We start from the raw sequence: 138,946 nt of genomic DNA, 5'->3' as shown, positions 1-138,946 counted from the left end.
TGGTCCTCAAGGACCATGAACAATAAAAGATGATTTATGGCCTTTGGTTTGGGAAGAGATAACCAGATATTTAATCCCAACTGTGGGAAGGATTAGTTAGCAGAAGTGCTTTGTGTCACTTTATCGGTACTGCCTACAACAGTCAAACCAATTATTACACAAAAGCATACACAGTCAAGAACCTATTTTTTAAATCCTTGTGTTGTGGGAATTTAGAAAAGGACCTGCTGCTGAAGCCTCAGAAGGAATGGGTCAACATGGATAAGCTGGAGCCGGAGAAGCTGGAGTGGATGAGAGACTTGCCTGCGCCCAGAAAGAAAGGAACCAACAAGGTAAAGCAATATTTCTTACGCCACCAGCAGATGCCATTTCTTTCTAAATTCTCAATTTCAGGAATACCTTTTTAATGAGTTTTGTAATTGGTAAACAAATGTTGTGGTTGTGTACACTGATAGGCCATGCAGGCTCGGTTTGACTTTGCTGGGGCCTTGATTCCTCCCACTGAGGATTTGCCCACCCATTTAGGCCTGCATCATCATGGGGAGGAGCCTGAGGTCAGTGGACAATTTTCATTTTATTTGTACTATTGTTTTTTTCTGTTTGCAACCCTATCAGATCTATTCATCATGTTTTTCCTGTCATCTGTCACCTGTCGTCTTTTGAATTTCTTGTCTTGCTCATTTCAATGCAAGGTTGTCATTGGATTGGTTTTTCGTGAACATTTTGTCCAGAGAGCATTCTTGTAAAATTAAACATAGAAGCAATTCCACTCTCTGATTTGGAACTTTTTATGACACCTTTAAAAAAGTGAAGCCTCTGAGACTGAAAACCAGATTAATCTCAACATTAGCATTACAGACAATGCGCCAGATATTTTGCGTTGAGATGATTTTGCTCCTAACATTGAGGATTTCTCCGCAGCGGGCCGGTTACTCCCTGCAAGAGCTATTCCTGCTGTCTCGGAGTCAGCTCATCAGGCAGAGGAGTTTGGCCCTAGGCACCCTGGCCAACATCCTCTCAAAGGTACACAAACAAACACACACACACACACACAGTTGCTGTGAAGAAGCACATGTCTTTGTTATGTAGTCACCCAAGTGGTGGATTTGCTTACCCCGTAGGCCCGAGCTGGGGAGTACCGGTCAGTTCTGAAGGGCAGCGTGGTGTCCACGGTGCTGGACGCGGGCCTGCTCTTCCTGCTCCGCTTTGCCCTGGACGACAGTGTGGAGGCAGTGATGTCTGCAGCCGTGCACGCACTCAAAGCCCTTCTTGTGTGTGAAGACGATGAAGTAAGACAATCCATTAAAGCATGCCGTCCTTCTCATGTGATTGTGTAATTGTGTAATGTCTACAAAGACTACTAAAGTTTGATGAGTAACTGCAAAATGCAGTGCACAAATAAGTCACAGCAACATTAACCAGTTATTGAAAAATATTTTAAAACCAGAAGCAAAATCTGAGTCCCAATCCTAGTGTCTTGTCCCGAATGTTCAAATGTGAATTGTTGGCCATCTCAGGAGTGTTTGGACTGCACCTTCTCTTGGTTTCGCGGCCTCGCCTCCTTCCCCCTGCTGCCGTCTGCTCAGGAGGAGGAAGAAGAAGAAGAGCAGGACGAAGGGCTGCCCGAAAGTATGAAGGAGACGGCTGAGGAGAAAGAGGAGAGGAAGACTGATCACGATGTGGCCAGGCAGGATGTTGTCAAGGTACTTTTTACTTTTCTTTGGCTTTCTCAGGTTTAGCTATCCGTGTCATTTGGGTGCAAAGGCGCACAAACACTGATGGGAGAGCGAGCTGGGCTTCAGCAGTGTAACAGACAGCTTTACAAATTGCATACTTTATTTTTAGTACAACTGAGTAACAGAGCGAGCTGAACCGCGTGTGCTTTTTTTTAGCGGTTCAACAGAGAACCCTTTAAATACATTACGGTTTGCTAGTTACTCACTGCTAATAAATATATCCAGTAGTCCTCAGGTGCTTGCACCTCCTTTTGCCCTCAGCAATACAACCGTCAAGTGGGAAGTTAATTTGATAAACGATTTTCGAGAAAGTCAGAGGCCATATGAGTCTTTCTCCATTTTTGTTTTGTAATGGAAATGAACAGGGATTATTTAGTTCTGTAAATACAGACAGAATGCTTGCTTTGTGTGTTTCAGGGTCTGTTAAAGATAAAACTGCTCCCCAGGCTGCGTTACATCCTTGAGGTGTTCCGACCTTCTCCTCCAGTGGTCCAGGACGTCCTGCAGATCCTCACTCGTATCGCTAGGCACTCGTCCATCTCTGCCACCCAGGTAACAACAACAAAAGCAACAAAAAGAGTCTCTTAACTGCGATTTGTCAAACATGCTCGCAGTGCAATGAACTTTTTTCCCCCTTATCAAATGTAGTAAGATTGCATTTCACTCGCAGGTGCTCGAATGTCCTCGCCTGATGGAGACGGTGTTGTCGGAGTTCCTTCCCGCTTCCTGGACGGTGCCCTCTTCGGCCGTTCCTCAGTCTGTGTACGGGCTCCCGCTGGCCGGCGCCTTGAAGCTGTTGAGAGTGTTGGCCACCTCTGGCAGACATGCCTGTGCCAGGCTGGTAAGCGCCGCTGCAGGCAACGGTGTAGTGTAGCTTTGCCGTGCGTTAGAATGACTTTGTGTTTAGGGTCACTGATGCAGCCCTCGCGACCGAATGTAAAACGAGTCGAGCAGAATATGAAATACTACGCTTTTCCTGATTTATACACATATTGATAACCTCATGATATGCACCGTGTAATTGCCATCCACTTTTCCATGTTAATGATCCCGTTATTGTTTGTCTCCCCAGTTCAACTCCCTTGGAGTGAGGGAGCGTCTGCCCTGTCTGCTGAGTGTGGAGCCCGCTGAGCTGCTGGTGGAACCGACCGAGGCCCTGAGGATCACCACCGAGGCCTACAGGCTGTGGGCGGTGGCAGCCGCCTACGGACAGGCCTGCCAGCTATACATGCAAGTGAACGCATCCGATCAGACCAGGGAGAATGGACCTGATTAGATGGGGGAGGGGGGTCTGACCTCACTCCATCCCAGCAGGGCAGCGGGTTCGTCTCACAGTTCTTGTCACTGTGCTTCCACAGAGACCTGTATCCGGGCTTAGCGAAGACGTTGCAGTCGGTTCACGCGGTCCTCTCCCTCGCGGATCCTCTGCTGCCTCTGCAGCTCCAGCGGGTCCTCGCTCTCCTTTCTCTGCTCACGCAGGTCACACACACAGCCGGATGCCACCAGGAGCTACAGACTGGCATGGTCAGGTATACATCATTTAATACGTCTATTAGAATCAAAGAGGTTTGGAAAAATTATCACACACTTGGATCCTGTTTATCAACGTTTATAGCTGCAACAATTTATCAGAAACTATTTAGATAATAATTTAAGTAAAAAGGAATAAAGGTTTATATTTTCCTGTGTCTTTACTCCTCTGTAACAGTAACATTTTATATCTTGTGGACAAAACAAGACATTTGAGGACGTCAAGCTCGACTTTGGTCTTTAACATGTCAGAAGAATTGTGTTTTTTCCAAACAGCTTATTAATCAATCAATAAAGACCAAAACTGACAGATTATCAATGCTGAAAATGCCTTTTGTTGCAGCCCAATACACATGACCCACTCTGTTTTATCACAGCTGCCAGGGAGAGGAATGCCCCCCTCCTCCCCCAGTGTCTTGGGGTCATGTCACAGGGTTGCAGGCTTCCCTGTTGGGACATTTGAGGGGCTTTGTGAAGGACCTCGATAATCCAGTTCAGAGAGACGTCAGCCTGGTCGTCATACCGGCTTACTTAACTTACCTCGAAGCTTACTACCATCAGCTCTCCCGACAGGTGTGTCTTGCGGTCCCCCCACAGGTTCACGTTGTTATATTATATATATTTCATTATATTTTTATCTTATCCCTGCACTATGTTGTCTGCTGTCATGCACCAACCGCCAAGTCAAATTTCATGTATGTCTGACATATTATGGCAATAAACGTTTCCTGATTCCTAATCTGTGAGTGCTTTAACAAGCTATGAATCCGTGAACTTATACGACTTTCTCAGAACTGTTTCAAGCCGGTCGAGACCCTTCAGGAAATAGAGCGGCTGGCGTCCGAGATTCTCGTCCCTCTGATGTCCCACCATGCTTTCCAAGGCCTGATTGACAACCTAAAGTAGGTCTCACTGTGCAACCAGGACAGTCTTGTTATTTCTTGTTTTCAGTTGTCACATTGCCAAGTAGTAATGTCTAGATAAGGAAAACTGCTTTTGTTCTTGACCTGGACCAACATTTCTATCTTTTTCTCCAGGTCTTCCTCCCTGGTGTGTAACGTCCAGTCTGATCGCTTGGGCCCAGAAACCGCTCCCAGCCTCCCTGGTCTGGCCTGCCCAGGATGGAGGGACCGCCCGGGGGTGGTTTCTCCTAACTCCCCCGTCCCTCTGCTCACAGCCCTGGGGCTTCTACTGGAAACAATCACAGGAATCCACAAAGGCCTCAGCAACAAGGTGCAAATTCAGTGAAAGTTGGGGAGAACTTTAGGGGGCTTTTTTTCACAGTGCGAGCACGGGGGACAGACAATAATGAGCCGTGCAATACATATATTTGGTTCATTGGAGTTTATCACTGCTAAGCAAACCTTCAGTAAAAGGATCCACAGTCATCTGTTGTCGTGGCCTCTTGGCATCTTTATTTATTTTAATCTGCCACTCCCCCTCTCTGTCTCTAGTTCACCAGCCTCCTCCTGTCAGAGCCTGTGACCAGTTACCTGAGAAGTTGCAGTCAGGCTATGCCCCCCCTTTGTCACAGCAGAGCCTGGCTCGTCCGTCATGAACACCACCTCCTTTACCTGCTGCTGCGGCTGGCGCACAGACTGGTAGACGCCAGCTTCGATAAAAGTTCACTTAAAGCGTGACGTTAAAGCTTTGTTTCAGTAAAAGTATCTTTGCTATTTATTCTGGTTGTGGTAGCTTTCTATTACAAACCAAGTCCACCTTTCACTAGTAATGCTTACTAACGCATTCTAATTTTCCGCTAATCAACCATTTTTGTTTCTTCTCAGGTGTCCATTGAACCCGAAGTGGCCAAGCATGCTTCTCTTTACCACCAGGTGGCGCTGGTTCTGCTGCCTTGGTTGTTACCAGGCAGTGAATACCTGGGACATGAACTCCTCTCCACCATCATCTTTAACAAGGACTTTATATTGTAAGCCGACTCTACTTCACTCATTTTGAGTTTAAATTGTATTGGCCACACAATCAACACTTGCGGAAAGTGATACCTGTCTTCCTTTGCTTCCTCTGAGTGACGGCATTACTCATATGTTTGCTTCCCAGAGAGGCCCACAGCGGCGGACCCGAGGCCGTCGAGCTGGGAGAGCTGAAACTCCAAGAGGAAACGCACCAACACACCTCTCCCTCTCTGCAGACAGTTGGAGCCCTGCTGAGAGAAGCCTGCATCCAGCTGCCGTCCATACGAGGCTGCTTCCTCACTCATCTGGCCCATCTGGAGCCATCCGTGCTGACGTCGCGAGACGCTCTCCTCGGCCGCAACCCCTGGATCAGCTCCCATCTCCTGCCAGAGCTCACTGGTCCCAGCGTGCCATCCGATTGGCCTTTCCTCCCCCTCGTCAGTCTGTATGAGCGGACAGGTCTGTCCGAGGGGGGAGGGCTGGAGGTGGAAGACCTCCCGCAGGGCGCCCTGCAGGCGGTGACCCACTGTCTGCAGTGGCTGCTGCTGCTGGAGGTCTGGAGGGAAGAGGCATTAAAGGTACACGCCCAATTAGATTTTTTTGATATTGTGAAAATATTTTTTGACTGTTGTCCTTTTTATAACAATCACCAAATGTCCTTTAGACCAACTTTGCAGCTTTCGTGGAGACTGACATTTGTCAATGATTTTCATTGGTTCTTAAGTGAGAACAGAGTGAACGCACTGCTCCGCCCTTTAGGAATTTCTTTTGGAGATTCTTGTCTCTGGCACAATCTACAACAGGGCAACGGCTCTGACATACGGAGAGCACATGTCTGCAGTTCAAGCACGCGTCGTAAACCTGGCCTAGACTTCTTGTGGCAAATTTTCTCCACAACAAATGTCAAATTAATTTGTCCATTTATTGGTTCTTGTTACTAACTTCCAGAACATTTGTTTCATATTGTAGGTGATCCTTCCTGTGGCCAAACTCGCCCGCCTGTCCTGTGTGTTCCTGTGTTCCAGTGACTTGTTCCTGGAGAGACCTGTTCAGAAACTGACCTGGGGTCTGTTCAGACTGCTAACCAGGTCTGGAAATGTTTGATGTCCTTAACTCTCGCAGTACAAAAGCTAAATTGAGCGCAGAGAATTGGGTCAAACTACGTTTCTTCCCATTTTCAGACGCTCAAGGCTGGACTCTCTGGACTTGAACGTCCCTCCTCCCGGCCTAGCTTCCTTCCAGGACCTCTACTCTGCTCTTCTCAGCCAGTTCGAAGCGGTGTCCTTCGGAGACCGGCTGTTTGGCTGCTGGCTGCTCTTACCCTTGCAGAGGAGGTACAGCGCCACCATGAGGCTGGCTGTGTTCGGAGAACATGTGGGAATGCTGAGGTCACTGGGAGTCACTCTGGCTCAGGTACAAAATTATTTCCAGTAAATTAACTGTTTCTTCTGTGATTAATTTATGACCCATTGGGATTAATTCGTTTTCGTCTTTCTGCCACTTTGTTTGAAGCTCTCCATTCCTATCGAGCGGTTCACCTCGCCCCCCGAGGACTCCCTCCCTCTCCTCCATCTCTACTTCCGCTCGTTGGTGACGGGGACCCTGAAGCCCTGCTGGTGTCCTGTCTTATATGTGGTCACCTTATCTCACGTCAACGCTTTCATCTTCTCTCAGGATGCTGCAGCGCAGGTACAGAACAGAATGCCACCAGGCTATTGTTAATGAAGTCTGTTGCACTGCCCCATTTATAAATGTTAGGATTGTGCTTTTTGGCCACAGTAAAACAAATGTCACAAAAGCAGAAGCTGCAACAGCGGCAATACATCAAGGGTTAGATTTGTGAGAGTGGATTTTATGCACTTTTTCTGCACCAAATAAATAAATAAACCTTTTAACATTTTTCCATCGGCAAAACTCACATTTTATCGATAAACCGTCAAAGGAGCATCTTCTGAGTTGGTCTCACAAATTCCACTTGGCTCTTTTGTGATCCTAAATATTGATGTAAGTCATGGAATGTGACTTAACGGTTTAGAAGTAAACGCCCTATAATAAGAAACACATTCAGCAAGTTATTTACTCCATCCACAAAGACATTTGTTTTTTACTGCAGTGTTGCTGAAAAGACTCACACATGTAGGTGGATGGTTTGATAAATATACCCTTTAGACTAAAAGTGCGTCAGTTCACTACATTTACGAGACCTTTGATTTTAAATTCTCTCGCTCCTTTTTCCAGGAGGTTGAAGCAGCTCGGCACAGTATGCTGAGGAAAGTTCACTACCTGACCGACGAGGTACTTCGAAACTTTTTGCAATATGCTGCTTTCTCTCCTCCATCTTTTAATCTCTGATCTTCATACTCTGCCAGTCGTTTATTGATTGTACAAACTCACATGTAACTTTCTGAGGGGATTTTCTCTGAAAGTCATTGTTTTATTACCGTTTTTGGACCTGTTTTAAATCGTTCACAATTTATTTTCCTGCCACATTGTAGATATTGCAGAAAACTGTCAAAATTGTCCAATGATGACGTTGGAATATGCTTTCTGAAAAGAAAACACGGGCTCACTGCTGTGGGAAAGTCTCGTGAAGGCAGAGCTGCAGCTGACAGACGGACAGAGATGCTCACTGATCAATGTCTGTGTGGATCAATGACGGAGCTCCTACACGCTGCTCGTGTCTCGCTTCCAAATCAATTTCTACAAAGATTTCTTAAGACAGTTTGAAAAGTGATGACTCCTGCAAAATCAAATTCAAACCTAAATCTGTTCTTTTCTTTGTTTTTATGTAAAGCACTCGAAAAATGTCAATTGAATCAGTCACATTCCCCAGTCAAGTTTAACAAGAATGAACATATACATTACATGTCATTTAGCTGACTCTTTTATTTAACCATAAATAACCATAAGGATACGAACTCAAACTTAAAACAAGTTTCAAACTTTGATATACCAGCTGCATACAGACGGCCGTGATTATGGATGAGAGACTGAGAACAGAGCAGATTAATGTATCGCTTCCTTATGTGTTTAAATGTTTAAACTGTGCTTGCTGAGCAGGAGTAGTAATACAATATCGACTTGACACTCATGCAGGTGTCATTTCAGGGACGATAACAAGCATGGCCGGCTGGCAACCACACCCCCCGCTGCTCTTCTCACCTTTTCTCTTACTCATTTCCAGGTGTTGAGGAACCACTTGCTGCTCTTCCGTCTGCCACAACAGCAGGCAGAGTTTGGCTTTGATTTGTATGAGCAACTTCCTCCTATTCGAGCCAAACGTCTGGCGAGTGTCCTGAGACAACAACAGGGCCGCAGCGATCACAAAGGAGATTGAAAGCAGCAGGAAGTGGAAAAATACAAAAGTAGTTCTGGAGGCGGGACAATATGAGACTTGAGAGAAAAGAAAGAGGACAGCAAGTGAGACTTTAGTGTGAAATTATAAAAGATCCTCATCGAGGTTCCAAGAACATTATCTGTTGCCTTTTTTTCTTAAAAGACGCCCAACCAAAGGTACGTTTGGCCTGGCCTCTGCTTGGGGATCGATCTTGGCACTCTTGAAATTGTTTCTTGAATGAATAAAACATGTTTTCAATTTGATTTTCAGTGTTTCTTTACTTCATTGCAAATATAGTCCATAAAATATGAATTTGTCTTTAGCAGCAGATGCAAATCAACACAATTTGAATAAAATGTCATTGACTTTAAACTAATTAAAGGGGAAAAGGGTACATTATTTTGTTAATACTGTATAACAAATGGCAACAGTGCAGCCTAAAAGGACTGATGCGGAAATAAAAAAACAGAATCCGAAAAAGTGCAGTATCACATGGCGCTGCTGGGCAAAAGGCCTGTATTTTTTTTCATTTTCCCCCCAAAAGTTATAAAGCTGCTACTAAGATAAAAATGATAGTAAATACTTTTGGGCCTCCATCACCAGTTCAAATGTTTCTTTTCAAATTGCCTAATCTTCTCATTGTGTTTTTTTCTGCTGCTGTAGAATCTCCACCAGTCAAAAGAGATGGTGCTCATGGAGGTGGAGTCTTTCTTCTTCCAAATGAGCAGAGTGTTTTGTGGTTAACTTCCAAACCTCTGCCCCTCTAAGGTATTTACCAACATCACACAGCATGGACACGGCCAGACAGCTTCAAGCCAGGTGTTACTTATGCTCTGATTAACTGGCCAAACCTGATTTAAAGGCAAAAAGTATTTTGATTTATTGGCTAAATTGGGAAATCCCCATGTATGTAATTGGCCTGTGGAAGACAATGGGATATCGGAGGGTAGCGCTCGTCCTACACGTGCTCTCATTCGTGGGAAAATGTGCAGTTTTTCCCGTTAGAAGAAAATAATCTGCCAAAAAGTCCTTTCAAACGTATCTGTAAAATTGCCCAATGTGATTCTAAATTAAATTCTATACAGACTATTCTTCTACTGTCTTTGCATCCGATTCACAGCTTCCACAGTTGGCTCTCTGTTATGGAGCTGATCCCTCCAGGCTTCTGTAACAACAAAGAACCACGCATTTAAGGCTTGAATCGTCAACTACGGTCTCAACTAATTCTATTTACCCAAATAGAGGACTGGCTGTGTTAAGCAATGTGTGAAGCGATGTCAAACAGCTTGACCAATCTGCAGAACGCTGTAATCTTGGAGAGTCTGTGCTGATCAGACATCACAATCCTTGTTAAAACACCTTCCAAACAGAGGACATAATTGTATCACATATTACACTCCTCATGTAATCGATACGATTAAATGCAACATGCTGGAATGATATCACACCTGTGTGCACAGAGCGGGGGTAGCATCATCCATTTAACATCAACACTATTCCATTTAACTCCATTTAGCTTTAACAGTCTTCTAAACTATCCAATCAAACTTTTGTTCTTTTGCTATTCAAATGTTTGTTATGAAGAAGTGTGTGATTATCACCTAATATTCCAATATTCCATTGGTGATATCTGGAAACATTCTTATAAACATATTTAATTATCTGCTGTGATGTCTAGCTCGTTTTTGTTAATTACATCATTTGGCACAGATGCACAGTTTGCTGTCGATTATTGAGAAACTCTGGTTTATTCTGTTCAACCTGCAGGCGATTCATTAAATACCTCAGAGAGTAAAGCTTCAAGTTGATTAACAGGCAAATAAGTGGTTGCTCTAGTATTTATATGTTGAGCTGTGTGAGGCCTCTCTGTCCGTGCACAGCTATTATCGCATTCCACTGCAGCAGACAGCATCATATCTGGGAGGAATGTAATATTCGGAGCCATAATGTAACAGTAAGAAGCGTCCTGTATTCCCCCCTCAGGCTAATCCCATAAGGTCTATTAGCAATATTGCTGCTGGTGGCCCTTTTGGTTCCTGCTGTTATCTTCGTTGGCTAATAGCTGCCAACTCCTTTCTCGGCGTGGAAGCAGCCTCTCAATCATGAATATGCCCTGAATTTGGAATTTGGCACTTATGTACGAATATAGTACAAACATGATGCAGTTGTAATATTTTCAAAACAACTCATAGGGAAGATCAAAAAACTGTTCAATGATTGTTGTTTATCTGCTGCGGTTCTCTCATTAAGTCATTTCATTTCGGTTGTAAAGTATCAGAGAAAAGAAGAAAACGTCCCACTCTCTTTTTGAACACATCAGATCTCAAAGTGATAGTAGACGTGGTTTGAAGTGACTGCAATGCAAAAATATCATCAATGTCTAAAAAGTTCTATATGATAATAAGAAACACGTGCACATATATAGACACATTGAAACCGTTACAAGAGGTTATTTATGTGTGGCTTCCTCAATGTCTCGCCTGTACGATGCAATAATACTGTCTGTGTGTGCATGTGTATGTGTATAAATAATAAGCCACAACTGTATTCTTTTTGCTTTTCCACATCAAAGTGGTCTTTCAAGATGATTAATGACTGACGTGGGGTGCAGCTTGCTCTCATCAGTCAAAGAATCCCATGCAGAGCATCTTCAAAGGTTTGAGGGGCCATGAACGGACTGTTTATCGCGTTATCAGCGAAAGTATGACTAAAGGACGCATCGGACTTCTGCTCGCTTCATCTGCACGAGGCCAATGTCAGACCAAAGCAACAGGCTCTTTTAGGCTCTCTTCTTTTCTTTGGTCTCCTCTTTTTAGGAGGTCTTGATTTGCATTCTGGATAAATAAGTTAAATATTTAAAATGACAAAGTCCTTGAAAGTCGCCTTCGGACAGATTATTATATTTTATGATAGAGCCTTGAGTGAGGATAAGAGATCCCCTCTAAGAATTTGACACTTTTTGCTCAGACATCCTTTCAGAACCAAAGCCCCTCACTGTAATTCTCCCGTCTCACCAGGAAGAGATGCTGTTTCGACAGCTGTCACTCCTGGTTTCCAACTTTCCAAAGTCGCAGACATGCAGGAACATGAGTGGACTAAATGAGTGTCACCAGGTCCTGATTCCATTAGGTGCTTTTGTAATTCACTGAAACTGATTATATTAGAGAGGGGGGGGCGGGGGGGGCATGATGCTCTCACGATGTCCCGCTAACAAAGCCTGCCTTCAGGCCTCGGCTACTCAGATTGAAAAACAAGAAGAGATGAGAAACCTTTTTAAATGTATTGTGTGTGTGATGACTATAAAACTCACTAGGCTTGAATGTGATTGAGCTGGTGTTAGGTTGTGTGTGTGTGTGTGTGTGTACATCACACAAAAGATGTATTTATGAGTATAGGCCCACCACCAAGCGTCACTAATGCTTCAAAAAAAGTAGGAGAACACACTGAATTCATTAATCTTAATTTCAAAGAGATGGTTCATCAGTGTGAGTGTGGTTCGAACTTCAATAAGATGTTCTCCCTGGACCCTTCATTAAAAAGTATAAAGCACACCAAAGGAGAACATAACATGTCCATCAAAGTCTGCATTTACACCAATAATGGTTTGTTTTTCTAATAAAGATGACCAACATCAAACCCCCGGCTGTATGTTGAAGGCACGGCGCTCTGTCTTCTCGTCAGGTTCGCTGCTCGCCGTCTTCCTTTCTTGTCTCATCTTTTTTTCCTTAGTTGGAGGAATGTTAAATATTTAATGGCCAGCTAACGAGGGACCATGCATGAGATGTGCGTCCCGGCATGAAAAGCAGACGGTTTGGGAGCAAAGAAGACACTGAACTATTTGAGCAGCTACTGAATACTTAAAGTTGAAACTTAAACACAACTGAATTTAAAGAACGAGTTCTTGTGATTATGAAATGTGAAATTTATTGATATGTCAATTTTTGAAGAAGGATTTCGAGCCAGAGAATTTATCTTTAATTCAACATCAACAGTAAACAACATTTTAAGTCACCAATTATGTGAGTAAAAGAAATCGGGATCACGAGCTCGAAAACACACACTGATGAAATGGGAAAACGGGCTGAAGCGATGCGGCAGACAGCCTGTACAGAAGGAACGAATCCCTGTTTACGCGAGAGCATTAAAAGCACGTTAACATCCACCTAAATGGAGTTAAACGTTTCCATTACAGCCATTAACCTACAATGAGGACGGCAATGACGCGACAAAATGAGAGTTCAAAGTGTGAAAGTCAGTGCACACTAATTAATTTCAGCACTGAGCGTGTGTGTGTGTGTGTGTGTGTGTGTGCGCGCTTTTAAACCCATTAAAACCGCCAATATGTAAGTGATTCCTTTAAAGGGCAGCTTTGTGTTAATTATTTCTTCTTAAACACCCCCAATGTGATGTGACACACCAACACACACACACACATTTTAAAACACATAGACATATTGATTGTGTGTCTGTCTGAGTGAGCAGGAAGTGCAGCATAATCAGACATTAGGATTAAGTCGAACCAGTTAATGACCCACTTTAGCTGTGTGTGTGAGTGTGTGTGTGTGTGTGTGTGTGTGTGTGTGTGTGTGTGTGTGGTGGTGGAGGCAGACTTTTGGAAACATCCAAAGGACACAGTTGACTGAGTGAGGACTTTTGCATTGGACAGTTTAAAAGAATCTTGAAGAATCATGAATCCCTGATGGAAGCGGTTCAATGCACGATGCCGATTCAAACTCCACACCAGCTTTTCTGATTTTAATATGTGGTTGAGGTAACTCTGATGACATCATTATATTAAATTTGGAATCTTTGTAAAGCCCTAACCCTAACCCTAACCACACCCAAATGCATGAGAGTGTAAAAGCCCGTTTACCTTTGAGGCATGCAGTAAAACAAAGATTAGAGAATGTATGGTAAATGCGATTAATTGATGTACAAATGGTCATTTTGAAGATACGGTATTACTTTAAATAACAATTATTTAACCCTCTAACAGCGTCCGAATCTAAAATTGGAGTCAATTTACCACTGAAGCTCAGATTGATGTTGAATACTCCAGACGTGCGAATCCCCTTCACACGTCTACGTCTACCTGACATGTACCTGGTAGGTCGAGCCTGGTTATTCTAGTATGTGTGTGCGTGCAGTGCGTGCAGTGTGTGTGCGTGACGCTTTGTCGTCATTCCACATGTGCATGAGCTCCAACACATTTTTGGCCGGGTGGCTGTCGTATTGTTTCCATTTTTTTCCCACATAATCTTTCTCAGCTCTTCACTTCAGTCACATGATTCAAGTGGGATTTTTCCCCCACTGCCTGTGTATTTGGAAAAAGACAACTGTTGCTGTTGAATATGAGGGGAACGCTAATCATCATTAGGGATTCATCTGCTGTTGCTCTTTCCTCTCACATTCACACATATTATAATAAAGCTCGAGTGTGAGATGAGTCGGGAAGGCGATTCTTTTTCATACTCAGGCCTGCAGTTTATTTCTCACCCACTTTGCCGTTTTGACTCCTCTCACACAATCTCACTGGTGATCTCCATCCGTCAGTGTTTTTGGGCTGTCGATCGTAGTCTCATCACCGGGGTTTGTTCTGGTGCTGCTCAGGACACGCTCCCCAAGCACAGATCTCCTTGTAGTCTAAACAGTCTGTTTTTCTTCAAGACCATAAGGTTGCAACTAACCAATTCCTCCGGGACAACTTTCTGTCGAATGTCTTCCGTTTGGTCCACAGAGCAGAATCCGGTGCTGTTTTCCATCCAGCTGACCTCAAAGCCTCCCCCCCTCTCCCTCCTTCACCTGACGCCACGCGCCCACCTACACACCTGTTGCCTCTTTCCTCGTCTGTGCTCTGCAGGCGCTCCCTTGCTGGTTTCTTTGGGGGGTTTCCTTGTTGTGTGATTTGGGCTTTTGTGAAGCCACGTGTTGCCTGTGTAGCTCAGACCCGCCGCGACATCGTCAATGACGTCAGCTGCTTCAGCAGCACCAACATTTTGAATCCGACCTTGACCTCTGCGTTTTTTTGTTTGTGAGAGCTGCGATGACATCACCCTCAGACGTGCTTTTTGTTCAGTGCAAATCAGAAAATGACATAAACGCTCAGATAGCAAACATTGTTAACCTCATGTTTTTACTAGAAGCTCGTCGATGGCATCCACGGCCCCCAGAGAAATGTAATTTACTTAATTCAGATTTAATATAGCAGGTCATGGAAGGACAAGGGGAGGTGTCTATAAAGTCCAACTTTTTTTGGCTTGTGTTCTTCTCAGCAGCAATGTCTTTGCTGATGAATTTTGCCAAAAAATGAAGAGATCAGAAATGATGGCAGAGCAAGAAATCTCCAGACGGAGTGGAGCGATGGGCTTATTTATCCCTGAACTCATCCATCACCCTCCAAGACACGTTTGACAATGACATGTCAATAGAAAAGATCTACACTGACTCTCATAAGACCGGCTGTGTATTACTGTCTGGCTCACGTGAATAATGCATTCAAATAAATTATTTGAATAAATCTGCCCGGGTGCCGCACCATGGCAGAGGAGCAGGGTGGATTCTTTGTTCCCTCTGGGAATTAAAATCCTCTATTTCTTTCCCCTACCTCCTGACATGGAGCTGACGTAGTGAGGCATGGCTGGACTTTTGCACGGCTGGACCTGTCAGATTAGCCAGGAGCAGCAGACGCATACATTTCCAGTGATTTTATTTTGTCTATGGTGTGATGCAAATACTGTTAATGTGGAGTCTATGGCAGATCTTTGCTGCTTCATGTTTGGCTATTGTCGCTGTTGTATTAAATGGATGGATGATAAGAGAGCAGCCCTGGCAAAGATCTTGTAAATATCATTAGTTTTAAATAAGATAGCAAAAGCTGATTGTCCATTAGATGGTTTGCTAAGAGGGGGCGGTACATTGTGTCCTCAAGTCATGTAAGTTAGAACTACAGCTTAATACTACTTGTCTTTGCCAATATGGAGACTGCACGCAGCAGCGGAAGTGTTTCTTTTTTCATAAAGCCCCCTCAGCTGCTTTCAGTCTGTCTTCAGGAGTGCGGCCAATCGGACGCTTCGTTGATCATTTCAAGGTATCACACTCCAACTCTCTACTGTGGCTCCCCCATGCAAACGCTCAGGACTGATTCACTGAGTTGGATTGCTCAAAGACAACCGTAGAAATGGAAATATATGGAACAGTTTATTTTACGGATGGCGGTGATTTCACTCACTCGTTGTAGAAATGTGGTCTTTATTGTCCAAAAGGTTTATTTGAAAGCAAGCAGATTTCAATGGAAGGGAAGCCGATTAGCATTTTCCCCTGACAGCACCATCTTCACGCTGATTGTGACCATATCTTTTGCAAAGCATGGACACATTGTTATGGTGCAAAGGATCATGTCTGTAGCTCGTTGCACCACACAGGGAATTGAGCAAAGGTGTGACATAGCACGATGTAATGCTATATGGGCCATGGAAAAATGTATCAGCATACCTTATCGGTTAATCATTTGCCCAAGAACACCATTAAGGCTTAAATGAAGTGAGCTTTGAGGCCAATTTGTCAAGCAGGACTTAACATATTTACCAGTAATTGTAATGACTGCTTCTGGGTTTGAACCCTTACACACCACATACTACACACACACACACACACACACACACACACACACACACACACACACACACACACACACACACACACACACTCACAGTTAAGTTTGTGTCGACTCAGGTGAATCTTCAGTTGCATCTTCGATCATATTTTTAGCTGATTCTGCTCTGTTCAAAAGCCAAATCCTGGAGATTGGTGAGAAGTCGGCGAGGTGAAGGACAAACCCTTTATTTAAAGCTGTCTTAATCATCCCAATTACCTCATTACTTCCTTTAAGGGACAGAACGCAGAGCGTCAGCATTCCTGAAGTAGTTTCTCTGCAGGCTTTTGGCTTTGCTGTTGCTAGATGGGAGACAAAAAACACATTGTGTTTAATCACACCTCCCTTTCAGGTCTGTGCTAAACAAAGCTAATCCGCAGTTGGGGTCCATCGTAAACACTGGCAACTCAATGTATCCTCAAACAATGATTTGTAGGATATTCATGTGAAGTATTTTGTTATTTTTCTGGCGTTTTTTTGGTCCAGCAGCACAAGTGTGCATACAAGGGATTTTCTTTGGGGGTTAGAATAAGACAACCAATCTGCTTGGTTAGTTGAAGGACAACATTGGTTAAACCTGTTATGCCTTCAGTGGGTTTTTACCAGGACTCAGCTGCAGGAGACGACCTGCTTATGCAGGGACATTCTCACATGTTTTTATTTTCAGCAACATTCAGAACTGATTCATTCACAGCTGAACTCTATTGCAGCTCTATTTCAAATGTTATCAGCCGTTAAAACACATAAAGATTAACTTTTAATTAATCATCTGCGTCCATTGTGAGGAAATATTTTGCCCACCACAGTTTTCTTTCTGATGCACTAGTTTGAATATTGATCATGTGGCATGTATTTATTTTCTCTTGAAAGTGTAAATGTATTTTTTGTTTGTTTGCAATAGTGCCGTGAAATGTTTAAAACCATGTTTATCTGTATGTGAATCCACTTTCCTTGAGTTTTTGTGTTGGCCCTCCTATATTCTGTAAAAAATGGTGCCTTTGATTGATGGAAAAAAAACAGTCAGACCCTAAATTACACTTGTATTTCTCCCTTTTGTTATTCAATTAATAATTTATTGCTACTTATATATTTAAAAAGTCTTATAGGTTTGTATCATTACTCCAAGAAACAAAGTTTAGTTTATTTATACATGATCCATTGTCATTTTACTTCATTTATATTCAAAGTCTGTCCATTTGAAGTAAACATGTTTAAGTATTGTGCTTCAATCGTGCAGCCAAAGCCATTCTGGTGCGGTCAGAAAAAGCTTAAATGAAGCAGAGAGGCGCCTAGATGGAGCTCCATCGATGTTTTTAATGGAGCTGTTTGTTCTAATAATAGGTCAGGAAGCGTATTCAACTTGCTTTTAACCCAATACGTGAGTTTCCCATTGAAGTAACCTTTGTCAGTTTGTTATCTGGTAAACAGGACGGAGTAGTTTCAGGTCTGCAGGGAGACCACATCAGGAGATAAGTATCGACCAAAACCCAATGTGGCCCATTAGCTGTTTCTTGTCACAACCGTCCATGTGGATGTGCTTGTATAACAGTCCATGGGCCACACGAGGGCCCTCGTGCCAGAAATGACTGCTCTCCTAAAGACGATCCCAGACGGGCACCTTGGGGAGAATTAGAAAAAACATGCAAGTAACAGACTGATGGCCATCGAGTCAGCGTCCCTCTGTCTCCCGCTCTCATTATTCTCCAGCTCCTTCATTATCGTCCTTGATTTGAAGCTCGCTGTGTTAAGCAGGCCACTTTGAGCTTGTGCCGGGAGCCTGGTTTGAGGTCAATAAAGCTGCCGGTTTGGATTGCCGCTGCGTTCGTTTCGGTGCTCAGACAACTCTATCTGAGCATCCGTTGTTGACTCTGAGTGGTTTTTCATTCCTGCTTTTGGTGAGTGCCAGAAAATTAGAGTTCATTTTCCATCTTTTGCACACACCCGACTGCAGCAAGAATAGAAATCCTGAAGACAAAACGCAGTTTTTGAAGTGAAAACGTTTTTCTATGAATGTTGCAAGTTGAAACTGTGAAGCTTATGCAGAAAAATGATGAAGTCACTTAAATTATGAAGCAGAGAGACCACGTAGTCACTGTAGGACATTTCATCAGAACACACCGCAATTAAAACTATTTTTGCATTGCTTTCAGTTTGGAAGTATGATTTTTAAATGATAAATAAAAATATAATATTTGGCTACTTTTACCAGGAAGCATTTTTCAAGACCCTCAAATCCAACATCGCCGCCTCTATTTATTGCTTCAGTTGACTTCACAACACTTTTCAAAAACATTAACTTATATGAAATTGATTTTGAAGAAGAACAGATGTTTTTCATTGGCCCTAAAATATTTGTTTTCTATAACAAGGCTTAAAAGACGAGGGCCAGTGACTCCTTTTCAAAAGTTCCCACCACTCACACGTTTTTATCTGTGAACGTGTTACTTCTCTGCAGAGGGCACATGTAGCACTGCTCAGGAATGTTTGTCATGTGGTCAAGTTTCTACCAGAACCGAAAACCTGCACAAACCAACATTGTTCCTTCTTCGAGGTCATCACAGTGGCATCGATAACGATCACAAAGAAATTTCAACACAAAAGCCACAGAAACTACTATGACATCACAGGCACCAGCAATAAATAGTATTTTATTACCAACTCCTCATGCAAAAGCCATCTGGACGACACAATAACGCGCTTTAATCTGATGCACATGGCAATAAAACAGAGTGGATGTTGAGTGGGATTTGTTTTTGGAGTCTGAGATTAGCACACCAGCCCGACAGTTTAAACTTCTATGCCGACCTGGTAGCATCAGCGCTCAACATGAGAAGACAGTCCAGCTACCAAGCGGCGTTCTCTTTCTCTCTGTCTTCTCGTTTATCCCCTTTCCCCTCAGGAGAAAACCAGTCTGTCTGTTTTGTTTTTGGGAGATTTCCCTGTCCTTCCAAATTTGTCTACTTTATTTAAGGTCAATAAACAGATTAGTGCAGGCCTATATGTCTTCTTTATGTTATAGCCCAATACTGGCTTTCGATATTTCATTATTAATTTCATGACTACGTTTTTTTTTTGGTTACGTTTTTTTTTTATCCACCTCGTTATTTTTATTTTCTTTATTACCTTTAACATTTTCTTCCCAATTTCTTTATAAATTTATTTCGGACCTCCTTGACTGTTCAAGCATTTTCCATTTGTCATCACATCCGCCCTTAGTTTACGCTTCAACAAGGTCGTAGACAGCGAGTCCAACAGTTTTCAAAAATCTGCTTAAGATAAAATATTCTCAGTCAAAGATTTTGCTTTTGAGCCAAGATAAGTAAACCAAAAAAAAAGGTTTGGCATAATGTCCAATATTTACTGAAAATAAAAAATTTAAAAAACCTCCCTCCTCACACAGGATTGAATCTACGTTCATGTCCCAACTGGCTCTGAGATGACAATCAGAACAATGTGATCCATTGCCTTGGATTTGGTTCCTGGGTAAAACCGGTTCAGAAAAGGAACCCGATGTGCTCCTTTAAACTGATCCCTGATCCCGGAGCAGTTGGACCTATGAGGCAGCAAGAGAAACGGAAAGTGGAGAAGGGAGACGTAAGAAATGATTCTGATCTCAATCGCCATTTACTGGTTTGTGTTTGCTGGAACACCACAAATGGAAGAAACTGAAACTGAAGATGTAGGAAACCTGTGTCCCTTGTCATTTCTGTTAGCCCATGAAGTCACAGAAGAAGCTTTTAGTAAACGTTTAATCATTTTAAATTGGAAACACATGCATCAGTGAGATATCCGCGGCACTAAAGGTCACTCCCTCATTAGTTCGTGACCTTTTATTTTACCCTTCATTACTTTTTATCACATGTTTTGATATGCAGCAGAGCAGAAGGAAATATGCAACGCAATTATTCAGAAATGATGTATAAATATGTTCTAAATATGCCCACGTGTACATTTATTTTCCTACAGTCAGTGTCGTTTTGAGCAGTTAGGCCTTAATGACCGCTACATTGAGCCCATGTGATCAGCTCCTCAAATGTTTAATGGTAAATAACGTGATGGATATTAAAGCAACCTGCATTGTCAGTAACTGGAGTCAAAGGCATTTCTGAATGACTCAATAAAATTGATAAAATTGATCAATAAAAATGAATACCTTAAAGTCACATGCAATTGACGAGATGTACTGTGATACATATTTTAATTGGGCGCAGCCTCGCAATCAAAGTATCCATTCGCAAGGATCCACATGTGGATAATAACTTCATACCATTTAAACAAAAGCAGACCATGCGTTTGACAAATAGTGCCTGTTTCAATCAGTGTTTCCTTTTCTCGAGGAGTGTTTTCTTTTTCTTTCAAATGCACAAATGGTCAGAATCTTTCCAAAATAACAGGTTGTGTTTCCGGACACCCAAACAATCTTAATCAGCTAATCAGTAACCCTTGTATCAATCAAACACACAAAAAACAAGTAACAGCAGCACTTAAGTCAACCCTTCAACACACTATCGACAGAAGTGAAACATAACACAACAACAGATGGAATTTCTAAAAGCGCCTTTATAAATTCTGTATTTCCAGTCATGAGACTGAGCTGTCAGATCATCCTGCTCTAGTGGAACAAAAATGCATGGGCTTGATCTCCCAACAAAACCACACTGTTCACACAAGAAGAAATGTCACGTAATGAGACCTAAGACAAAGCTTTACTTCTGCAGGTGATTCACAGTAATGAGGTTCTTCTAATTGAATCACATGATTCGATTTTGAGACGGTCCTGAGTGATGGTAGCCTGTGCGTAGTAGTCAAACAAAGGTCAGGGGGGACGTGGTGAGAAGGAGACAACGGCTGGTATCATAATTCTTAAGGACTCCAGCTGTGTAGGGAAAGCCATGACGGAATAAAGACACCAGTCTACGAGGACGTCAGAGAGCAGAGGACTTTGAAGAAAGCCGCTCCGTCCCTCACTCGCTCACGTCTGGTTCTCCACACTCAACTTCTCCAGACAGTTTCCCTCCCACCACCACACCTGACCTGCTCCTCCCAGGAGCTCAGATGCTTTCTATTTTGACTACACTCCAGAAGTCAACGCGATATCACGTAGTTTATGGGTTTATATCCTGCAGCCCGGCGACCCGCCTGATGTCTCTTTTTTTTATCTTTTTCACGGTTCAATATTTTGGACTCGCTCTTTTCGCTTGATTGTCCTTCTGTTTTTTATTTTTTTTTGTCTTTTCTGTTCCGTGTCAGTCACCGTGTACAGATCCATTACTCTGATAAAATGTATTGATCATAAAGTTGCTTTAAATGTTTCGAGTCCAAAAGAAAAATCACAAATTGCTTCTCTCTGACACTTGGTGGCGTATCAGTAACCCCGATGAATTTAGTGTCTGCCTCACTTTGCAGGGACGGGTGATGCATTCTGGTCTTAAGCTCAGTGGCTGCTTTGCTTTCTGGTCTATCAAGCATTAAGAAACTAGTGGTGGTTATCATTTTAAATCTGAATTATCTTTTATTTTTCTCCTTGAAAACGTTTTCATCCACATCTGTATAATAGTAACTTTGCAATGTTTTACATGGCATGGAGTCAGTTGGCCTTCCCCCTCTCCAAAATAAGTATCATTATTTGGCAAAAGTGGAGAACGGAACCACAAGAATTAACAGAATGTGCATCAATCACAACTGATTTTGTTTGGATGCCGTTTTCTTATGTTCTACCCAGAAATCCTGTGATTGATTTTATGAAGTGATTCTGACAATAACACACTGATGAACAGAGATGGGTGGACTTTTTAGTTTTGGTAAGCTTTCATGTTCATAATAAGTTGATTTTTTTTCCATTTTAACTGTAATTCAAACTTGGGGAAATTCTCCATCACAATGTTAGATGGAGCAAAGTGGTGATTTGGATTGATTTGTTGGTCAGATTTTGGCTGAGGTTTTGGCACCCGGTTTGTTCTCATCCCGTTATGACCACGCTGCAGTAAACGCTTCTCACAGGATAACGTGGAACGTCACAAAGCTTGATCTGGTTTCCTGAACCTTCACTGTACTCACGTGGCCTCATCACTCACCAGGTCTAAACCCCCTGGAGCTTCTTTTGGATGTTTGTTATGCATTGTGGATGTAGAGCCCACGACTTTGGAGCAACTGAGTAATTATGTCATGTCATTATATCAATATCCCATTTTTATTAATTCTTGAGGCAAAAGGGTTTGAACCTTTGAAGGAAGCTGGGGGTACGCGACAGTCATTTGCTCTGCCTCTAACAGTCTGTGTTTCTTTAATAATGTCATGACTGGCTTTTGAAGGAGCCTGGAGGCCCTTCTGTCATTATTCTCCATTGCTCAAGAGAACAAAACCTCTCTGCACTTGGAGTCTTTAAGAGCGTGACCCTCAATCACTGTGAAAATGTGGCAGTGCTTTTCATAAGCACGTGGACATAGACCTTGAAGGAAGAAATTAACATTCTTCTCGGACACCCTCACATCTGCTGTTCCTCTGCAAATCTGCAGTGAAAAGCCGTCTGGGTGATGAGTGACAAACATGTTACCCTGTTGGCACAGAACACAGAGGTGCTCTTCAGTGTGCCACCAAAAATGATTGAAAGCATTTTATAAAATAAAAAAACACTTACAAAGTTCTGTTGGCATAAAGAGAAATAATGAGAATGTATTGTAGCATGATGTATGGCATGAGATGGAAGAATGAAACCCCTTAAAAAGTCATGAGAAAACGTCTCAAATTCTCCTTGATGTGAATTCCCCAATTTGCTTAATAATCAATAAGACAGCATTGTACAAACACTGCAGAAACGTATTGCTTGAATACAATAAGGAGGACACTGAATTGTTTAATAAAACACATCTGCATCAACATCTGCTTTGTGTAAACCGAGATTAAATATAAATCGCAGAAATCCAGTTCTGTCACTCGTTAATTTTTATTATAAAAGTGTGTATGTATTTCTGATCTAATACTTTTAATTGATTGGGCTAAATGCTCCTGTGTTTTTGTGTGTGTGTGTGTGTGTGTGTGTGGTGAGGGGCGGGAGAGGGGGGGGGTGTAGCAGGGTACTGTCGTCACTGGGAGCTGCAGCAGCATCAGCATCACCACAATGAGTAACTGTGCGCAACTTGGAGAAACCACTTCAGTGTCCGGAGGAGCGCGTGAGGCGCTTACTGTGGGTTTCAGGAGGCTGTTTGTGAACGAATGAATGAGGACCTAAAGGTGCCGTAAACTATTCGGGATTCGGACTCTCTGTCGAGCCTGCCGAGACAACGGGAGCCATGGATTATATTAAAAAAGGCACTTATCTCTCCATCTTTATTTTGATAGGTGAGTAGGATGGATACCGCAGTTCACTTTCACCTCAATAAAGTTGCGTGTTATTCATGAACTGAGACGAAATGTTTAACCGCAGTAAAAATGTTATCGCAAGTCTTTTATTTTTTTTAAACTTTTTTGTTTCTTCATGATTGAATGTACGAGTTTCACAGCATTTTGCAGGTTTCTATTAAAATGCAGCACATGGTTTGATAATTGTATTATAGGAGAGTTTCTTCCACCAGGTTTCCATCTACTACTTTGGTAAATTTAATGGGTGAGATCTTCGAGTTCTACGCGTGAAAATATAGCACCGCAGAAGATAACGAGTTGACCAATAAGAACGGCTGAAAATAATTTAGATTTCTTTTAATTATTTTAATTGAGGAATTTTCCCTTCTTCTTTTTGTTTTTCCTTCAGAATTTGCGAGGTTGCCTCTCACACGTTGCACTAATTGAAAATGCGCATATAATTCGTAGAGGCGTCGTTAGCTGCCCGAGCCTGATGGAGTCACATTTCATCTCTGTGAGTGCCTGTGAGAGCACAGCGTGTCTCTCTCTCTCTCTCTCTCTCTCTCTCTCTCTCTCTCTCTCTCTCTCTCTCTCTCTCTCTCTCGCTCTCTCATTTCCACGCACACATCCAGAGGTGTTTGCACACGCACTCTGAAAAACGGCCTCACTCCAGGTGTCATATTCTCTAGAGACACACTTGAGGGATTTGGATTTGCACTCATTCACAGCGCGGATGCAGGACACGGAACTGATCTCACATCAGTTAGTGGCTTTGCAGGGACAAAGGATTTTATAGTAATTAATATAGGCCACTGCAACCTTTCTCTTTAAAAGTTAAGCTAGCAGTAAAGCAGATTAATGGTCAGATATATATATATTTTTCTCTACCTTTGGAAAAAATGCTTGAATCAAATCCAAATGACGAAAGTAAATATTTATTTGTTGCTCTTACTACGTTCTATGTCGAACCAATGAAGACAGTGTTCACGGCGAGCACAGGAAGGTGACGTCAAGTTATTATGAGCTCCCTTTATACGCCAGAGCCGGCTCCTTCTTGTCACTGTGAGTTCATCTGGCTTTAAACGCCCCCACGGAGACCACAGGTTCACCTCTTACATGCCACGGCCTGTTTTGGATCACCTGCATAGAAATTGCGACTGTGATTTTCCATCAGCCGAATTTCTACACGCCCCGAGGCTTCATCTTCCCCCAAAACCAGTCGCAGTGAATTCCTTTCTTTATTTCAAATATCTTCAGCAACAGCACCTTTCATTTAGCAGAAGCCAGGGGGTGTGTGTGGGGGGGGGTGGAGTGTGTCTCTTGGCTTCTCCTCTCCTTGGCGTCAGCTGCCACAGGCTGCACCAGCTAAGTGGCTCCCACTGCTGTAAATCTCGGGGGGAAAAACAGCAGGTTACTTGCGTAACCCCCGGGTTCTCTGAGTGGCGTGAGCGAGCGCCTCACATCGCCACGCCGACGGGAAGCTCTCGCATTCACGGGCTCATTCAATGGCTCCAAACGTTTTGGATCACTGTCAAGGTCCTTGGTTGAGGTTTGAGGCCCCTCCCCTTATGAAAAGGGCTCGGCGCCAGGATTCCAATCGTTGAAAAACACCTATTAATTGTTGTAGTTTCGAAGCAGGAGCACGTTGGGGGATTGTTGTGCTCACCCTGGCTCTCCTTTTCTTCCAAGTCCAACGAGGAGCTCTCTGCTGCTACTGGATGCTTCTCTCACACGCGTGCTTCAGGGCTGAGACACATCACACACACACACACACCTTGGGGGGGTCCCTTCTCGATATGTTGTCTTTGCGAGGGGGGCAGGTTTGCATTTGGGGGGTTTTCTCGTGTCGACATGAGCGAGAATAACTACGGGGATCGGTAGCTGTGAGGCTAATGTCGCACAGTGGGTGTGGTGTTGCTAACCTGCCTTCTCTCGGGGCTTTCAGGCGTGTGGTACCCCGTGAGGCCTGATGTTAGTTTGAGAAAGTGATGATAATAATTGATTAATATTTAGGAGCCCGATGATAAACCCCGTGGACTCCAGCCGCAACATTCACACATCAGCGCATAACTGTGTTCACTGTTCCCATCTCCCCCTCCTCTAACAGCTCCGCCAAATGCCAGGGGACAATTTAGTAAATCGTACAGAAGTGGCAAAGCTAAATTGCAGCTACGCCCGTAGTTATTATTAAGACAAGTGCTCTTTTCCAACTGAATGCATTTACATGTAAAATATAGACCGGTTTTCACCCTTCAGTAGATGCAATATTCCTTCTCAGCTGCTTTTATGGCTAATGGCAATGAATATTCCACTCATTAAGCTAACCATTGGCAGACCTGTTTTCCTGTGCAAAACAGCCTCTGGCTTTAATTCTCAAAACCACTTTCTTGAAAACGTTGGTCTTGCGAAATTTGCAGTGGATTAGTTTGAGTAGAGGGCTTTTGTTGTGTGCACGGACCACGTCATGGCAAACTGCTGCCGTTGTTTTTTTAATTATACTTGGAGCTTGCCCTAAACGGGCAGGAGGCCTGGTGCTGCGAACCGAATCAAATACCCTGACTTAAATGCATATTCTTAATGCGCTGTATGCTTTCGCAAAGAAATGCTGCTTTGAAAATAATGTGTACTTTGGAAGAATGAAGACTGTTGTCATATGCACTATGGTAGAAATATCTGTGTGTGTACATAAGCATGGTTATTGACTTTTATTTCTTATAATCAACACAGAACACAGACGTTTATGCCGATTTCCCCAAAATGAGTATGGGAAGTATTGCTTTTATTCCGTAATTCTGTCTGGGCATTGTTTACTTTTACTTTTCTACTTTGCAAACGAATTGCATTCTTCAAATTCATGCTTTTTGACAGAATTCAGATTTTAGTGTTATTGAAGATATTTGCTTACTGGAACTAAGCAAGGCTCTCAATTTATGACTGGAAGAAACATTTGCACTTCAGAAATATCACACTGAATTTGATTATTGTTGGAACATCAGTAACGCTCAAACAGCGTTCTGTAGGAATGTGACTGTGTGTGTGTGTGTGTGTGTGGGTGTGTGTGTGTGTGTGTGTGTGTGTGTGTGTGTGTGTGTGTGTGTCCAGTGTTAAAGCAAACTAACCATCTCTGTATTTTTGACCTCTCAGTCCCTTTAGAGGAATGTTAAAAAAGACAAGTCTGAGCTGCATCAGCAGAGTTTGAATCTCACTAGTGGAGGCAGTCACAGTCTGCACATCACTCGAGTGGATCCAGTGTAAGCTTTTAAACTTCACGCTTTGATAGAAAACACAACTAACGTCATGAAGTCAGACTAATCCGGTTTGTTTAATTTACGTAAATGTATCCGCATAAAAGGTTATCTGCACGATAATTACAAAACGTTAAGGGTTGACCCATAAGGAGAGGGGTTAGTATACTTCATATATGTATTATTTAGCTGAAGGCTTATTCACTGGACTACGTCAGTCTCACTGGTCTGAATAAGATCCGTCAGTTCAGCATTGCAAACTTTAGCATTTGTATTTATTTGTTTGCTCTGTGCTTTCTGAGCTTTTCGATGGCAGGCTTTTCAGCTGCACTCAATCTTTTTTTAAGATTTATTTATTTTTGTTCTTCAAACCCTCTCTGTGTTGATTGTTTTCTACTCCTGAGCCAGCAGCAGTCCGTAACTCACTCGGAGAGTGTTTACTTCTTATCCCGAAGCTGCCTGGACGAGAGCCTCATGCCTGTGCTCCAGGGGCCCCGGTCTGCTGCCTGAATATCACAGATGAGCAATTAGCAGTGCGTCTCTCACGTTCAGGGGGCAGTGCTTGGGTTGCAAATCAAGGCGTGCCGCAGCGCGGAGAGACGGCTGATCCGGCAGATCAGAGTGGAGGGAAAAAAAAGAAAAGCTTTAAAACCACCACGCTGGCGTACACACATTAGAGTGCTGATGCGCTGAAACTAGGAAAGGGACAATTAAGATCAACAAACATGGCTGTATGAGGCGCAAATATTGTTGCATTGTTGTAAACCTGAAAAATTAGAGAGAGATCATTCTCATTTCACAGCGACTGGCCATGGGGCCTGCAGTGGTCATATACACTCACCGGCCACTTTATTAGGTACCCCATGCTAGTAACGGGTTGGACCCCCTTTTGCCTTCAGAAGTGCCTCAATTCTTCGTGGCATAGATTCAACAAGGTGCTGGAAGCATTCCTCAGGGAGTTTGGTCCATATTGACATGATGGCATCACACAGTTGCCGCAGATTTGTCGGCTGCACATCCATGATGCGAATCTCCCGTTCCACCACATCCCAAAGATGCTCTATTGGATTGAGATCTGGTGATTGTGGAGGCCATTTGAGTACAGCGAACTCATTGTCATGTTCAAGAAACCAGTCTGAGATGATTCCAGCTTTATGACATGGCGCTTTATCCTGCTGAAAGTAGCCATCAGAAGTTGGGTACATTGTGGTCATAAAGGGATGGATATGGTCAGCAACAATACTCAGGTAGGCTGTGGCGTTGCAACGATGCTCAATTGGTACCAAGGGGCCCAAAGAGTGCCAAGAAAATATTCCCCACACCATGACACCACCACCACCAGCCTGAACCGTTGATACAAGGCAGGATGGATCCATGCTTTCATGTTGTAGACGCCAAATTCTGACCCTACCATCCGAATGTCGCAGCAGAAATCGAGACTCATCAGACCAGGCAACGTTTTTCCAATCTTCTATTGTCCAATTTCGATGAGCTTGTGCAAATTGTAGCCTCAGTTTCCTGTTCTTAGCTGAAAGGAGTGGCACCCGGTGTGGTCTTCTGCTGCTGTAGCCCATCTGCCTCAAAGTTCGACGTACTGTGCGTTCAGAGATGCTCTTATGCCCACCTTGGTTGTAACGGGTGGTTATTTGAGTCACTGTTGCCCTTCTATCAGCTCGAACCAGTCTGGCCATTCTCCTCTGACCTCTGGCATCAACAAGGCATTTCCGCCCACAGAACTGCCGCTCACTGGATGTTATTTCTTTTTCGGACCATTCTCTGTAAACCCTAGAGATGGTTGTGCGTGAAAATCCCAGTAGATTAGCAGTTTCTGAAATACTCAGACCAGCCCTTCTGGCACCAACAATCATGCCACGTTCAAAGTCACTCAAATCACCTTTCTTCCCCATACTGATGCTCGGTTTGAACTGCAGGAGATTGTCTTGACAATGTCTACATGCCTAAATGCACTGAGTTGCCGCCATGTGATTGGCTGCTTGGAAATTAAGTGTTAACGAGCAGTTGGACAGGTGTACCTAATAAAGTGGCCGGTGAGTGTAGGTCAATCATGTAGGCTACGATGGACCTGACCGTTCTGACTCCTGGAACAGAAAATCGATCAAACCAAAAAAGACTCAGAAAGGCCACGGTTTAGGAAAGGCGAGAGATTTGAATGCCACAAATTCCGGGCATTCTCAGGCACCTCTGCACTTGTAAAAACCTCTGTAGTTAAGGCACAAAAAAAGAGAATGTGCCGCAGGTTAAAATGCATCCAAAAAAAAACCTAGTTCTGTCCACATTAATTAATGTATGTGATTAATGTGGCCGAGATGAATGCAACAACATTTTATAATGTAGGCCTGGTTACGGTTAAACCCGGAAGACACCAACGGCTCAGACTTCCTCAAACCTTGTAGTGCTTTTTTGTTTATTTATGAGTTGCCTTTTTTTGGAGACATTGGTTGTAGAAATGTCACTAAAGAATGAAGGTAATCTACACAGCTTGTTATGAGCAGGCTCATGCAGCAACTAAACAGGAAAACAGTGCCCCATGGATCCATGAAGAAGAAGGCGGACATCTCTCCAGTCAATAACTGGTGTGAGATCCAGAAAAAGCTGTTTCCAGTCTCTGTGCTGAACTTAGTTAGCACGCTTTGGGATGTGGCTCGATATGTATCATACCGACATGGGAGTGCTATTTATCTTATTTAGTTCTTGGCAGGGAAGTGTTTGAGCCTTTTTCCCAGAATGTTTAACTTTGTCCCTTGAGGTTTGGTTTGTCCATCGTCTTTACCGGATACTGCGACTTCCATTAATGCCGCAGGCAGACATCATTCAATGCCATTCTTTGTCCATAAGTTCCCAAGAGGAAAACATTTTCAAGCGCTCGTAAAATGAAACGACCAGGTTTTCGGGGGAGCACTGCTCCAAGGAGATGATCTCAGATGTTCTGTTCGGTCTCGCTGTTTTTCGCAGAGAATTGGACCCCAGAACAAACACTAGGTAATGTCAACAAGCAGTGCTGTCGTGAACACTGATCAGCATCGTGGTCCTCCAACAGTCTTTATCATGGTTTGTCATGTTATTTGGACATCCCATGTGAGCAATAGGGTGGACAATCACAAGTTGAAGCCGTAAAGGTTCGACTCTCCACAGCTTGGCGTTTCGAAAGACGCTGTTGTTACTGCAAACGAGACTGTACCCGTGAAAAATGTATTGCAAAAACACGTAACATTAATGGAATGAAATTGGCTCATTGGCTTTTGTGAATGCTGCATTTTATCTTCATATTCCTAACGGTTTCTCTGAGAAAACACACATGGTGTGTCTGGGTATCTTTGCTGATAAAGAACCCTCTGAGAAACAAATGAATACCGGCACCATATATCAACTAATTGAAGCCAGGCTGCAGCCAATTAAATTATAAATTGAGTTATGGCATTTAATTCTTTTGGAAATACCGAAAGCCTGACTCGTTGCACATGAATGGCTCTTCAGAAGTGTGTCTGGATGCTGACCGAGACGGTTCTCGGTAAGAATGTGCCTATTTTGATATAATGGAGCTTCTTCTTGAGAAGGAAATGACGATCGGTTCACCTTGATACGGCGCTGAAGTGCACATGGAGAAGTGTCTTTGGTTTGCTTTGGCACAGTCTGCTCATCGGCTGGGCTTCATAACAGAAATTCTCACTAAAGACCATGCAAAGGTGATTCATATCTGAAGATCTACTTTAAGCAAAAGATGGCAGCTTGAAGAACAGTGTTTGGAAATGTCAACAAGAAGACATATTTTTATATGCCTTTCCACTGTGTTTCTTCAGCTGGTCCATTCATCGCCGTTACTCTGTGACCTTTTTTCCATATTTAGGAGCTGAACTAGATCGAGTGAGCAGTCTGTCCACTTCAAAAAGGGTTAAAGCTGTCGCACGCTTTGAGATATTTTTACACATTTTTTCAAAACTTAAAAGAATATGATTAAATATACTATGTATTTAGGAATATAAGGAGTATTTTTACTTGCTCTAAGCTAATGCTGTTACTGCTACTTCTGCTACCAATGTATTGAATGCAGCACTATAACTTAGTATTGGGTAAATCTATACTATTATATTACAATTCTTCCTTGTGTAACAGACGTGGTAGAACCACCAATGAGTTACCAGATTTCTCCTCTGTACCGTATGGTCATGTGTCACCTTTTGGAAGGCGCAGAGAGACAAATGAAAAGACGTTTTCCATTTGACTGATTCATTAAGGACTTCTGTATGCAGGGCGTGGTAGTTTCTTTAAAGAGCCTTGAGTTAACTTTAAAAAAAAATTATTTGACCATTTAGAGAATCAGATCTAATCCAGGTCTCTTTATTTTCTAATTTTACAACGTTATGGGCTTTGCTAAACTGCATAGTAGAGTAAGCCAGTTAAGACATACAGCCTTTTACACGCTACAGAAACGTTGTAGTAGGACACAGAAGGAGGACAAAGTTTCAATAAATAGCCAGATGATTCAATAACATGACATGAACCTAAAGAGTTGTATTTGCTTCAATTTTCATTAGACGCCTTCCAGCAATTGTTCCAGAGGCTCCACATTCCCAAATAGGAGTGTTTGTTTCTTTTGGACGGGCCTCTAAGTGCAGACAAGAGCTCATCGGTGTGTTTGCAGTTTGAGACAGGCGGTTGAGAGATGTAATACATCCAGCTAAACAAAGATTGAAGCAAAGGCCGGAGGTATTATTTAAGCTTAATGTGGTTACACATTTCCTTTGAAAAAAAGAAACCCTCAACTGGATGGAAGTATGTTTTTATATGCTCCATATTGTTGGTTTCTCACTGGTAATCTATCAATCTCCAGTACAAACAAACTCTTTGCATCAGGAATAAATGTTAATTCTTAAATTTCAATCCTCCACCAGATTGAATAAGTTCATACAGTTAGATTGTATATCGGGTATCCATTTTTTGATGAGTAACAATTTAATATTTTTATATCTATGGTATGTATTAATAATACAGTTAGGAAAGCAATGTTTCACTCAAACCTGCTGTCGCCTTAGACATAAAGTAATGAATACATGTGTATATGTTCTTTTTTTCTGTTTCCGTAGTGGTTATCTTCCAGAACCTCATAATTTTTCATGGGATAGAGTTGTTTTTTTTCTAAATAAATAAAACAGACTTGAATAAATTAAATTATTTTTCGAATGATATGCTTGACTAATTCTTCATCGTTTTGACCTTTGTTAAAACTTGTTTCCAGTTTGTAAGAGAAGCATGACTGCCTTTGAGCTTTTTCAATTTGTGTATTTGGATTCTGTCTTGTTTTCGCTTATTTTTTTGAGAACGGACTTGTTAAAAACAAATAGCTTGCTGTAAATATTCAATTAGATCATATTGAACATAACTGATGCCAGAGAGTAAATTTGATTTAGACTATAAAGAGCGTGTATGGGTTGAAGTCAAAAGGCGCAGGGACATACAATCGAGCTTCCAAGAAGCACGAAATGTTCCCTAAATTCTTTTTATTCCTCATAAATTATTTGTTAATAGGATTAGCAACAATCCTTTTTCCAAAGAAAATTGAATAACTACTGTAAGTGGAGCTAGCTTTGGCTGCAGAAAACCATTTTAACCTTATTTGGTTGTCATATCAGCATTGTAATCCGGATGTAGATGAACTGACTTTTACACCCAATGGTATTTAAGAACAAACATAGCCTTGATCTCTTTGGGTATAAAGCACAAAATCACAGCAGAAGTTATATTACCACAATGGTAGATTAAAAGAGATCAAGTGACAAAAGAAACCTATTGTAACTTCAAGTGTCCTATTTAGAGGCAGGAGACATGGGGAATGTTTGGTTGGAAACTATCCATCAATTAATTAATTAGTCAATAGACAAAAGATGAATCAGCATTCAGCTATTCATTTCAAGTTCTCTCAGCCTCTCCAATCAAGATAATTTGATTTTTTTTTCCATCTCATACAAGTGTGACAGTGAATTGAACATCTTTGGGTCTTGGACTGTTGGTAATGATCCCCGAGCATTTCTTTTCTCCAATATTTTTATGGAGTTCAAATAGAACAAAATCAATGAAATTATTGAGAATTTATTTTACAGATTGATCTATAATAAAGATAAACGTTTGTTTGTTTCAAGACCTTCAAACTAAAAACTGTTTACTGCCTCACGAAAAAAAAATTCTCCTCTTAAAAACAAGAGTCTCTCTCTGACCTCTGTGTGAAGACAGCTGCCCTGAAACATTTCACTTCAGTTAGAAGCTCAGAAACACCCCCCCCCCCCCCCCTCCGTGAGTTTTCATTGACAATGTTTGCAGACTTCTGCTCAGGATTTATCGTAGTGACAGACACAACATAAAGGCCCGTTGCCCCTTATGGTGCGAAGTCCCCCGAGCCCTCAGGGGGCTTTACTGACATCAGCCGCTCAATGGTTCAGTGTGTGAGGCTGCAAAGGGCTTCAAAAAGAATCTACTCTGATGACACCAAACTCCCTAATTTTAAGACCTTGAGAGGCTCTTGCCATACATGGCTATTAAATCTATGTAATTGTTCTAGTCAATGAAATGGGTGATAGATAAACCAGGTCCACAACAAAGATTATGCCTACTTTCCTGTGTTTTCATGTCCCGCCCTAATTCTTGAATGTAAAGTATGTGTACATTTAATATGCCAGGCTGAGCACATGTGTCATCGCCTTGTGTGGCTTTACCTGGTAACCCCTGTTACAGATCGGGGTTCAGATTGTGGGTTTGTTACTAAAAACCTCCCTTCCAAATAAACGAGAAAACATGCCTGACAAAAAAAGGAAAAAAACATATATCCGTGCTGCAAATACGTCAGCCGTATTAACAAAAGACAATATTTTTGGAGCTTGTTATTAAGTTGGTTGTGGCTTCACAATAACATGGTAAAAGCTTTCTTGTTAGGAGCTGGAAGCGATCCGTGGCCACTGGTTAGCCTTTTATTTAGCCACAAACCAAACTAATCAAATAAACTGCACGTAGCCGAAAACTCAGCTCAAGAAAACCTCTTTGACCCAGATACGGCCTTTGTCCTATGAAGGTATTTAGGAGTTATTTGAAGACCACGCGCCCGACATAAAAAATTACACACTATTTAAATGTGAAAAGAATCCAAGATGGTCTTCTGAGTAAGTAGCCGCCCTGCTGCCTGGACACGAGGCGGCTAATTCACTCCGGCTGGCTGCCGTTTAAAAACATTATATCTGTATAATATCTGTACCCGTAAAGGGATACCAATGGAGAACTTGAAACATGAAGTGATTGCAATCACAATTGTATTAAAATCAATACAATTGTCATCAAATCAAACAATTACGGCGATTCGCTGTGAGCAAAAACGATCACATGAAATGATCGATTGCAGGTATTGATTTATATTAGTAGGGCTTTGTACTCGATTTACAGCCCTACTTATATATCATTCCCTCTTTTTGATCAAAGTGAATGACATCATTTTTTTCTATGCGATTTTTTTTTTAGATAAAAAATGAATCTACACTTGATATGGTGAAAAGTGAATGAACAAGAGGCAATAATTATAAGTTTATGTTGTGGGGAATTCCCCAAAAACTGTTTGCTATTTCATGTCAATAATAGAATGTTAATGCTTGTTATTTGGCTGAATCCTCCTCTTTAAAACGTATATAACAATTTTCCGGTTTCTGTATTCAGAAATCTATCCATAGCTGCTTTTATTCCATAACTACAGATGAATAGCGAGTCTGACATTTAAATACACAGTCCCCCTCGCCCTTCATCATTATCATCAATAACTGCTCCTCATAAACTGTCCTCTCAGTGTCTCAATTTGTCCCGCTTGACCCATGTGACCTTCCCTTTCAGCCTCCAGAGAACAGTAACGTCACTGTTCACAGGCCAGTTCAGGGGTTAAATTACAATGACCCACGTGGACATGATCCTCTCCCCCACTGTCTACCGGTCATGCCAGCTAGTATGTTCAATGCCATGTCACGTGTGAAGCGCCCCCCCCTCCCCCATCCTCCACAACAAGACCGTGTCTGTGGGTACTTTTGTTATGAGAGGATCAGTCTGCAGTGGCACTTTTTCTGGATAAACTCAGGGGGGTTCATGCATCCGTTGCTCCACTCTTAGCGGAACTTGTCATTCCCAACATGCACTGGGCTGAGGTTAAAAAAAAAAGATTTAAATCAATAAATAGATTAGCCCATGTTGCATGTGTGTTTTTAAAATATCACATCATCATGAGTTGCCCCTCCAGTGCGGCCTCTGTCCCAAAAGGTGAAACGTGGGCTGAAGGACGTCCATAGAGAGTCGTTTCAGTCGCCTGGTTGTTGTTTGGAGTTTGGAGTTGTCTGCCATGTTCATTATTTAATCAAGTTTAGGGTTTTCCACGGATACTTTGCCATAAACCTCATGGTGTCGCGTCCGGCTTTACTTCCTGCCTTTGTGTGTTTTTTTCCACTTTATTGACCCACACTGAGTTGTTCCACCTGTGTTTAATCACGCTGCTCTGGGGCTGCATTAAGTCTGTGTGTTTCCTCCATTACAATTTGAATTGTTTTTCACTGTAAGTCTTTGTTGGATTTTTTTTTAAAATCTTCTGGAGCCCATTTCAATGCACTCCGGGCAGACCGCCAGTCCATAAGAGCGCTTACAGATCACTCCACTGCAGGCTGCGTTAATATCTTCCTCGTTTTGAACAGTGAGGTATTCCTCAGATGTTTTAACACTTTGGAACAACGTTTCTATGAAGCGCCACCAAGGCAACTATTTGTTTCCTCAGCAGATTTCCAACTGATTGTAATGAGTTAAATGTATTGTTTAGCAGTTTGTAGTACTGTGCATAAGGGCAGCCTTCATAATCAAAACAAGCTCTGCAAAAGCTGTCCGTCTGTCTCTCCAGTTGTCGGTACCTGCCATGCTCTCTTGGACCGATTTCTTGGGGAGAACTACTCAGATCCGATGTTCTCCCAACATCTGGACTCAGAAGATGACATCCAAGGTAAGACTTCTGTCCTGATGTGTGACACACAAAGAGAAAAACATCATTACTTGCATTAAAAAGCTGTGTGGATGTAATGTGAGTAGTGATTCATCTGAAGCACGAGGGACAGAGAAGTGCTCGTTGTGATGTTCAGGTGACGCATGCTCACAAGCAGCATGATGAAAACAGGAAAACATGTTCTTTTGGGATCAAAGAAAGTGTCAATTCAGTTAATTTGTGAAATAAATAAATGTGGATTCCAATTAAATACTAATTTAATAATGTATTATGTGCCTCGTATTTCCTTCCTTTATCCCAAAATAGATCTGAAAACTAATATTAGTCGTAGTGGCAGTTTTCTCTTGAACCGTCACATGATGTCTTGAACGCCCCCATCCGCCCCGACACACACACACACACACACACGCAACACAGACAGATGCACAAAGGGTCTGTCTGTTTGACTTTTGAGCAGATCTTTAAAAGACTTAGGGGACTAATGTCCCATGAGCCCAGGATGGAGGTCATGATCCAGGTGTGACTCCAGGATCTACTGTGATGGAAGAACATCTTTGTTAATGTTTGAGGAGTAAATGTAAATGTTCTTCTTTTTTTACACTTTTGAACCATGCTTTTAGTGTTCATCTTTTAATATTTACCCAAACAAACGTTAAGTTACAGGCTTCTCCCTCATCGCTCTGTTTTCCAGTTACCTCGTGCGATTTTGAGACAGCATGCCACTGGACTCTATCAAATCACAGCGACCAAAGTGACTGGTCAGTGGGGTCGCCACAGCAACCAGAAGGCACTCAGGCGGCGATGATGCCAGTGACTGATCACTCAGTGGGAAGCTCCGACGGTAAGAGTGCACAGGGGGTAGATTAATGAAGAACAATAAATGAATGACTTGTCTTACTGCACGTGACTTTTTCTTCTATGAAACATATTTTCAGATCCACTAAGAATGAACTTTTCAATCGCTACGTCTCCCTTTTTTACTTTGTGCTCGATCGATCAAAATGTCTCCTGTGAGATTGGTTTAATGTATTCATTAACTGATTCATTTGGTGGCTGCTATAAAAACGCTCTTGGCACGAAAAACGTCTTTTCTCTGTTCCATCACTCCAGGGCACTTCCTCCTGCTGAGCCCCCGGGCTTCCGTCGAGGCCCCCGGTCGATGCGAGCACCACTTGACCAGCCCGGTGCTGCCGGGAAGCGACAGGCGCTGCGTCTTGCAGGTGGCCGTGTACGAATCCAGTCCGGCGGTGGGGAACCTCACGCTCCTGATCAGGCCGGTCGACTCGGGCTCGGCGGTTCGCTCTGCGGACCTCGACCGCAGCGGAGCGCGTGACCGCAGGTCAACGAGCCCTCCGTGCCTCTTCAATACCATTTGTGCAGAATGGATGCGTATTTATTATGCAGCACGGCACGCCCGGTTAATTAGTGTCAAAAAGAAAAAAAACCCTGCATCTTCTCTGATTGAAGTGCTTGTCAAGTTGATGAAGTTAAGTTATGAAATGAATACAAGGGAGCTTGGATTTACTGCAATGAAAGGTGACACAGGCCTTCTGACGCAGCAAGGACACAGGAGCCTATTTATTTTACTTAGTGATAAAGTTAAATAATGAAAATGTTCCTGTCACGTGGAACAACTGTAGAATTGTGAGCATGCGGGGACAGCGGCTCTGTGTATTGTTTGCAAAAAAGGGAGCAGGTATTTTTCCTATTGATCTGAAGTGCAGCCCTCTTTAGAGAAGCTAAAAGCATTCATGTGCATGGATGCAGACTCTGGAAATTAATTTATATGTAATTGGTTTGGACAGAAGAGAAATGGATGAGCATGGCTTCGTGTTGGCTTTGTTAGTGTCTGTTCCACGAGGGATTCAGCAATTCCAGTATTAGGAACACAGACAGTGGTTTCATTTATTCAGCCCGCTCTTCATTACACACAACTGTGTTACCGTGTGTACTCAATCTGCAGTGATTGTTTTAATAATAAAGCAACAGTCCTGCTCTTCTTCATGCAAAACAAAGGCATAATTCCCCCCAGTTGGAAATGGACCAAAGTTTATAAGCATTATATTTGTTTCAATTTATGTTCCCAACAATGAAACATCACCCACTCAACTAAATGTACAATTTGGATTACGCTGTGAAACCACGGGTCTATTATTAGAGATGGACACAGAGAGATTTATTTGTACTGTAGTATGTAGAGCTCAGTGAAGTGAAGATACCAAAAGGAAAAAGGAAAGAGAGTAAAGTCTGGGACTGGACTCTGATAGTTGCTGTTGTTACGTTTGTCATGGCGGGGACAAATTTTCTTTCTGACTGTCAGCAAATAGCGTAAATTAAAGAGCGCTAAATGAGAACAATATGCAGAAATAAAGGTAGAATGTTGCAGGTCGCAAACTAATTTACTAACTAATTAAATTTATTGTGAACCTTTATACGGTGCCTTTATACATTTGTATATAGGCATATTTATGGTATATTTATGGGACCTATATTGCTTTTCATTTCTGAACGCAAGGATTTACTTTTAATGCAGAAAAAAGTTGTTAATTCCTTCACTTGACCTCAAAATAAATGCCTGCATGATGGCTTGATCTAGGGCTGACTGGGAGGTTCTGCAGAATGCCATTGGTGAGATGGACGAGCCCTTCCAGGTGCTTCTGGTCTACACCTCCTGTTTGAGGAAAGATGAAGGCACCTTGGCCCTGGACTCTCTGGAGTTCATAGACTGTGAATCGGGTGAGTTCATCGGGTGAATGTTCATCCATCGGCACAGCAGTGCAGGCAGATGTGTTTGGGAAGGCCTGGGCAGTCATATCTAATCTGATTTGAAACTCAACGTGAAATCATTAGCGTGTTTTCTTAAGTGACCCACTAATCCTTTTGACACACATTTGCAACTTCCGGGTTAAGTGATTGAACGGCTAAATGGGCCTACTCCTCCACGAGGTGTGGTGCTGCTGTGATTCCTGTACCTTTCATCGTCTTGTCTCTGTTGCGTGGTTGCTGGGTTGCAGAACACCAGTTCATCGGAGAGGAAGCGGCTTGTGCGGAATCTTTCCACTGTGAGAATTCAGGAGTCTGCATCGACCAGAGCCAAGTGTGCAACTTTCACACCGACTGTCCTTTAGGGGAGGACGAGGGATTCATCTGTGGTGAGATTTTGTTCATTCACAGCGTGCATGAGGATGGCCTTCAATTTGTTTTAGTAACACCTACCAAATAACCTCCATCAGTTGGCTTTAGAGCCTTTGCCATTACTTATATTGAAGTTTAAATCCAGCCGAAATTGTGTAATCTTTTGACCAGATGAACCAGATTATTCTATGCCAAGGGTGTGTGTTTTTTCATTAGCTGGGAATTCTTTGGTTGTATTTCTAGAAACAAGATATGCTTTGCTATTTGTTATCACAATTCATGTCACAAAAATGTCTAAACACGAGACACTCATAATGTTTTAATATCAAACACCTGGATTCATGAAATCCAAGATTTCAAAACTATGCTGTGGAGTTTTTTCAGAAGGTTGATTAATACCTGTAATTTCCCCCCACTTGGCAGTGTTGTGTTTGTCTCTCATCCATAATCCAGCACAAAGAAACTTTTTGCCGTTGTGGTGGAGAGGAGGTTGGTCACAAAGGTCATTTTGTCAATGGCCCGCCAGTGACATTTTATAAATGACTGAATGAAAAGATAAAAAGAATGATGTTTATTTGTATCAACGCCTTCAGGAACGCGCCCATAACTCTTTCTTTGTCTGATGTATCTGATTGACTAAAGCATGCATTTTACTTCTCATCTTGGGGGGTTAGAGGGTTAAATAGTAAATAAACACATTTTGTATAAGAGGCTCTGATTTTGGGAAAAGAAGGCACAAGCGGGATTATTTTAGCAGCTGTTCCATGTGAAAAAATGTAACAACCCCCCCCCAGGTGCTCTTCCATTTGGATCTCACTGCTCATTTGAGGAGGATGAATGTGGTTGGTCCGCTTCCAACCAGCACTCGGCCTGGAGAAGAGTAGCTGGACACGAACTTCTGGAGAGAGAAGACATGCAGGGTGTCACTCTGAAGAGAACACCAGGTTGAGTGTGTGTGTGTGTGTGTGTGTGCGCACGTCTTGTCCCATTCTGATGAATCTCTGTGGTCTAAATAGATGGAGGATAATAACTACAAAATGTTAACTCACCACAGATCTCACGTTGCTCATTGTAGAAACTTTATTCTCAAAAAGGCTTGTCAAAATATAAAATATTTATTTATTTATGTATTTGTTGTTGAGGAATTCCTAACTAGCTTACTACCATAAAAAGCTTTACGAGTTCATATGGATTATTTAAAATCCAGCTGCAGCAAACAGGGCAGAACATGATCATGTTTGATATGTCATTAAACTCACTCTATCTCTAAATCTTTAGATATGCTTATTTCCCGAGCTGGTCAGTGTTCTGCTGTGTCACATTTGTTGTGCGCCCCCAGGGCACTTCCTGTTTCTGCAGGTACGCGAGAGTAATTCCCTGCGACAGGCGTCCATTCAGAGCCTGTCTTTTCATCCCCCGGTCTCCACCACTGCATGTCAGGTCAGTTCTTCACACACACACCTGCCCGTCAGACCGCTCTGGCCAAATGATTGCCGCCCCTTTGCTGAAATTGTGTCTGTTTTTCCGTACAGTTGCGTTTCTCTCTGTACCTCTACGGGAAGTTTAATGGCACTTTGCTGGTGGCTATAGAGGAGAAGGGGACTGGAGCGGCTCCGCTGGTGTGGGAGAGAAATGACCAGTGGTCGGACGACTGGGAAGATGTTGCCCTGCAGCTGACTGGCCTTCAGCACGGGTGTGTAAAGGCAGTGGAGAGTCGCACAGGGTTACGTAACACGTGTTGTATGCTGGGTCACCAATAGACCAATTCAATAGAATCAAAACCAACCGTCATTCATATCAAGCTCTGCTTCTCGAAAAATGGGATTTAAATTAAAAAGAGGAAAATTGCTGCTTTTATCTAAAGAATTTTAAATAATTTTCAAGATTTGACCTATTATTCACTACAAACTGTACACGTATTAGGATGGAGTTTCTTCTTCCTTTTGCATAAAGCGTCTAGACTCTAAACTCACAAATGGTATTGTGCTTTGGTCCAGGTTCCACGTCAAGGTGACAGCTGTGTGGGGAAAAGGCTCCAATGCTGATGTTGCTCTTGATGATATTGCAATTGGTGCTGCCTGCTTCGAGACGGGTGAGTTGTTGCTAAGGTGCCATTTTAAATCCAAACTTGTTACATTTAGTTCAGAACCGTCATAAACTTTTAGTTCCAGGTCGTTTCTCTTAGATTAATTGAGTCTGGAACATTTGAGTGAAGAAACACTCTATTTCTCAAAAGCGTCAATTTTGGCTCTCACCGTTATACTTTAAGTGCCATATTTTACCATTGGTTTCAGTTATTTAAATCTCGGTAAATTGTTCTCTTGACATTCCTGTGCATTTGTCATTACTGTGACGGACTTTCCTTTCGTTGTAGATTTAAATATAAAAAACCTTTGGTGTTTGGTGCTTTTTCGTAAGGGCAGTCAATGCTTTGTTGCAAATTGCAATGCAGGAAGAAAAATGCCACAATACTTTATTGTAGTTTGTTTATTCTCACACTGCCTGTGAAAGGACATTTAAACAACTTGGACTGCTGTATTCAAGTGTTCCACGGGTGTGTTTTATTAATGTACATGGTACTAAAGTTGAAACACAGATGTGAAACTTGACTTTGGTGCATTGAATAAGTCTGTTTAGTGTGTTTTGATTTAAGGGAAGGGTGGTTTAAAACCTGCGGGGCAGGGACAGTCTGCTGTAGAATATTCTGGATGTTGCTCCGGTCCAGCTGGACAGGATTGGAAGCTTTCCTAGCTGTCATCAGCTTAGGATCCCAGAGAAGCTCCAGTAAGCCATAACTTATGGCAATGTTTCTCCCAATGTCATTCTTGACTGCTTCCTGGGATCTCGTGACGCTGGGGAGACTTGTTTGCTTTTATGGCGTTGAAACAAGACCAAGAAGAAGACTCAGAAACGCCACATCACCAAAGGACAGTGCGGTTGGACACATTTCGAATAGTGCTATCCTCTAGACGGAAAAAAATAGGTTTATAGATAGAATTGTCCATCTGGATGCTAGCTAGTGGCAGAGGACATCTAATGGAGAAATGTTTTCATGATGTTTCGTGCTCAGAAATGAATCTCAGAAAATGGGTCCATCCAAAATACCCATCTTTGAATTGTTCTCATTACCCTTTGATCCGCGCGACTTCCTGTCTGAATATGAGTAAAGCTTCAATGACATGCACATGTTTGACTAACTCACTCTGTCTCTTTCTCCCCCACCTTCCTCGTCTTTGTCATCCCGCCTCTTCTCAGATCTGAACTTGCTCCTGCCCCTGGTTCACTCGGGGGATTTCTTGAGCCCTCTTCCAGAGCCTTCAGCCTCAGGTGCTGATGCCTTTTTGGATTTCCAAAGCCTCCCTCGTCTACCACGTGATTTTTGATGCGGCGTCCAGAAACCACCACACTCAAAAACAAACCTCAGATCCGCCTTCCACCTCACATGACCATGTTTCTTCTCTTTGCCTCCATTTCTGCAGAGGTGTCTTTGATGACGTGGTTGTTCAACTCATGTGGTGCGAGTGGTCCCCTCGGCCCGACCCAGGCCCAGTGTGACAGTACCTACAGGAACCAAAATGTCAGCGTGACTGTGGGGAAGGAAGATCCCCTGAAAGGAGTCCAAATGTGGAGGGTGCCTGCTACAAACAGATACCTGTAAGTCACGGAGGGGAGGGTTTATTGCTCTTCTACCTGAACTTTAAGCTTGTGGGTTAGTCACAGTATCTCACGATAATCTTTATTTTTCTTCATTTCAATCCTATTAAAAGCCCAAAGCCAGTAACTCCTTCTTAACCAGGAGCAGTCCTGGTTTCCCTATAACGTTAAAAGGGTCGTTCAAAGTTCATATTTAGGAGCTTAGTTACTGAGGAGACAAGCAAGGCCAGACTGCTTTGTCCATGGTCAGTGTAACTGATTGTTCTTGTGCGGCCACATCAAAACGTCTTGCATTTTGATGTTACTTTGCAGAGAAAGTCATGGGAACTTCATTAGTTTAGTGTCTAGTTCTGTGAGTCGCAGTATTTGAACCCCTTTGTGGTGTGCGGATGTTCCTCAGGATCTCTGCTTACGGGGCTGCGGGGGGGAAAGGAGCCAAAAACCACAACAAGCGCAACCACGGGGTCTTCATATCTGCCACGTTTCCTCTGGAGAAAGGAGATATTCTGTACATCTTGGTGGGCCACCAAGGAGAGGACGCCTGCCCTGGGGTCTGTGTAGGAAACTGAAACAGTGTCACCTTTTGTGAAGTGTTTTTCTTCCAAAACTCAAATCCGGCTTTCCACGTAGAGAAATCCCCACACGCAGAGGATCTGCTTGGGAGAGTCGTCGGTGATAGAAGACAAACTGAGGGGGGAGAGCAGTGTGGAGTGGGCCGGAGGAGGAGGCGGAGGAGGGGGGGCCACCTACATCTTTAAGGTGACACGAGATACTTGGGCTTTATCAGTATTGTGTGTCCTTTCTGTTGCTTTGTTTGATGCCTACCTAAGCCCTTCATTTGAACATGCAGCATCCCTACTTTTATTTAGTTAATTGAGAGAACACTATTTATAGTATTAATTAAATGCAAATGTTGATGCAAGCCTCAACTTACGGACCTTTGCTTCTAGAAATTTTCTCTCAACTGGACCCCAAATACCCCTGATGTGTACAGTTAAAAGGGCCTCCCATGTGTGAGATTCATGGTGATGGTGTCTCGTCAGATGGAGGGAGATGACCTGGTTCCCTTGCTGGTTGCGGCTGGTGGAGGAGGAAACGCCTACATGGAGGACCCAGAGTCCAGTCTGGACAAGATACAACTGGAACAGTATGAAAACAGCACCAAAGCGCCCAGCACCAACGGCCAGACCGGGGCTGCAGGTACTTTATTACAAGTCGTCCTGCTGATTGCTGAGCGGTTTGTAGACACTTGGATCCGCTGTGGTTGTGAGAAATCGGACTTTGAGGACTAAATGTATCAGACTTTTATAATTTCTTTTTATTTTAAGAATAGGAGTTCCTGTTACAGTGGATAGTCCACGGAGCGAGCTGTCAACAGCAAAACTAGCTCCAATGAAGAGTTTTGACAGGGAAGTCTGTGAGTCATTTGAAGTAACATGAACTCTGGAAGCTTTTTTTTTGCCTTTTCCCAGAAGGCCGAGGCATCAAAGTATTTCACATTTCTGAAAAGACTTGTGAATCAAAGGTGATGATTAACTCTTCTTCAGGGAATACTGATAACGCCTCACAAGTTGAGAGAGACCCGAAAGTCCCAAATTAAGACTCATTTCTGACAAAGGTAGTGTTACAAACCAGCTCACAAAGACGTGTTGGTTTGAAGACCAGGGAGGATTTCTTTGCTCCGTACACACACTTGAGGCGGCGCACATTGGACCACATGCTCTCACACTCTCTCACACGGCGGGATGTGTTTGGCCTGCAGAATATGGGATCTACCCGGATCGTATTTAGTTTGTCGACAGGTTGGAGCAGAGACGTACAAGGTCTCTCTTTGCTCTTGGGAATGTCTGCTGGAATGTTCTCAGTAACTCCTCTCTGACCGAAAAAAAAGTCTCAACACACAGCGTCCACCGGCTCATCTTATTGTGTTGACGGGGTGAAACCAGTCGTCCTGGTGTCCCACGTTATCGTGCGTTGCAAAGCGGAATTTGTTAAGGATGAGCTTTTTGATTTTCATCTGCGTAGATAAGAGGCCTGGACCAGCTGGTGGTTGAGGTTATCGACTGTTGGGATGGTCAGTTACGTATTATTCCTCCAGGGCCTATGGGTCTGTTCCTGAAGTCTAATTTCAACTTCATATGGATTATAAATATCAAAAAGTGTTTGACAGACAGGGAAATCACTTTGGATGGGTGCAAAGTTACAAACAAAAGGCAAAGCAACAAAACTGTGTTGTTTCTTGTGGTTTTTTAATTATTATTTTTGCAATTGAGAGCCCTGCCTTTGTCAAACATTGCAACATTGATCATTCTCTCCTTTACTCTAATCACAGTCACCCCTCTTCTCCTAATTGATAAAGCTCATGATAAAAGGCTGTGTTATGTGGTTTTGGGTCCGTGAAGGTGGAGGTGGAGGCTGGAAAGACAGTCAAAGTTCCCACCTGAAAGCGGGAAAGTCTCTGGTGGAGGGCGCCGAGGGGGGGTCCTCGTGTTCCCTCGCCCTGTCCAAGCTCAGCTGGTCGACCTTTGGGGGATTCGGAGGCGGAGGCGGGGCCTGCACAGCTGGAGGCGGTGGAGGAGGTTACAGAGGTAACGTCACCCTTTCCCTTTCGCCGTCAAATGACATCCCATTCTGAGCCCTTCCCCGAAGACCCGTTATGTGTCCGTTCTTCTGCCTCTTGACATTTAATCCCAGCCACGCTGTTAAATGAACGCCTTAAAGAAGTTTGCATCGACACATTTAATGCGTGCTTCAGTCTGGGGCATGATTTACCGTCACCAGTCGAATCCCAACAGAACTGAAACGCGACAAACTGACAGGCTCGAACTTATTCATTATTGGGTGAAAATGAATTTGACATTGGCGGTGATATTGACTGATAGGCGAGTAAAGAATCCTCATTTCCTGGCAGGAGGTGACGCTGCACTGAAAGACGAGATCACATCGGACGGTCAGAACGGAATCTCATTCATTCATCCGATGGGAGAGATATTTCTTCAGCCTCTGGCAGGTGAGACTGACATCATACCATAACTTTATCCACACAGTGTTGCGGATGAATTCCATAACTCAGCAGAGAAATAGAGCAGAGAAAAGAGCGCAAATGTCGTCTGCTGATAAAGCAAATGGCCATTGAGGAGATATTTGAATATTTTATTTTTTTAATCTAGAATAGAGTTCAGTCAAATAGATTTAGAGTTAGAGATCATTTTATTAAGTGCCGTACGGAGATAATGGAGACCATGAAACGAGTAATACAATACAGATCAGACGTCATCAACAGATATAACATAAATAACTTAATCTGCTAAAGAAAACTATGAGAAAGCCTCTAAAAAAGCAAGTAAATTTACCTTTAGATACATTTTTTAATTCGTATAGCAATAAATACAATTAAAAATAGGTTTATTTAATGTAGTACAGTATTAGTAACAATAATGCCGCTATGCGTTTGTAAGTAAAACTGTGGAAGTTCTGAACATTTTCTATCAAAAACTCAAATCAATAGAAATAGATGAATGAATGAATAGAAAGAAGAAATATTAATAAATCAATTTAAAAAAAATGACAATACTATACTTTGACATTTCCTGTTTTACTCACAACGTTACACGCATAGACGGTGAAATACGGTCCAGTTGATTATCACCATGCGTCTTTTTTTTTGGACATATTTAAACTCGTAGACATATTTGGAGTAAAGTCAGCGCCGCACCATTGGTTGGACTCACTGGAGGAACAGACAACATTACACATAAAGATGGACTGATCCCGGAAGGCGTGAATCCTGAGCTCCCAATGGATCTAACAATTTGTATGGGCATGTGTGCGCGTGCATCCGTCTGAACTGTGTTCTGTTTGTGAGACGACCATCTGATTCTCATTATTCAGCGGAAGGCACTTGGTTAATTCACAGCCTCGTGTGGCTTGTTGCTTTTGGCGCCAACAGACGACCCTCTGACCCTCCGATCTTCTGTGAAAGACGCCGTTGTTGTTGTTGTTGTTGTCGCCGCTGCTCGTGCTGCAGCTTTCAAACACAGCGTCTTTCTCAGCAGTGTTCAAACACAGAGTGGCTTCAAAGCGAGATCTAAACAATGTTATGAACTTTTTAATGTCATGAATGAATCTTGTGTTGTGATTCGGCTTTATGTGACAAGCATGCTCGCATTTCTATCACGTCACAGGATTAGAGGTCACAGGTCAGAGTTTAGAGTCATCTAACATCACGTTATGTGTTTAGAGATCAAAGTAGAAGGCGGAGAGCTCTTATAAAAACATAAAATATATATAATATATAATATACTCTCAAAATACACTCTACACTTTCGTCGCAATAAAAGTGCAGATTGATGGGTGGCAGATTGATGTGTTACCAGTCACTTTTGGAAAGAAATTGAGCCACATTGCATCAATAATAAAACAAAAAGTAGCAGACTTTGACTGCACCTACACTTGATTGTTGGGTTTGGTATTTTCATGTTTTCATCACATTGCATTCACAGTGCATTGCAAATACCTGGTGTTTTTCTTTCCTTTTTTGTTGCATTATAACCTGGAATTCAAATGAATTTGTATTTGTTCGTTATGTAATGAAGTTACCCAAAGTAGGCAAAATTGCTTCAATTAAAGGGGCCGTGGTTAATGTGTTTATTTGTATTTACTCCTTTGTGCTTTAAAGGCACACATCTAAGATGTGGTGCAACCAATTACCTTCAAAAGTCACTTGATTATTTAACTAATGTCCACCTGTTTGCAATCTGCATGTCATATGATCTAACCGATCCCCACTACATGCAGTATTACTAAAGGGAAATAATATGCACCACAGAACTGCCATTAGAGGAACGTTACTCATGGAAGGCAAAGGGGGACATTCATCAGAGAGGCAAAAAAAGAGACCAAAAATAAGAGAACAAAGGTTATGTGGGAAGGAATTTTCTTACTTCTTGTATTTAAGCACTGATTCTTTCTGGCCTGAAGATCAGCTGTGTGGAGGACGACTTAAAGTTGCACAATGGACGGATGCTTTCCAGCTCCTTCAGGGTTGTCCTCGGTCTCTCCTCTCTGATTAATGTCGCCCTTTAGCTGTCGTCAGTTGTGTTCCACTGTTGGCAGGTCTGTTGTGGTGACATATTCTTTGCATTTTATGATAATGGATTTAATGGTGACCCATTAGATCACGTGACATTTAGATTGCACACAGACGGACTATTTAAATAATCAAGTGACTAGTTGGGAATTTCAATCTCCCTGGAAGAAATGTAGCTCCGTCATCGAAAATCCAAACAATAATCCATTTTTATTCCAAATGTTTTTTAACCCGTGTGTCCCTCGTTCCCTGTAGCCATGGAGAGTCATGGCGATTGTGAGATCAAGGTGCAGCTGAACTGCAGCCACTGTGAAACACAGAGCTGCAAACGGGAAAAGAATACCCACCTCATCCTCTGTCTCTGCGAAGACGACAACAAAGTCCTGGCCAGCGACAACGTCACGTGTGTCAGCAGCGTGGGTGCGTAGTGGCCTCCAGCAAATACTCCTCTTTGTTCTGGCATGAAAGCCACAATGTGTTAACTGCTCTTTTTAATTTCAAATAATAATTTTCCCTTTTTTTTAATCTGTCATCCCCCTCCTCTGGGAGCAGACCACGAAGGCCCGGCTCCGCAGGGCAAGATGTCGACCTCTTTGATCCTGGCGGTCGTGGTCTCCACCGCCGCGAGCGGCGCCGCGCTGATCGGCACGGCCGTCATTCTGAGTAAGAGACTCTCCCAGTTGTGTGTGCAGTCCGAACCCACCAGCTTCCACCGGCTGTGAGCCGCCGCTGCAAGGATACAGATGCTTGCAGGTGTTGCCCAAACGGGAATGCGCTTTTTGAAGCTCTGCGTTAGATGCACTGCTGCGGCTGTGTGCTGAATGATTAAAGGGGCTGTGGGAAGGATACGGCTCCCAATCACACTTATGGACACTTTTTTTTATTGCAAGCCTTATTCCGGGTGACTCACCTTTTATGCTTTCTGTTGTGTGTGTGTGCACACAGTGTAAAACAAAATTAGATGAGAATTGAGAAGAGATTATGTATTTATTGCTTGCTTCCATGGAAGGCCGATACGGCAGAGATACTAAATGACATCGACTTTGATGTAAAAATACATTATTGGCTCTAAAAAGGACATGCAGAAAGGTTTGACATTTAACAAGGAAGTTTCCCAGCTGGAGATGTCTAATGATGAGTTAGATAAGACGGCAGAAAATGTCAAGTGTTATGACCCCCCTCCCCTCCCCCGAAGAAGCAATCATGATTAATGAAGCATAAAGAATACATAACAAAATCAGGATAAAATACCTAGATGTATATTTCTACTCTATTTTCTTAACCCATGGGCATTGATTCTCTGTGATGCAAGAGTTCTGACAAAGAGAACCACCTTTCAAATCAGCGCTGTGATCAATAGTGGTTGGTTTTCAATGAAGAGATCAATAGATCTGTTTGATTTCTGTAATCTGAGACAATCTGAAAATTGCAGTGAAATGCTTTGCTGGCGATTCTTGCACAAAAAGAAAGGAATAATTAGGGAAAAAGCATTGAACCAGTTTTATCATTTTCTTTTTAACGGCTCAATGGACTTTCCTTGTAGGAAAGAGGAAGAGGCCAATGTCTAATGTTGACTTTTTAAGAATATCCAGCTTTACTAACTGCAGACACTTAAAAGAAAATGCAGTTTCAAGAATAAAATAAGCAGTCAATCTGCAACAAATTGGGACAGTGAGGGGTTTTAAAGCTAGTTAAACTTTTTTTTTTTGCAACTTTATTACCTTTTTTGACAACTATCTGCTGCAGATGATAAATCCTAACGTTTGATCCACCCACTAATCCTCCACTAAAAGCCGTTTAAGGTGTTAAGCCGAAGAGTTGCTCTCTCTCTCTCGTCCTGTCGATGAGTAGTTCAGACAGTGGAGGACTCTCACTCTGAGACTTTCTTTCTCTCTCGGTCTTGTGGAATTTAAACTTTGTGTGTGGGACTCTGGAGAAATCTGCACAGCACTGACTTCCTGTAAGAAATAAACCACATGTTCTGCTCTCTGGGCTTGTGAGCTGTCTGACAAAACAACCAGGCTCCACGGCGAGAGCAATTTGGGCTTCTGACCACATTGATACAATAAACCTCCTTTGAGGGAAGCGATGAATAAATAGTATATCTGAAGGAGCTAAATGTTGATTTCCTTCTCCCCATTCACATTGAGACAAGATCACTAATGTTTTCCAGATCACTCTAATTCAAAGTCTCTCGACAACTTTAGTGCAGTGAAAAACGAGACATGTTATATTATTGAGGAACATATAACGATTCCAGCGAGGTCGTGGGGGGGATTTGCTCCACAGGACCAGGTGTAATATCTTCTAGTTGCACAACCTATGTATTGGTATTAGATGTACATGTAAATGTGTGAAATGCACATTGGAGGAAATCCAGTAAAGTGTATTGAGAATAACAGATGTATTGATTCAGGAGGTTTGAGGAAATGGTCAACAATGTTTGTATTGCTTTTATATTTGATAAAAATGGGAAATACAAGTGGAAGTAGGGTTAAGATTATCCAGGCGAACAAATATGAGTCATCGGATTAATGGGGTTTGCGCACAGGATACAATGAATTAAATCAGGAATCAGGAAACGTTTATTGCCATTATATGTTAGACATACGTGGAAATTGACTTGGCGCTTGGTGCATGACGGAAGACAGTACAATAATGACAACGTAGTGCAGCAATAAAATGCTTGAACATTATGTGAAACAAATATACAAAGAGTTTGAGCTTGGTAAGGTGTATATACACATAGATGCAATCTGTGTAACCAAAGTACCTAGATGGATATTAATTACGGATAACATGGTTGTTTTGCTAATCGAAGTTGGGGTGACTTGTATAACTCCTACCAGACAAAGGGCTAACTAAGCCCACTTCTATGCCCAACGTTTTTGTAATGAAAGACAGAGGAGGTGTGCTCCCTCACTAACTGCAACAAGTGTTACAGTGTGAATTTGCATGAGAATAAATCCAATTCTAAAAGAAAACATATGCGTGTTGCTTTCCGTTGCAAAAAGCACACCTGCACACAGGCTTCAGGTTAACAGTGTCTCTCCACCTGAGCTCTCCCCCATGCAGGGAGGTAGTCTGTTCCCCGGGAGCCCCATCTCCTCCTCCTCCTCCGTACCCTCCCCCTCCTCCTCCTCCTCCTGCTCCTCAACCCAACCCTCACCCCAAAACCCCTGAGTCCCTAGCATCTGCACCGGGCGATGGCTCTTCGGCACCTCTTACCTGCACGCAACGCCCCCCCTCCCTGGCAGACTACCAACCTGCATCGGGGATGTGGGCTGCCTCCATGGCGGGTGAGTCCAAACTCACTGGCACAGACAGTCTAGGAGCAGTAACCAAGGAGAGGACATCCCACATGCATCCTGCAAGAACCACTAGTACGAACAGATTGGTTTGTACAAGGGATTAAGGAGAACTTGCTGCATTCCCCACGTGGTATTAAACCAATTTACGAGTGGTCCACTGTTATCTGCTGTTATCCAAACCTGTTTTAAACCAATGGATTGTACTTGTTGGGGCATTTTTGCATTAGAAAGTCCTTCATAGCCATTATCTTGTTGACATTTGATTATATTATAATTCAAATTGAGGTTATTTATATCAATGTGAATATCTCAAGGTGCAAAACAACTTAAATGATGAACTAATTGGAAGTCAGTTTGTCTCTGTATGTGGTAAGGTTGGTGAAAAAGGCCTTAAAGCGTCAGGCTGTGACGAGAGACTGTCCATAGAGAGGGCCCAAAAAGTGATGGATGGTTCTTAGCAGGTTTACATGATTTTATTGTGACGTTATTTATACCAATTCTTCAGAAAGTCACACTCATTTATACAAGTGTTCCATAATGTTTGCTTTGCTCTTTAAAATAGTTATCTGATGTTTTGAGCCCACCCTACAAATAAAGGGTAAGAAACAAAGTCATATTGTGTGACATAGGATTTGTCTTCTATACGAACACACTCACTTTTCTCCCCATTGGCCATGAGGATGTTGTTGTTATGTAGACAATTATCAGTACCAAGATGTGCCTTGACCCCTCCTTGTGTTACTGCTTCTACCGTTAGCAGATAGTAAGGGAGTTGCTTCTACATCTTAAATGCAAGAATGGGGTCCAGAGATAGTGTGGTGATTTAAAAAAAACAAAAAAAGGTTCTTCAAATGAAAAACAGCTGTCGTTGTTTTGTCTCTGTCTTCAGTGTGGTACCGCAGGAAGAACAACCTAGATGCAGTGAGGGGGCATCTGTGGAGTCCAGAGTACAAGCTGAGCAAGATCCGCTCCTCCACCATCATGACGGACTACAACCCCAACTACTGCTTTGCGGGGAAGGCCGCCTGCCTCAATGAACTGAAGGAAGTGCCACGCAAGAACATAACGCTTCTCAGGTACCGCACGCCTCGACACAAGGTTCAAAATGTCCTTTTACGCGTCTGATGGCTGTCCATCTCAATCCCCTTACACATATGTTTCCCTTCCATTTTTAATCTCCTTTTCTGTTTGTTTTTTCGTCAGGGCTCTTGGCCACGGTGCATTCGGTGAAGTCTACGAAGGACAAGTTCTGGGCATGAGCGGCGATAACAGCCCGCTGCTGGTGGCCATAAAGGTCAGCTTGCACTTTGCGAGGTGTACGATGACAAATTGCACCCGTGCGTCACATGATAGCATCTCAGCAGGAGTTTGTGTTGGTTACGTGTAGCTACTGTAGGGAACTCAACGACATCCCGCTGTGCCTCCTACCTGTTGGTTCTAAATGCATGAAGGGAAGACAAGGTTTTTGTCAGGTGATTCTTTAGAGATGGGTTATTTTCTTTACTCACTACATAAAATGAACAAAAGGGGGAGATTACAGAGAGCAATGTGTGCGGATGAATAATTTTCACATGGGTTCCTTTTCAATTGTCTTACTGATTTGGTCTAATGACGTCTTGCCTCTTTAAACCAGCAGACACACACAACCTGCTTCTCTAATTCTTTCTGCTCCACAGACTCTTCCAGAAATCTGCTCCGAACAGGATGAAATGGATTTCCTGATGGAGGCCCTGATTATGAGGTGCACCCTACCGCAGTGTGCACATCCCTTCACTCAATACATCCTTAGTACAGAACATCTGTGCGTGTGAGGCAGCAGTGTTCAGACATTAACAGCCATCAACTGGTTTTTGGGGACTAGAGATAAATACCTTGAGCCAGATGTGAAACCTCACTCATCAGAAGTCGCATGATGTAGCAGACTGATTGTTACAGCCTATTTGATGTGCTTTGGGGTACACATGAAGTCACATAAATGGTTGTAGAACCACTTGGTAGCTCCACTGATGAACTGACATGTGTTTGACATGTAAAAAATGACATGTAATGTAACTGATGACTCCCAGGTGCTTGTGCTCCAGGGACTGAAAAGTGGGAGAAACAGCTCTCTCTTTCATTTTTGTTTCTCCAGCATTGATTTTTTTGAATAGATTTAACTCAATCACAGGCTTGCTAACCTGAGTGTTACTGTTTGTCCATGCAGCAAGTTCAACCATGACAACATTGTGCGCTGCATCGGCGTCAGCCTTAACATCCTGCCTCGTTTCATCCTGCTGGAGCTCATGACAGGAGGAGACATGAAGAGCTTTCTGAGACAGAACAGGCCACGGGCTGTAAGTCTGGACTCCACCTGTGTGTGTGTGTGTGTGTGTGCATGTACTATATGTGCATGTGGGTTTTGGCTGCGCACTAAATGGAGCTATGCTTTATCCAGGGCCAGACCTCCACTCTCACCATGCGGGAGCTGCTGCAGATGGCCAGGGACATCGCCTTCGGCTGTCGCTACCTGGAGGAGAACCACTTTATACACAGGTTCATATCTGCAACCAGTTATTAGTGCTCCTAAAAATAATGTTTTGGGCTATAAGAATGACCCTTCTATAGCATAAAAACACTATAATGGGTTATTCTAGCATTAGGCTATTTCATTTTTGTTGAAATATATACAGTGTATATATATATATATATATATATATATATATATATATATATATATATATATTAACCTAATTTAAAAAACGCAACAAGTTGAGAATATTGGGTGAGATGGGCGAGAAATAATGTCACACTTGTTTAACTTACTCAAAAATAAAGTACACCAAGTGTTAACCTGCATGGACCATTCCTTAATCAGCCACAGATGAATTAGATAGATCACAAGTGGACCTTGTTCACTGTAAACTACATTACTACAGTTTATACCCATCTTTATCTTCATCCTTATTTGAAATAATTGATACATTTGAAATCATGCAGTATGTTGGGTGAGACAGTCAAGTGCCATCATGGAGACACATTAACTAACGGATCGTGTGATTTTTCAGAGACATTGCTGCTAGAAATTGTCTGCTTACCTGCCCTGGACCAGACAGAGTGGCCAAAATTGGCGATTTTGGTATGGCACGAGACATTTACAGGTTCGTACGCTGTACCGACATCGATAGCGCACTGCATGGCAGCACACAGGACGACCTACGATGAGTCTGCGCATCACTGGGTTGATGTGGTTAATGGGGGACCAGTTGAAGAGCAAATCACAATGCTCCACGGAGCAATATTCAAAATATACTTACCAGAGTTATTTAGCCTCTCTTCTACAAAGGCACATTCCTAAATCCAATTTTTCTTTTGTTTCTCAGAGCCAGTTATTACAGGAAAGGTGGCCGCGCCATGCTGCCGGTCAAATGGATGCCACCGGAGGCCTTCATGGAGGGAGTCTTCACATGCAAGACTGATACATGGTATGAATGTAATGTGCACAGTAGTAAGTATGCGACCACGAGGAGGTTTTCAATCACTCCTTTCTTTTAAGCCCATTTGAGACCTCTTATTGAAGAGTTCCACTGGCAGAGATATTTAAGGCTGTCAAAATCCTGAACATCAGGCGTTAATTAACAACTAGAACCAGATGTTGCAAACAGATTTAAAAAAAAAATCTCATTCCTACTGATGTCAAATCCAAATTGCTCTGGTTAATATCCCAGCGCAGCTGGAGAGACTCAAGTAATCTTGCTCCTAAATAAAACACCCCCCTGTCAAGTTAATTAGACAGCAACATAATCTGAATTTAAGGCGCAGAGCCAACTGGGAAAAGAACACAGTATCCAAACCACTACAATGACAAAAGAAGCACGGGCCAAATAATGACAAAATTGAATTTTTGAAGACTAGAAGAAATGTTTGTTGATCAAGCTCAGAAACATCTGACCATAATAAATGCACTTGCAGATGTCTATAAAAGTGAGAAAAATTTAACTATAGTTTAACTGTGATGAAAAAGAAGAAATACTACCCAAAACTGTGAACAATGTAAACTGTGATAATTGAACTGATAATTAGCTTTTTGTAATAAATATTTTAAACAGAAGCAGTGCTTTCAGATTGATTCTGGCACTCAGTCTGAGGGACGAGAGCGTGGTTCGACCCGGTTGTTGATCTGTCTCTCCCCCTGCAGGTCGTTTGGAGTGCTGCTGTGGGAGATCCTATCTCTGGGATTCATGCCGTATCCCTGTAAAACCAACCAAGAGGTGCTGGAGTTTGTCACCAGTGGAGGCAGAATGGATCCTCCCAAGAGCTGTCCAGGGCCTGTGTGAGTACTCACGGGGAACACGTCGAAACGAATGAGCCGGGATGTACGGTTGAAGGAGAGGATTTCAGGGATAGATTTAGGCTTTGTATGCAACTATTTAATTGAATTTAGAGTTTTCTTTGCAATGGTTCGTAAAACAAACAGCCTGAACAATATATCTGAAATGTGTGACCGTTGCTATGGCTGCAGCTATCGCATCATGACCCAGTGTTGGCAACACTGTCCTGAGCACCGGCCCAACTTCTCTACTATCCTGGAGAGAATTGACTACTGCTCTCAGGTAGGTTCTTCATCACACCTGTCTGTACATACAAAACATTGCAATTTAGTGTTAATAAAAAAAATTAAAAAAAACATTGACCTCTCCATTGCTCTGCTTCAGGACCCGGATGTGATCAACACACCCCTGCCCGTTGAATACGCCCCCGCTGCAGACGACAAAGGTGGCCCAGCCATCCTCCCCTCTGACCTCACCAGCCTCACTCCCCTCTTGGTGTCCCATCCTGTTTCCCAGGCTTTCCCCTCCCAGCTGGGCCTCTCCTCTCTGGGCCTCGGCCCAACACCGCCTCCCCCGCAGCCTACGAAACCCCGGCTGCTCCTGCAGAGGACGCAACCCGTCCACCACGAGGTGACGTCGTGCCGCGAGGCTCTGCAGCCGTGCTGGGCGGAGCCCGTCCCGGCCCCCGGTCTGCCAGCAGGAGGCCTCTGGCTCCACCCCGAGCCTGCCGGTCACCAGCCGTGCTCCAGGAACAGCTCCTCCTCGGGGAGCCAGAGGCCGAAGAACAAGACGAAGAACTTGTGGAACCCCACATACGGCTCCTGGGTTTTGGAAAGCTTCCGGGGGAAGAAAACACTCGCTCACACTCAGTCCATGCCGCTGTCAAGCTCCGCCTCCAACACGCAGGCCCCTCACGCATGCAACCCAAGCTCGGAAAACAACGAGGCTGAGTGCAACGGCACCCACCTCAGCCCCCCCGGCCTGTGCGCTGCCTCTACCTCGCCCCCGTCCGGCCTGACTAAAACGCCCCCGAGCGCGTCCTCCCATAAGACCCCAACAAGTGGCCCCGTCAAAGCCGGCGTGGACCTGGCTAAGCTCCAGAGTTTCCCCTGTGGCAACGTCAACTATGCCTACGACGAGCAGAGCTACGAGGCAGAGGGCCTGCCCCTGGTCCTCCCCAAAACCCCGGAGGCCGTCAAAAACAGCAGCTTCGCCCCCGTGGCCTCCGCAGGGGCCGGCCTGGGACTGGCCTTCGGCCTCCACGCAGCCTCCTCCTGTGTGCCCAAGCTGCTGCTGAAGCGCCACGCCAGCTACGGACACGAGGACGTGAGGCGGCACGCCAAAGTCGAGAAACCCACGCGGGACCGAGACTCCGGCTTTTCCCTGTCCGAAGACCTCAGCGTTAACCCCGTCTGAGAAACGTTTTTTCCGTTCTAGTGTTGGAGCCACAGCATCAAGTTATTGGAGCTGCACTGCGGTACAGAGAGGCAGCTGGCCTCTGTCACACTGGTACACATGCAGCCCTGTGATGGCTCAAGTTCTGCTGTAGTTTGACTCCTCTTTTACCTATTTGTTGTTGTTTATTTTCATGGAGGCGTTAAAAGTAGTATATGTTGCATTATAGCACACGTTTCGTTGGTATTTGTAGTAATCTGTGTACAGTAGGAATTTAAACAGATAAAATATTGAGCCGTTGAGAAGAGAATCCCCTTACTTTAATTTATTTATTTTGATTTCAAATGATGGAGACTCAGTGACGTCAGCTACACAGCAATAAAACGTCTCTGATCTTTTCCTCCTACACAAAGTCTACTCCCTGTTTCCAGCATGTCCCCAGCTGATGGAGTTTTCCCAGTAGCTCATAGGCACTGGCACAAGTGTGTGTGTGTATCTCAGTACTAGTTGTGCACACAAGGACATCTTAAACCTTGATTTTATTTTAGGTTGTCACATGAACTCTGGCTGATGACGCTGGTTTTGGTTTATTGTTCGCCGACAGTCAGAAAGAGTCAGGACATATTTCTCCATTTACACCCACTTTACAGTCGCTTTGTGTGCAGTGTTAAAGTAAAAGACGTGCAATGTGTTGGTCGCTGGATTTTAGAGTTGCAAGGATGCAGATATATTTTCCTCTCGGCCAAGCCAGACTAGCCGTTAGCATTCTTTGTGCTAATCTAATCTGAACTGCCTCCTGGCGATAGATTCAGACTAACAGTGCAAACAGTTATGTGGTGGTATTGATTTGACAAGTAGGGATATTTCTCAACAACAAAGTGTTAAACTACTTTCTTGTAAGCCTTGAATCCCTATAAAAATCACCTCCTGTATCTTCTGGGCTGAGATTTATTTTGCATATATTTGGAGTTGGCATTGCATATTTTTGACTATTCTTTCCCCGTGTGGAAATATTTCCTAATAGTATAAGCGTGTAGTATTAGATGACCTCGCAGCTGTGAAAATATTTGCTCTGTTTGTATTCTCTTCTGTACGCTGCACTAACCTGCTGAAATTGTAGCTGTTTTTTTTATTTATTAATATTAACTAATGTTAATCTGTATTTGTAGTTGATCACTGCCATTGAACACCACAGCACTGCATCAGATGGTGCTGTGCTTGTAGTACCGATGTTTACTCTGCAGGGGGAGGTATTCCGCCTTGGATCTACCAAACATGCTGCTGCAGGTATCTCGATTCCAGGGATTATTCCTTATTATTTCTCATTTTCGTAGTTATATACTATACGTGTCTTTTGAGCCAAAACATGTTGATAGTTTTTGAGCCAAAACATGTTGATAGTTTATTTTTTTGAATGTTGTCTGAATAGTCACACATAAAAGTGTTCTATAGTCTTTCTGTTTGCCTCATATTATTAGTGAGGCTAACATTTTATTAGTAGTAGTTTTGTGCCATTCAGAAATATGGATAACTGTAGGGTTCATTTTACAGAGAAGGAAAAATGTCTTGCTTATACAATCTTTAAGTCTAGTACGTTGTATTTCCCACTAACTTAACTTTTTAATGTGTTATTTAATGTTGTTGATGAATGAGTAAACCAAAAATGCCAAGACATTCTATGCAATATACCGTCTTTTACCTTTTCGTCTAACCTCATTGTGCCCCAAATAAATCAATATATATTGATTTTTTTGTGTGAGTGAATTGAACTCTGTAGCTAACGTACCACAAATGTGTTTTGCTATAGAAAATAAAAATAACAAAGCTTTCCCATTTTAAATCCAAGGGCATTTCCATAGGTTTTATTTCTCTCGAAAAGACCCAAAATAGTGCTATATAACAAGTTTGATTACATCGATAAAATCACTGAAAAGAAATATAAATTGATATACAAGAGAGATTGTCAGAACAGGGACAAAGATAAGACACTCTAATAATTATACAGTATCCAGTGCTATATTCACAATATGTTATGTGTCGTAGTTATATGACTGAGGTCTTTCAGCATCAAGTTGCACTGAATTACTCCCGTTTTATTACACCTACAGATGTATTGTCAGAGCTCAGAGATTGTAATAAAGAGGACGGAGTACTCTCTCCTTTGAGCTGTTGCATGTGAACATTTCTCACATGTAACAGTGCGTCCCTGAAAACACTTTCACTTCTGTTCATTTAATAGGAAGTTGAATTAGTGTCAGTTCATTTGCTCAATCGCTGAAAAAACCCTTCAGTGTTCAGTGGCTTTTCTGTCAGTGGCTTCGTTAAAGCTGCTTTTTGCAGCATTTCTGCATGTGTTCAACATTCATCATCGAGCACCCAGAGCCCATCTCCATTTATTAAAACTCCCCAAAGGTCTTTCTGTGTTGTCCATTGAAATATAGTTTGACTCACCCATCTACAGAAGAAAGGTCGCTGACCTTCTGTTTTCTGTAGTTTAACTATTTGCTCTAGTGACCGAGCAAAAGGTCTCTCCGCCTGTCCCTTGATCGCCTACGGACTCCAGAGTGCGGATGAGGTTTTCCAGCCCCCACAGGTAGCCATCCTCCCGGTTGCCTTCCTTCCAGGGAATGTCATGTTTTAACGTGTGGCCCGGCGGTAACGCCGTTGTTTTCCCAAAGTCAATGATCCAGACCTGAGCATTGCCCGTGTGGTCGTGGATGAAGAGGAGGGAGCTGCCAATGATCTGCCAAGGAGAACGACAATGGCTGCATATCAGCTTTTGCTTTTTCCTTCGTGAATATCCATTGATGCATGCATTGCGATTTGATAACGAAGAGACGGTGTATACTGAGTGTTGAGCGTTCTGTTTAGCTGGAAGTGAAGACGTTTACGTTGGTTTTTCAAAAAAAAAAAAAAGAAGTTATTACTTCGTGTTGCCGGAAGAACTGCGATGTCTTCATGGCCTGTTTGATCTCCGTCAGTCTGCTCACGTACGACTTCTGTGAATCGTCAAAACATCACTTGAAGCCCATGAAAAATGTTAATCTGAATCTTTAAAATAGAAGCTACAGGTGGTAGATAATGGGCTGTAGACACACTTCAAACACCTGGAGGCTGTTTGCATTCATCATCATTCAGTCCCCCCGCCCCCCCCCCCCTCCACCGACCTTTTACCCAAAGCAAATACAGGGGATGAATTACGATTTGTCAATTGTCCTTACATGCATGAGCGCACAGCGTGCGTGTGCGCACGGTCAAACAGACTGTCACGTACTATTATGTTGACGTTCCCTCCGACAAAGTCCTTGAACACCTGGATGACATCTTGCCTCGACCTGGTTCTTTTGAAGTCAGTCCGACACGTGCCGTCACATTTCTGAAAGAGAGGAAATGTCTCACCATGAAATAAACCCTGAATGCATCTGCGTCTGTGCTTTTATTTTCAGTTTGTACTCGTGTGTTCGATGTACCACTTTAGTGCTCAACTGAATACGTGTTCTAGATATATGTGTCCATGTCCCTTCCTCTACCTTGATTCCTTCTATCCTGAAGCCCAGGGTGTTGGTGGAGCTCATGCTCTCCCTCCACTGCATGTAGCGGGGCTTGGTGACCCCCCGTTGGGAATGCTCCTGGGCCGTCGGGCCGTCGCTGTCCACCTCCACCATCTTCTTGTACAGGTCCTCCCTCGGCTTGGGTCGCTCCCTCGCCCGGACAAGCTCCTCCTCCAAGTACGTTCTGAGACCGCGGGGTTGAAGGAAGAAAGCCGTCAGGAGCAGGAACTGCATATTTTCAGATAACTGGGTAAAAGGTTAACTGCATGTGAGTGGATAGAAACGTTTTCTTTCAGGGTTTGTCTTGAATTCACACCCGTATTTATTGAGAGGCCACTAGTTGAATTACACAATATGTTTCACTACGGAGGATTATTTTGCTGGAGGAGAAGCCAGAGAAAGCAGGACCTTTCCAATCGTGTTGCAGAGAAGCTGACGAGTGCACAAACATTAACTGAAATACTCGGTTAAGAGCGACATACTTGGTGAAAAGTACACCATCACATGCACAGTTGTCGTATTCATACTAGAGAATGATGTGCAAACAAATATCAGTTTCAGTTTGTGAGCCACACTTCCTCTGTGCTGAAGAGGGAAGCTGAGAGTAGACGAGCGTGCAGCGCCTCACTCTGTGAGAGTCTGAGTGTGTGTTTGTGCAAGTTAGTGGTTTGCAACTTTGTGGTTGTGAGTGTTTTTCATGAAGGGGAGTCTCCAGGGACACCCTGCATGTGTGTGTGTGTGTGTGTGTGTGTGTGTAGCCTCAGAAATACAGACACACATTCTTTACAAAATAAGAGTTTGTGTTGTAATGGGTGAGTCTGTAAGTTCGGAGACCTGCTTACCTGCATGCATACGTGTTTGTGCGTGTGTGTGTGTGTGTGTGTGTGTGTGTGTGTGTGTGTGTGTGTGTATGCGTGTTTCTGCCTGTGCACATAATTACAGCGAGGCACCCCGTCCGTTGAGGCAGGAAGCCAAGCATACGGCTTGTAGTTACAACAGGTGTTCCCTTGTGAAGCGAGAAAGGCACTCGGAGTCACGTACTGTCAGCAGGCACGTCAACAAAACACAACAATTAAACATTTACTAATGAATTCATGTCTATCGTGTGTGTGTTTGTGTGTCAAAGCAAAATATTAAATGCATGAATATACTGGAAAATTAAAAGAAATCATAATTTTTAATGATTCTAGCCAACTACAAAGCCTGTTTATCACAAACAAGTCGGGAAATGAATAGGTTGTAATTTTAAATTGGGTGAATGAACAGCTCACTTCCTTACCTCACTCCCATCTTGCAGTCCATGACATTGGGAAGGTCAAAGTTCACAAGCAGGTCGGTCATGTGAAGGAAAGACTCTCCATCTTTTTCCACAGTGCCATGGTAACCAGGCACAAATGGGAGCAGCGCATCGTCCCTCAGCTTCTCAAAACACTGCATTTCGTTTTCCGAAAACCTCTTCAGGATGTTGCCCTCGTCCGCCGCCTTGAAGTTACCTGAGATGGGAACAAGACCGATGCTTTGTATTTTGGACTCTCACAGAAAGGAAGGACGAGAACATGACAGAAAATAATACGTGAGGCGATTTTTGTTTCGACTGTCCAGCGATAATCACACTTCTGGATGCGGTGTTTGTGTCTGTTGCAGAGAGACGGTGGTTAGGGAAACCACCAGGTATGACACATCCACAACTTCTCGTCCTTGGGTGGAGCAGATCGTACCTTTATGCCCGGCCAGCTGAACCCAGCTCAGTTTTCTCCTCTGCGTGACGCTGAAGGGCCAGTGGACGATCGCCTTCAGCTTCCACCACGGCTTGCTCTGGAGAAGACGGGAAAACAAACAGAGGTGAGTCGATTAATGGAAACATTTTTTGGGGGGGGGGGTGGTTGGGGGGTTTATCAGTGTGTTGTTGTTCACCGAAGTGATTTGAGGAAAAGGAAGAGGTGCAGAAGAGGTGCAGCCTGCGGGGCACCTTCTATCTGAAAAGGCATCCGAATAAACAAGCATTTTCCAGCCAGCAAATCTGATGCCAGGCGTTTCCGTTTCCACTGTGTGAAACCTCTGGTCTGTGTCCTCTAAATGCCATTTCTGTGGAAACTCACTAATCTGCACTCAAACATCTCTATAGTCAGCATCTCTAGCTAAGTGTGGGGAAAGGCTTTGCTTGACAGAGAAATATCTAACATCAGTTTAAAGACATTTCCTGGGGACACTGCTTATTTATTCAGGCAGGATTCAGAATGTCACACCGAACAAACCAGCCATAATTTGTCAAATTACCATATATTAAGGAGAAATAAGTGTGAAGGCTTGGCATCTGCATGGTGCCTACGTGATGAAGGGTGACACAGAAATCACTGCTAATCAAAGTGGACACTGAATCAATAACAAAAAGAAAAGATGACTGACAGGGGATTATTTGTCTTGCCAGAGGTGTTCAGTTTTCCATAAATTATTTAAGGACTCTTCTCATTACACACCTTTGCATTCTCCATCTTTCTCCCTCAGAATGCACACACACACACACAGAAAAACACGGCAACAGCTTGCATGTTTCACAGAGACGCGGTAGTTATTCACACTTGTAGAGAACTGTCTGTTTTATTCCCTCCCAGAAAAAAATGACCATATCTCAAATAACATTTGCTTTGCTTTAACACTGAGGATTGTATTTCTAGAATCTTCGATCACCTCAAATATAATAATAAGGAATAAGAATAAGACCCAATGAACAAACTCCCAGGCTCTGCAGAGGGAAGGAAGAAGATGTGCTCCCAGCGTTTTTGGAGAGGTCATTTTTTATTTGTGAAACAGGGACTCATGTTGGTGACCAGCCAAGTCTCTGTTAAATGTCAGGTGATATGCTTCGCTTACTCTACTGCCACTTGTTTAATGATAATATCGCGTTGCGAAGGTGTTGAGGCTTCCACACCCAGGCATTTGTTTTACTGCTGCGAGTGTTGGACTCTTGTACAGTGACTTACTTACTCAAATTGTCAAATTTGGATCCTGTTTACTTGTCATACAAGCACACTCGGCGCAACGTGTGGTTGGACGGAAACTTGGTTCGGAACTCTGTTTTCATGTAGCCGTCACGACCCTGCGTCTCAAACGGCAAATATTTATAAGTGTCTGACATTGAACCTTGGTGTTATTCACACTAAGCGTTCCCAGCCAGCCTTGATGGTAGAAACCACAAGAATTTGTACTCATAACACTGTTACTGTTTTCACACTCGAGCTATAACTTGAAATAACAGGGTTTCTTACTCTTTAAAGAAGAGAGGATCAAAGGTGTTTAGGCACATAGTAGATTATTCGAACAATTGAACCCAATGACATTTACAGCTTCTTCTAGCTATGACATACAGAGTCTAAGTGGGCAGGAAAGACCGGTTTTCCTTGAAATGCAGTGCAGCAAAAGAGCAGCAGAAAATGTTCTACTAAAAGTACATGCACCTCAGAACTTGTAATTGAGTACTGACCTCAACTATTTGTCACCATTAATAATTACAAAGGTCCACCGATTTATTTACGCCCACAAATGAAAGGGGACCTTTTGCTCTGCTGTTAGCCTCGTGGTTGAAGGGTTTCCTCAACACACTCTGCTATGTCGGGTGGATGCTCCTTTTCTCTGTAGCACCGGCCTGCTGTGTGTGTGTGTGTGTGTGTGTGTGTGTGTGTGTGTGTGTGTGTGTGTGTGTGTGTGTGTGTGTGTGTGTGTGTGTGTGTGTGTGTGTGCGTGCGTGCGTGCGTGCGTGCGTGCGTGCGTGCGTGTGTGTGAGAACCAGCCGTTCCGCAGCGCAGGCCTTCCATGTTACACTGTATTGTCATCGTTATGATCTAATGATTCCCCTTGCAGGGATGAGCTTTTGTCCACGTCTCCGTCGCTGTGCCGTCTTCTGCTGCACGTCTATTAAAAAGCACTTTTAAAACAAGCAGGAACCTGCAGCAGCGCTGCTACACAAGTGTTTTTGACTTCCTGAAGTGGTTCTTTGTTAAATGTCGAGGCTCAAACTGGCAGCTGACCACGGAAAAATCCTTACTGCACTGTGTGTGTCTGTGTGTGCGCACGGGATGAGGTGTGGGCTGATGTGTGGGCCCGAAAGGGCAGAGCCGTAAGAGTGGCTATTTTGACACATTTGAGTTGTCACATTTTTCTCTTGTTATGGCAACTGAGAGAGAGAATAAAGAGCTTCAGGTGACTTTTATTTTGGAAAGCCTTCACACTGGGCCTCACTTGATCGATCACTCTCTCTCTCTCTCTCTCTCTCTCTCTCTGTTTCTTTCTCACGTTCCCAGACAATGTGTATTTAGCGTGAGTCTGTTTAAAATTAAATGACAGCCACACGCCTTGTATGGACAAGGGAAAGAGAAGCGGCGGCACCATTAAAATGCACACACACCCCCACAAACACACGCACACCCACGCACACACAATGCATTCTGAGCCTGAGCCTAATAGGGCGACGGCTGAGACAAAAGAGAATGTCGTTGAGATGACTATCAAGTGGAAGCTGCACATGCGAGCAGGTTCAGTCAGACTGAGACTTGTCGGCCAAAGGTAAAGGCTTCAAGAATGTTTTCCACCCTCTGCGTGTAACGAAGAAAAGGGCGAAACCCGTCAAAACTCGTCTGTGTGCTGAAGGAGGTCCTGCACATTAGTGCAATACGTGCAAAGAGCGATCAACTCAAAGGCCTGCAAACAATGTTGTTTAATGTTATTGATATGACAAGTGCTTTGTTTCTTATCGTGAATGGAATTGTACCAGATGGCCTTTACTCAGCAAAGGTCATGGAGCTTTGCCTCCGTATCGGTTCACACAGCGCCCGATGAGCCGCTGAGCATTGGGAGGGATAATGGGATCTCAATGGGGTCTTTCAATTAAAAAACAAACAACAAGATTATTCTCTGGCAGAGATCTGGAGGATGTTTACCCGTCATCTTCAGCGACAAGAGGAAAGCAGTGGGTCTCTGAACGATTCACCACACAGCTGACATTTTCCAGATCTCAAGAGAACACACGCAAAAATTGACTTGTGAAATGTAGAAGTGACTCATTTCCCACAGAAAAGGTTTTTGCTTCCCTTATATGATTAAGAGGCTTAAAAGACAACTTTGAAGCAATAATAACTGTAATCTGATCTACACTAGACACTAAGACGTTTGCTGAATGCTGTTTATTTGCTGCTTCACTGTTGTTTCCTTTATTTTCTTTGTATCTTGTTATTGGTGATGCAGACAAAGTATCAAGACAAAGATGGAGATTTTAAATGAATCCATCGTTCTCAAACGTCTAGTCGTGTTCCAGAGGACTGCCTCTCATCATGCATGAACATTTACTGAACAACTTGTTTACATCCGTTTCTTCACATTCTTCACATTCAGTCCATTGTTTTCGCCTCTGTGTCATTCCACATCTCACATCTTTGAAAATGTGTGATTTCTCTTGTTTGTATCTTATGCCTATTGACACGTGCCATAGCTTAGTCGTAACGGTGAGATGCAACAAGAAGACAACAGATGGTTGACGCTTTTACGCACCGTGACTGGGACACGATAAGAGGGACATGATTTACCGGGGGACCTGCCTGTCGGCCGTCTCCTCACCTCTCCGCTGTCCACCAGGTGCTCCAGGGTGATGATGCCTTCGCTCTTGCTCTCGTTGTCGCTGAGTAAGTCGTCCTCGGACTCCACGGCGGAGGACCCCGTGGAGGACATGGAGGAATTGGACAGTTTCCTGCGCAGGTTTCCCTCCGCCGCGTCATCCCAGTCCTCTTGCCGCATCTCCCGCGGGGATCCGCCACCCTCCGGGGTGATGGTGACGTGCGGTACCTGGGGCGCATCCATCACAGTCGGCGCTCCGGTTGCGGACGACGGGACGATTTGAGCGGCTTTGTGAACGAGCTCATCGCCGGTGTGCGAGCATCGGGTTCAGTCCCCGGGAGAGACTAGGTCCATGGAGCGCGTTCTCTTGCGCCCGTTGCGCATTGGAAACTTAAATCTGCAAAAAGGATTCACTTTAAGCCATGGTCATTTCCCCTGTCCGAAGGTTTGCGTGCTCGAGTGATCCTCCGTGGACTGCGTCGTCGTGTTGTTTGACTTCTGACGCAACAGAAAGCTTTGTTAGCTCGAAAGGGGAACCCCTCTCCACGGCGCGCCCACACTAATGTGCAAGCGCATTATCTTCCGCAGTGCCTTACTCGCTTCCTGACTAATCAAACCAGCTGACAGGTTCAGACTTTCTTCTGCGTCGCGATCAACGCTACAAACCTGAAATCAAACTGAATAGGGACTTGTCGGATTCGAATACAAATCAGCTCCACGAGATACATATTTGGTTTTAGTGAATGCATCAGCATGTTGGAACCAGAAAGAAGCGTATGAACAAACGTGCAAAGCCTTCAAACTGCGGTTTATTTAAACAATAATGGTGTTATGGGGAGGTGGCAGGTTTTAGTATTCGTTTGTCTTTTATAACTCACTGCTGATGTGCACAATTTGAATGTACAATATCATATTTGCGTTTTTAAAAAGCATGTCCTTAATACAATCGGATGTAGTCATGTTTTAAAATGATAAATAAGCTTTGAGAGTTTGGCTGGTGATGTGAGTTTTAACAATCTCAGTCCTGCTGCCCCAGATATAACCACTAGAGGGCGGGCTGTGCCCAAAACTCCACATTAAATATTCAAAACTGCTGTTGAAGCCTGACTTTGATTTTTTTTTAGTTTTTTCTTTTATCTCCTTTGTTGCATTTGTTGCAACTTGTATTTCTCTTAAATAAAACCCATGTACGGTTTGGGGAAGCTGTGATGCGGTTCAGCGCAATTGACTTTGACATCTATGATTTCATTTTATTAAAATAAATAATGAGTCAATAAACTGTTCCTGCTGCCTACCCATTGCATTTTATTTTTACAAATGTTTTCTAATAACTATGTTGTTATGCAGTTGGAGACACACTTCCTGTGTATCCCTAACTGCATTAAGTGCCTCTGTAATTTCCACAGCAGTTGCTCCCATGCTTTTTTGTGCTTTAATACATCCTGGCCCCAGGTGTAAAATATAATAGGAATCAAATTAAGATACAAAACCGAAAACAACCCATCATTTTTAATGAAATGAGTACCGACCTATTTTGGGGCCATGGGGTTTTGAGGCCTCCAGCATGGCATTGCCTGTTGCTAAAATTGTTATTGTAGCTGAATGGCACAAATGGAAGGTTATTGCCATTACTTTTTCCCCTCTCATTAATTACAATGCATGCATTTTTTCCCCTCTGCTCTTCTCCCTGTACACCAACACCTGCACCTCCAGTCACCAGTCCGTCAAGCTTTGCAGATGACACCACCCTCATTGGACTGATCTCGGGTGGGGATGAGTCAACCGACAGGTGGGAGTCTGACCACCTGGTCACGTGGTGCAGCCAGAACAACCTGGAGCTCAACACGCTAAAGACAGTGGAAATGGTTGTGGACTTCAGGAAGTACGTAGTCCCACCTCCCCCCCCCCCCCCCCCCCCCCCTCACCCTGTGTGACTCGGCCATCACCACTGTGGACTTCTTTCGTTTCCTGGGCTCCATCATCACACAGGACCTCAAGTGGGAGCTGAATATCAGCTCCATCACCAAGAAGACCCAGCAGAGGTTGTTCTGCAGCTGAAGAAATTCAACCTGCCAAAGACGATGATGGTGCACTTCTACACGGCCACCATTGAGTCCATCTTTTGCTCCTCCACCGTGTGGTACGCTGCAGCCACAGCCAAGGACAAGGGAAGGCTGCAGCGTGTCATCCGCTCTGCAGAGAGGGTGATTGGCTGCAATCTTTCATCTCTCCAGGACTTGTTCCCTTCCAGGACTTTTAAGGAGGCTAGAAAGATTGTAGCTGACCCCTCTCACCCCGGACATAAACTATTTCCGGCAGGAGGCTGAGGTCCATCAGGACTAAGACCTACCGCCACACTAACAGTTTCTTCCCGTCGGCAGTCGGGCTCATTAACCGTGCCCAGGTCCCCTGACTGACTCTCACTCCATTTACATAGACTTTGTCACTTTCACTCGTCACTTTCTGTTAGCTGGTGCACTTATTTTTTATTTGATCTTTATTTCTTAACTTACTAACCCATAGCATATATTTTATTATATGTTTCATCTTATTCCTGCACCACGTTGTCTGTTGTCCATTATTGTACTGTCTGCTGTCCTGCACCAACCGCCAAGTCAAATTCCATGTCTGTCATATTATGGCAATAAACAATTCCTGATTCCAGATTGATTAGGCATACACCTATTACAGGTTGGCAAATACTTCTATCAATGTCCCTATTATTTTACCTTCAATATGGCTGTCATTGTCTTTAACAATATGTTTTAAATATGTTTTCTAATTGTTATTAGCAGCAAAAGTTGAGCAACTAAACTTAATAGCTCAGTTGCGTTCTTTGAGTGATACAATGATTTACACCGCCGTCCACTAGGGGATGTTAATGAGTCAAGAAGCGCGGAAACAAGACAATGTGTGGTACACGTAAAGAGTAGCAGAGTGGGACCTCTCACTTCGCCTGCGCTAAGAGCCACATCGCTTGTGGGTCCGAGTGACAACTTTTTGGTTATTTAGTCTCCTCATAAAACGGTCCATCTAAGAGGAACATTATGTTTGCCGTCAGAAACGCCCTCCGCCTCGGCCGCAGGTTGTCCGTCCAGGCGGCGTCGAGGAGAGGATGCGCCGGTGCCTCCATCCCGGTGGACGATGTCGTGAACGGACTCACCGACGACCAGATACAGGTTAGCTAACGAGCAGCGCGAAGCCACACAGCCCCGGTACAACACACAGTGGCACACCAACAAAGTGACAGCCTCGGTGTGACCGAGGGTTCGTTATGCTTTAACACGTTATGACGGACAAAAGGTTATTGAAACACGGCGTGGACGTGACGTCAAGACGTCTTGTTAGCTAACAGGGCAATGAGACCTTGGCGTTAGCCGACCCGGGGCTAAGCTAACCACGTAGCTAACAGCTAAAAGTTAACAGTTTCCACTACACCGATAGCTAATGTTTGTGTAACATACATTTTCTTTGCTCTGATTTTATTACATAGACAGGTGACACTTAACACCTCTCGTTTTAATGCACCACCAGTTAGATTTAACTTGATTACCCCCCCTAGCTGTGACGCAACCAGCTGACGTGAAGTCATCTTTAATGGAAAGGTAGCCAGAGGTTTAAAGGATATTGAAACATGTTCTCCAGTGGAGATCAAACTCATCAACGTAATGCCACTGCGGATCGGGAATACTTCGCACCCAAGGCAGCCAGGAGGAGGGCAGGGGGGTGGGGTCCGTGTAAAGCATTTGATTGGTTGAACGTGGGTGTCTTCCCATCCATATCTTTGGTATTATATTAAGTTTTATTTACCAGGGGGGGAGAGAATCTTGGCTCCTTCCCCTGTACATTAAACAACAGACTTGCTAAAGCGTAAATCAATCTCCCACTCTGTCCAGGAGGAACTAAAGTCTGCATGTTTCTTTTTTTTTCAGTCCTCATACTAAAACATGACATACATGTGAATGAATTGTTTCAAATCTGTTGTTTTTTTTTCTGCACAGCTCAGGCAGTCGGTTCGTAAATTCTGTGCAGAAAAGCTTGCACCGCGTGCTGACGAAATCGACAAGACCAATGAATTTCCAGGAATGCGGGTGAGTTGACCGCCACGCCAGTAGGTTCCTGATGGTGCTCAATAGTTAAGAGAATTCGTATCGCTATCACGGGTATGAGCTACATGCCTGCCGCACTGCAGCTCACACACTCGTGCATGAATTGAGTGAGATTCCTGCCTCTGTAAATGTTTTTGCGTTTGTTCTCTAACAGGAGTTTTGGAGAGACATGGGTGAGATGGGACTCCTAGGGATCACTGCTCCAGGTAAAACGTCTGGATGAGAAACCCTGTCATGTTTAGAAGTAGTATCCTTTCAATTACATCCAGGAAAGTGCTCTTTTCCCTTTTGTGGTGTTTTAAAATGATACACACATCTCTCTTTTTAGAGGAGTATGGGGGCACAGGACTGGGCTACCTCGATCATGTCATCGTAATGGAGGAAATGTCAAGAGTGTCTGCGGCCATTGCTCTCAGTTACGGCGCCCACTCCAACCTCTGTGTCAACCAGATGGTTCGCCACGGCAACGAGAAGCAGAAAGAGAAGTACATGCCCAAGGTCAGGTTTAACATTAAAAAACAACCGCGAACTAAGACAGTTTAAATTGTTCACTCTCATCACGGGTTCCCCTGCGTTCCAGTTAATGACAGGAGAGCACATAGGAGCCCTGGCCATGAGTGAACCCAATGCCGGCTCTGATGTCGTGTCCATGAAACTCAAAGCCAAGAAGCAAGGTAGGACACCCTACCATCACCCTACCAATGTACTACTATCAAATGTAGCTGGATACGTTTTTGGAGACTCAGTCTTTTATTTATTTTATTCAGTTAATTCATTCAAGTGATTATAGTGACATTTATCCCTTTTTACTTTGAATCGTCCATTAAAGCTATTTATTCCTGGGAGGCACACGCTTGTTTGTTTTTGGAGCCCTATTTTCCTAGGGTTATAAACATCATAAAGTGTAGTGTCTGTATACAGTGAAACTAATCTTAAAAGGTGGATTTAACATCTGTCAAATTTGTACTTTTTAAGCCACCATTTAACAAAAGAGTTGTAAAACCCATTCACTTCTCAGGCCCCAAGCCAAAGTCGTTTCTTTACTTCGACTCAAGGCAAAAACAACAAGCAAGATAATGAGTCTGTTTATGGTCCCCAGCATAAATATCTATCCTCAGGCAGGAAAACTGAAGCACTTTTAAAATGCAGGAGGTGATGGAGCAGAAGAAAGTCCTCCGAAAGGCAGCTAAAACAAAGATCCTCAAAAGAGACAGAACTCACTCCCACACAAATCACACCCATACTAAAAACAAACACATTTTAAGACACTGCCGTAACAGGTGAACAGTTGGGTTCTATCTGTCTATCCATCTATCTATCCTTAATTCTGCATTTTAAAAATCCAGTTACCTTGTTATTTATAATATAAAAATATAATAAAATATATGATATGGGTTAGTACACTAAAGCTAACCCATAGCATATATTTGATTATGTTTTTATTTTTATCTTATTGCTGCGTTGTCCATTTATTGTACTGTCTTCCGTCATGCACCAACCACCAAGTCAAATGCCATTTATGTCTGACATATGATGGCAATAAACGTTTCCTGATTCCTCCTATTGTTACTTTTCTACAGGCGACTACTATGTTCTGAATGGCAACAAGTTCTGGATCACAAATGGGCCGGACGCCGATGTCCTTATTGTTTACGCAAAGACAAATCCCGATGCCCATCAGAAGGGCATCACAGCTTTCATAGTTGAAAAGGTGCATTTATTCTTCTATCTTACTTCTGGCCGTTGTGTTTTGAGGAGAAGCCTCACATTCTATGAAATGAATATTATGAAGGATTATGTACGCGGATATGAATCACAAAAGTGAAACCAAGCTTGTTAACATACATATTTTGTAGGGAATGCCTGGATTCTCTACGGCCCAGAAGCTTGATAAACTTGGTATGAGGGGTTCAAACACCTGCGAGCTGATCTTTGAAGACTGCAAAATCCCAGGTGTGTGTGTGTGTGTTTAGGTGCAGACTCTGCCGTTTGTTCCGTTGTGTAAAACAGGACAATCGTTGGATGCTTTTTGTGTGTTATCCTTCAAAGGTGTGTTTGTTTCATGCATGGCTTTTGATTGATTTTGTTTGGAATGTTCTGTTGTAGAGAAAAACATCCTCGGCCCTTTGAACAAAGGTGTTTATGTGATGATGAGCGGCTTGGATCTGGAGAGGCTGGTGCTTTCAGCCGGACCTTTAGGGTGAGTTCATGTCAGAGATGAGCTTGAATTAAAGATTAAAAACTGAGGAAGTTACTTATGTGTATTTAATGTGCAGGAAAATGCTACATCAAGTAATGGGATGTGAGTCATTTAGGTGTTCTCCGCTGCATTTGCTACATATTTAGCATTTTAGCAACCGTAGTTCACCAAGCGTGAGTATAAACCAAATTGCTTGTGCACAATCAGTTGAAAAATGGCTTGTGGGGCAAATAAAAAAACGTTTCTTTTTGGTGAATTATTTGCGGAATTATCTTTATCCAATTTGTTGTTTGTTTTTTGCACTTTTTGTTTTGTGCCGCAACTGAGAAAACAAGAAATAAAAACAACTAACTTGTCACAGTTGCTTAGCAAGATGGTCAAGAGGGCGAGGGGTCGGGTATCCCTTCTTGGAAACAACGTTAGCTGCTGAAAACTGCTACAAAAAACCCCCATTTAAGGTTAACTTCTGAGAATCTGGAGATGATACGGCATGCCCAACTCCGTGAAAAGAAATCCATCTTCTAAACGTCATGCAACGCCACGTCAAAGAAAGATAACGACAGGGAGTGATTGTGGTCACAAGTGTGAAAACTGTCCAGCTGGACAGCTCCTCAGAGATCGCTCAATAAACGCCACCAAATATAAATCATTTGAATGGACCACCAGCCAATTAAGCCAATATGTTTGACTGTGATGATAAAATAAATATGCTAGCTACTGGTGTACGTGTCTGCCATTCCATAGCAACCACCATGGTATGCGCAGGCAGGAGGGCCTATTTTATTCAGAACGTCATTATTTATTCATGTTTTATTTTTTTCATGCATTAAGACCGTTTTAATAAAACAAATAAATTACTGCACTTAGTATCCGGCAGTGATACAAACATAACTCACCATGCCTGTTGTGAGTGCTTGACTTTTTGTTTCATGAGACTAGTTTAAAATGTTCAGCAATCTTGATGTCATTACTTTTCAGTATCATGCAGTCGGTTTTGGACAATGCTGTTCCCTACCTGCACATCAGAGAAGCTTTCGGACAGAAGATTGGACACTTTCAGGTGTGACCTTACTGTGAATATCCTTCGTTAAATTCAGCTCCTTGAGGTTGAGTGCCAGCTAGAAAGGTAAAAGTTATAATTTTAATTGTGAAAAATGATGCCTATGCTTTACGTAACCCTGTTTGCAGCTGATGCAAGGCAAGATGGCTGACATGTACACCAGGCTGAGCTCCTGTAGGCAGTATGTGTACAACGTCGCCCGTGCTTGTGACAAAGGACACTTCAGTTCAATGGTAAGAGGATTTCATGATCTACTCCCATAGCAGATACTGTTAAAAGATTATTAAAAATATTAACACAAAAACGTTTTATTATAAACAAAATAAGAGTGTTTTTATAGATTATTGTGAATATATCTTATTTTTTATAATTTCTTGGTTATATTTACAGAAAAATGTATATTTTTCAGTTATCAAAATGGGGCTCTGAGATCAGCCTTAATTCTTGATATGCCAACATACACACATATGAATTGCAGGACTGTGCTGGAGTCATCCTCTACTGTGCAGAGAACGCCACGCAGGTTGCTTTGGACGGCATTCAGTGTTTGGGTGAGTTCGGTGACCTCTTTGGTTCCTCTATGGTGGTTTGATGTGAAAGTCATAGAGGAGCTGTAAAGCAGAACTCTACAGGTACAGCTAATTTGGTTAATAAATGATAGAATTTGAGCTCGATTTCTATTGTGTGACCACCGTGGAGGAAGTTCCCTTCAGTTCGAGGCTTACTGGAAGTGATGAATGAGGGAGTAGTTGAGAAAGAATAGCGCCTTCTTCCTGATATGACCGCTTGGCAGCCTCAATACATGCAGTGTTTCTGTAGGAAAGGACGGAGCCTCGTTATGTCCATGTTAAATTGCCCATCTGGATGTAACTTTGACACATTATCGTCTTTTTTCCCACTAAACTACATAAATGTACAGTCTTTTTCAGTATGCAGTGTACAAATGTGATTGTTAATGCAAAAAGAGATTTAGTGTGCATTATGTGGGCTCTGAAGCAACTGCACTTTCATTTTTCTATACGCTGTATCCTTCCCCCCCCAACAGGTGGGAACGGCTACATCAACGACTACCCCATGGGGCGGTTCTTGCGCGACGCCAAGCTGTACGAAATCGGCGCTGGCACAAGCGAAGTACGCCGGCTCATCATCGGACGAGCTTTCAACGCCATGTACAAGTGATCCGAGCGGAGGAATCGCTGAAGGCTGAGTGAGCGCTTTGCCCGTGGTCGAACGCCGTTACTCACACCTGTGGGGCCTTAGACGGAGCCATCCGTTGATGCTGTGAGGACGTCTGTAGATTCTCACGTGTTTCTGCATAACTGTCGCACAGCATTTTAATTCATAAACCCTGATGTATCCTACATGAAATCACTCTTCCAGCAAATGTAAGTTGAGTGTCTTGATTTTTCATATCTGGTTAGTGACATCGACTTGATAACCACCCGAATAAAGCAATACCATCATTATTAAGAATTCAACTGTATAAACATGTTGTTTCTCCTTCAAGAGACGATGGCGGTGTTTGAATTATGAATGAATTGTGAATACTGTATAATCATCCATTAATTACTTTCTCTAGCCTTACAGGTGATTATCACTCGTGAAATTAAACATTTAAAAAGTCTCATGAGCTTTATGACTTCACTTTCATGATTTCCCTGCAAGCTGATCTCTGATTCTGGGCAATGAGTTTTGGGAGAAGTGTATTTGTGAGTATTCTGTTGTAGAGAATTAGAAACTGTTTCTCCATTATTATTTTTTTCAGAGCAACCCTTTTCCGCTCTTGTCTTCTGGCTGTACCGTCCAGCTGGAGAAACTCTCCTAAAGATTTCTTTAGTGGAATAAATGTAGATAATGTGTGATCTTATATAGTTGGGCGTGAATAAACAAACCTTTTATTTCAATACTTGATTTTGTGTCAGTTTCTTGAAGGATTTGAGGAAAACGTAAAGGAAACCTGCACGTTTCTTGTTTCAGGGAAAAGCCAAAGAGAAGAAGTTCAATGATTGAACTGTCCCTCTGCACTTGAATAATAATTTAGTCAGGGAGGATTTCCCCTTCACAGGAAACAAGACCGCATTTCCTCTGACACACTGAACTGGAATGAGATGTTACAGAAAAGATTGAAAGCATATATTTGCTTCAATAACCCTTCATGTTTACATTAATGACTCATTTTTCTTTTAACTTTAATGTGACCACAGAGGCTTCGTCGAATTGGTAGAGAAATGGACGAGTATTATTGGACACTAGTGTCAACGGTATAAAGGGAAAGCGCTGATGCATTGAAATACAATAGTTCTGATGAAGGGGCTGCTCCAGCAAAGCCGTGAACAAAATGAATTAATGAATGATTTTCAATGGTCTAAATTCCTTAAATGTACCCGTTAACACTTCTTTAGACCTGCGTGACCCATTAATACGCTCAGTAATGAGCTGGAGGGTGATGGTTTATGTCAGAGATGAGACTTTCTGTGGCCCTCAGCAGTCAGTTTATAAATCAGAATATCCTACCAACTAGAAAAATAATGAGGGAATAACATCTTTACTACAACCCCGTTATAATGCAAACCCGATGTCTTGTGGTTAATTGAGAATAGATTAAAAACATCTATTATGAATAGAAGGCGTAAAAACGGGACAAAAGGATGTTTCACAAGCTGTAAAACCCCAAAGTTGTTCCTGTGAAAGGATTCATCAATAAATGATGAGTTCAAACTTTAGTTAAATCAGAATCACTAGAGAGTGGCCCTAGGATAATGGATATCTGTTGATAGCTATTCATTGTATGGGAGGCTAAATGTTAATATATGCACACATGTGTTGTAGCCCCCCCCCCCCCCCCTCTGATAAGTGAGGAGGTCTAAAAGCATCTGTCTTCTTGTGTAGCTTTTGTCAACAGTAAGAATGGATTTGCGCTTTTTGTTTGTAATTTTTTTTCTTTTGCTTATTCCAGTTTGGTTGAATAAGCTGCAACGAAAAATCGTCAAACAGGACCAAACCCCCCCCAAAAAAGAGTTTAACGCCGACAACCAAAATGTGTGACCCCCACTCCTTCCCCCCTACTGCCAAGGGTTAACACAAGTGTCAAAAGAAGAGGGCTTAAAGACATTAACTGGGTGGAAGCCATCTGTCAGCCTGCTGGGCACGGTGACATGTGCACGGCGCGTCCGTGGCCCTTTAAGAAACTCCATGTTTTCGCTACATGATGCGTCAACATGAAAAAAAAGGAAAAGAAAGCGGATGATGCTGTTATGTAAAAACACGCTGAAGTGAGCCGTAGTTTTGCGTGCAGCTCTCCGAAATGTTCCGCGCGCCTCACTTCCATCTTCCAGACACCGGGGATTGCAATTGAAAGTGTCAAGTTTTTTTTTCTTTCGTTTTTTTTTCTTCTTTCTTTTACGCGTAAAGCGCACCGAGCGGCGCAGCCCGGACTGAAGGAAGGGACGAGAGAGAGAGAGAGAGAGACCGAGAGAGAGAGAGAGAGAGAGACCGAGAGAGAGAGAGACCGAGAGAGAGAGAGACCGAGAGAGAGAGAGAGACCGAGAGAGAGCAGGCTTCAGGCGACCGACTCTACATGAGTGTTTTCCTCCTTCTTGGCTCGCGGGACGCGCACACCTGACGCGTCTCCCCGTCGAAGCCCGTGGACGCGATCCGCCTCCTGCGAGTCGCAAACAACCTCCAACTCTTATCGCCGGATGATACGCGTGGAGGACAGGACAGGCTCGAGGCTTCTTTTCTTTTTTTTGGTGGTGGGGGGGTAATGTGACGGCTACGGGCGGATTAGCAGATCATTCCCTCCTCTCGCGCCTGCGGTAAAAAAAAAAAAAAAGCACCGAAAGGAAACTTTTTAAAGGCTTTCTGTGGCGTTTCTTCATCGGCTGAGCGGTGAGTAGAGACTCGGTTCAGACACCCTCCTCCTCCTCCTCCTCCTGCCCCCCCCCCAACACACACACACACACACTCCCCGGAGCTCGGGATCGCAGCAAAAAAAAAAAAAATGTCCCCCGAGCAGCTTCTGTTGGAGTCAAGTTTGCTGCTGTTTCTGCGTGTTTACCATCGCGTGGTCTGCTGGAGCTTCCACGTGTTTTTCAGCCCGCGGAGGCCACGGAGAGACGTGTCGGAGGCGTCCGAAGGTCTTTTTGTTGTTTTGGATCTGCAGCTGAGTGATGAGCGGATCGATCCATTAGTTGACTGAATCGGTGTGCCAACAAGTCCTTCTGGTTCTCCAGAGGTGATGTGGGCTGCTCTTCTATCTCAACGAGCTGAATATCTCTGGCTTTTGGTCTGTAAACCCGACGAGGCGACATTTATCAATAACTAGTTCTCTGCTGCAGTCTGTACATTTCATGCTACTTAATACTTGACGGCTTCTCTGAGGGACGTATTGTCCATCAAATGTGTGTCACAGTACACTAACAGAGCATATTAAACACAGCTAGTTAAATGTTATTTTTATATTACAGCGTTTGATAATATAAATGATCTGCTTGTGATTCTTTAGGTAGATTTTGAGGATTATTCTTGTGGTCCTCCTTGGGGCAGAAGGAAGCCTGGAGGCATTGATTGGTTTAGAGGCGTTAAAAGTGCAAACTGAAGTGCAAACACCCAGAGTCCAAATGGGCAAAGACAAAAGGCTCGTGAACCAGGAACAAGTGAAAAGAGTAATCATTTGAATAATTGGATCCAAGCAATGCATAGAACATACTAACAAAAGATGTGTATAAAAAGTTCAATACTGCTTTTATCAAGTGTAATGAAGGAATCAAACATGTTGTGCTGCCGTTTATGAAGGCTTTAATCATGCCTTTTTACCACTATATAGTTTATATAGACAGGTATTTTTGTTTTGAGAAATAAAGTTGCATCTCATTTTATCTTTAAGTTAGTCAGATCCCCAGTGGAACAAAACCACCAGACAGCGTTTAGTCAAAATGGAGCCGCCAGTCCCTCGCATTGAGGGAATGGCAACGTGTTGGTATTATGTGGCGATTGATCGCATTTGGGGAAATTCTAATGCTCAAGGGGAATGTTTGTTCAGAGGAGGAAGTGGTCTGTGGAGCCCTGTGATGGGCTGAGGCGATGGATGATGGAAACACCCTTTTGTTTCAGCTGCTTTTGACTTTCCAAGAAGTGGCCCATTGTGCTGTTATTACTAGAAGTGTGTAGGCAACATTTTCATCTTGACCCTGCTTTTTTTTTTTTTTCTTTGGCAAAGTCTTAAAAAGGTTGCTACAAGTTTGATGTTGTTATAGTGAAATACAGGTATGGCAGAATGTATATAAATCAAACCATTAATCAGTTCTGCTATATTACCGAGGTTGTAGCAGGTCATGCCCCAATGAATACATCACTTTCAAAGAAGATCCATTCGCAGTCTACTTTGACAGGCCCGGCGTAGCAGCTTGTTGAACAGAGAGGTGCACGTGAGCCATAAAGCTGGACATAATCCTATTATTTATGAAGAAGTGTGCTGTTGTTGCCACAGAGAGTGAGAGATAGAGAGATAGAGGGACAGGAGGAGGAGGAGGAGGAGGGGAACATGCCTCCTGTCACCCAAACACACTGTCGTCTCTGCCGTCCTGAGGGAGACAAACACTTCCTGCTCAGATACAGGCCACGTGGGTTTAGAAGAAAAACACAGCGGAGGAGAGAATTTCAGCAGAAATGTTCCCGTTGTCGACATATATTTATTGTTCAGATCATTCTGTGGCGCGGCTTGCAAATCAAATGCATACAAATCTATTCTTGGACGTGAAAACAACATCTCGCTCTTTTTTTGTAGTTCACGAAGTCACTGGAAAAGTACCCCGGCAAGTTCCTTTTTTTCCTGAACGCATGTCATAGTCACGCCGCGGTGCCACAGAGGCGTGTTAAATATTATCGAACAGAAACTGAGCTTGTTTTGGATTCCATTCATGCACGAGCTGCTGCAAGCAACCCTTTAATCTAGTTTATAAAACAGCAGCTATAGCAGCTTCATCTTTTAGTCCCAGGGTGGTACTTCATTTATTTGCTCATGTGCCTTTGAGACGGAGACGTTCTGGGGTTATGATCAAGTCCAACAGGGCGAGAAACGCCGAGGGTCAAACAGTGATACGCCCCGCGGTGTCTGGACCTGGAGTCTGAAATAAAAGTTTGATTGATAGAAAACATGCGTCAGTGTACAGACTGACTTCCAGGCCCAACATCAACACACTGTATTTACTAAGTTGTGCGTGCCGGAAGTTTCCTGCCATTTGGGATTATTACCGTAATTTAGGGCACGCTCTCTTTGTTGTTTTTTTTACCTCTAAATAACACAGTTAACTCACCCAACTAAACTGTTGACCTCAATACCACCTGTCTGATTGTCATTAAAGCGTTCCCAGATTTCAGCAGTTACTTTACATCAATACAGTCAATGTTATCCTAACAAATAGATGTGATGGGGAAAACAGTGAAAAACGAGACCTGAATTGTAAACCTTTGTGGCAACCACATAATTGACCAAATCATTGCACTACATTTGTTTTATTGCTGCTGAGTTTCACAGCGATTTGACTATTTCCCCCGGTTTGAATCTCGAGTGTCTCAGAATGGCAAAGCTCTGCTGCAGCTCGTGCTCCTCTGAAAGCCATTAGCCGGCCCCTCCCTCTCTCCCAGTCTCGCCAGAGACACAGCTGTGAAAATTACAGGTCTGCTTCACGGAAACACAGAAGAAGAGGAGGCCCGGTTGGTGGAGGAGGAGGAGGGAGGGAGGGAGGGAGGCAGAAAGCGAGCGAGCGGGGACCCACAGCCCGGCGTCAGCTGTCGGCCGGCACACAGCTGCAGTGGATGCACTCGCCTCACACACACACACACACACACACACGCTGGGATTGTTTACAAGGGGAGGCAGGGTGTGTGTGTGTGCGGGGGGGGGGGGGGGGGGATTAAACCCTGTTTGGCCTCGGCCCGAACAGAACAGAAGCCCTCACTGTGGCCGACAAACGTCAGGCTCCTTCACTAAAAAGCACATGGCACAAAATGTCCTTCGGTTTGGCAGATGCTGGAAGACCGAGTGAGGCGCCCGGCAGGTGGGCAGGCGGGGGGGGGGGGGGGGGGGGCCTCCTCTCCGTCTTTTTCTCGCTCCTTTCTCCGCTGGGTTGAAAAATCCCACGTCAGGCCCGCGCTCCATCAGAGAGTCATTGTTCATGATGATGATGACAAGCGCTCTCTGTCTCCATTGGGAGTACTATCTCGATTCATCACTTTCTTGTCCTGGGCCTCCCTTCCCCGTCCCCTCGGCGTCTCACACACATTCTCCTAATTTTTCTTTGCTGCCTGACTGCTCAGAGGAGCTGTCAGGCAAAGAAAAGCAGGGTGAATGTGAACAACTCTGTTTTTGACTCAGTTTTACTTTTTCTCCTTCTCGATTGTGATGCAAGGTGTGATGCTCCCTCTCCACTTTCCTCACTCCACTCCTGGCTTTAACATTTAGTGAATTCAGTTCTCAACACTATCTCTCTCTCTCTCTGCCCCTCTTTTTTGCCTCTTTGCCAGTCAGACTGTCTGGCATCTTCCCCTGTGTCTTTAAAGAGGAGCGGCGGCAGCAGATAATTACACTTCCTGTCCTGTATCTGCTCCGTGGTGCTGCACTGTCATCTCTACATCTGTAGGCTCACATGCCGGGGCTGAGAAACAACAGCTCACTACCTGTTCTGCCTCACAGCAAACACTTTCTTTGCTTTCACACAAGCTACGTTAAAACTCAGCGTTCATCTTAAGAGCTGTTTCAGAGTATCGTATTTATGTTCTATCACTTCCACGTGCGGATTAACAGTTGTTAACCACGCAAACACACAGCCGAGCGGCCGCTGTTGTTGTTGTTGTTGCTTTCAGCCGAGGAACAAACGCCTCGTGTTCACCCAACGCATTCGTTCCAGGACCTTGGTCAACATACAGAGATTTCAGCGCCTGGTTCGACGATGACGGGTTGCTGTAGTGGCTTCTGCATGACTATACTCTTTCGTTTACGCGTATTCTATATCATTACATTGAAAAGGTGTTTTTCTTTGGTTAAAGGTGAAATGAAAAATACCATTTTATGCCTTTTTAGATTATGTTATATGTTGTTATGTTGTATACTTATTTTACAACACATGCTAGAAACAAATAATCAATCAAATATGACATGTGCTTACGTGAGTAGTGGTACATGTACCAATAATAATACAACATTCACTGATTCATCAATCAGCCATTTATGATTCATTTTTAAAAGCGGGGCCAGTCCTCTGAAGCTCCGTATCGCGCTCCATTCTATCCATCGGTCCAATGAAAATGCAACGGATTTGACTTAATATCTGTAACGAAACGCTGCGTAAAATATTTTGTTTTCACCGGGGAGATGGAGGGGAAGTCCCGCCCCTTTCAGTGAACCACCATGTGAGCGTGGAGTATTAAATGGTGAGAGGAGAAGCACTTCTTGACACTGTCTGAATCCAGCCAACGCACTCATTGGGTAATTAGAAAGATAAGTTCCCAAGCTAAGAAACACACTTCTTGTGGTAAAGTTGGTGAGGCATAACACTGTGAAAATACGTAATTTGAAAGACGACACACCAGAAAGTTTTGCATCAATGCATCAATCGAATGAGGTTTAATTTGTGGCTGGAACAAACAGTCTGTGGTGTTAGTGAGGAACATTAAACAAGAAGAGAGACGTCGTTTTCTGAGCGGCTTCACACAACAAAAAGAGCACGACTGGAAAACCCGCGACCGATTTCTTTAATTGACCATCATTAATTGTGTAACTTGAGGCACAATTCAAACAAAATCCCCAAACTATTTTTGTCTCTTAGTTGGCTACCGTACATCATCTTTCAGAATAAGTTCCCACTTGAGGTCACAGAAAGGCTCGGCCTCCCTTCCTCCACTGCTGAATTGTAAAGTTGACACGAGACGCCAGGATATTTTCAACAGGTGTGGTTGCATATTTGTGCCGCTTTTCTGTCTGTACCTAAATTCACCACACATTAAGTGGCTTTGGGATGTGGATGCTTATTACATCTTGGGTTATCAATAAATATTTTTCAAGAGATCTAGACACCGATTGATACTAATTGATTGGTGCTTTTAGCCATGTGCGCTGCCCACTGAAAGCTTATTATTTGAGATGGAGGAAGACAGGCTGTTTTTGAGCTGATATAAAGTGAGGTCTTTCAATGCAATGCAGGATGTTTACGGGCAAAATAGTAAACACAACATTGGCATCAACATTTCCTTTAAATGAATGAGTGAACTTGTTATAAAACAGTTGCTTGTCACAAATGCAACAATTACAGAGCAACTGTACAAATGATAACTCTCTTTTCACACTGTGTTCGCTAGCTAGTTGCTAACTTCGTCTGGCTGCCCTTTGGTGCTGGCCACGTGGCGCACGCTAAGCCTTTCGAGACGTTTCAAAAGAAAACAGAAAAGTTACAAACCCGAAAAGCTGAACTGAAATCTGGCTCGCTAACATTAGCTAACATTAGCTAACATTTGCTAACATTAGCTAACTTTAGCCACCAAATGCTACTTGACCGAACCGGGCCAGGAGTATAGCGGGGTCTTTCCTTGCATGGCCGGACTCGCTCAGGTACTTAAAAGGCTTGAATAGAAGACTTCGCAGGTGAAAGGAACATTAGGTCCAAGAAGTAATCAAATATGTATTTGATAAACTTTTTGTTGACGGTGCACTGACTCTGGCAGCTGGAGGGAAGCGGCTCTTTGGCAGAATCTGAGCTCTGACTTTTCATGCAGGGCGAGCGGAGAAAGCGATCGATAAAGTACTAAAGTGTTATTTCAATCTCTCCGCTATGGTATCTCTCCCCCTTTATAATGAAAAATGCATCATCCTCTCTAAATATCGACTGAGATGAGTTTCTGGGGCAAGATTGAACTCTCGTCTCGGAGAGATTTGAACACTCTTCAATAACCTCTGTCTCTGCCAACGCGTCCCTTGACCTTATTTCAGGGGCCCGTCTTTGCTTTTATTCAAAGATGTACCTGGGATCTGTCTATGGGAGTTGCGGCAACTGTTTTGACAACACCTTTTAATTTCAAGTGACTTCTACCCGCATTTAAGTTAGTTTTTCATGGTTTCTTTTAATGTTGTACACCTGTCTTTACTTGAGTGGATAGATTGAAATCCCCTTTGTACATGACCCTAAAAACAGACAAATATACAGTTTGCTGTGCTTCATATTTGTTGGCATGTTGAAATTTGAAATGCCAAGTGTCTGGATTTGTCACGATAGACCTACTCTGATATCATAACATGTGAGCAGCTTACAGCTACTTTTTAAGTGGGTTTCTTGGACCCCGATTGGAAATAATAGTACATATTTTGTTATTTATTTATAATAATATGTTTAACATGTGCTTTTAAGCACTGACGTAGATGTCTGCTCTACATCTGTATCCTCATCACCGGCAGTGAGTGAGTGAGTGACTGAGTGAGTGCTTCCTGCACACAGGAAGCATCTAATGGTCCCGGTCGGTGTCGTGCATCTTTCTGCAGTGTTTTGCGGTTTATTGCAGAGCAGGTCAGCTCTCAGCAGTCTCCTTCCCTTGCCCAGCTTCCCCCTGGTGCTCGCGCCTCATTAACTCAACACACCCAGCTTGTTTACGCCTCTTAATTACACACTGGAAAGCTGATATTGATGAGGACGATCGGCATTCATCTCAATTCGGGCTTGATTCTGACTAGATGCTGATTCGATAGCAGAGTGTGGCTTTCCAATCAGTTTGTTTGGAAAGAGAACGACCCCGCTGTTTGGTGCAGTCTTCCTGTAATTGAACATCCACTGAGTGAGAGCAGCATCAGAGCTATCATCATCTACAGTGTGTGTGTGTGTGTGTGTGTGTGTGTTGTGTAATACGCCAACGTTATCTGTGTCTCCTCAAGAAGGAGGTAATAAATAATTAGCCTCGAGCCATCACTCTTCATTATTGGATCCCATGTATCATTAAGAGCAGAGGATACAGTGAATGAGACTAATTGAGAGAGATACACGCTTCTGTTTTTCAGCTCTCAGTAATCCGACAATAGAAATCACTTGAATACTCCTTTTTAAGGGGTTATAATGAGAGTGCAATTTACTCAGAGTTGATCTGACTTGTGTTTGTGTTGATTAACAAAGACATAATGTGTTCTATCAACAATAACTTCAGAATGAAATATTTTTGGGTGTTTATCCAACTACGGATTTTTTGCATTATTGATTAATGCGCTAGTTGTCATCTGGACATCTTAGACTTATTTGGGTGCCTTATGTTATCAGACTGTCACAACAAACAGTTTGGGTGACGGGTGAAATGCTACAGCCAATAAAAATAGCGTTTTACTTAAAATATGATATTGATTATTCACATTGCTGCTGATACAAACGCATTCTGCTGGAATGGTTTATTTTTATCGTTTCCTGTACATTAGGTGTGATTTATACTGAGTTAATAATGGTTTCTACAGTATTTAAATATACACTTTAATATAATGAGTTTAAAGTAGAAGTGAACACTCTTTTATATTCCTAACATGCATCAGTCAGTTGTCAGTTTCTGCTACTAGCAGGGACACAGTGTGTTTTTCACAATGTGTGGTTACAGTTGTCTTGAAGTGTATTATATGATTTCTGTATTTTTTTCAATATACAGTTTAAAAGTATGTTTTCGTTGTACCTTAATCTCTGCACTTCCAAGTCACGTGTCTTGCACGTGGAAGAAGTATATGAGTGGTATTGTAGTTTACTGATTACTTTATTCTTATCTTCTTCTTTATTTAAAAATATGAGACTTGTGAAGACAATCTGATCTTCGTGATGTTTGACTTTTTTTAAACATTTATTGGCGAGTAAACATGTTTGGCTCCATTTAACAGCCCATTAGGACCCATTTTATTCTAGTTTTTAGTCTGCTTTGTATTATTACTATACTTATTGTTATATATTTCTAATATATAACAATATTTCTAATATATAACCCCGAAATAGAGCTGCAGAACGACACACCGCAGGAGGGGGAAACCGCTGATATTTCCCGTACAGACGTAAAAGAATGTATACCCCCGAAGAAGTAAATCCAATTTCCCAGTGCTGATTGCGGACCCAGTTCAGTCCCTGCAGGAATATTCCGGCAGCGCGCGCGTTGGAGGGATGTCCCGTGCACGTGAACGCATGCAGGCAGCGCATGAATATTATCTCCAGCATGCCACTTCGGAAGTAGGTCACCGCTCACCGATTTGTTCACCATGTCTCCAGCTACCGTGCGCCGTTCGGTCCGCGGATCGCTCGCCCCGCTCCACGGCCCCACCGGGTAGGAACTGACCACCGGAGACACGACGGACAGGATTTTTTTTTTTTTCCTCTCTTTTTTATTTTTTTCTTTCATTTTTCCATTTTTTTTTTTTTTACCCGACGGGACACGCAAGGTAACGATCCGCCGCCGCCGTTATTCCCGTCACAGTTGGAGATGATCGGATCGGTCGGGTTAGGCTGCTTCTGATAACTCGGCTGTAACGCGAGCTCCTAATGGCACCGGTATCAGCCAGCAGCGCCTTTAACCCCATCGCATTGATCGATGACGGTCGGCTGCTGGAGACTCGTTTTTTTTTTTTTCTCTCCCACTTCTCGCATCACAGCCTGCTCTCGCTGTCAGATTAGCGCCGTCCACCACCACGAGCTTCTTCTTATATAAATATATTTATACATCTTTTTTACGTGCCACAACGCGGCTCTTCGTTGCATTTGTCTTATCGTTATAATCCACGTTTCCACGGAGTGTGTGTGTGTGTGTGTGTGTTTGTGTGTGTTTGTGACTGCCAGTGACGGAACCTGCATGGAGGTGAAGGGTGGTGGTGTTGGTGTTGGTGGTGGTGGTGGTGGTGGAGGAGGAGGTGGTGGTTGAAGGATTGTTAAACTGCCGATTTGCTCCAGGAAAGTGGACTCGTGTTGATATGCACTATCAGAAGCAGCACACACGGCTTAGATCCCCGGCGAGCCGCAGCCTCGGGGGCTTCTTCTCTCTGGTGATGAGGAGGATGATGATGATGATGATGACAGCGCTTCAGCATGTCCGTCCTGTGAGCGTGTGTGACAGCCTCCTCTTCCTCCTCCTCCTCTATCTCCAGATAGTGCTGTACAGGCCGTTCACACGCACAGTTATCAATTCCTAAGGTTTTCTTTATGAGTCCATTATGTCCCGTTTATTTGGAATGGCATAAGATGTTTATCTGTAATTCTCAGAATTACAGATAAACGTCAGATGACTAAAAATATACTTCATCTTAAAAAAAAATTGTTATGTTCCCTTTTTCTTGGGAAAGATTCTTCTGCCTTTTCAGGCCTAACAAACACTTCAAATAGCAAAAACAATCCATCTTGCATACATTAAAACTATTTTGGAAAACCATGATCAACACTGGTTTCTTACCTTTTCCACTTGTGTTGCCTGGAAAACTGAGCCTCTCCAGTATTTCACATAGAGGTGGGATTATTCCAAAAAAGGCTGAATACACATTTATAGGAGAAATAAGTTTGTGATTTTTCTCTTCTCCAACTCCTGGGCCCTCAAAATGGTCAGGTTTTCGGGAACCTGCCTGTGCAGCTGCCATTTTTTTTATTTTCCTATATAATGGCATGGAAAAACAAGCAAATAGCAGACCACAGTATTCATTGGTGACGGTTTAGCTGTGAATAACAAGAATGTTCTCCTATGTTCCTTCCATTGTGCATCCTTGTCCTGTTTAAATGAAGCAACTTGATTTGATACCCGCAGACAGAAAGTCGATGTGAGGCTCCTTCTGTCCTCTTGTTATCTGGAAATTAAATTTCTCTCTCATGGATTGCATTTCGCGGTTCACCGAGTCATTCGGCAATAAGGGCAGACCGAGCTATCAGATTGTTTTGAAGATGTCCGGCCGGAGAGTTGTGTCCACTCTGAAGTCACAGTGGGTTTTTCTTTTGTGCTCCCCGACCGACGTTGAGATGAAGCAAAGGATCACGGCTCAGAAACGGACACGGCGTGTGTTTAGGGAAGGAGCAAAGCGAACCGCTCTGGGTTATCGGTTTTCTCAACCCTTCCTTGGGTGTTACAAGTTTCAAAAGAACAGCAGGTTTTCCGCACACTCTGCGCTGAGATGAAGTTGTGTTAAATGCTCGAGTGCGTTAATAAGCAGCTGTTAATGTTATGCAGCGCAGAAACTGCATTTTTCGCTTGTTAGTCGACTGCAAAAAAACCCCAAACATTTCAGTGACGGTTACCAGCATCAGGAGCGATAGAAGGGGAACTGGCATGAGGGCAAGTGGGTGTGCGCTAAAGCAACGGCAGGAGAAATGAGCCGCGTAGGCCCGCCGTGCCCGCCCAGCAAGAGTCATTCAATGTCAAGGAGGTTCCATTTGAAACATTAAAGTTAAACATGGTTTGATGCACCAACATCATTGGGGTTTTATCCGAGGGGGATCTGCCTTTTGATTCAGACGTCCTCTACCGTTCATAATGCACGAGGTGCTGAAAGAGTTAGTAGGTTATGGGATTCGCTCATCAATAGAAAATGAATCTGCAAAATATAACGTTGAACATTAAATATGAGAACAAAAGATTTCCAAAGCAATCATGTTGTAGTTCCAGTAGTTCAGGTGTGTCCACAACCGAAGAAAATCTTAGTTGACCAACTATACAATTCTGTGTACCGTGTTATTAGTCGATTTAATTAACACACTTTCATACTGAGTGCCACTTTTATGCCAGAGTTTACAGAATAAGCTGTTTGTCAATAAGTAATTCATCATGATAAGTAATAAACGACAAAGAGCAGAATGACTGATTAGTTGAATAATCGATGAAGTAGCTCAACAGTTAATCACATACCAGACAACTAACGAGCCACTCGTTATCTTCTTTGTGTATTGCCAGAAGCTGGGAGTCGGTCTTCTCAGAGAGTAAATACTGGTGTAAGCTGAATGGGTTTCCGGCTGAATAGTCACTTAATATTGAAAAAAAAAGCCCAATGCTGACTTAGTCCTTGGAGGTCAAGTGGCATAATTGAGTTTCGGGGCTGAGGGATGATCCATCTCTTCATGCCGCGCACACGAGTGTCGTTGCATAAAGGTCACTGGCAGTTGAATCTGAAGCTTTAAAGTTTTTCTCCCGTCAGGTGTGTTTTTCTGGGGAGAGAGCGGAAAGGGGAACTGTAGCGGATCGTAAAGCTTCTGCGTCTTCTCATAAGAAATAGCTGGAGGTGCTTTGATGTACTCGGTTGGAGCCTGTTGACATGGAAACCAAAGAGGCTATTGTACGACGCGTGTTTCCTCTGGTGAAACAAGGATCAAGTCGTGAGTCATTTCACCGTATTGTTTGGAGGGGGTTTGTCTTCAAATATCACGTTGATTTAAAAGAGTTTTCTGACCCCTTTTCCTTTTTAGACATTGAAAGATTTACTCCTTTAATGTGAACCAGTCTTTTCATGTTTAATCTATTTATTTACTCTTTGGTAAGCCACAGGCTGTGGCTATGGATACAAATAAATCAGTGCGGAATAGTGTATTACAGATCCAAATTGCTTCTAAAAGCATCCATCATGTCAAACATTACAGGCACTCCCTAAACATTTTCTGGGCTTCATCACTTGAGTGAGCTCCGGGAGCTTTACTGACAAAGTAAATAGTTATTTATTGAAGGACCCAGCAGATGCGGCTGTATTAATTCATTAATATATTATGAAATCAAGTGAAACAAGAGCATAAACTAAAGAGAGAGTAGACAAACGGGACAGAGGTCGGAGTACACGGCGTATCACGTGCTCTCGGTCTCGGTTCACCTCTGGTCCTGCGTCCTGCGTGTATTTGCATGTGAAGGAGAACGGCTGTCTAAGTGGTCACATCCTCCGGGGGCCTGGACAGCAAACTAAGTAAAACCCATTGTTGAATAATGCATCAAAAGATCCTGCCTGTTACAGGAAGTCACTCCCAGATTCTCTTGTCATTGTGCGGCCTCATCTTTACAGTTAAATATCCAATCTGTGTCTCCATAGAGTTCGCATGGACCCTGGCGATGACCCGTGACGATGCTCGCTGAAGGTTCTCTGTGAGCTGAAACCCGAGAGGAGGAGGAGGTGGTGGTGGCTCTGCCCCCCCCCCGCCCGCCCGCCTCCCCCGGACGCTGTGATAATGGTGAAAGCTCAGCGGAGCCAGCCTGTGAAATGTGGGAAGCTCCGGAAGGAGAAAGGAAGCAAGGAGAAAGGAGGCAGAGTGAAAAAAGGGAAAGAAAGAAAAAACGAGTTGAGAGGGAGGAAAAAGAAGGATAAAAAAGAGTTCCATCGACGCCGGAAGAAGGCAGCGGCAGGGGGAGATGGAGACGCGCTGGACTGTTGCGTCCTGCTCACCCGCCTGGAGGAGAAACGCGTCCTGGGTAAAGAAAAGGACGCACAAAAATCGGGGAAACAAAAGAGGGTCAAAGTCAAGAAGAAGCACTCCAGCGCCACTCAAAGAAGGACCAAATCTGGAGTCAAGAAAACATCCAATCAGCACGCACTGGAACCAAAAACCAAACAATCCGACGCCTTACTCGCGTCTCCCGTCTTTGAGCCTCGCCGGCGGAGAATGGCGTCGCTTAACGCCGAGGCCGTCAACAGCCTGCTGCTCTACAGAGACGACTCGCAGGCGTCCAACCCCGCAAAGAAACGCCAGCCTTCTGCCGAAGAGAAGGCGAAAGACATTCTCGCCAAGACGGAACACAGAGGTCACAAAACCAAAACGGTTCCTCCGGGAGGGAAAGCGGACCCAAAGGAAAGAGCTAAAAAAACGAGGCGCTCGGCGGCCGAGGCCCAGGACATCGACTGGTTGGCGCTGTTCGCCCCGACGCCTCGCCGCCAAGCGGGCCTCACCGCCGCCACGCTGCTCAGGCTCACCAGCGCCCAGTACGGAGCCAAGCGGCAGAAGAAGTCGGAGTCCAAGCCGGCGGCGGCGGCGACTCAGGGTGAGGCTGGCGGCAAGCCGGCCTGCGGGGAAGCGGCGCCGGCCCAAAAACCCACGCATCCCAAGCGCGCGGACCAACTGAAGCACGCGAAACAGGGTCCGGGTGATCTGGTTGGTCCCCGGCTGGAAGCATCCGTCCAGGGTTGCTGTAGTCTGTGCAAGAGCGAGGCCTTGGCGCCCGAGTGGGACGGCAGCGCGGGGGCGCAGGAGCGCCTCAGGCGGGAGCTCCGTCGCGGCTCTTCTTCGCTGGGATTCTCCCTGAAGGCGATAAAAAAGGAGCAGGTGGAGGCCGACGTGGCCCCCTGCTACTGCTGCTCCCAGGACAGGTGTGTGGAGTACTGCCACCGGCTGGCCCTCTTCCTGGAGGACAAGACCTTCAAGGAGCCGGAGGACGGCACGCTGTCCGAGGTGTTCCACCACCACCACCATCACCACCACCACCACCACCTCCAGGCCCAGCACGCCGTGTCCCACCCGGCGGCCATAACCATCAGCCCGCACAGCTACGCCTGCTTCCCCGGCTACTACGTCCACTTCAGCCACCCGGACGCCTCGCCCGCTCCCATCCCCCCTCCCCCCCCCGCTTTGTGCCCAAAGAGCGGCAAGAGAGCCAAGCTGCTCCCCGGCGCCGGGCCGCAGACCCCGGGGCTGGGCCACCCGGTGTACTGCTGCACCTCGGTGGAGGCGTGCTACGGGGAGCCCTGCAGGATCAAGAGCTACTCCTCCTACACCAGCGTGGTTCCAGCCATCGGCAGAGGAGGGTGCTCCTTCAGCGCGGCGGACTGCACCAAATGCAGCCGCGGCGCCGAGAGAGGTGAGCCGAGCGCCGAGTGCTGCTGGGGGGGGGCCCGGCATTGAGTGATCTGTTAATGCGCTGGTGTCTTTCTTGAGAGCGCACAACTCTACTTCACAGCGCTGAGCTCCCCGTGACAAGGGAACTAAATGTTTTAAAATCCCCGACTCCTTTAAGTAAGCCAAGAGGATTTCCCTCTCTAGTTTTAAACATTCATGAGATCTGCTCTCCATAGTTATGAGATTTTTTTCTTCTTCTATGCAGCCCCCATCTATCCGGCTGCCACGCAGTACAATGTGCTGAGAATAGCTATTATGTTCGCCATTTAATCTTGCATTTTGGAATGTCACTTGAGTGGGAGGTAACAAAAAAAAAAAAATCTGATTAAGGGGCGAGACCTCCTTTGTCTTTCGTCTGAATACAAGCAGCCGGACAGTGGATACGAGGCCTTTGCAGCTGAAACTTAATGAGCTGATTCCGTGAACTCAAATGTCAGCAGTTAGTTACAGAGTCGGAGACGTGAAAAAAAAAAAATCTTCATGACGCCTGCAGTTTACCACATAAACACAGTGTGTCTTCCTGAATGCGTGCCTGTGCGGTTAGAAACACCTGAGCGTGACCTCAAAACAACACCAATTATAGAGCACACGCGGCCGCGCCTCTCTCTTTGCAGCAGCCGGAGAAGCAGGTGAGGCCGTGGGGGGCTCAGACCCTTGTCGGCGCGATCACCACCATCTTTAGGTTTTTCACTAGTAGATTTCGTACTGGACGTTTGCCCCAGTAGCACAGGCACAGGCGCTGCCCGTCCTGGTGTCGCGGGCCTGCTGTCCGGCCCCGTCACCGGGGCTTATGAATAGAGCGCAGCTTCGGTTAGTGTTATTTGTAACACCTGGGGTTTTCCTGTCATATATAACGACCTCGTACACCCACGCAGGTGTTTTTTTTCCCCCACTTTTCTGCCTGATTAGACCAGTTCTCTGCACTGAATGGGAATGTCAGGTTTGATTGACACCCCCCCCTTCCTATTCATGCTGCTGCAGCTGATCAGGCTCAACAACTTAGACCCTATTCATCAACCTGGTCTCCTGATTTCAATCTAACACTCAATGTCATGTTGGTGAGTGAGAAATATGAGAAGCAAAATGTACTCAAAGCATTAGTAGTAAAATTAACCGCTGGGTTTTTTCCTAGCATTTGAGTTTTGGTGTTATAAGTGGAGCTATTTTAAGACGCATTACTTTACAGAATACATCAGAATTCATGAGTGCGTTATGAGGTGAGATAAGGTTTCGCACATGAAATCCTAATTTGCAGTCTCCATTAACAAGCTGTCAAATAAATGTAGTTTCCCTTTGAAATCTAGCTTGAATAAAGCAGCGTAACATGCCTAACCTTAACATAAAGTTATGATTGTAATATTGTTAGATGCTCACACAGGTACTGTATATATGGACATAAAACGTTTCAGTGGCAAAATGCTTTCTAAAATATATTCTCCTTGGAGGAACCACTGAAATAAATTGAGCATTAATTAACCTTGATGATATCACCACAACTGTGTCATGGGAGTGTGTGTGTGTGTTTGTGTGATGTTGATCACTTTAAACGCCTGTCTGTCACTCTGCTCTATTATTTTGCCGGTTTTCTTCCACCATCAGACGACTACCCGTCAACCCTCAACAACCGCCGCAGTTCTCCCTCCGTCTCCGCCTCCCACGCAGCCGGCCAATCAGTGGCCCGCATCCAGACCCCGCCGCCCGACCCCGGCCGGCCGCAGAGCCCGCTGCAGGTGGCGAAGGAGTGTCCGCAGAGTGCCAAGTCGCCGAGCGGGTCGAGGTCTGGCGCACGCGGGCCCGTTGGCGTCGGCGCCGGAGGCTTGGCGGCGCGGCCTCTCGACGGGAACAAGAAGCAGAAGCTCGCCGCTCCCGGCGCCGGGGGGCGAGCGGTTGCCAAGCAGCCGAAGAACGGACGCCAGAAATCCACCAACGGCTGGCAGCCGGTTGGCCTGCCCTTCCAGAAGGAGGTCTTCTCCGTGGTGAGTAGGGAACGTTCTTGCACGCATCGTGGTCACATTAGAGCCGTTACACTGAATTTCTGTTTGTCTTTTTTTTTTCCCTCCTAAATCCCGACGGCCCACATTTCTATTGAGACACAAAAAAAGTCATTCAATTCAAATCCCGCCCTGGGGCTTTTCAGTCCGCGGCCTCCCACGTCTCATCGCAGTCGCTGTGTTCCCAGGGAGAGGCGGCTCTGGTGCTGAGGAAGTGCTTCGAGGGGGTCCAGAGGGACGGGGAGCTGATCCGGGTCAGAGACACTGTTCTGCTCAAATCTGGACCCAGGAAGAAGTCTCTGCCTTACGTGGCCAAGATCTCAGCTCTGTGGGAGGAGCCGGAGTCAGGTAGGACACGCACTGCGCGCTCACCGGCCGAGCACCGGTCGAGGGCCGAAGTGAACCCGTGTGCTTTTTCTTGTGTTTCTCCCTCAGGAGAGCTGATGATGAGTTTGTTTTGGTACTACCGTCCAGAGCACACGCAAGGGGGACGCATTCCCAGCATACATTGTGAGGTGAGTGTTTTTTGCACCTTGTAGAGCACTGGTTTCTCATTAGTCAGCAGGCGTCCGACTCGAAACCAACCAGCTAACAATTTGCAAACAGTTTGTGAATCGTGTATATTTAATTAAACTTAATGTAATAATTTGCTTATGACGGCTTGAATATTTCTGCATTATGCCACGTCTCTTAATGCTTTTGAAAGATCCACGTCTTCAGAAGAAAGAATTGCGTTTCAAGCGGAGAACCACAGACAAACGGGGAATTTCGAAAGCACTGAGGAGCCGATGAAGGAGTTGTTAGTAATGGAGTGACAACATTATCTTTTAAACACGGTCTCATTTCCCTTGGCTCATTGTGCCGCGTTTTTTTTTTTTGCCAATAAAACGGATCCATGCTGGGATTTAAGGTGCATAATGTTCAAAGCAATTCATCTGCAGTCTCTCCCCATTCATTTTTGACTAAGTAAGTGATAATGTGCAGCACGAAGAAACTCACAGCTTCTGTTGCGGGTGCTCGACCGAGTTGCACATCATTCACTTCCATCTCTGGAAACAATAAACCGTCATTTCTCGACAAACTCATCAGAGCAGCGGTGTGAGCACAGTAGCAGGGCTTTGTCTCAGAAGAAGAAACATCCTGCTCCCCTAAATCTGTCTGCTCCTGGTGTACAATGGAGTGGACAGATGTCGTCTGTTGTGTCTACTGTGTGCATGGGCGGAATGCGAAGAAGGCCTGAGGGAACGGCGTGGTGCATTGAGGGGGATCTGTGAGCAGAAATGGACCACGTTATTAATCATTAATGTTTTCTTCAGTGTTGAAATCGTTGTGTTTTTGTGACCTTTATAATGAGCTGATTATATCTTCATAAAGGAGCCGTGTTTCTACAGTAGCTCAGAGCGTACAAACCAAACACTGGCTCCAGACAGGGCAATAGACATTTTGGGGTTTTGGCCACTTCTGCTTTGCTCTTGTTTTTTATGTTTTTTGAATGCACACTGCACCTTTTTAAAAAAAATGTTTTTAGTTTTTGTTTTGGGTTTTGCTTGATTTGAGCTTTCTTTCTCCAGAACGAGATCTTCGCGTCTCGTCACCAGGATGTGAACAGTGTGGCCTGTATTGAAGACAAATGCTACGTTCTAACACTGGCCCAGTATTGTCGGTAAGAGAGAACATGCGGTGGTTCTTTGAAGTGTAATCCCTGCCTCAATATTTTTTCTTTGAAAGATTGCATGGGCCCGCTGAGAAAATTGCATCGTGCTGATTTTGAAATGCACCATTGGAAAAAAAAGAGAAGAAAACATGATTTTTGCCATCAGACGGTTCTAAATGCGTCTCTCAAGGCGAACGAGTCTGATGTCCTGCATTTGTGCTTTTCACCAGATTTTGTGCCTTGGTTAAACGCCATAGGGAGGGCGTACGCCACCGCGCCGCCTCCTTCGTGGTGCCACCCATCGTCGGCGACGCCATGCCCACCCACCACTGTGTGCCCGACGACGTCGACCCGGAGCTGGTGTTTTTCTGTCGACACGTCTACGACTTTCGCTACGGACGCCTCCTCAAGAATCTGCAGTAGCATCTGCTACATCATGCCATTGGAAGTGGGACAATGTCACTCATTCTCCTCAGCTTTGATTGGCTGCACACCTTCCTGCAGCTGGCGTGACGGTTAACTGGAAGTTTAGGAGGATTAAGGATTGACGGAGGAGTATTTTTTTTTTTTTTTTAAATATCCTGCTTGTGTCATGCCCCACCTTTTTATTTAGTAAGAGTGACAAATATTATACAAGTTGATATGGCAGTGAAACCGTGGCTCCGTGGTGTCGTAGCAGCTGTTTGGAGAACCTGGAACTTACTCTGCTGTAGAACATGCTACTGTAGCTCGTAGAAATGTGACATTTCATAGGTATGGAGAGAGGTGTGGTTTTATGTTACTGTTTGCCTGACGGATATCAGACACCCGCTCGCTGAACAAAGTTTGAGGCATATCGTCCCGCATTGGTCCTTACGAGGAGACGCAGAGGACTACGTTGGATATTACATATATTTTGCGGATGAAAGAGAAGCTCCGGTGAACGTTTGGGTTCAAGGCGTTTTAGGGAACAATGTTAGGGATATTTTTTGATTTCTCGACAAAAGTAAGACTAGATAATCTTGTCTCCAGCTATATATTTACCAGCCCAACATGAGAGTTGTATCGAGAATCTCATCAAAGTCGCAATGCAAATGCCCCAATTTCCCGATTCAAACGGTTCTATGATTTAACATTTCCATTTGGTATCATGTAACTGTGATCGACCTGTAGATGTAGTAAACTCTGACCACACCTGTGATGAGGGTTCTTGATTAGAAGGTTTAATTAAATCAAATTCAACCTTGCTGACAATGATCCAGGAACAGCAAAAAGCAAAACATGGACCTTTTTTTGGCTCCACCTCTTTGGGTTTTTTTTCCGAGAGAATTATGGGTTTTAATGCAACTCTTCAATTCACCTGGATGGTGATTTCTCAATGTGGTAAAGACCTACACTTTAGAAAGAAAGCACACTTTGGTTCGATTTGAACCCTGCAGTGTGAAGATGTCCCAATGAGCCCAGCGTTGACGGGGTTGTAACACCAACGCGGAGGAATATTCTTCCTTCTCAAAGCGGATTGTCAGGGGTGTAATACGACTCGGGTGTCGGCTAACTGTATATTTGCATTTATATATCTGGATGAGTGTGTGTTCTGTTCGTGGCAGATGGCAGTTAGTCACCTATATTCTCGTTTCTTCACCGATGAAATGGTGAGCGATGTATTCAGTGTAGCATTTAGATCTGTGATGATGATGATGATGACGATGATCCATTCCTATGTTTGAGAGAAGATATGTATTTATTTCTGTATTGAGAAAATATAATTTATTTTCAAAAGATAATTTTAAAGAATAGTTTTAGATGAGTGGCTTTTATTCCTGATTATAAAGGAGGTCTCTCCTTAGCTGCACTGTCTAAGATGAAAAGTGTGAGTCATTCGCAATAGTATTTCTGTGACTGATTGAGCTTTGCTTGCCCAATACAAGGATATTAAGTGTTGTGTTGAAAATGTAATGAAGTCAGAGACAGACATTTAGAAGGATCTCAGATACGGTTTGAAGGACACCTGCTAACATGTGACCAGAGATGCTTAACCTGCAGGAGCACAACATACCTTGGCCTCTCCCTGCTCCCCGTCCCTTGTCCTACGATGATAAAGCTTTGCCTTTTTCACCTTTAAATGCCGAATGCTACCATGAGTTAAACCTACCTTGCCATTAGCCTGTGCCCTTGATCTTGCTGCCTTATAGAACATTCCCAGCCTTTCATTTAGAGATGTGTGCTGATATCTTAGTGTGCTGATCTTGATTCCGAGACGCTCGAGAAGCATCTCAGGTCCATCACGCCGTCGTGTGATCTAAAAGGATAAAACTGATCAATGATCAACTCTTTCGTTTTGTTAAAAGTCGGCTCACGTTTTGATTGGAATTCAAAGTGATCTGGTAAAGAGCTGCGGCTGTTAAAGGAATAGTTCAACATTTAGGGAAATGCATGTACTTTCTTGTTGGAGAGTTAAATGACGTGATGGATACCAGTGGGAGCTGAAGCCTAGCTTAGCATACCTAGAGCGTGTACCTTAGACTGCAGGTACAACAGCCAGGCTTTTTCTGGGTAGAAATGCTGTATTGAATAGCACATCCAGTCCTAGTCCTCAACAAGAAAGCTTATCTCCCAAACTATCGAGTTTGTAGTTTTGTGCTTCGGAATGAACAGCGGCCTGCAGTCACCTTGAAATCCGTCGGATGGGAGGAACTTTTCAGTAGTTAGGAAAATATCAACGGTGGACAAAAATGTCTTTTGAGACTTTTTTTCTAATCTATTTCTTGGTCAAATCCACCTCTCAGCCGTCCAGCTGTATGGGCATTATGTTCCAAACGAAAGACACAACTACCTGGCAGAGGAAATGGATTCTGCTGCAGGAGGGTTTTTACGTCGTTCAATCTGCTTTAAATGCAGCCCGCCACCTTAAAACTGCAGTGGGGAGTTGAAAAGATAGTTTTTGGGGAAGTGCCATTTGAATATGCCCACATCCTGCCCACTTCTGCTTGGGTAGATTACTTTTTGACTCTCGTTCATTCATTAGGCCGAACTGGAAAGTGAAGACACTGCCATTTTGATCAGGCCAAAGGTCATCCGTCTGTATCGAAGCTAAAGCAAACGTTTCCCACTGACTGGACCATTTAATTGAACAATTGACGGATGGTGGATTTACAGGTTTTGAAGCCCAAACAGTTCACTCAAACAAAGCAGGATTGGGTTTATTTGGATTTGATGTGGATCTTCCATTTCGAATCCCCCGGAAGGTTCTGCATAGGCGTTAGAAATCACACGCAGTACATGTTATGGCCTTAGGAATCACTCTGCAAACTAATTATGTCTAATCAAGATGTGTGATACTTATGTCTTAATTGGTCCTCTGTGCCTGTTCCCATTAACCCGCATTTACTCCCAAAGTTTTCCACAATGAGAAGGACGAGCTGTTTTTACCCACCTTCCAAATGCCTTTCATTGTTGCCAGATCTGGTCTGATCTTGAATTATTGATTTTGATCTTGAGGTTTTTGCACCAAAAAGAGAACGAGGGTAAGGTATCGAAACGTGAATTTTAATTTCATTCCCAGGTGTACAAAAAAGGCTATACTTTGGTTCTTCTGATGTGAATTTATGTTCATATTATTCGCATGGCGTTTTTGGAAATATCTTGGAAATATTAACCACAGCACAGATTATTTGTATGGTTTCAAATGGACCTCTGTAATATAAGAAAATATTTAATTGTAATAAATAATATATGAGTTTGAACTAATGTTTGGGGGCGTTTTTATGGCATGAAGCTAGTTTTTATTGGACAGTTGTAGTAATAGTTGTTTCCCACATGGGGGCTCAATCAGCCAATATTTTTACATGTAATTGGTTTAATCAAATGCATTGATAACAAAGATCAAAAAATTACATTTAAATGGAATAATCAAAACATTAGTATTCCTTTTTGTGTCAAACATTGCATATGCTATGTTGCACACAGGTCCATGCAGGACTGTCGATACATATTTGAGGTATTAATGATCGACATTACAAATCAAATGTGCTTGTTAAACTCTTACTTCACTGAATCTATTCTCACAACATCTGGCTCTCAACTCTCCTCCGGTCAGCCACCTGTTAAGGTTTTACAATTCCAGCAACGAAAGGAGATTTAAACCTCTGTGCCACGAGAAAACTACATCTTTAAATCAAATTTAATTTGAATGTAAAGTAAAAAAACCCACATGGAATATATTAAAAATAATATTTGATTTCATTCAAAATCACAGTTATCTTTTGATTAACTCAAGACTTTCCCATTTGTTTCAACTTTTCTAATTAATTGATCTCCTTCCCACTGAAATGATAAGGATCCCATTTTTATTATTACATCCCCGTGGATCGTGACAGGAAAAACAAAGAGTGTGAGCATCTTGGATGCAGACCCGAGGAGACATCATTTCAATTCAATAATCAGCCTCTGATGAATATGTATGAAGCTTCTAGCACTACTCAATCAGGTTATGAGGTTTTCAGATATGCAGGTAAATCATTTGCATCTGTGACAGCAAGCGTGTGTGTGTGTGGGGGAAAGAGTCAGAAAGAAGTGCCAGCTGCGCCAATTCACTCATGAAGCAGTAATGTGTTTTGTGTGTGCTTTCTCAATGAGTTGTGCGGTGAATGTGTGTTTATGACATCGCTGCCACCTCTTCTAAACCTCCTGGTCCTGTTTTTCCTTTAACGACAGCGAGAATGTTTAATGTACGTTTCCCTGGGCAAGTTATGTTCATAATCACCCAACAACAGCTAATCATTTTTTTCTTGATAGCATAATTGCTGAATTAATTTGTCACATTCAAACTGCATTGAAACGTCTTTCTCTCTTCATTTGTATGCAATTGGAACTGAAACATAGACCCCCTGCCGATCTCTTAGTGAGAAGCAAGTCTTTGGACTGTGACAGATTTGTCCAAATTTTGCCTCTTCGCAACTGCAACATTTTGAACTAAAGCAGTCAATACAGGGTGGAAGGGTGGACTTTCCTCTTTAATTCATTGGATTTAATGTTGAAGTAAACGAGTTAGCAAGGTGTATAAGTAGGTAGACTGACTTAGTAACCACAAGTAAATTAGCTTTTTTAAATAATTGAACGTTATTGACAACCTGTTGAAATAGCTACAATTAATCGATAAATGGTTTAGTTCACCAATAGAGTTATACAAACTTGAACATTTTCTGAAAACAATGTTAATTGATATTAACCTATTTGGAGCATCTGAAAGAGCTGCGGGTGCATCTCATACAACTACTTTGTTTTAAAGAACGATATATTTGAAATTTACAAGTAGAAACAAGGCCTCCCAAACAGAATATTTAGTTATTGACGCGAGTCGGGACGAGAGGGTGTGCGTATCGCTGTCGAGGTCCTGAGGGGTTTCAATCTCACATCTGCAAGGGCTGATTCAAACCATTTTTTTGTAACCTCTCCTTTCTTTTGAAGCTTTCCTGCGTACGGCTTATAAAGCAACAGTGCACATGCACAGCCACTTTAGCATTAGAAAAGATTCGTATTCATCAGACCGCAAGACAAGACATCACAACAGCATCATGTCTATTTAGTGTAATTGTTTTGCTGCTCGTGTTGTTTCATAGCTCAGTTCTTTTGAACATTACACATGCATAGAGTTCAGACCAACGATCCAAAGCACCATCATCTCTCCTGAATTTACACCCACTTCACACAACCAGTGGTGCTTCACTCCATCAAGATCCCTGACATTTCCATAACAGAACATAGTTAGGCCTGTTTGTACTTTGCATTGTCTTTAAGGATGTTCACGACACAATCAGGACCATCAACCTTATTCAAATCGTTAAAAAATATGAACAACAACAATGGAATATTAATTTAAAAGAGAAATATATTGAATTGAATATTCATTTAAATGGTAAACATTTCTCTTGATCACCTTTTCATCGCTGTTTCAACACCTTGATTGGAGTCGACCTGCGTCACATTGAATTGATCGATTTTCTGTAAACTCGCTTGTCTTGAACGCTGGCAATGCACATCAGAGCAAAAAAATGAGTCACGGTACCTGAATCAACAACTAGAAGTCAGCCTTCCTGTGCATTGATAGGGTTTGCTGTGATAGGCTCGTTTAACTCTGTATCCGCTCGTTCATCGATTGGGGATCTTGAGGACTGACGGTTTTCCTGGTGACTCAACAGTCGCTTGTGCTCTCCAACATGCCAGATGTATACAAGGGGGTAGAAGAAGCTTTATTTTTTCTCTATTTCTCTCTATTTTTACATTGACGCAAGTCGATTCGAAAAGAAGGATTTTTAAAGGGGCTGCTGGTTATCAACTCTCAGTCCACAGCAAAGGGACCTCTGCGGTGTCTCTGGCTCGACCAATCAGATCTCAGGGCTGTTTCGCAAAGAGAGAGAAATCACACCTAGGTGTGAAGACCAATTCTCCATTGTTTATGCCCTGTAGCAGCAATGCATTCCCCAAAACTCTTTTATGGGGTGGGAGCTCAACACAAGTAAAAGTGACCCGTCTAGCAGAGCCGCCGCTTCTTGGTGCTCAAAGCAACAATCCGTAATATTTGTGATACAAGTGTTGTTTGAAATGCTTTGTTGCTTTTGTTCAGAGAAAGAAACAAGACACTGATATCCTTTTATGTAACGTATGTTGAACCGTTGTAGACAGCAAGCACAGTCAACATTTTCAATTCAATTTCCCCATTTTATGAAACGAGTATATCTTTATTTAGTCACGCTACAGATTGTGAATACTGCATACAGAAATGCCAACAACATACACAAACGTCATGTTTCTGCTATCAGACGATGGAGGGAACAATGATTTAATTCAACCTGTTTATTAAATGAAAGCCAAAAGTATTGAGAGAAGATGTCACACACCAAATACATGTCTAAATACACTAAATAAAGTTGACAGGAATCGCTTAAAACATTTTGATTAAAAAAACATGCTGTGAATAAACAAAGCATCAATTACACTCTCAAGAATGTGAATAACTACAACAATTACATAACAAATATGTATTGTTGCTGTATTATTGCAAAGACAAGGGAAAAAAAACACTGCATAAGTATATATTTTGAATCACAGTGTAATGTGTTTCTACTAAATATACATACTTTTAACACAATCATTACACACATATCCTATTAATCAAAGTGTTTATAATTTTTTAATCTGATTTGGCCTCCGGTGTGAATGTAACTGAAGGGTTCAACAGTGAGGTAGTGTGTGCGTCCCATCGTATCAGACAAAACCTATGATTTTAAAGCAAGATCATTTATTAAACTAGAGTTAATAACCTCAATATAAAACACGGTCTAAACTGACTGAATCTAAAAGTATTCCCAGAGATCTCACACAGCCGTAAAACCGCTAAAAAAGCTGCACCTCTACTTAAAAAGACAAACAAGGAAAAAGGACACCAAATTGAGCCGGCACGTGCGAGACGAATTACTGCCAAGAGGACGAGGCGCTAAAGAATTTATAAGCTAAATGCCGGACAAATTCATGAAACTCTTAAAACAACTGTTCACAAAACTAATAAAATCATCCAATCCACCTCCGTGCTGCTCCATCTGCTGAAGGCCTCCCGCCCATCGACCCCACCGGGCTTCCTAAAGGCGACTGGCGCAGCTGCAGACAATTACAACACGCACCAGCAGTCTCTTGTAAAAATAAGGCAGGCGACGAACAAAACCCCATCTGCCGCAACACCTCAACAAATCCACAGATAATCAAAACATGCGAAACGATTCAAACCAATGATATGAACGGAATTAAAAGCATGCGGATACAAATATCTAGAAATCGGTGTATAATTAAAACAAGGGTTGCGTCTAGCGTTTACACGAGCACTGATTAGAGGAGAGATTCAGGTTTTATATGAAGTGAAGAAGACTTGCCTTGATAAGTGTCCTTCCCGGGGGGAAAAAGAACAGCTTTTTTCAAGCAAAGCAGCTTTTATGCGTAAATGTCTCGAGGAATGGCGCCATTCGCGGGCGTTGAATCCGCTGCCACGTTGGAGGCGCGATGGCGCTGCACCCTGTGCAGCGCCATCGTCAGGGTGTTGGACCGGCGGCCCTCGTCCTTTCCTGTTCTTCCTTTGCGCAGAATTAAGGGGCCGCACAGGTAGGTGAGGATTTTTTGGTGAAACGAGGCGTAAATGAAAGGGTTGTAGCAGGCGGAGCTCATGGCGAGCAGGTGAGTGGACACCTGGATGATGTTGATGTAATCCTTCCCTAGGATGGAGAAATCTGTGTCCAGGTCATGGATCAGATTCACCACCTGTGAAGTCAAACAATGTTTAGTGCTCATATATGGAAGTCGATTCAATCAATTATTTAGAAATTTGTTCTGTTATTAGCTAATTTGAACATTTTCAGTTCCAAGGTTCCCACTGATTACTTACTTTGTTTGCTTTTTGCAAGCTACGCGTGCGTCAGTTTCAGTGTTAAAAGGCAATTCAGCACTTTCAATTATTGAAAGTGATTATTTGCTTTTTACATTTTTTTTTACACATTTTGGATCTCAACAATCTGACTAAAAATCAAAGTGGCGGGTGGAGAGGAGCTTACCATGGAGTCTCTCTTGGACTTCAAGACGTGTGCAACTCCACAAAAGTAGCTAGACACACAATCGCCACATTTGTAGGTTTTTATAAAAATCAATCAAGGGCTTAAACAAGGCTTTTAAGGTCATGGACAGATTTAGTTTCAATGGAATGAGCTAGCAATTAAGTAACCCTTGAGAACTTTATTATCTCACTAAAAGGTTGCGAGTGGGACATTTTTTGTTTGTTCCAGTGTCTGTAAGTGATAAATACCTGTTGACTAATCTCATGCTGCGTCAATCTGCATGATGTTGTGTAGTCTCAGGGTTTTAAATGTCTGGACGATAACTTTCAGCTGATCCCGTTTCCCTGAAGGCTGCTTGACGAATGTCTGTTTTTAGAAAGCCTTTCAAGCATATTTTTAAATAAATCTCAACTCTACTCTGTTCACCTTTTCTAGTTTACTCATGTTTTGATGTATCCATCAATTCCTCTGAGTCTCTCTCTCTCTCTCCCACTCATCTGTACCTGCAAGGGAAGCCACGAGAAGGCAAAACACAGGACGGACGCCAACAGCAGATAGAAGGTCTTCCTCCTCCGTCTGCTCCATGCAGGCCCTTCAGATCTCAACTCCTGACACGCCGTCAATCCCGACGTGGTCCTCCGCCTCAGCTGGTGGGATATGGCACAGTAGGAAACGGAGACAGCGGCCAGCGGGACAAAGTAGGAGAAGAGGAGTATGAAGCAGGAGTAGATCAGCCGCCCTCGCTCCTGGCCGTCCCAGAACTCCTCGCAAACGGCCATCTGCAGCCCCGCGACCCGCAGGTCCAGGTGCACGGTGTGCAGCGCCGTGGGTGCGGATAAAGCCAGCGAGCACAGCCATATGGCGACCACCAGGCCCCAGCAATACTGGCCCCCTGCCCTTTTGCGGATGGGATAGGCCACGACCACGTAGCGGTCCACCGCGATGGCCGTGAGGGAGAGGCACGCCGCGTACACGGCCGCGGACTGCATCACGGTGACGAAATGGCACAAGTGGGCGCCAAACACCCATCCGCGCCGGTCAAAGGCGTAGGACGCAGTCAAAGGGACGCAGAAGACGCTCATGACCAGGTCCACCAGTGCCAGGTTGCCGACGAGGAAGTTTGTGGTGTTGTGTCTTTTCTTGTTGTGCCAGATGAGGAAGAGGAGGAGGAGGTTTCCGGAGCAGGCGACCAGCGCCACCACAGAGTAGAGGGGGATGAAGACGGGCTTCAGGTGAAACAGGAGGTCCAGGCCAGAAAAGGAAGGGACCGGGGAGGTGGAGAAGAGGAGGTGAGAGGAGTTGCAGCAGGATAAGGAGGAGGAGGTTGAGGAGGAGGAGGAGGAGGAGGAGGAGAAGGAGGAAGAAAAGTCAGATGTGGTTGGAGATGACGAAGAGGCTGCAGTAGAGGAGTTCACCCTGGATCGGTTCAATGACTTCTCCCAGTCCATAGCTGCCGGATCTACATTGAATAACAAACTATTTTATAATATGTTGCAAATTATAGTATACCCAATTTTATGTCTTAGTTTCTTTAAAAGAAAATGTATTAAACTCCAAATTAAATAAGATTATAAAATAATCTTGTATTAGTCGCCCAGCGGGGAAATGCACAAGGTTTACAGCAGTTTAGGGTAAAGTGCAAACAAGAGACATATAAAAACAGGATGAAAACAAGTATAATAAACATATTCATCATCATTATTATTAAAAGCTGCAGGGCTTGCCGATTCCCCGAACTCCAATGCATTTGTTTACTTTCATCCACCTCTTCTGTACGTCATTTCTTACTTTCCCTTTTCACATTTCAATTTCCCTCTGCCTTTTCAAATATTTTCCATCTCACACTGGAAGACATTTTCATTACCAGTAATCTGTGCAAACCATGGCTGTGCTGTATCTCTTAGCTCCATCTACAGCATAGAGACCCCGCGTCAGACTGAATTGTCATCCTAAACATCTCCTGAATCTCATGTTCCAGTTTTCTACGCTGACATCAGCCCACTTATTACTGAGCAATACTGATTCTAATCTGCCACCATGCAACCAGATGTCTTGAGTGAATGTTGATTTATTTTATTTTTTTCACAGACACTTAGAAAACTGTTTTGAATCGCTGTGAGGACTTTAGGCTGACCATTTGTCATAATGTTACTGTTCTCTCTGCTTAGTATTTTTAGCAATACCCGTCGTACTCTTCATGCTAAATCTGCTCCATGCCTCATTGATCTATATCATCATGAATGATACATTCATTTGAACGTCAGTTTTCAATCTTATCAATTAACCGTTTCTTCTCCTAGAAATACTGAAAGGTTATCAGACTACATGCATTTTCAAAATGTAGGAATTAAAAGAAAAAGTTACCTCTGAGAGATGTCAGTCACATTTTTTAATGACTTGGACGATCCAGAATGAATTTGTGTCTTCTGTCCGATGGATGTCTCATTGTGCCGGCTCACCTCATCACTGCAGCCCACTCTCTTTGGAATAGAGAGGTGAGCTCTTTCTTTCTCTCTCTCCTCCAGCACTGAGTGTTCCTGTGAATGAGTCACCTCCAGTCTCATAGCCGGCCGTCATTGCCTTCAATGAACAACCATTACAACCTCTTACATTCCTCTTGTCAAATATCTTCTAATGAATGGTGAATTGATTATGACCTTACCCTAGCCGATGGCCTTTCAATCATTAGAATCCCTATGATCTTCCCATTGGGAAGAATCGTGCTTTCGGCTTTACATCAATCAATCAATCAAATGTATTTGTATAGCACATTTTAAAATAAGAAATAAGTTGTGCATAGAGGGACATGATGCATGTTTGGATGTATGACAAGATTTATGGCTGCAGCAGGTCGGACAGACCGGGACGATCAAATCTTAAAAACAAATAGCATTTTGAAATTCATTTTATACTCTACATGTGAGTGAATTCTAAAATATGTAAAATATGTTCACGCAGGAGACATAATTCAAGTCTCACTAATATTAGGATGTTATTTCTAATAGATTTTATCCCAAATTTGCCCTGTATAAATCACAATAGAGTGGAAGAACTGACACGAGTTATTACTAATTCATCATCTCATCTCTGAATCCACTTTATGATGTTAAAAATTCAGCTGCGAGGTGTTTCACTTTGTAGGCAAACATCCCCAGAAACCAACATTAGGGAGCAGAATTGAAATTGAACAATTATAAGACAAACCACGATCTTCCTCCGGCAGTACACATCTTACATATTTATCAAACTAAAACTAATTTAGAAATTGTGAGTCTACGGCCAAAGTAACTAAAAAGGAACCCGTGTGGCTGAATGAGTCATCAAGTGAGTCTATATGGTAAACCGGGCCGGAATCCATTAACATGGCCCTGGGACTTGTAAGGAAGAGAGGGCATATTGTGAGAAAATGATGTATAAAGCAAATGTGCAGTGTATTACATAATTTACCATATCATTCAATTGTTATTAGAAGTTAAATTGCATGTGACTATTCTAATCAACTTTACGTGAAGTGTACGTTTACCCTGTTGTGCAGCACAGAATTTGCTCGTACTTACTAATAAGCGTAGACTTACAGGTGCAGCCATCATCCAGCAGTGAAGTTGTTTTTTAATTGACCCAAATAGTTCTCGGTATCACGGCGACATTACCTGTTTTGGAGGAGGATGCATGAAGTCATTTAATTTTTATTAAGTCATTTTATTGCAAAAACCCTTCATGTCTCAGTTCAGCCCTTTTTTCCTATTTCTGTTACTTTGGATCTCTTAATTTTTAAAGTACCTTTTTGTTGCCATGCCTACCAGCCTGGCTGGTTACCCTTCCCTCTCTACCGTGATACAGTACATGCACTCCAGCAACCCCAGAAACGTCCACCTTTTTACACGTGCACATGCTCGTCCTCGTATGCTAAGTGAAAGCAGTCCTTCCTGATGTTTTTATAAGTTCGACAAGGCCCAGTGTTAATGGCAAAAAATGTGTTTGAATAGTGTTTGGGCTTGTGCAGAAGTTGCCAAAAAATGCATGATATCCAGGCCTCAGCAGGGACAAAACTGAGTCAAAGCCCCATGTGGTTGGGTTTCCTCTCATTAAGTGCCTGTGTCTGGTCTGAGCCGTGCTTGCCACGAACAGCGTTTTGACACAGATGATTTGTCCTCTGGGAAAATGGGTCTGGCAGCTATCTTTGACACATAAGGAGGTGGACTTTCTCATTGAACTGAATGTCCAAGCTTTTGAGTGGTACCGTACCTCAAGGTGTGAACGTTGTTGCATTCTACCTCGGTTCAGTCGCCTTTACACTTCCCCAGATTCCGTCTTTGCCACTTTCCACTAGTCCACCAGATGCACTGCAGCTGTTTTACCCGTCCCAGTCACCTGACGCCCGCATCCAGCCAATCAATTTTTCCTGGTTGAAATGATTTTACTGAGAATAACAGTTTTCAATTCACAAGATCTTTTTCACATTTGCTGATTGACTCCTCCTTACCAAGGAAAGAACATAAATAATCTTTGCTGCCATTTAGAAATATTGCAGTGAGATAGGCAGACCGGAGGAGGGAAACCTGCTAGACTTTACGCTGTCTTCCCTCTCACTGGAGCTTATGCGCAGATGAATGAACCGAATCGATTCAATTGTTGTGAGGTTTTTATTTAAACGTGGGTAAAACTTCATTGGTAAAAACATTATGGAAAAAAATAAAGATGTTACACGATATGGTACAATATTTTCTGGAATATAGCAAAGTCACAGTCAGTTCTATATGTCACAATTGTATAACGTTTGCAAGATGTTCCAAGAGTCTCAATTACAACACGGTACCTAATGTGGTCCTTCAATAACCTTTGCATATATAATCATGCAGAGCCATTTGTGTAACATATATAATGGAAATCAGAGCACAGACTAGATAATAATCCTTCAGGGGATGAATAACAAGGACTGAAAAGGTACTTAACACTCAGTTGCTGGGGATACAGATGATGATGACCAGCTGCGATTGCTTCTTGAACCACTGTTAACAAAAGCTTTGTCCAAAATAGTGCTATGACATAACACATTCACGCAAAGTTAGTTCTTTTTTTCAGTGTTACCATATTTTAACACTCATTTCTCTGGAGTGTGAGTGCCATCTTTGTCGGCTCTCTCTGCCGTAGTGTCCTCTTGGATCTGTGTTTGGTCTGGCTCAGCCTGTTCGTTATCCTTAGACGGTCTCAGGAGATACTCCAGCTCTTCTGCGCTGATGGCCACCTTCTCAGGAATTAACCATCTCTTGAAGTGTTCAAGAGCGCTAGGAAAGGGAAGTACACAGAAAGTATGAAGATGAGAAGAGGACTTTTTGAAGCTCTGGGAAACCGGAGTTATTGTTGCAACAATAGAAGTGCTCTCGTGGCAGGATTACCATTTACTTAGTCTCGGTGTGTATAACAATATCAAAGAGTAATCCACCACACCATCCTACCTGTCATCCATGTCACCGCCTTGGAAGAGCTCTGAGGTCTGAGAGTCATGCAGAAATCTGTCCCAACATTCTTTCTTAGCTTGAGACAAGGAGCGCAACATGTCCCTGGACGTCACATCACTCGACTGGCCCTTTATTTTCTTCAGGCGGTTCTCTGCATCAAAATGTAGAAAAGACAACACTTGATTTTTCATCCAAACAAAAAGGGAGAGACAGCTCATTTCTAGATTATAGTCTGTGTGCAAGAAGAGAGAGAAGGGATGCCTGTACCCAAACCGGCTATGTAGACCTCAGAATCCTCCATGGGTTGCCATTTGACGCTGGAGGAAATGCCGTTTGTCCCATTTGAGTGTCCATTGACCTGCAGTCCGATTTGTGCGGCTGGCTGGAACGAGTCAATGAACTCCGTGTGGTTCTCCGGGGTTGCTAGACTCACCGGAGACAGACTGGAGCAGATTTCAGTCCACAGCTCCCCGCTGGACCGGACGTCCTCCTTGTTTTCGAAGTCGTCAATCATTCTGGTTCACTGGCTGGGTCAGAGCAGAAGCCTAACGTTGACGTTGACATGAATTGGCCTTGGCACACTTGTGTTTATGGGTCTTGCAGCAGTAACAAAACAGGCATATTCGTGTGGAATTTGAGATAGAAATTAAAAATAAATAAATACGGTAAACTGCGCAGATTTCCAACTACTATCCGTTAACCACATTCAAAAGCTGCGCTTTAATTTAAACAAAATGTATCAACATAGCTAACTAAACTTAGGTCTACAGCCTATTTTATTGAATATTGTTTAATTCGATGTGCTTTTAAACGGTTTTTCCTCATATTGATTTACAAACATATCTTACCTGTCTGAAGCTCTTGATGAAACAACCGTTATTTCTTCTAAAGTTTGATTTTTGAAGATTAAGAATCGGCTCACTAGCTAACTGTGTCCATGATCTACAGTCTTGAATGGGGGACGTCCACTTCCGTATTTAGTGTCATATGATTGGACGTTGTAACCGCCCATCAAAGAGTTTTCTATAATGTGATTGGATTTCTGTGTATTCACGGCAAAAGCTCGTTTACCATTGGCCAGATGCCGTGTTTTGCAGCGAAAGGGGTGAGGAGGTTAGTTTCAGCTGGAAAGAATCGATACGGTGAGGAACTATCAAGGTAAACAAGTACTGCCGATCTTTGTTGAATTGTTTTATTCGCGAGCGTTTATTGGTAAATAACTGACACTAAAGTGGTCGAATTGTTTAGCGATATTACAGGTTTATAAATGAATGTTCTTGTGTTTATATCGAGTATAAAACACGGCTGCATCAGCCCGGTGTGCTAATTCCTGCTGTCAAATTGAATTCTGCTTATAACGATTCACCATTTGATTTTCACAGACTACCAAGAGGTTTTATTTAGTTATTATTATTATTATTATTTTTTTACAGCTATTTGTTTGTTGTCGAGGTTTCGCACGCGACGGTCACCACGTCACTGCAGAAGGACACCGCGTAGGAGATGCACGCAGCGTTGCGGCTGGTGGCAGTGGCAGTCCCGATGGGTGTGCTGCTGTCCCGCACCATGGCGTGGATATCCAGCGGGAAAACGCATCCGGAGCTCGTCAGCCGGCTGAGGGGTAAAGGGCAGATCTCAGGGAAACTTTGACCGTAAAGGTCTTCGCCTCAGTGTCCTCGATGTAACTATGTAACTAAATATGGAGGATCATTTAAGCATCAGGGATATAGAGATACTTATTAGTAATGCCTCCTTTAATCCAAGCAAAATACATTTGTGCTTTTTTCATGATGTTACAATGACCAACATACCACATAATTAGCAAAAAATTGTATATACATCCAGCTTTAAATATTGACCAAGTACAATGCTATTATTCCTATTTGTTTTATACAAATCTTTTATTACATAAAAGGGAAACACACAGGATTCAACCCTTATACAAGTTTCTAGTTCAGTTCCGTTCATCTGCCTCCGCCTTTCTCCTCCAGATCACGGGGTGATCCGCAGCGAGCGAGTGTTTGATGCCATGCTGGCTACGGACAGAGGGCTGTACACGATAGACTATCCGTATGCAGACTCTCCTCAGTCCATAGGTATTCATCTGAGTTCTCTTTACAGGTGCACACACACCTGCCTCTAAATAGGTTTCATGAGCACAAAGGTTTGCCTGGTTGTGTTACGATATTTTCTTATCACAGGGTACAGAGCGACCATCAGTGCGCCACACATGGTGAGAAACAGACACAGAGCTACTATGCCTCACTGGTGTACATGATGGGCTGAGCGTTTCCATTTGGTGGTTTCCAGCATGCTCATGCTTTGGAGCTGTTAAGTGACAAACTAACGGAAGGGGCATCGGCGCTGGATGTGGGTTCAGGAAGTGGATACCTCACGGCCTGCTTTGCAAGAATGGTGAGTGCAGTTTAAAGTTTCCTAGTACTAGCTGATATGAAGTGCGACAGCTGTCATTTTCTTTTGTTTGTAGACAGGACCTAGCGGTAAAGTGGTTGGCATTGAGCACATTGATGAATTAGTTCAAATGTCAATAAGAAATGTGCAAGCTGACAACCCAGAACTGCTCACCTCTGGACGCATCAAACTGATGGGTGAGTTGTAAATAATAAAGGCATGCATTTTTTAGTTTTTGACGTTACACAGACACAAAAGACTTTAAAGGTCATATTTGTCCACAGTGGGAGATGGAAGGCTTGGCCACCCAGAAGGAGCGCCGTACGATGCCATTCATGTTGGTGCAGCCGCTGCTACTGTTCCTAAGGCTGTAAGGACGCATATGGCTTTCACTTCTAATGAAAATAGAAAAAAGGGACATCATGGATATATTTAGAATCATCCAAAATTCACAAAAAAGTTGCACCGAAAGTTAAGATTAAAACACGTTGCAGTACATCTTTAATCTTTATCAAGCTAGTATAATGCAGGGCGATATCAAGACTTTCAAATCACACTTCAAAAACGTCAAAAAGTATAAGGTAAGTAAGGACTGCATGATAAAATAAAGAACTGTGAATAAACTAGACAGCAGAATTCAAACTAACTAGCAAATTGCATCATCTAAAGAATTTTTATTCAGCGTCAGGACCAAAACATTTTGTGATCAAACAGCCCTTCATCCTGCTTCAAAAAACGTTCACATGACAATCTAGTTTAAAATGTCTTTAGGAAATCTTTCGCCAAAAATTGTGAGGTTTTCCAGGAATGATTTGCACCTCATTTGTCTACATGAGACTGGAGTAACATCTACTGTGGTGATGGTGAAAAGTGAATCTTGAGCAGTCGGGTGTTCTTAAAAAATATCTGCTGTACAATGGGAGAGAACTTCAAACACAAAAGGACAGCCTTGATTTGCTTGTTTAACATTCATTTTTCAATTTCTGCCGTGTGTCAAAGCTGTTGGAGCAGCTGAAGTCCGGTGGGAGGTTGGTTCTCCCAGTGGGCCCCGACGGAGGCAGTCAGGTTTTAGAACAGTACGACCGGCAGAGCGACGGGACCTTTGTCAAGAAAGCTTTGATGGGAGTGGTTTACGTCCCCCTGACCGACAGGAGGCGTCAGTGGCCCGGGTATTGCAAGAAAACAAAATAATACGAAAACTGATCAATGCATGAAAACCACGTTGTGTTTTACGCGCCATGACTCATATCCAGCTCTATCCTGTGCTTTTGTTACTAATCACATCACTGCCATCCTTCCCTCTCTCTCCCAGAGGTGAGCTCTGACTGCAGTGTGGTTGCCCCCGCAGAAGGTGGCGTTGGTGCTGCATCTCCACGCCCGGTAGCTTCCCCTGGTTTCACTGAGCCCTTGTGGGTTGTCACCCTGCGACAACGAGGACCCTTCTCCGTTTGCCCGACCAGATTGTCTTCAGTGACCGAATGAGCGACCACCACTGATGACCCTAGTCTCAGAATCCTCAGCGTCAGAGAGTGATGTTGTTATTGTGTAGTATTATATTTGCGTAAGCCGGGAAAGTTCAGCCATGAGAAAAGTGCAATATCAACTTTAGAAGCTACAGAATGTGTTCTTCTGAAAGCTAATATATTCAGATGAGTGATAAATTTGTAAGTTTGTATGATCAAATGGAAACCCTTTGATTATGAATGCAATAACACATATAACAAGTATATTGCAGGGGAATTAAATGGAAATTCAGTTAAAAGTTCTAACCACAAAATAGATATAGAATAGTTAACAGCTTCACATAGTGTGTATTTAGGATATATCCTGCTTGAGATTGTTACTATTAAGCAGTGAGACATTGTGCCAAAAAAGTAACTTAATTGTTTTTGAAGCTACACAAATAATGAATAATTTGTAAAGTTTATTAATAAATGGATACATTATTTTGTTCTCTACAGCAATTTCCTCGTTTGGGTCATGAACAGCTACACAAAGAATGTTTAATATTTTAGGATAGGAAACAATATTTTAACAGCAAACCCACATTTTTAACACCATTGGACTAAATTATCTTTTCAACATCTTTATAACATATTTATCCTCCGCTGAGTAAAATACCATCTTGATCTGTAGTCAGATAATACAAGTAACGTGATCTAATATTAGCATACCTAATCATAATCTTCTTAAGTGGGTTAAGAAGAGGTTTAAGGTTTCTGCTATAATAACTGGCTTGCTTCTCATCATTACTGTGCTAATATCTCCCCAAAACCTAATGTAATACATACTATGAACAGTTGGTGGCGATAATGCCTCTGATGAGCTGTTTCTACTCAACGACCAATAAAAAGAGGAAGAAGGGGCTGAGGTTAACGGTTTGTTGAACTACAGGTTGGACTGATTTGACTACACGTTTACGTCATCACTGTGCGCGATAAGCGACAAGGTCCCCAAACTAAGCAATGCACGTGAGGGCGTCTGTCAAAGGTTTGAGCAAACGTAACTTACTCTCTGTCTCCTCTTCGGCGCTATCGATCGTTAATAGAGATGTAATCAATCAAATAGAGCGTCGCTGTGTTTCGTTTCGCAAGGCGTATTGTCCTTTCAATCGCCATTTCTATTCTCCGCAGTTTAAAACCAGCAGCTCGACGATGGCGCAGGCAGAATGCGACAGCACGACACCGGCCGAGGTCAACACCCCGGTGCCCGATGAGAAGACGACTACCAAAGAAGCTGCAGAAAGTGTCAAAAGAAAGAGTGACGGGGCGGTCGAAGAGGAGACAAGCGGCCATAGCAAGAGGCGGAGAGGAGCGGGAGGGAAGAAGCCCCGTCCGGGCGAGAGGTACATCCCCCCTCCGCAGAAGCGGAACCCGGGCGTCAGCTTCAGCCAGGAGCATTTCGACGAGACCTCCTACTACTTTGAAGGCGGCCTACGCAAAGTGCACCCGTACTACTTTGACTTCAAAACGTACTGCAAAGGCCGGTGGATCGGGAAGAGCCTCATGGAGGTGTTCGAGAGCGAGTTCAGAACTGAGTCCATCGAGTATTACCAGATGGCTGTCAAAGAGGGTCGCATCCGGCTGAACGAGAAGCCTGTGGAAGACCTGTCATTGGTGCTCCGGGTCAGTGTCCCCAAGCATGACTCCATGTGTTATCAGGTGGCGATGCAGAAAAGCCTCCAAGACGCCCAGTTATTATATACAAGTGCAACGTGCTGCATCACAAGCATGTTAACGTTTAATTAACAACCACCATTGTGACCGTCCACAGAACAACGACCACATGAAGAACACGGTGCATCGCCACGAGCCCCCCGTGGTCGGCAGGCCCCTGGAGGTTCTGGTGGACGACGGTGAAGTGCTCGTGGTCAACAAGCCCGCCTCCATCCCCGTCCACCCATGCGGCCGTTTCCGCCACAACACGGTGATTTTCATCTTGGGAAAAGAGCGAGGCGTCTCTGAGCTGCACACAGTCCACAGACTGGACCGGCTCACCTCGGGCGTGCTGCTGTTCGCCAGGACGCTGGAGACATCCCAGAAACTAGACAAGCTGGTGAGAGACAGACAGGTACGTACGGGACGTGGTGGCTTTACGCTTTCACATGTTTAAATCATGTGCACATGTCATTTATGTGAACATAAGTATGTTACTGGGGTTATACAATAATGGTAATATTTATCTGTTGTGTTCGCCTTTTGTGTAACGCATCAGCGGTTCAGATATACCATAGCGGTAAAAAGATGTCCTTAAACATGTGTTCTTTCTAACAGCTTGAAAAGGAGTATGTGTGCAGAGTAGAGGGCGACTTTCCAGAAGGGGAGATGACCTGCGAGTTGCCCATCCTGGTCGTTTCCTTTAAAATTGGCCTGTGCCGCGTTGATCCAAAGGGAAAGGAGTCCAGAACCGTCTTCCAGAAGATGAGCTTCAATGGAAAAACCAGCGTGGTGCGCTGTTTACCACTGACTGGCCGCACACACCAGATTAGGGTCCACCTCCAGTACCTGGGCTTCCCCATCCTCAATGATCCTATCTACGGGTCCTCGGCCTGGGGCCCAAACAGAGGGAAGGGAGGATTGCCGGAAAAGAGTACCAAGGAGCTGCTGGAGGCCCTGGTAGAGGAACATCGCTCACAGGAAAGTCTACACCTGCTGGATATTCCGGATGACGGGATCGAACGCGGGGCGGGGAAAAACACAGCATCTGAGAAAATACACGTGTCGGATGGCCCTTCTGAGCCCAACAGAAGTGGAGAGCGTCATCCAATTGAAACACGAGTGCAGACATGCGGCAGCAAGACAGTGGAGGAGGTGGGTCAGGGCTGCATGGACCCAGACGGTAACGGCACTTCCTCACTCAAAACTCAACCAAACGCCAATGAAAATCAAACCGAGCCAACTGAGGAAAGTCCTGCAGAGATTAGAGACCACCTGTGCAGCGACTGTAAGCTGGTCCGACCAGATCCCACAGAGAAAGAGCTCATCATGTATCTCCACGCCTTACGCTACAAGGGACCTGATTTTGAATATTCCACACCGTTACCCGATTGGGCCGAAGAGGACTGGGTCGAGACTGGTGAGCGCTGACCTGATGCAAAGGAATAGAAACTGTATCTGTATTCATTCTCACTTTAAAATGATTTGGTTGTCTTTAGATTGTTTTCATCCATGTAGCCTGTAAACTGCCCGGTACTCAAAACAAGTGGGAAAAAAAAGTAAAATAAATTACTTTTTGTTTTAAAATACTTTTATTTGAGCTCTGTGACACAACATTGACACCTGTAAATTATACTGGTGGGCACTTTTTTTAAGGTGGAGTCAGCAATTCTGAAGACTGATTGATAGTTGAAATGAACACCAAAAACTACATTTCCTTTGAAACATTATAGTGCTCAATTAAACAAAGTGGATTAGAGTCACTGACTCCACCTTTTTAAAAGCCCCAGTGTGTAGCATTTAATGGGATCTAATGGCAAGAATTAGCCACCTGAAAAAAATGAATGTTACCTTTTTGAAGGAGTGGATTATAAATACATAAGTAGGTTGTCTTCGTGGTTGAATATGGCATTTCCTGCTGTAGTGCCTACAAGCCCGGCACACAAGGGAAGTTTTAGTTTGTTGCAACCTTCACCACTAGGTGCCACCAAATCCTACACACTCAACCTTACATTTTGTCTGTAAGTTGAAAGCCCGAGAGATTTAATCCATCTCTGAGACGGGTTGATTTCTTCCAAATGATTTTAAATGAATGCTGGATGTATAACTGTGATTATACAGTTAAGATGTCAAAGGAAAACACTTCTTACATAGAAACAGCTTGGAAATAAGCACATCAGACAAAAGTCTCGTCTTGGCCAGGCTTTGGTGCCTTTTTTTTTTAAAGGACACACCCTTTGAACATAACAGTTTCAGTAGTTTGAGCATATGAAAGACATTTGAAACACGCTGTTCAAGTCATAAATAAATGTCATTTGCGCATTAAAAGAAAAGCTGATGTGACGACTCTGCTGTGCAGTGGGACGTACACATCTTAGATTAAACCACATATAGTGTAATATCTATATTAAAAACCCCTTTTTGCCTCTGTATAGTGAGTGAACATTAAATGTATTTGGCACTTGAACCAACCCTTACGACTCTTAATTTGACAATGAAACACTAAATGCAAACAAGCCAACACTGCAAATGACACTGGTCACACGGGACATACTGTACACACGATCGCAACAAGTGCAAAACCAACTGACTTTAGTTAAGTGATCCTCTAGAGCTCTTTCTCCCCTTGTTCATCCCACATTTATGGAATACTATTATGTCCATGAATGTATACAGCTCCTTGAGTTCCAGCACTGGATTTTGCCAGGCACAAAGTACACTCTGCAGGTACAGTTCTTGGTTATATATAGATATTGTATGCTAAGGAAGCTTTGTCTCACTGTCATTTGTTTGAAAATATGGTTTTCTGCAAATCATGCTTTGATAAGACCTTTTGCTGCGGCAGCAACATTAGACAAACATGCTGTCACACGTTACATTTGGGTGGCTTATCTTTCCTTTATCTTTTCTTCAAAAGTAACAAGGAATGCTCCTTTTGTAGTTTGTATATGCCCATGTTATCATACGGTCTTTGCTCAACACGTGTCCTCCCGTTGTCCGTCTCTCTTTATCCAAACGTCAGGCAGGTCTGGCTTACTGTTGGGTAAGATCACAACTTCTTCACTCTGACTTGTGCGGCCCTTATTACAAGTCTCGTACACTGTTTCTTTCAGTGAGAGACGAAGCGTTTCTCTCTTACCGTTTAGATGTCCTGGTCTTAACTGAACCTCTTCCCGGCCTTCATTTTGCCCCCTACTAGAAGGCCCCGGCTCGGTGTCAGTGAGGCACGTCTCATTAGGACCCTCGCACGAGCTCCGTGACAGGGAGGAGAGGTGGCCCTTGCTAGAGGGGTGATGCTGATATAGGCTCTCCTCTGTGGTTTGGTCGTCTTTGCTTTGAGATGGCTGGTCGATGGTCTCCTGTGTGTGGCTGATGATGGTGTCCTCCATGCTGGAGGATGAGGAGAACGTCGTACTGCTCCAGTGCTTTACCCGACCAGGCTGACCTCTGCATGTTCTACACAGCTGTTTGTCCTTGCCCACGTCTTCGGGCCGAAGGGTGTTCGCTCTGTACGGAGACGAAGTCTGAAGGGCCGGAGGCTGCTGGCAGCTGTTGTGTTGACGACTGCACGTCTCCCGACTGTCCCCACCTACGCTATTCCTGCACGCTTCCCGCCCGCAGTAATCGATCTCATCGGAGAGCACGGACGGCCGGTTGGACAGCTTGCTGGTGCACGTGCTGTTTTCAAAGCTGTCGCTCAGTCGATAGGCCAATGGCTGCAGCTCGTATTGCTCAGGCCCTCTGCCCTCGCCTCCCCCTGCTCCAGTGTGTTTCTGCCTCGGCTGACATTGGTGGTCAGGGTAGAGATAGCCACCTGCTTCTTTGTCATAGCTCCTCCTCCCTCTAGATCGGCCGAAGGCCCCGTTGGGTGGCGAGGAACCGGGCTCTGCTGCCGTGCAAGAGGACAGCACGCCGTCGTCGCTGTCCGAGAAACATGGCAGCAAGATCCTGCCGCAGTTTTTCTGGGGTCCAAAAAAGCAGCACAGGGACTGGAAAAAGAAGGTTGCGAATCCACATGCTACACATTTCACCAAAAAGAGGAAGATCCCAAGTTTTCGGAATGGCAAGACCGTGGCGGGCAACATGATGATCCCCATTGAAAAAAATGCACCAGAAACTATGGCTACAGGACATCCCATTCTTTTAGTTGAGTGTGCTACTTTGCCAATTTTATCTGAATGAGGAGCCATGCTGTAGGAAATGCAGTAGTTGGCAACAAAGTCAACAGACAGCCCTGCTGCTGCTGATATAAACAGAGCTTCGATGCCACTCAGTTGCCATTCAAGAAGGACAAGGAGGCTGATGGTGACAAAAACACTCCCTCCCACAGCTGCGGTCCCATATATGCTCAGCAGAATACTCCAGGTGGTTAAGAAAAGCAAAGCGAACGTGAGGGCTATTGAGAAGCCAGCTATCACCAGAGTCTCTGAGCTCAAAGCTTGTTGCAGGTCAAAAAGAGACAGGTGACTGATGAACCAGCCGTTCTCCAGCCCTCGGGGCGCGCCTGACATCTCTCTGTCAAACCATCTGAGGGTTTCTCTGTAGAATAGACTGGTCCGGCTAAAGTTAAAGCTGTAGAGGTATGTGGTCTTGAATGACAACACCAGGGCAGCGACCCTGCCATCTGGCTGGAAGTACAGGCCTCCGCTGTGGGCCAGATGGCCTTCAGCATACCGCTCCACCAGCATCTTACTGAGGCACTTCTCAAAAACGCTAGGGGGGTAGGGGAAAGGGATGTCATTGCAGCAAAAACGGAGGGAGTCATCGCTCTCTGAGCAGCGTCTGACAGACACCCACCGCGTCAGCTGCTCCACGAGACAGACGTTGTCTGTCGTAACGTCTTTATCCTCAGGTGACGGAGGGGAGTAGAAGCTTTGGTTCTGAACCCGCCCGCAAAAATCCCTCAACCAAACCTGTGCGTCTGGCCGGCTCATGTTAAAGTCCGGGTCAAAAATTAAAGAGCCGTTGCTCTTGGGGTCGAAGTGATCCCCGTCATCAGTTGGTTTGACACCCCAAACGAGCCTTAACTCAACGGCTTTTTCTTCGCCATTCCTCCGTCTCTCAAACATAAACATGTGACGATACTCTGCGTCATACCTTTCAAACGGGTGATTGGAGCGGAAAAGCTGGGCCACCCTGCTGTTTAAGGTGGGCAGCTTCATGCCTGGATCAATGCAGGACATGTAGGTGCCTCCGGCAGCCAGCACTGCAAACCAGCACACCCAGATGTACCTAAACTTCACCACTCCACAGGGCAGGATTTTCAGAAACAACAAATTGGAAGTGTCACTGAGACCTCTTTTTAATTCTCTCAGCTTCTGCCCGAGAGCGAAGAGGCATCTCTTGCGCAAGCTCGTATCCCAGAAGCCCCCGGCGTTCTTCGAGCAGCATGGTTTCCATCCCTGCACGGCTACGGACGCAGAGGACGCTTCCATGTGGCGCTCGCGCAGCGTGAAAGAGCACGGCAGCCAAACTAGCGCCACGATGGAGCTGATGAACGAGGAAGTTCCCAAATAAACAGAGAAACATCGGATGACTGTGATGCTGCTGAGATAACCGGAGAAAAATGCCGCGCTGGAGGTCAACCCCGACGCTAAAATTAAATACCCGACTTCCTGCAAAGCTCTGTTTACCCTCTTCTCGAGTGAGGCGGACGGATTCTGCGATAGCTGCAGATTCCAGAAATCGGCGAAGATGAATACATGATTAGAGCAACTCCCCAAGAGAATAAGAGCTGCTGAGAGGTTAACCAGCGGGAAGAATGTCAGGCCAAACGCTACTTTATAGAAGAAATAGGAGGTCAGGAGGGAGCCTGTGATTGCTATCAGGGATAATGCTACTAGGAAAAGAGAGTGGAGATAAAGAGCCATAGTGAAAAGAAGGGAGGCAACCGCTAGCACGGGGTAGATTGCATCTTTTGCCAGGTAATACTTGAAAAGCCTCTGCTTGATGCCGAAGTCCATGCCAGTGATGGTGGTGTTGTTGTGCCTCAGCTCCCGACCCTCAAGACTGTTCATGTACATCTCCATCATGTGTTCGCCTTTGTCGACGGGTAAGAAGAGAAGGCTGTACTTCAGCGTCGGGATCTGGTATTCAACGGTCTGCGGGCTGAGGAAGTCTTTATCAACCAGGAAGTGCAGGATTTGGAACACCACGGGAGACTGTTTACAGCGGGACGGGACAGAGGAACAGCCGCCAAGTTCAGGTCTTTCAACACAGGCCTCCACTAGAAGTCCCTCGTGATAGTAGGGGCCGCATTTCCGGAGAAGGTTCAAAGACTCAGACACCTAAGGGGGGAAATAAGAAGAAAAAAAAAAAACATAGTTAAAATTAAGTCTTGTAAATGACCTCATCCACTTTCCCTTAACCGGCAGGATCCACTTTAGGGAAACTTTTGTAAATTTAGCACAGATTTGTTTACTGCAGGAAAGTTGGATGAGAAGATCATTCTCGCACTCTGATACTAATCAAATAGTTTTGTACTGGACATTTTACGTCACAGAATGGGCAGCGTGCAAAAACCACATGTAGTTACTTCTTGTCTGGTACATTCGTAATGAGAGGAGGAAGCTACGGAACCTGGTGTGAGGTGAGACTGAGGCAGCAGGAGGCGTTGGTGAGGACAGCCAAGTAATTCCCCAGAGACCAGCTTGGACAACAGCCGCCTCTGGCCGGACCCTCGGCCCCCCCCCTCACATGCTGCTGGCACAAGTCCTGGAACTGAGCCTGCGAGCGGATCTGTGTGAGATCAGCGAAAGATCTTTTGAACACATGCCCATTTGAAACAAACTCGCGAAAAGAAATGACTTAATTTCAAACTGGGCAATGCACATGAAAATTCTTTTTTTGTCAGTTTTTGTCAGCACTTAAAACGATTAAAGGGAGATGAAACAAGAGTGAGATTGAAGACATGACGAGCAAAGCAAAAGTCAGAGGAGCAAAGGTGAGGGAGTGAGTAGAACGGAGCGAACCCTGGATTGCTCCATCTCACACATGGCGTGAATGGCCTTCAGACTCCAGAGACTGGCTGAGTTTTCCGATCGAAACACCAGTTGAGCCAAGCGCTCGCCTGCTTGGAGACAGACAGATGGTTTCAACAGACAGGAGATGGACAGCTGTGGACAGCATCACTGTATGCTTACAAGTCTGCCAGCACACTATTTCAAAATCAAGCTAGTGAAAAAAATCTGGTATAACCTGCAAAATGAAATGCTTTAAAACTGTTCTCTTTAAAGCTAAAAGCTATTATTCAAGTCTTCTTGACATCTCACTATTTTTCTGTTGATTTACATTTAACCAATAAGCTGTAACTGTTTGTTTTGTATGTTGTACTGTTTCCATTAGCCTGGAGTGCTGATTATTCCCTAACAAGCTGGAAGGCTTTGCCTTCAGCGCCCAGGATTTGCATATATTAGAGTTGCTCAAATGTTGAATAAGCACTCATCCAATTTCCATTGTTTTACTAATATTTCCATATTATTTTCTTGCTCTGCTGAGGATGCTGGAGCCAGCGGTGAAACGTAACCTTCCTTACTTGGTGACGTTTGCAAATGTGCAGAAGTCTACAGTTAGGATTATGGCCGTGTTCTCATCGTAACTTTAAATCTGATAGATTAGTCCATCATCGGTGAACGAACTGCTTGATCAGGACGGACTCACCTGGAGCGTCACAGAGGAACGTGTCTGGAGACGAGTCTCTGGCCAGCATCCTCCTGATGCGAAGCCTGGGGGCCTCCTGGGTGCCGCTGCCGTCCCCGCTGACAGCACCCCCGAAACTAGTGCAGAAGGACACACATGGGCCCCTTTTACAACCTCAGTTAACTCCTGTTCAGTCTCACAATGGAATCATTTTAAACCTGCATTAACGAATTAATAAACACATTTTCCCATACAGAAAGGAGCAGAGTAACATTCATTTGAAACTGTGTTTACCTGGCAAAGTAAATCAATATTATTTTTTGTTTTCCACCGTCTCCTGTGGGAAATGTCTCCCATAGGTTGCTCCACCTATTAGCTTTAATACATTATCTCTTATTTGTTTAAAATCTCTATGTTTTTATGTCAATAGTGTTAAAGAAGATCCTACTCTTAAAGCAAGGAACAGTTACATGTGTAAGCCCCGGACCCCGTGCATGCGTAGGAAGCATGCTCTCGTGCACTCTCGTGAATCCCTCTGCTGACCTTCTGCTGAGCTGCTGAGGTAAACGAGACAGTTTTCTGCCCGGTCCAGTGTTCTCCTGCAGCTTAGACAAGCTTGACTGCCGAACTCCGATGTGTGTTCCCCGCGGCTTGAAGCCCTGAAAAAAAAGAACGCGCGTACGCACACACGCGCACACAAGCACATCAAAGCTAAAAACATTGCTGCAGCTTACTGAATAAATCAGCATCATAAGCACCCTATAATCTCAATTAGCTTGTTTGGTAAATGAGTGTTTGATGTTATCTAAGGAAAAGCCCCACACTCATGAATCCATCATATCTCATTCCTAATTTTCTTTAGATCCACTTGAACAATGCATTGTTTTGATTTAATTTAAATACTGTGACAGTTCCTTGAATCAGAGGTATTACTGAAGTAAATGGATCAGGCTGAGATCTTGTTGAGGGGGAAAAAGGAGTTTTGTGTGTAGACTTTACAGAGGAGATGTACCGTCCATGTGCTGCACCATGTGGACTGCAGGATGAAGCTTGTGTCAGTACGTGTGTGCGTGCGTGCGCGTGCGTGTGCGTGTGTGTGTGTGTGTGTGTGTGTGTGTCTTTGGTAGTCACCAGCAGCGGGTCAGAGAAGTCGGGCAGTGGACCAATGAGGAGTCCAGCCAGTGAACATCCCACCAGCAGCACGGCACAACCCACCAACACCGCTAACGGGTAGTCCACTATCACCTGGGAATAACTGCCAAATAGGAAACCACAGAGGAAGACATGACCCTAAATAATGATAGTTCTAAACGCTCTTTAAAGGAGGATGTTAAAGGGAAAATGGGCTTGAGTACTTACTTTCTCAGGATACAGTAGACTCCTCTGTCCCTGTTAACAGTTGAGAAACATTGTCTCTAATTATTTGAAAAAGATTCCACACACAATGTTTGTTCAACGTGTCGCTGCAGCCTGCTCCAAGCTAAGCTAACGAACCCCTCGATGGCAATAATCACCTGGTCCAACTCAGACAGGCATATTTCTCTAAATGCAGTAGAACACACCTTACTGTCACCACGTGCCTCTGCGTCGGTTTCTGACTCCCGCTCTCGTTTGACCCTCGCAGCCAATGACATCTCGCCGCGCCGCGCCGGCACGTCTGGTGGGCAGAACGTTCCACCTTCACATTGCCCCCGTCAGCATGAGGACCTGTTGTGTTGGAATGGCAGTCATGGCAGGTGTGCGGTTTTATTGGACCGAAATGGCAGCGGTTGGGACACTTTCGGGGATTTGGCAAATTGTAGGCCCCGACTTGAGGGCCCTGGGGGACCTAATGAAGAAAAGGAAGAGAGAAAATGCAGTTGCCGGATATATGAATTACAGAAATTGTGTTTATCGTTCAAGTCATTTGACTGATATCATGACTTTTATCCCCAACTTCCGCCAAAATCCTGGATCTATTTCTAAACTTTCTGTCCTAGAGAGTCCCTGAATTTCTATCCTAAACAAGCACACAGCACAGTCAGCGCCCGGGCATACTTGGTGATAAAGTTGGCAGGAGGAAGAGGGTCTGTCGAGGCTGCTGCAGCTGTCACATAGCTCCCCTGCAGACTGGATGACTGTCAACTGGGCCTCGGCTGAACACTCGCTGTCAGGAGGGCACAGACACACGGCCGGGATCTCGCTGAGGACGGGAGGAGACGGACGGGAGGAGAGAAAGACGGGTGAGAGGGCGCGAAAAAAGAAGGAAGGTGAAACGTGGCTCCGGGAGTAGAAAAATGATCAAATTAAATAAAGAAAGGAACAACAAAAAAGATGCAATAGTTGAGTCAATGAAACTAAGCAGAAGAAGATGTTTTTAAAACGCTTGGCGTCTATTTCAACGATTGACATCTCGGGTTCAACGGAGAGTTGAGCTCATCCAGCTGAGTTAATGAGGTGAGCAAATGGATTTCTGGGTAAGGCACCGCTGGAAGTAAGGAGACCAATTAAAAAAGAAAGGAGGCTTTAAAAAAAGAAGAAGGCAGAGCGAAAAACTCTTTTCACAACATGTCACAGACCCCATAATGAGAAAAGCACCTGTCAAAGAGGAATAATGGGTAATGGCAGCAATCAGGAGAGGCCCCGAGTGAATTATGTTTCATATGTTTCAACGTACCCCTTTCTCACTCTTGAAATAAAACTGCTGCAGAATGATCTATTTTCAGCCACACGAGCAGTTAGCTCTAGAGGTGCACGCACTGGTTGGCCCATCGCTTTGGTCCATGCTGAAATGTAACAATTAAATCTGATCACAGTCAGGATTATTTATTTGAATTCCTTATACATCCACAATTTAGATTTTAAGAAGTCCTGAATGCCCATTGTAACATAAACAAACAGACCAAACTGAATTACTAAGTAAAGCTTTGGTTTTCTCTGAAGGGGCCGCGAGGTCTGTGCCGTCTACCATATGCTTGATTTCCCTCAGTTGACTGGATCCAGCCACACTTCCTGCCTTGTCACCATGGCGACAGAGTAAGTCAACAGAGCCTAAAGGAGCTCACACTGGTTTATTTGCATCCCATAATTCCTCGCACAGATGCGGTGTATTCTCTTGGTTTGTTGGTACACGGGGGCAGAGGGAGTGGAGCTCATCAAGGACCTGAATCTCACTGTTTTGTCTTTGTATTAATTACATTTTTTGTTCTAAATAATAAATAGGCCACATTGTTCTCAACAACCTCAGGCACGTATCAAATGATTGTAATCTTCTTTAAGCTATTTAGTAGCTGGAGTGAGTAAATAGACTCATAAGGAGTACGTGGAAATCAATTTAACAGTGTAATACTTTGGCATTATAAAAATCCATCGATCCGGAACTGCAGGTAAAACAGATGTTAAATTATTAGTGGTGTGTAACATGTGACCGACAGCCGCTCTGTATTTAATCCCATTATCCCCGTTTGATGGTTCTTTAAGGAGATGGCCAACATAGTAACACATATCCGTGAGGGGAGAAATGTGTGCTAATATTGATGTTTAAATATGCACTCTGTAGTAGCAATAACATCATTTTCACTGATGTCAGAATGACTGCAATGGTTTTAGCTGATAAATGAATCCAATGGGAATATTAAAATGCAAAAATGAGTAATTGTGTACTGTAAAAGTACCCTCTTACAAATCTTATTTAAGTGGGATAATATATTATTAAAGGTTTCTAAAGTATAATGATCAATGTAGACAAAATGACACGTGTGGGTTACACAATTGCCTCATGATATTGTGTAAGTGACCTTTTGCAGCTCTATAGTTTGTAAAATGTAAGTACAAGTAAGACAAATGTGTGCCTCTGTATACGTGCATTCATATCTTCTTAAGAATAATTCCCTTCCAACCAAAGTTTGACTGATTCAGTTGTTCTTATGTGCACTAAACATATACTAATAGGGATTGAGGAAAGCTTTTAGGCATTCAAAAGACTGCAGCAATGAGAATACAAAAATATCCACAACTGGCTGCCATGTGCCATTAGGTCTCTGTCGCTCTTCCCTCCAACAGCGCATCCTGGATGTCAGTCAATGTCATGTCCTCAAACACCGTTCAAATAGACACACAAGAGGAAAAAGCACAAAAGCCCAGGCTGTATTCAGGAGGCCAAATGGTAACGTTTCCAAAACGAGAGCTCGACGAGAAGACACAATTGTGTCTGGTTTTCTGGTGTGAATGGTGGCAGGCCTCAGCTGGTCCCTGCCACACTTTCCTGTTAGTAGACCCCTTGGCTGTTATATATGTTTTGTCATATATATTTATATAAAGTAGCCTAAATAGACCCAAAAGGAGGTTGATGACACTGAACATATCTTACAGTTGTCAGGTTAACGTATAGCTGCTGGCGGGACTGCATGTATGTCAAAGGCCAGCAATAACAGTGGTTAATGTTATAGTTGTTTAACATCAGCAGCACAAATAATCACGAATTAATGATGCCATGTTAAAATGCGCCCCCCCCCCTCCCAAAAAAAAAGCAACAGCAGCAATCATATCATTGTCGACAGCTTAAACACAGCTGGATGAACGATTCTCACATCGGCCACGGGAGGGTTAAAACACGTCCACGTCTACAAATGGAAATGGCATTTATTTTTCTAAGGGAAGCACCTGAGCAACGCACTGATAAGAAAAGGCAACCCACCTCTGGCAGGGCTCCTGGATTCCCCTTTCATCCGTGGGAGAATCATCCATCACTATCGCGTCCGTGCTTTCTCCTCTCATCGAGCACGCCTCCATCTCCTGCCTGCGCTCAAACACCCAATTACAAAATATATGAATAAATACACGGCTGTGAGCCTATGCATTCCATGTCATTTAGAAGCGCGCTAAGCAAGCAGTTTCATCTGCGCAGAGTGACTCCACGAGGACCGGGAGCTTGTTTTTCTGAGGCTGGGTACTACGGAGCAGCACCGGGGCTGTTTGGGTTAATCTGCCCCCCCCCCCCCCCCCCCGAGCCTCGCCCTGATTGGCGGAGGCGCGGTGATGCTGAGGCCGGCGCCGCGGCGCTGTCCAACCGGCCGCGGTGCTGGAGCGCCGAATCACGGCACAGACAGCGTCTGCTTAATTGGTTCAGACTGCAGCTACAGATGCTGTTTAAGCGAGTGCGTTACGAAGGTGCACAGGGAGGGATGCTGTGTTCAATTAAAAGCAACACTTCACTGGGGGGGTCTCCAGCTACTCATCCACCATTGGACTGAACATCGTGTTAGAGCCCGATGAGGCGAATCCGGGTATTGTCCCCTGTCACTTATTAGCATCCACAAGAAGAAGACTTTGATCGAATGCAGCCATATGACCGACATTCACGTTGGTTGCCCAATAAGACAAATGAACACCGCTTTACACCGTGTTCGCACCGTGTACAATGTGTTACTTATTGTTAATGATGAATGAAGCTCCTTCATTATCAGTTATAAGCCTTAGGACAGTGTTTGGGTTGCCAGGTGTTGAAGATCCCTGTGAAGCTGTACTGTTTTAAAAAAATACATGTTTTACCAGCTGTAGACTTTGGATAGAAGAACTAACACCAGGTGGCTTATTAGAAAGTGAGAAGCATTCATTAATAGTTTACAAAATGTACAGCATTATACGATTGAAAGAATGTTTTATTCAATTGTATAACTGTTCTATATAGCTTTATTAAATGATGAATTAAGCATTAATAAATCACACACAGAACCAGAACCCTTTTTTATAGAAAGTAGTTGCCGATAGTCTTGTGATTCATCATCATATCTTAAGTTATACCTGTGAATAGGCCTCCAGTCTTTAGGGTAGTATGTCAAAGCTTTCCCTCTCAAATTGTACAAAGATAAGGAAATAGTGTGACTTTTTGTAACCAAAAAGTAGCTTTACCGTTTCCCAAAAAAAAGAGAGGTAAAAAGGTATATGACTGTTTATTTTTTATTAAGAGAAAAGAGAGTCAAAGCTGAAAGGCAAAAAAAGAAGCAGAAACAGTGACTTTCTGCTAATGAGGCTGCTGCTGTTCTGGCTCTGGTTATAAATATGAATCATGGCACTGGGCCCTTATGTTTGAGGGGCCACGCTGGGAAAAAGGGAAATGATTCATTGGAGGAAAGGCAAAGATCGAGAGGGGGAGGGTGTAGGGAGGTTTCGACGGGAGGGAGCAGAAAGCCCTATTTCATGGTTTAAAATGAGAAGCAGAGGCATCTTTATTTTTTGTTGCTATAATTTATATCTGTTTGTGCCGCTTTGAGTGATGATGCTCAAAACTGATTCAAACAAATGGGACGAGTTGCTTTAAGAGAGGCCATTAATCACAGCTGGTCAATGGCGAGGGGTTCATCCTTCATGTTCAAATGATGACGTTGAGTGGACCCATGAGCTTTAACTTTCTCAACGATCTTCATGCACAAGATTTTCTTAGCGTGTGCTTGGTCAACGTTGCCCTCAGATTAAAACAAAAGGACTGCAGTGGGGTTTTCTCATGAGCATGTGCTGCTGCTGCTGCTGACGTGGCTAATACCTCGTTGACTTCAGACACTGATTCACTTGCGCTGTGCAGTAGCAAAAAACATGCACTAACAAGAACAGAAAAAAATACACACTGGATACACACACGCACACGCACACACACACACACATACAAACATAATGAGAGGCTGGAGAGAGGGTGTTTGGCTTCTGGCTGGTAATGAGGTGACAGCCATGGTAATTTCCTGTGGCACATTTCTATACCAGCGAGTGGTGATGCAAAGGGAAATGCTTTTTTTGCCGCTTCAGTCCTATGAAACAAACACAGTTGGATGAATACAGATAAGGATACAACAGGAGATGGGAGTGGACACAAAGAGCAGTGTACTGTGGACTTGTGCAGACCTGCTGTGTTACTACAACCCTTGTGTTAACAAATCCAAGTGGTCATTTTTAAGTCAAGACAAAAAGGGGTTTGGCTGCCACCTGCTGGACAGATTCGGAACGTGACTGCAGTCCCACTTTGTCTCTCCATGATAATAATTATATCGGTTCCATGTTGAACAACATGAGACCATAATCATATTAGATTTTTTTTTTCATGAATTAACCAGTACGCATATTGAAATACATTTTTTTTTTCAAATGCGTGTGTTACCAAAAAAGTTCAAATGTATCTCTGTCCCCTGTGTGTTTAATCCAAAGTACAGTTCGTGATTCTCCCGCAGCGGTTCTGCGCGCCCCGCTGATTGCTGTCGTAAAATCAGCTGCGCAGAGCACTTTTAACACGCGCGTTATGTGACAACACGGGGTCGAGCTCCCCGGCAAGGCTGTTGCGCGGGTGTAAAGTTACGAGCGGACAGGACACACCTCTAGAGGGAGTTCCCGGGGAGGTGGAGGCAAGAAGCCGATCACTTTCTGCAGCAGAACAGTAAAAGGCGTCCGTTCAGCCGGAGGCCGCGCCGTCTTCAGAGCAGCGGCCGTGCCACGAAGAGCACAATGCCCGGCATGGGCAACCCTTTACGCGCGGCGGCCCTCCTGGCATTCGTGGTTCTTTCTATTCTGGTGTCACTCTTGATCAGCAGCGTGCAGCAGTTTGGGGGGACCGTGTCTCACTTTGCCAATGCAACCGTTGCTGGTGATGAGGAGGAGTTTGCGTCTCTCCGCGGGGCGTTGATTTACCAACTCAGCGAGCGGCGAAAAGAAATCATTCCGCTGCTATTACCCGATTATCGTGACGATGATGCTGAAAACGGACTGCGCGGTGACAGCCCACGTTCTCTCCGCCGTGACCAAACGCGGGACTCGACTCTGGATCACAGCCTGTGGAACGAGATCGCGCACGGCTCCAGGAAAGCGCGGATGGATGAGATGGACTGCGACTCTCTGGTGGACATGCAGGCTGTGGAGATTCTCGGGTCTGGATACACAAAACTGGTTGTCAAAGTGAATCTAGCCGGAGGGCAGCCCGTGGCGTTGAAACTCGTCAATGAGCAGGGGATCGACATGGGGAAGTGTGTGGAGGATTTCAGAGACCCCCGAGGCTGCCGAGAGCTTGTTTCCTACAAGCTGAAGAAAGAAATAGTTCTGTTACAGAGGCTGCAGCATCCCAACGTCATTAAGGTAAAGGTGCTCTCCTTGCCTTTCATTTAAAGGCTTTACTTTATGTTAAGCCCCTAACATATTAATGGTTACTGTCCAAATGACAAAGCAAGCTAAGTAACAATATGTGTGAATGCAGAAGTTCTTGGAAAGTAAAACATCATACGGGCTGCTCACTTTACACAACACAAGAGCTAATAATTTTATTTTATTAATATATATATATATTAATGAAATACATTTTTCCATAATGCATGTCGGCCATCCCACAGTTTCCTTTGTCTCAAACACACTGAACTGGATGAAAGGCCTCACTGGCTCTGCAGGACCTTCCCATGTAATTAAATTAAATTCACTGACCCTCTTCTGACCTTTTGGGTCCAGTTTGGCGAGAGCAGACAATGTGCTTCTGTCCCCTCTACAATCCCCGGCTACATCTGAAACCCCCACAGAGTTTATTCACTCAAATCATTACAGCCCAATTTAGCTACTTTTGAATTAAACCGGCCAGTTTGTTTCTCTGGCGGCCGTTGGTGACAGCGGTGTGTCCAGTGGCTCAAACAATCGATTTGACAAGTATATAAAGAGCACATTATCCTCGAGTCTGATCTGCAGAGAAAACATCATGTCCTCCAAATACCTCCTACCATCACAACCTTTAGACACTTGAACTTTGTTGCTTCCTCTCATTTCTACAGAGTAAAAAACAAACAAAAATGCTTGATAGTTGTTTTTGTTTTTTTGTTGCTCTACTTCACTAATTTACATTCTGACAGCTCAAAGGTCACTGTGCAGAAGGAGGACGAGGAGAGGATGGAAGAGTCACGGTCATTCTGGAGCAGGGGAATCCTCTTCAGATGATCCAGCTTCTCCAGAGTCCCTGGGAGGACAGATTCAGGGTAAGCGCGTTCGTCCCCATCGGCACGCATGCTCTGCCATTTATTCTTCGCGCTACACCGCTCGCACATTATTCTGCCCGTCGAGCGTGTGCGAGCCCTCGCTTTTCTTGGCAGGGGAGAAGCAGCGTGTGTAAGATCATGGAGGCGGACATTTTGAAACTCCTGTAGGTCCCACATCTGTCCCTCGGTGTATTTGATCAGGCCGCTGTGGGAATGGAGATGGGTCCTGGAGTTAATCCACTGCAGGCTAGGAATGTCATGTCATCACACACACACTGTTTTAGTCAACCCCCAACACAGGTATGCTCACAGTTGGAGTCAACAGAGGCTGAATTTGCACTCCAGGGATCCTGTGTGTGTGTGTGTGTGTGTGTGAGTGAGTGTGTGTGAGCGCATGGATGCGTGTGAATGGGGAAGAAAAAATTACAAAAACAAAAGACTTTTGGATTAGCAAAAGTAACGGCACAGCCTGCCACTATCATCTCAACTATGGGCCTCGTTTTGCTGCATCACCCAAATAGCCGTTCATAATACCCCCCTGAAGCTGCTCGGCCTCTTTCAGCTTGGTTGCATCTGCGCAAGCTACAGTAATCCGGGGGTGTTCGGTTTCGCCCAGCCCTGTTATTACAGTGCTTCGATCCCAGCGAGTGACGTCCCGGAGACTCTGAGCATTACCCAACACCGGAGCTGTGTTTGCAGTGTGACAGAATCATTTCATGCTCCGTCAGTGCATGGCTAATGCTTTTGTGTTGCCTTTAGCAGCCTATTTTCCCTCAGTTTAAATTGTAGGATTTAAAGAGAACTGTAAAAGCAGTCTTGAAAATGTGGCTTTAGCAGTGTCTTTTTGTAAAGACTTGAGACTTTTTTTTCTCAATTTTTAGGGATTTAGTGACATTTATATTATTAAAAATTGAACCTTGACCACCAACCTTTTTAGTCATTCCAGTATTTTAGGTTGCAGGAAGCACATAATCCACTAATATTTGTTAAAAACACAAAAAACTAAACTCAGTTCTGGAGCAAGTACATTTTCTCATTACTGATTAAATCTGATTTATTTTTATCTTTATCAAATAACCATGTAACACTTTTTTTCCAAGAAATATTATATTCTACGTTCCCCAATTTGATTTCTTGCTGTTTTGACTTTTCTATGATAGTAAACTCAGTACTTTGGAGTTGTCAGTTTAGTAAATCAATATAAATTATTCTGATTGAATGATTGCAGGCGACATTTACTCTTTAAGCCGCCAGAGCCTAAAGTAAGTGAAGGAAATTAGCCGATCCCCACGTTGAAGAGTTGGCAGCAGTTCACGTTTTGCATTTTTCCCGTATAAAGGACTTCTTGTTATAAGGTTTTGAGAGCTGCAAGAACAATATTCGACTTTTTCCCTTCGATCCCATGCAGTTAAAAAAAAAAAAAAAAAAAAAAAAAACGGCCATGACTCCAGCTGACCAGGTTTCGGCATGTTTCCTCCCAGGTGTGTCTGGACCTGGTGCGGCTCCTGCACTTCCTGTCCGATTCTCCCCTGGGCTCCGTGGCTCTGTTGGACTTCCAGCCGCGGCAGTTCGTCACGGTTTCCGGCCAGCTGAAGCTCACGGACCTGGACGACGCCAGCGCCGCGGAGACCGCCTGCCGGACGGACGCCGACTGCACCCTGCAGTTTCCGCACCGAAATTTCACGGTGCTGTGCTCGCCGCGGGGGGTGTGTGAGGGCCTCAACGAGAAGAGGAACATTTACAACGCCTATAGGTAAGAGAAGTGACACTTTTACAGCGCGTTAAAGCGTGTGATGGATAGAGCGGCCGCGCAGATGATCGCTTTAATGCAGCCGTTTGTTGATAGTTAAGACGTACAGCTGGAAATGTGCAGTTTGATGAATAATTGGTAGCTTCAGTTGGGGGGGGAAGAGGAAGACCTTTCTGTTTAAAAATGGACAGCTTTATGGATTGTGTTTGTTTTAACACCAGGGTGAGACAAGTCATGTTCTGTTGGAACTATGCGCTTGTTCTGTCTCCCCGTCTGACTGACTGAGTCGTCTTTGTCTGGCCCCAGGTATTTTTTCACCTACCTGCTGCCTCACCAGGCCCCGCCTGGCTTCACACACCTGGTAGACCACATCATGAACTCCACAGGTGAGGACGAGCGGCGTCTTGACACGACGGGACGTTCGCTATATGAGATCAGAAGGCCGATCACTCGAGTGATGACACGCCTCGGTATAAGTTATTTCTCTTTAATGAGCTCGACAAGATGCTTCCTGACATGTAACACGGTAATGAATAAAAATATCTGTTGTGATGACACGACTGTGATTAGACAGGAGAAGCCTAGCAAGGGAAGAACAAATCATCCATATTGGAGAGTATAACTTTTATGACTGCAGTTGAGTCTTTTACTCAATTTTAATCGTGTGTGTGTGTGTGTGTGTGTGTGCGCAGGGGAGCTGAAAGCTGACATCAATCAAACGCTGGAGGCCTTTGAACACATCCTCCTCCTCTACAAGTCTGGCCTCCACCTGGACAACCTGCCTCCATCAATAATCGGAGGTAAGCGCTAGTGGAATGAAAGCTGCTTTTTATAAAGCGCAGTGGGCCCTGTTGTAGACCCTATTCTTACTTGGAAAGACTATTTGGCTTCTTTTTATTTTTTTACTTTCACAGTCTACGCCTCTGTTTTCAATTTTTTTTTCATCCCTAAACTTAAGGGGGGGGGGGGATTTTCTTCCACTCAGGCTGTTTTGACAGGTTTATTAGGCAGCTGGAATGAGAGGACAAGACCAACAAAGTGGGATTAATTCAGCATGTCTCTAGCTCAGAAGGAGCAGTCGGCGTTCATTTAAAAAAACAGTGCTGGTATTATGCAGAGTTGTCCTGTTTAACCTTTCATGGTAGTCATGTAGCGATTTCTTGTCCAACTTCAAATACACAGAAAACAATACACTTGCCTTACAGAAAATTCTTTTGGTACAAACGCCGAAAGTCCTTCACTTTTCTTCTCTTCCGCTCACTCCGCTGCAGCCCCCCTCCGTTCACTCCCACCATTCCTCTCCGTGAAATATTAATAACAGAATGACTGGCTGCGTTCTTGTGGTGAGATTTCCCCCCCCCCCCCCCCCCCCCCCCCCCAGATGCCGGACTGTTTACATAGCAGCGCTTTGTGAATTTAATCACAGATTCTGGGTAAAGAAGACCGGCCGCTGAGGTCGACACCGGGGGGGGAACGTTGCAGCTTAACAAGGAGGTGCCGAGAGTCGGCCCTGCTGCTGCTCAGTGTGTGTGTGTGTGTGTGTGTGAGATAAGAGCCCCCAGAGATCTCCGTGTACATTGTTATTATATCGTGGGTGTTTTTTTGTTTTTGTTTTTGGGTGGCGGCAAAGTCTGGAAGCGTTATGCAATCCGGTTTTAGTGCGCAGAGTAAGATGAGATGATTAATACCACTCCCCGTACAGTGTGTGTGGAAATATGCAGCTACCACCAGCAGCCCGTCGGCCTGCAGAACAACGAGCTCTGTGCGACGGTCAGAGAAGCTGCTGCTGCTCCTTTAACGTCTTACCCGCTGATTTCTACAATGTCTTTACTGTCTAAAAGTCTTCTAAGAGCTACCAACCAAGATATAGTGCATCGCATAACCTCCTGTCCAACTGCTGAATGTCTTTTTTACAATTTGGACATTGTACTGATTAAACTACTGGGATATTATGTGTTAATTTGTGAACTTTTAAGGTAGTTTTTAATGGATTTTTGTACTAGTCGACAATAGCCACGCTTGCTGTTTCCAGTCTTTGTTCTAAGCAAAACTCCCCACCTTCTGATTTAAGCTTTATATTTAGTGCACAGACAAGTGCTATTAATCTTCTAACTTTTCACAAGAAAGCAAATAAGCCCGTTGCCCAAAATGTCCAACTGTTGCCGTAAAGGATTAATCAACAAGCAGAGAGGAGTTGTGTTTTAACAGACACATGGGCTCATTAATATCCCCCCCCCCCCCCCCCCCCTAAGAGGGGAAGAAGAGAGTTGCAGCCAAAACCGTAACTAAGTTAGAGATTGTGTGTGTGTGTGTGTAATGGTGCTCATCAAGTTTTAATTTGAAATCGCTGACTGGTGGAAATTCATTGGTAATGTTGATGTAACTTTCTCACAGCTGGGAGCATTTGTGCTTTGTTGGAGGATGAGTTGTGGGCAAAAAAGGCAAAGGCTGAACTCGTAGCGCAAATGGAAATAAATCTTTATATAAATAAGAAAGGAAGGATGTCTTCCCGTCGGCCATTTCAAACACAAAGAGCTTATATTCATTCGCGTCCGTCTCCTCAACAGCTGAGGCCGGCCACCCTTTAGCTCCCCAACAGGCCTCTTCTGTTTTTTCACCGCAGAAGGATCCTCGTAACACTCCTTCTCCTTGTTCCCTTTGCTCAAACTCAGAAGGCAGATCCTCGTGTCCTTTTTCTCTTAATAGAGGACACACACACACACACACACACACCAGCTCCTGCCATTTAGGAAGGTTAACAGTTTGTAACAGTGTTCCTCCTCCTCCGTCCAGACTCACAGACCCGGCTTTTGTCCCGCTCTGGCGTGTGTGTGTGTGTGCGTGTGCGTGTGTTTGTGTGCGTGTGTGTGTGCGTGTGTGCAGGCTTCGTTCTCGTGGCTCCTACTAATGTGAAGCAGATGATTTAAGACCAGATCCACATGAAGTCTGACTGAAAGAGTTATGATGATGAATGAAACGCAAATGTTCAGGCGGGAGGAAAGTGGAGTGAGGAGATTTTGTTTTTAGTGTGGAACAGCTCATTAGAGAAAATGTGTTCAAAATGGTGGCCAACTATTCCTATCTTGAGTTCTACCTTCTCAGTTTCACTACATGTGATGCTTTTCTTTCATCCTAGTCAAAGTAGATGTGATATGTTGGGGTTATGGATGGACAAAACAAGTATTTGACCCCATCATGGAGTTTGTTGATCTATAAGACATTTTTCACAATCTCACTTTCACATTTCAGAAAGAAATTGGAAGATTAACTAATAAAAATAACTGTTACCATAGTTGCATTTGTTATAAACACTCAGAAATAATAGTTAAAAGGTCAATCTAAAGGTTTATATTTACCTGTTTTGGTTTCTTAAGAACATGCACATCCATCATATATAGACACATATTTAGTTTACACTTATGCATTCTAAATGCAATATAAGTGTGTTTCTTACAACACCCAGATGTATATTTCAGCTACTTTCTACCATGATGAAACAAACGTTTCTTTAGTGAACATGTTTGAAGTAGGTCCTTTCTGTTGTCACTGTTTTTATTGTTGCCGTCCTCCATGTGCTCATCTGTATTCTCCTCATTCGATGCTGCGCTGCATCAGATTCCCCACTGGGATCATTAAACTTAATGTTATCCTCCATAGAACGCTTAACAAAAACAAAAAAAAACACCATTCAGTGCATTGAAGTGGCCTCTCGTCCTCTGTGGTTAGATTACGCCGTGATGCGAGGCATGGGGACCTCTGGGAACGCGGCGTACCGCTGTTGGCCGTCCTACAGCCAGCAGGGCTGCGTGCTGTCGGTCCACGGCGCCCGAGAGGCAGCGTTCATCTGTAACTCCCACTCGCAGTGCAGCAGCTTCACTCTGACCGGACGGAAGACATGGACGGGTTGGTGAACTCCTCCTTTCACTAATGCATGCAAGTTTGTCCCATATTGTTTTTGTTTTTTTTTATCAAATTGCTGGTCTTGTGAGTGGTTTCCAGCTGACTTTAATCTGCTAAACTCATTACACAAATGAAGTCAGCCAGACACTGAAAACCCTCTATAATAAACATGTATAATTACCCACAAGATCACGTCTCACTACGACTGCTGAGTAAACATAGTCAGCAGCTGCTCTTTTAAATCTTTCGATGAAGCTTTTAAATGTTGAAATGTATACAGTTATTAACTTTATCAAGTCAAGACATGCTCCGTTATTGAAGAAGCAGATGTGTGTAACGTGCCTCTTTTTCTGTTCCCCCCTCTCTCTCTCTCTCTTTCTCTTTTTTTCGCCCGTGGCGTGCAGGTCGGGTCCTGGCCTCCTTCAGCAGCGGCTTCAGTCATCTGGTGCCCGATGGGACGTCCGAGGTGTACGTGAAGAAAGCCAAAGCTCCCGATGACACAACGGCGTGACGCGAGGACCCCAACGGAAGGGCCCCGCCTCGGTCCGAGCTGAGTGAGAGTTGAGGCCCATCGCGACGCGCAAAAACAAACGCCCCCTCCCCCCCCCGCCCCCTCCCCCCGCGCGTCCTCCTCGTGAACGCCGCTCGGCTCTGTGGGCCCTGCAGGGCGAGCGTAGTGGCCCGAGCGTATAGGCGCCGAGCCGAAGAGGCGTTGGAAGTGAGGCAAGTGAATGTGATGTATTTATAGGGCTTCTGCTCAGTGACTGTTTGATCTTCTTGCCAGCTCACCGCCTCTGCCAGCTACTATTTAAAGGGATTTCCCTTCAGGTACAATTAAGGAGGGAGAGCCTTGTGCCTTCAACGTTTCTTTTCCTTTTTTTTCCCCCCCTACCTTGTCTTTATTTGCCATGTGTGTTGGCTTTCGCTGTGAGGCCGGGGTCCCCCTCGAATGATTTTTAAGCCAAAGAGGTAATAAGAACAGCGGCTGCAGCTCAGCATTTGAAGCCTGAGGACGAGAAAAGAAAACAAGCTCTTATACAAATACACTTTGATGTTAATGCGCTGAGGTTGCGGCTGTTTTTCATGGTTCTCTGGCTTAGCTGCGCTGTGGTATTGGATGGCAACAACCATGTAAGCATTTCCACATTAACAATGAGTAAAAAGGATAAAAAAAACATTCCCAAACAGTCTGTTTTTACATACTTTTGTAAACTTGGTTCATTTAGATATTTATCAAATGAAATGTAATACGTGATTGTGTATTTTTTAGCTTACATGCACCTTGTGGGTGAAACTTTTATTTTCAATGAAAAATTATTCACTTCAGTGTGTTTTTTTTTTTTTTTACAATTCACTTGTCGTAATTGTACAGTTCTACAGTTTTTTAATTATATAAATTTGTTTCTACTTTATGCTGTCATTGTCTACTTATTTAATTGTATTAAGCCTGGCTTTAACTAACAGGCTTTCTAATTCTCATTATCACCTTTGTGTGTGTGAAAAGCGGGGGAGGTGGAACTTGCATGTGTATGCTGACCTGTTTTTTTTTTTTTGTGTGTTTTCTTTTTAATCCTTTATCTGCTCTCGTGCCCCCACATTTACAATCTGCAGCCCATCTGAATGGAACCTTCGGTGCTCCTCATAGTTTGCACAATACTCTAGGAATGCATTCAAATGCCATGTCATGCTGAGCTCATTATGAGCCTTAATTGATACATGTAAATGAGCTTACTTACCTTCCCTTTATCATGGTGAGAGAGGAGGTATTACTTAGACAAAGGCAGCCATCAGGACAATCAGAGCCCAATCTGCGGTTTGCACACGAATGGGCTCGCCATCTGTGCCTGCCACGGGGAGCCGGCTGAGATAAGGGCAGGACCGAGGGGTAGCAGGCTGGAGGATTTGTAGTCGGGACCTGTAGCAGCCACGGAGTGGGGTGGGAGAGAATGAGCAGACCAAATACCAGTGTCCTGATAGGAGCCAGGTCATTTTGTTAAAGGTCGCCCCACACATATTTCCTGCGGATGTTGGGTTGGAAATCACACATTGAAGAAATCCCAAATGAATACACCAGTTATTTTGAAAGAAACACATCTATGAACGTAATGAGTAATTTGCCGTTCAGCTGTACCATTGCTGCTGACTTGAAAGGGCACGGCTTGTCTACAAATGAAACTTTTATGGCTGAGACACCGGGTAGGCCTCCGGCTCCTCTTTACCTCATGTTGGCCCCTTGTTGTCTGGACAAAGCTGGCTGATTAGAGTCTGATTGTGGAGATAAGAAGTCTGAGTCAGATTAGAGGAGAACAAACCACCCAGATCTCACTGCACTGACACGGCAGGATGAACTAGAGCGACTGGTTGCAGGGCGAGTAAATAATCCCGCACAAAACGTTTGCTTCATCTGATCTATGGTAAATAGTC

General features: G+C 43.9%; 11 protein-coding genes across 21 annotated transcripts in view; 7 read left to right on the top strand and 4 right to left on the bottom strand.

Moving 5' to 3' along the window:
• Positions 1-8,782, top strand: part of rpap1 (RNA polymerase II associated protein 1) — a 12,121-nt gene extending 3,339 nt beyond the window's left edge. For all 3 annotated transcript variants that reach the window (XM_037487146.2, XM_037487147.2, XM_037487148.2), the window contains exons 8-27: positions 217-332; positions 456-554; positions 922-1,023; positions 1,122-1,289; positions 1,518-1,703; positions 2,154-2,288; positions 2,407-2,577; positions 2,809-2,966; positions 3,095-3,265; positions 3,644-3,839; positions 4,059-4,168; positions 4,304-4,499; positions 4,721-4,867; positions 5,054-5,196; positions 5,328-5,760; positions 6,152-6,270; positions 6,364-6,595; positions 6,695-6,871; positions 7,421-7,477; positions 8,367-8,782. In XM_037487146.2, coding sequence (XP_037343043.2) covers positions 217-332; positions 456-554; positions 922-1,023; positions 1,122-1,289; positions 1,518-1,703; positions 2,154-2,288; positions 2,407-2,577; positions 2,809-2,966; positions 3,095-3,265; positions 3,644-3,839; positions 4,059-4,168; positions 4,304-4,499; positions 4,721-4,867; positions 5,054-5,196; positions 5,328-5,760; positions 6,152-6,270; positions 6,364-6,595; positions 6,695-6,871; positions 7,421-7,477; positions 8,367-8,519 — 3,269 coding nt within the window. In that variant the 3' untranslated portion in view covers positions 8,520-8,782. The remainder of the gene's footprint in view (positions 1-216; positions 333-455; positions 555-921; positions 1,024-1,121; positions 1,290-1,517; positions 1,704-2,153; positions 2,289-2,406; positions 2,578-2,808; positions 2,967-3,094; positions 3,266-3,643; positions 3,840-4,058; positions 4,169-4,303; positions 4,500-4,720; positions 4,868-5,053; positions 5,197-5,327; positions 5,761-6,151; positions 6,271-6,363; positions 6,596-6,694; positions 6,872-7,420; positions 7,478-8,366) is intronic.
• Positions 8,783-23,304: 14,522 nt separating this feature from the next.
• On the top strand, positions 23,305-58,412 carry ltk (leukocyte receptor tyrosine kinase). Its single transcript, XM_037487145.2, has 29 exons — positions 23,305-23,508; positions 35,677-35,775; positions 36,467-36,616; positions 36,886-37,114; positions 38,372-38,511; positions 38,790-38,927; positions 39,705-39,854; positions 40,250-40,350; positions 40,443-40,603; positions 40,908-41,002; positions 42,166-42,237; positions 42,390-42,564; positions 42,965-43,115; positions 43,195-43,323; positions 43,608-43,764; positions 44,967-45,152; positions 45,476-45,574; positions 47,909-48,073; positions 48,206-48,316; positions 51,854-52,040; positions 52,168-52,258; positions 52,641-52,705; positions 53,168-53,297; positions 53,399-53,496; positions 54,009-54,101; positions 54,324-54,425; positions 55,139-55,273; positions 55,463-55,553; positions 55,656-58,412. Exons 1-29 carry the CDS (start codon positions 23,460-23,462, stop codon positions 56,685-56,687), a joined length of 4,581 nt encoding a protein of 1,526 aa, XP_037343042.2. The 5' UTR covers positions 23,305-23,459; the 3' UTR covers positions 56,688-58,412.
• A 55-nt stretch (positions 58,413-58,467) lies between these two features.
• On the bottom strand, positions 58,468-66,916 carry itpka (inositol-trisphosphate 3-kinase A). The gene is made up of 7 exons (XM_037487154.2): positions 65,825-66,916; positions 61,936-62,032; positions 61,497-61,710; positions 60,197-60,401; positions 59,941-60,042; positions 59,594-59,665; positions 58,468-59,409 (listed from the first exon to the last, which is right to left on the bottom strand). Exons 1-7 carry the CDS (start codon positions 66,062-66,064, stop codon positions 59,161-59,163), a joined length of 1,179 nt encoding a protein of 392 aa, XP_037343051.2. The 5' UTR covers positions 66,065-66,916; the 3' UTR covers positions 58,468-59,160.
• A 1,811-nt stretch (positions 66,917-68,727) lies between these two features.
• Positions 68,728-75,094, top strand: ivd (isovaleryl-CoA dehydrogenase). The gene is made up of 12 exons (XM_037487212.2): positions 68,728-69,000; positions 69,823-69,912; positions 70,085-70,136; positions 70,259-70,428; positions 70,511-70,604; positions 71,511-71,641; positions 71,787-71,883; positions 72,037-72,130; positions 73,109-73,190; positions 73,319-73,423; positions 73,669-73,741; positions 74,236-75,094. The coding sequence occupies exons 1-12, from the start codon at positions 68,869-68,871 to the stop codon at positions 74,367-74,369; spliced, it is 1,254 nt and encodes a 417-aa protein (XP_037343109.1). The 5' UTR covers positions 68,728-68,868; the 3' UTR covers positions 74,370-75,094.
• Positions 75,095-76,417: 1,323 nt separating this feature from the next.
• Positions 76,418-97,197, top strand: bahd1 (bromo adjacent homology domain containing 1). 3 transcript variants are annotated; one of them, XM_037486452.2, is made up of 7 exons: positions 76,418-77,078; positions 89,227-90,983; positions 92,621-92,997; positions 93,201-93,360; positions 93,448-93,527; positions 94,584-94,675; positions 94,897-97,197. In XM_037486452.2, the coding sequence occupies exons 2-7, from the start codon at positions 89,363-89,365 to the stop codon at positions 95,087-95,089; spliced, it is 2,523 nt and encodes an 840-aa protein (XP_037342349.2). In that variant the 5' UTR covers positions 76,418-77,078; positions 89,227-89,362; the 3' UTR covers positions 95,090-97,197. The 3 variants fall into 3 exon arrangements, with proteins under 3 accessions (XP_037342349.2, XP_037342350.2, XP_062413308.1); XM_037486453.2 differs by lacking the exon at positions 76,418-77,078 and adding an exon at positions 77,280-77,424; XM_062557324.1 differs by lacking the exon at positions 76,418-77,078 and adding an exon at positions 84,856-85,626.
• Positions 97,198-101,913: 4,716 nt separating this feature from the next.
• On the bottom strand, positions 101,914-105,771 carry prlh2r (prolactin releasing hormone 2 receptor). Its single transcript, XM_037486800.2, has 3 exons — positions 105,604-105,771; positions 103,743-104,698; positions 101,914-102,949 (listed from the first exon to the last, which is right to left on the bottom strand). Exons 2-3 carry the CDS (start codon positions 104,685-104,687, stop codon positions 102,626-102,628), a joined length of 1,269 nt encoding a protein of 422 aa, XP_037342697.2. The 5' UTR covers positions 104,688-104,698; positions 105,604-105,771; the 3' UTR covers positions 101,914-102,625.
• Positions 105,772-107,863: 2,092 nt separating this feature from the next.
• ccdc32 (coiled-coil domain containing 32) lies at positions 107,864-109,665 on the bottom strand. Of its 2 annotated transcripts, none has more exons than XM_037485958.2 (4): positions 109,547-109,665; positions 108,966-109,243; positions 108,696-108,849; positions 107,864-108,524 (listed from the first exon to the last, which is right to left on the bottom strand). In XM_037485958.2, exons 2-4 carry the CDS (start codon positions 109,210-109,212, stop codon positions 108,341-108,343), a joined length of 585 nt encoding a protein of 194 aa, XP_037341855.2. In that variant the 5' UTR covers positions 109,213-109,243; positions 109,547-109,665; the 3' UTR covers positions 107,864-108,340. The 2 variants fall into 2 exon arrangements, with proteins under 2 accessions (XP_037341855.2, XP_037341854.2); XM_037485957.2 differs by having other exon boundaries at positions 108,966-109,225.
• Positions 109,666-109,778: 113 nt separating this feature from the next.
• Positions 109,779-113,074, top strand: pcmtl (l-isoaspartyl protein carboxyl methyltransferase, like). Of its 4 annotated transcripts, none has more exons than XM_062557334.1 (9): positions 109,779-109,856; positions 110,132-110,319; positions 110,690-110,794; positions 110,900-110,931; positions 111,009-111,113; positions 111,187-111,307; positions 111,395-111,480; positions 112,110-112,279; positions 112,459-113,074. In XM_062557334.1, the coding sequence occupies exons 2-9, from the start codon at positions 110,202-110,204 to the stop codon at positions 112,511-112,513; spliced, it is 792 nt and encodes a 263-aa protein (XP_062413318.1). In that variant the 5' UTR covers positions 109,779-109,856; positions 110,132-110,201; the 3' UTR covers positions 112,514-113,074. The 4 variants fall into 4 exon arrangements, with proteins under 4 accessions (XP_062413318.1, XP_062413321.1, XP_062413319.1 ...); XM_062557337.1 differs by having other exon boundaries at positions 112,423-113,074; XM_062557335.1 differs by having other exon boundaries at positions 109,793-109,856; positions 110,151-110,319.
• Positions 113,075-113,193: 119 nt separating this feature from the next.
• On the top strand, positions 113,194-117,189 carry rpusd2 (RNA pseudouridine synthase domain containing 2). 2 transcript variants are annotated; one of them, XM_037485952.2, is made up of 4 exons: positions 113,194-113,600; positions 113,744-114,235; positions 114,384-114,680; positions 114,884-117,186. In XM_037485952.2, exons 2-4 carry the CDS (start codon positions 113,765-113,767, stop codon positions 115,694-115,696), a joined length of 1,581 nt encoding a protein of 526 aa, XP_037341849.2. In that variant the 5' UTR covers positions 113,194-113,600; positions 113,744-113,764; the 3' UTR covers positions 115,697-117,186. The 2 variants fall into 2 exon arrangements, with proteins under 2 accessions (XP_037341849.2, XP_037341848.2); XM_037485951.2 differs by having other exon boundaries at positions 113,194-114,235; positions 114,884-117,189.
• Positions 117,190-117,215: 26 nt separating this feature from the next.
• disp2 (dispatched RND transporter family member 2) lies at positions 117,216-126,844 on the bottom strand. Of its 2 annotated transcripts, none has more exons than XM_037485949.2 (10): positions 126,579-126,844; positions 123,941-124,085; positions 123,466-123,731; positions 123,263-123,292; positions 123,035-123,158; positions 122,447-122,562; positions 121,925-122,040; positions 121,237-121,337; positions 120,845-121,003; positions 117,216-120,552 (listed from the first exon to the last, which is right to left on the bottom strand). In XM_037485949.2, exons 1-10 carry the CDS (start codon positions 126,671-126,673, stop codon positions 117,241-117,243), a joined length of 4,464 nt encoding a protein of 1,487 aa, XP_037341846.2. In that variant the 5' UTR covers positions 126,674-126,844; the 3' UTR covers positions 117,216-117,240. The 2 variants fall into 2 exon arrangements, with proteins under 2 accessions (XP_037341846.2, XP_062413303.1); XM_062557319.1 differs by having other exon boundaries at positions 121,237-121,334.
• Positions 126,845-129,150: 2,306 nt separating this feature from the next.
• pkdccb (protein kinase domain containing, cytoplasmic b) lies at positions 129,151-137,928 on the top strand. Its single transcript, XM_037487570.2, has 7 exons — positions 129,151-129,994; positions 130,750-130,872; positions 132,354-132,625; positions 132,929-133,008; positions 133,315-133,422; positions 136,349-136,525; positions 136,927-137,928. Exons 1-7 carry the CDS (start codon positions 129,371-129,373, stop codon positions 137,031-137,033), a joined length of 1,491 nt encoding a protein of 496 aa, XP_037343467.1. The 5' UTR covers positions 129,151-129,370; the 3' UTR covers positions 137,034-137,928.
• The last annotated feature ends 1,018 nt before the right edge of the window (positions 137,929-138,946 follow it).

The sequence above is a fragment of the Pungitius pungitius genome, chromosome 14 (assembly GCF_949316345.1).
Source record: "Pungitius pungitius chromosome 14, fPunPun2.1, whole genome shotgun sequence".
NCBI classification, from domain to species: domain Eukaryota; kingdom Metazoa; phylum Chordata; class Actinopteri; order Perciformes; family Gasterosteidae; genus Pungitius; species Pungitius pungitius.
This window is presented reverse-complemented; position numbering and strand designations above follow the sequence as displayed.

Bases quoted from the DNA above. Each gene is read 5' to 3' on its own strand.
- ltk (XM_037487145.2), top strand. From the start codon at position 23,460: ATGGATTATATTAAAAAAGGCACTTATCTCTCCATCTTTATTTTGATA. The intron at 35,776-36,466 runs GTAAGACTTCTG...TCTGTTTTCCAG, and splicing joins CTCAGAAGATGACATCCAAG to TTACCTCGTGCGATTTTGAG. The intron at 54,426-55,138 runs GTATGAATGTAA...CTCCCCCTGCAG, and splicing joins ACATGCAAGACTGATACATG to GTCGTTTGGAGTGCTGCTGT.
- itpka (XM_037487154.2), bottom strand. From the start codon at position 66,064: ATGGATGCGCCCCAGGTACCGCACGTCACCATCACCCCGGAGGGTGGC. The intron at 61,711-61,935 runs GTACGATCTGCT...TTCCCATCTCAG, and splicing joins TCAGCTGGCCGGGCATAAAG to GTAACTTCAAGGCGGCGGAC. The intron at 59,410-59,593 runs GTAATAACTTCT...TCTCCTTGGCAG, and splicing joins AGTTCTTCCGGCAACACGAA to ATCATTGGCAGCTCCCTCCT.
- ivd (XM_037487212.2), top strand. From the start codon at position 68,869: ATGTTTGCCGTCAGAAACGCCCTCCGCCTCGGCCGCAGGTTGTCCGTC. The intron at 69,001-69,822 runs GTTAGCTAACGA...TTTTCTGCACAG, and splicing joins TCACCGACGACCAGATACAG to CTCAGGCAGTCGGTTCGTAA. The intron at 73,742-74,235 runs GTGAGTTCGGTG...CCCCCCCAACAG, and splicing joins GGACGGCATTCAGTGTTTGG to GTGGGAACGGCTACATCAAC.
- bahd1 (XM_037486452.2), top strand. From the start codon at position 89,363: ATGGTGAAAGCTCAGCGGAGCCAGCCTGTGAAATGTGGGAAGCTCCGG. The intron at 90,984-92,620 runs GTGAGCCGAGCG...TTCCACCATCAG, and splicing joins CAGCCGCGGCGCCGAGAGAG to ACGACTACCCGTCAACCCTC. The intron at 92,998-93,200 runs GTGAGTAGGGAA...CTGTGTTCCCAG, and splicing joins AGAAGGAGGTCTTCTCCGTG to GGAGAGGCGGCTCTGGTGCT.
- prlh2r (XM_037486800.2), bottom strand. From the start codon at position 104,687: ATGGACTGGGAGAAGTCATTGAACCGATCCAGGGTGAACTCCTCTACT. The intron at 102,950-103,742 runs GTACAGATGAGT...TTGACTTCACAG, and splicing joins TCTCGTGGCTTCCCTTGCAG to GTGGTGAATCTGATCCATGA.
- ccdc32 (XM_037485958.2), bottom strand. From the start codon at position 109,212: ATGATTGACGACTTCGAAAACAAGGAGGACGTCCGGTCCAGCGGGGAG. The intron at 108,850-108,965 runs GTACAGGCATCC...ATTTTGATGCAG, and splicing joins GGTCTACATAGCCGGTTTGG to AGAACCGCCTGAAGAAAATA. The intron at 108,525-108,695 runs GTAGGATGGTGT...TCCCTTTCCTAG, and splicing joins GGCGGTGACATGGATGACAG to CGCTCTTGAACACTTCAAGA.
- pcmtl (XM_062557334.1), top strand. From the start codon at position 110,202: ATGCACGCAGCGTTGCGGCTGGTGGCAGTGGCAGTCCCGATGGGTGTG. The intron at 110,932-111,008 runs GTGAGAAACAGA...GGTGGTTTCCAG, and splicing joins CCATCAGTGCGCCACACATG to CATGCTCATGCTTTGGAGCT. The intron at 111,114-111,186 runs GTGAGTGCAGTT...TTTTGTTTGTAG, and splicing joins CGGCCTGCTTTGCAAGAATG to ACAGGACCTAGCGGTAAAGT.
- rpusd2 (XM_037485951.2), top strand. From the start codon at position 113,576: ATGCACGTGAGGGCGTCTGTCAAAGGTTTGAGCAAACGTAACTTACTC. The intron at 114,236-114,383 runs GTCAGTGTCCCC...GACCGTCCACAG, and splicing joins ACCTGTCATTGGTGCTCCGG to AACAACGACCACATGAAGAA. The intron at 114,681-114,883 runs GTACGTACGGGA...TCTTTCTAACAG, and splicing joins AGCTGGTGAGAGACAGACAG to CTTGAAAAGGAGTATGTGTG.
- disp2 (XM_037485949.2), bottom strand. From the start codon at position 126,673: ATGGAGGCGTGCTCGATGAGAGGAGAAAGCACGGACGCGATAGTGATG. The intron at 123,732-123,940 runs GTATGCCCGGGC...TTTCTTCATTAG, and splicing joins CCTGCCAACTTTATCACCAA to GTCCCCCAGGGCCCTCAAGT. The intron at 122,563-123,034 runs GTGACTACCAAA...CTTTTTTTTCAG, and splicing joins ACTTCTCTGACCCGCTGCTG to GGCTTCAAGCCGCGGGGAAC.
- pkdccb (XM_037487570.2), top strand. From the start codon at position 129,371: ATGCCCGGCATGGGCAACCCTTTACGCGCGGCGGCCCTCCTGGCATTC. The intron at 129,995-130,749 runs GTAAAGGTGCTC...ACATTCTGACAG, and splicing joins AGCATCCCAACGTCATTAAG to CTCAAAGGTCACTGTGCAGA. The intron at 133,009-133,314 runs GTGAGGACGAGC...GTGTGTGCGCAG, and splicing joins CCACATCATGAACTCCACAG to GGGAGCTGAAAGCTGACATC.